The 143,444-nt window shown below is 37.6% G+C and overlaps 10 protein-coding genes across 13 annotated transcripts; 6 read left to right on the top strand and 4 right to left on the bottom strand.

The window, feature by feature from the left end:
* The first annotated feature begins 1,309 nt into the window (after window positions 1–1,309).
* LOC130732148 (ethylene-responsive transcription factor ERF017-like) lies at window positions 1,310–2,434 on the top strand. Its single transcript, XM_057584260.1, has one exon. The coding sequence runs from the start codon at window positions 1,335–1,337 to the stop codon at window positions 2,076–2,078; it is 744 nt and encodes a 247-aa protein (XP_057440243.1). The 5' UTR covers window positions 1,310–1,334; the 3' UTR covers window positions 2,079–2,434.
* A 16,660-nt stretch (window positions 2,435–19,094) lies between these two features.
* LOC130725471 (DNA cross-link repair protein SNM1) lies at window positions 19,095–24,720 on the bottom strand. Of its 2 annotated transcripts, none has more exons than XM_057576696.1 (11): window positions 24,092–24,720; window positions 23,826–23,978; window positions 23,329–23,730; window positions 22,839–22,902; window positions 21,804–22,021; window positions 21,595–21,708; window positions 21,378–21,483; window positions 20,997–21,208; window positions 20,565–20,668; window positions 20,158–20,319; window positions 19,095–19,746 (listed from the first exon to the last, which is right to left on the bottom strand). In XM_057576696.1, the coding sequence occupies exons 1-10, from the start codon at window positions 24,656–24,658 to the stop codon at window positions 20,175–20,177; spliced, it is 2,085 nt and encodes a 694-aa protein (XP_057432679.1). In that variant the 5' UTR covers window positions 24,659–24,720; the 3' UTR covers window positions 19,095–19,746; window positions 20,158–20,174. The 2 variants fall into 2 exon arrangements, with proteins under 2 accessions (XP_057432679.1, XP_057432686.1); XM_057576703.1 differs by having other exon boundaries at window positions 19,095–19,733.
* A 115-nt stretch (window positions 24,721–24,835) lies between these two features.
* Window positions 24,836–31,039, top strand: LOC130725484 (3beta-hydroxysteroid-dehydrogenase/decarboxylase). The gene is made up of 11 exons (XM_057576711.1): window positions 24,836–25,140; window positions 25,232–25,455; window positions 25,620–25,790; window positions 26,684–26,809; window positions 26,999–27,078; window positions 28,256–28,454; window positions 28,878–28,989; window positions 29,657–29,831; window positions 30,000–30,156; window positions 30,273–30,339; window positions 30,528–31,039. The coding sequence occupies exons 1-11, from the start codon at window positions 24,900–24,902 to the stop codon at window positions 30,671–30,673; spliced, it is 1,698 nt and encodes a 565-aa protein (XP_057432694.1). The 5' UTR covers window positions 24,836–24,899; the 3' UTR covers window positions 30,674–31,039.
* A 19,803-nt stretch (window positions 31,040–50,842) lies between these two features.
* Window positions 50,843–54,741, top strand: LOC130725448 (eukaryotic translation initiation factor 3 subunit B-like). The gene is made up of 11 exons (XM_057576676.1): window positions 50,843–51,108; window positions 51,203–51,440; window positions 51,556–51,702; window positions 51,928–52,056; window positions 52,173–52,301; window positions 52,395–52,478; window positions 52,559–52,683; window positions 52,806–52,998; window positions 53,101–53,633; window positions 53,811–53,919; window positions 54,195–54,741. The coding sequence occupies exons 1-11, from the start codon at window positions 50,984–50,986 to the stop codon at window positions 54,525–54,527; spliced, it is 2,145 nt and encodes a 714-aa protein (XP_057432659.1). The 5' UTR covers window positions 50,843–50,983; the 3' UTR covers window positions 54,528–54,741.
* Window positions 54,742–58,004: 3,263 nt separating this feature from the next.
* On the top strand, window positions 58,005–64,137 carry LOC130725442 (uncharacterized). Its single transcript, XM_057576669.1, has 11 exons — window positions 58,005–58,120; window positions 58,836–59,027; window positions 59,557–59,649; window positions 60,013–60,114; window positions 60,771–61,012; window positions 61,188–61,319; window positions 61,872–61,994; window positions 62,417–62,545; window positions 62,813–63,030; window positions 63,143–63,296; window positions 63,728–64,137. The coding sequence occupies exons 2-11, from the start codon at window positions 58,850–58,852 to the stop codon at window positions 63,944–63,946; spliced, it is 1,590 nt and encodes a 529-aa protein (XP_057432652.1). The 5' UTR covers window positions 58,005–58,120; window positions 58,836–58,849; the 3' UTR covers window positions 63,947–64,137.
* A 939-nt stretch (window positions 64,138–65,076) lies between these two features.
* Window positions 65,077–91,316, bottom strand: LOC130725423 (endoribonuclease Dicer homolog 3a). Of its 2 annotated transcripts, XM_057576655.1 has the most exons (25): window positions 90,970–91,316; window positions 90,423–90,603; window positions 90,184–90,294; window positions 89,374–89,508; window positions 89,172–89,241; window positions 86,736–86,800; window positions 86,505–86,636; window positions 86,243–86,383; window positions 79,151–79,280; window positions 76,765–76,870; window positions 76,494–76,686; window positions 76,241–76,401; window positions 75,889–76,104; window positions 75,515–75,786; window positions 74,072–74,343; window positions 73,443–73,969; window positions 73,231–73,325; window positions 70,006–70,232; window positions 69,699–69,908; window positions 68,224–68,700; window positions 67,851–68,123; window positions 67,041–67,373; window positions 66,246–66,483; window positions 65,495–65,606; window positions 65,077–65,358 (listed from the first exon to the last, which is right to left on the bottom strand). In XM_057576655.1, exons 1-25 carry the CDS (start codon window positions 91,080–91,082, stop codon window positions 65,130–65,132), a joined length of 5,019 nt encoding a protein of 1,672 aa, XP_057432638.1. In that variant the 5' UTR covers window positions 91,083–91,316; the 3' UTR covers window positions 65,077–65,129. The 2 variants fall into 2 exon arrangements, with proteins under 2 accessions (XP_057432638.1, XP_057432641.1); XM_057576658.1 differs by lacking the exons at window positions 90,423–90,603; window positions 90,970–91,316 and having other exon boundaries at window positions 89,374–89,531.
* A 7,566-nt stretch (window positions 91,317–98,882) lies between these two features.
* LOC130749526 (pentatricopeptide repeat-containing protein At4g33170) lies at window positions 98,883–108,363 on the bottom strand. Its single transcript, XM_057602898.1, has 7 exons — window positions 108,161–108,363; window positions 106,542–107,416; window positions 105,532–105,979; window positions 105,383–105,453; window positions 104,927–105,051; window positions 104,537–104,825; window positions 98,883–102,482 (listed from the first exon to the last, which is right to left on the bottom strand). The coding sequence occupies exons 2-7, from the start codon at window positions 107,325–107,327 to the stop codon at window positions 99,519–99,521; spliced, it is 4,683 nt and encodes a 1,560-aa protein (XP_057458881.1). The 5' UTR covers window positions 107,328–107,416; window positions 108,161–108,363; the 3' UTR covers window positions 98,883–99,518.
* Window positions 108,364–110,281: 1,918 nt separating this feature from the next.
* Window positions 110,282–110,997, top strand: LOC130725404 (copper transporter 5.1-like). The gene has a single exon (XM_057576640.1). The coding sequence runs from the start codon at window positions 110,367–110,369 to the stop codon at window positions 110,796–110,798; it is 432 nt and encodes a 143-aa protein (XP_057432623.1). The 5' UTR covers window positions 110,282–110,366; the 3' UTR covers window positions 110,799–110,997.
* A 6,242-nt stretch (window positions 110,998–117,239) lies between these two features.
* LOC130725382 (serine/threonine-protein kinase RIPK-like) lies at window positions 117,240–119,934 on the bottom strand. Of its 2 annotated transcripts, none has more exons than XM_057576622.1 (5): window positions 119,372–119,934; window positions 119,027–119,162; window positions 118,785–118,924; window positions 118,150–118,276; window positions 117,240–117,839 (listed from the first exon to the last, which is right to left on the bottom strand). In XM_057576622.1, exons 1-5 carry the CDS (start codon window positions 119,759–119,761, stop codon window positions 117,478–117,480), a joined length of 1,155 nt encoding a protein of 384 aa, XP_057432605.1. In that variant the 5' UTR covers window positions 119,762–119,934; the 3' UTR covers window positions 117,240–117,477. The 2 variants fall into 2 exon arrangements, with proteins under 2 accessions (XP_057432605.1, XP_057432609.1); XM_057576626.1 differs by having other exon boundaries at window positions 118,785–118,921; window positions 119,372–119,933.
* A 6,938-nt stretch (window positions 119,935–126,872) lies between these two features.
* On the top strand, window positions 126,873–128,884 carry LOC130725355 (uncharacterized). Its single transcript, XM_057576594.1, has 4 exons — window positions 126,873–127,567; window positions 127,983–128,078; window positions 128,205–128,272; window positions 128,664–128,884. Exons 1-4 carry the CDS (start codon window positions 126,944–126,946, stop codon window positions 128,779–128,781), a joined length of 906 nt encoding a protein of 301 aa, XP_057432577.1. The 5' UTR covers window positions 126,873–126,943; the 3' UTR covers window positions 128,782–128,884.
* Window positions 128,885–143,444: the final 14,560 nt, after the last annotated feature.

The following is a 143,444-nucleotide window of genomic DNA, read 5'->3' as shown; positions in this document are numbered from 1 at the left end:
CTCATGTTTAATACAACATACCAAATATTGAAACCAATCATAAACCATTTTGGTATGCACAAAGGTACATGCATCTATATGGACGGTTTACCAAATAATGAAACCAATCACAAACCATTTTGTAACCGTTTATAGTCTGCACAAAGGTACATCTATAAGGACGGTTTACCCTTACACTCTAAAATGATTTCATGCTGCCTTACATCCAAATCTTTGTGTGGTTTGGAATGCTCTCACAAATCCTTTCTTTTATCCCCACCCCCACTTTTGAATACAAGTGCGATGACAAATTTAGTGCATTAAAACGTGGTGTGAAAAATAGATGTTTGAAGTTTTTTACCTCTCATCATTTCCCCTGCAACACTAATTCACATTATAGGTTGAACATCCTATATTATCAGAAAAGAAAAAAATAAAGCAAAAGACTGAAAAGAGCATTCCACATATTTTACAACTCTGGGAAACATTTTTACTTCCTTTCTAGATAAGTTCCCAAACATCATCGTTCATCGACATAAACTAATAGTAATTCACCTCCTTATAACCGATCAAGTCAGTGACATCACTGTCAGTGTGTGCATGTCAATATCATCATATATATGTGGGACAAACCCGTGGTCCACCAACTTATCACAAAATTCCAAAACATGAGAGAGCTATATCATACCAATAACATTATCCGGTAGATAGTTGAGTTTCTTAACAGTTTAATTCAGTGTTAGATCGATACTTGTACAACATATATAAAGAATGTTTCATCGAAAGAAACCTATCCATTAAATGTAATCTCAGAATTTCAAGAAGACTAAACTTATAATTGTCTGTCTACTCTTTTTTTATAAGCAAATGTTAGTATTTGTTAGTAATATTAATAAATTAGCCTCTCACCAGGATTCGAACTCTGACTCTTAATTCTTTATCTCACCAAATTTTTATGTCATCTAACTATTACCACTTGAGTTAACCCAAAGAATGAATACCATGATAAGCCATCATAATCATAATTTGATGTCAACGTTGTCCTACACATACAGTTATCCACACGTGCTCTATTTCTTCTCATATTCTACCACAAAAATACTAAAAATCTGGCCCTACCGTGTCTGACTCATATTCATTCAGCCAAATGCACACACTCTTTTTACGCTCATTTCCGATCAACACGTTTAAAGTTTAGACCCTTCAGTCACCATTCAAAACCCAATTCCAAACCAAAACCATGAATCTTTCACAATTAGTTCACACACACTTACCATCATTTATATATAATCTTCTTCATTTGTCAACTCTATAAATTGAAAGACAACAACAACATCATAGGACAATATCTAAAAATGGACAAGGAGAAGAAGAAGCATGCTATGGCTTCCTCATCTTCTGATAACAACAAGTTATACAAAGGTGTGAGAAAGAGAAAGTGGGGAAAATGGGTTTCTGAAATCAGGCTTCCCAACAGCCGTGAACGCATTTGGTTGGGATCTTATGATTCACCTGAGAAAGCTGCACGAGCTTTTGATTGTGCTCTTTACTTACTGCGTGGCCGACATGCTAGCTTCAATTTTCCTGACACTCCTTTCAATCTTGACATCAATGTGGCTGCTGCAGCTGGTAACCAATCTCTCACTCCGCAGGAGATTCAAGAGGTTGCTGCTAAGTTTGGAAATCAATACCAACCACAACAACAACACCACCACCATCAACAAAGCTCTGATATTGCTAATTTTGAGTCCCACATCGGAAGGGAGAGTAACTTTACTACTACTGCAGCCTCGTCCTCCAACTCTACTATCACTATGCATGAGCAATGTGGGGCAACAATGCAAGTGGAAGAAAATGGAAGCATGATGAACACGATTGATTGGACATTTTTGAACGTGTTGGACAATGAGTCCAACACTAATGACAATGGTGGTATTAATCTTGGTGGTGAATATGGGCTCTATTCTTCTGAGCTAGACAAGATGCACTCTGGTGATTTTCAATTCTATTCAGCTCCACCAACAACCCCTTATGAGGATAACATTGCTGATGATCTATTCTCCAATCAATCATCATTCCTTTGGAGTTGGAACTTTTGATAATTCACCTCCCAAGACCGCCCAAACTAAAATGCATACTTATATATATGTGTGTGTATGGTGGTTGTTTCGTCTTAATGACAATAACAAGGACAGGCTAGTCTATCTCACACCATAAGATATTACTCTATCTCTGACCTACCAAACTAGCTAGCATGCATTGGTGCATTTTCTCATTGTATATTTTTCCTTTTGCAATAAATGTTTGTACTATTAAATATCTTACTAAGTCATCTGTATATTGTCTTTCTCATATATATCATAGTCTTAAATTACAAAATGTACTCTACAACAGAGAACACATAAGGCCGTTCTTGCCATAATAAGTACAACAAAGACTTGTTTTCGCGTTGAAATTTAGCGTTAGTCTTGACGCTAATTTTTGGTTGATAGAGTTTGATTAGCCGACAATAAACTTTAAAATTTAATTGTGTTCCACTCCTAAGCTAACTAGCATCAGCGAGACCACCATTAGTAGTAATTTTGATTGGCGATAATTTGATTGGCCAAATTAATGTTGGTTCACTGCCACATAGCATCGATTCTAATGTCAATGACCAAATTAGCATTAGATAACAAATTGCAGAAGCAAGAGGTAGAAGAAACTGAATTTTGTTATTGACTGAAAATGAATGAGTGAATTAGGTTTGTACAGGTTCTTGCTTATATACAATGCAAAGAGTAAAGTTACTCTTAACCAATCAGCTAACTGACTAACAAACTTAAGAAACTAACCTAACTATCCTAACCATCTCAATTAACCAAGTAACCGACTCAGTAATTGAGATAAGCAAGGTAAAGGTAAAAGTAAAGCTGTAAACTATTTATTCACTATATCTAATAGCCACCCGCAAACTGGAGAGTGTATGTCGTACAATCTCAGTTTGGAGAAAATATGGCGAAAAGGAGCAGGAGATAATGGCTTTGTGAAGATGTCCGCGAGCTGAAGTGAGGAAGTAACTGGAAGCAAATGCACAAGTCCTTGCGTGATCTTCTCACGAACTATGTGACAGTCCAGTTCAATATGCTTAGTCCGCTCGTGGTAACTTGGATTGTGAGCTATGTGCATAGCAGATTGGTTATCACAGAACATGGAAACAGGGGATGTTTGTGAAACCTGAAGATCTTGTAACAAGTAGATGAGCCACTGGACTTCACAAACAGTAGCTGCCATGGCTCGATATTCAGCCTCACAAGAGGACCTTGAGGTGGTGGTTTGCTTCTTTGAACGCCAGGACACCAAGGAAGATCCTAAGAACATGCAGTACCCTGTAATGGATTTGCGAGTATCCACACAGCCAGCCCCATCTGAATCGCTAAAGGCTGTTAGAACTGTTGAAGAAGCAGCAGGGTAGAAGAGTCCACAACCGGGACTGCCTTTGATGTAACGCAAGACACGATGTGCTGCAGCTTCATGCATGTCTGTGGGAGCTGATAGAAATTGACTCAGTTGATTAACCACATATGCAATATCTGGTCTTGTGGTGGTGAGATAGAGAAGACGACCAATGAGGCGTCTATAAGAGCTGATATCTGAGAGTGGAGTGCCTGAGCTAGCACTGAGTTTCTGAGAGCAATCCATTGGAGTTGTAGCTGATTTCCCACCAAGCAAACCTGAGTCAGAGAGTAATTCCAGTGCATACTTGCGTTGATTCAAAATAATCCCCTTTTGGGATCGTGCAATTGCAAGACCAAGGAAAAACTTGGCTTCACCCAAGTCTTTGATGCGAAATTTCTGATGAAGAGAGTGCTTCACTAACTTGATCTCATCCATATCATTTCCAGCTAACAATACATCATCAACATATAAAAGTAAAGCTGTAAACGAACCAGTTGCTGATTTCTTGACATATAAAGTGTGATCTGCAAAGCTCTGTGTGAATCCCAGACCTTGAAGAGCTTGACACAAAGTAGAGAACCACTGCCTACTGGCCTGCTTGAGACCATAGAGGGACTTTTGAAGAAGGCATACTTGATTAGGCTTATCAGAGTTCATGCCTTGAGGAAGTGACATATAAATTTCTTCATCCAATTTGGCATGAAGAAAAGCATTATCCACATCCAATTGATGAAGAAACCAATTTTTAGTGGATACCAGAGACAACAATACCCGAAGAGTAGTCATTTTGGCCACAGGAGAGAAGGTGTCCATGAAATCAATGCCCTCAATCTGTGTGTATCCCTTTACTACCAAACGTGCCTTATATCTATCAATGGTCCCATCCTGCTTGTACTTGATTCTATAAACCCATTTGCACCCAATTGGTGTCTTGTCAGGGGGTTTATCTACAAGGAGCCATGTATTGTTCCTTTCAAGAGCTTCAATTTCCTAGTTCATAGCAACTCTCCAACACTCATGCTTAACAGCCTCTGAATATCTGGTAGGCTCAACAGTGGTGGTAATATTCATGATAAAAGCATGGTATGAAGGATCTAACTTGTGATAAGAAATTACTTGAGAAAGAGGATGAGATGTACCTTTGCTTGAAGAGTTGGCTGGCACAACAGTAGAGGTTGCAGCAAGTGTGCAGTGATAATCCTGTAGGTAGGTAGGTTGCTTTCTAGGTCTCTGAGAAACCCTGTGGACAATTGGCTGTTCTGAGTTTTGAGAAGGACCTGAGGACAAAGGCTGTATCTGGACAGGATTATCTGGTGGAATAGGGTACTCATAATCAAAAGGTTCAGATGGTAAACAAGGAATCTGGGGAAATGTACTAGACTCACACTCATGATCATCTCTGTGAAGCTTATAAGGGAAAATATTCTCATGAAAGATAACATTTCTAGATATAGAAATATCTCTTGTGTTAAGATCATAAACCAAGTAACCTTTGGTTCCTGACTTAAAACCAAGGAAAACACACCTTTTTGCTCGATGGTCAAATTTGGTCCTATGACTGGCTAGGGTAGATGCAAAGCAAAGTGATCCAAACACTTTTAAGAATGTGATATCTGGGAGCTGTTTGTGTAAGAGCTGAAAGGGACACTGGTTATCTAAAATAGGTGTTGGTAATCTATTGATAAGGAAAATAGAATGAATAATGGCATGTGCCCAAAAAATCTTTGGAAGGTGAGCTTGAAACAAAAGTGCTCGAGCCACATTAAGAATATGTTGATGCTTCCTTTCAACAATAGAGTTTTGTTGAGGAGTCTCAACACAACTCGTGTGGTGTATAATTCCTTTTTCAGCATAGAATTGACTCAAAACAAATTCTTTCCCATTATCACTTCTAACAATTTTCACAGAAACACCAAATTGGTTGGTTACAAAAGCACAAAAGTCTTTGACAAGAGTTTGAACCTCATCCTTAGACTTAAGTAGGTACACCCAAGTATACCTAGAGTAGTCATCAACTATAGTCAGAAAATATGAGAAACCATTCAAAGAGAGAACTGATACTGGTCTCCATATATCAACATGAATCATTTGAAAAATGCAATCAGAAGTAGAATTACTAAGAGGAAATTTCAAACGCTTTTGTTTTGCTATTGGACAAACTTCACAAACATGATCCTGAGTATATTGTACATAAGGAAATAGATCTTTTATTGATTGACCCTTGACAAATGAGGGGTGACCTAGTCTATAGTGCCACAAGTTTTGTACACTAGGTGAAAATTCACAAACTAAATTCTGAGATTTACAAGTGGAAACAGAATTACAACTAGGAAATGGGGAAAGGGAATCATTATTGAGAATGTAGAGGCTTCTCACTGCTCTAGCTGTGCCAATCATCTTGCAAGCATTGGAATCCTGAATCAAGCAATCATCATCAGAAAAAGTTAGCCTAAAACGCAAACTCTTCACCAATTTATGAACTGAAATCAAGTTAAACTCGAAGTTTGGCAAAAATAACACATTAATGAGAATGAAAGATGGTGAAAGCTGTATAGAGCCTTTGATTGTTGCTGACTCAATATTCCCATTAGGTAAAGATACTGGGATAGGTGCAACATGCTTATATGAACTGAAATAGCTAAGGGTGTTGCAAATATGATCAGTAGCTCCAGTATCAAGAATCCAAGTGGTGTCAAGGGGATTACCATTTTTGGTGGAGATTTGACTAATGCTATTACCATTCTTGCCAGGAAGCATTTGAACACAGGAATTGATACTAGCAGTGTGTTGAGAAGTTGAATTCTTCTGCTCTGAAGGAGGTAGCAGTAATAACAAATGATGATATTGATCCGCAGTAAACCCAAATCTTGCAGCCTCTTGTTCTTGAGTATTTCCTTGGCTAGTTGATTCCTGATCCTCTTTAGTAGTTTGAACAAGATTTGCTGACCGATTTGCGTACTTGGGGTTCTTGAACTTGAACCCAGGAGGGAAGCCATGCTTCTTGTAACAATCTTCTACAGTGTGACCCATCTTGCCATAGTATGAACACTTCTTGTTGGAATATCTGTTTCTCCCTGAATTGGAATGATAATTTCCAGAACCCGATTGATACCCTGAATTCGATTGGTACCCAGAATTTGATTGAGAGCTTCTTCCATCATTGGAATTCTCTCTTGCAGCGATTAGTGGACCCAGAAACGTTTTCAGTAGAGAACTGCCTTTCTTACTGTGCAATGAGAGCAAAGACACGATTAACATTGGGCAATGTATCAAGCAGCATCATCTGCGATCTGACTTCTGAAAATTGATCATTCAACCCTCTCAAGAATCTCACAACTTGATTCTTGTTCCACTCTTCTTCCATTCTGGCGATCGCTCCACAAGCACATCGTGGATTGCAGGTGCAAACAGGCAACAGATTCAAGATATCCAACTCATCCCAAAGCGTTTTCATACTAGTGTAAAACTTTGAAACAGAACTATCACCTTGTTTCAAACTGAAGATTTCTTCCTGCAATTCTGAAATTCTGAATAGATCTGCCTGGGAGAAGCGCTCGCGAAGCTCTTTCCAAACATCTGGAGCTCGATCGCGCCAAAGAATCGATTGAGCAATCTCAGTGCTCATGGACTTGATCAACCAGCTAAGAACAAGGATATTGCATCTCTGCCAGAACGGTTGCATAGGATGCCCTTGCGGTGGCTCTCCGATCGACCCATCAACGAAACCCAGCTTGTTCTTTGTCATGAGACTCATCTTCATTTCTCGCACCCAGTTGTGATAGTTGCCATCAGCGAGCGGCGGCGAAACAAGAACCGTGGCTGGACTCTCGTTTGGGTGAATGTAGAACGTGTGGGAAGAAATTTGTGCATCTTGCACAGTGAATGGGTAAGGGGCTTCTTCAGCTGCCATTGATGCGCGCAGCAGAGCTCTCTCTCTACCATAACAAATTGCAGAAGCAAGAGGTAGAAGAAACTGAATTTTGTTATTGACTGAAAATGAATGAGTGAATTAGGTTTGTACAGAGGTTCTTGCTTATATACAATGCAAAGAGTAAAGTTACTCTTAACCAATCAGCTAACTGACTAACAAACTTAGGAAACTAACCTAACTATCCTAACCATCTCAATTAACCAAGTAACCGACTCAGTAATTGAGATAAGCAAGGTAAAGGTAAAAGTAAAGTTGTAAACTATTTATTCACTATATCTAATATTAGTGTTGGTCGACGCTAAATCAAAAGCCCATTTAATCAACCATTGTTATAGCAACGACTTGACCGACGCTGACTTTTGATGAATATTATGTCAATTCATCTTTGTATATCACATCTATCTCATACTTCCTCCCTATCTCTCTCACTATTGGCACAAAGGAACTTGATATGAGGGAAGGTAAAACATATGAGTCTTCTTAATAGGAAGAAGACTCGCAATTGGAACCAATGGGTTGTTATATTGATGATACACCACCTCACATGGATAACGGTTCTGATCATTACACTGATCAGAAAATTCATAGGGAAGAGCTCCATAGAGAGTTTTCTAGAGATGGAACTTCCCCTCATTCACAAAGGCGCCTTAATGTTACTTTGGGTCCTCGTGGGAAACTAATGATTTACCCGAGAGGCAACAATGTAATATATCAATTAAGCCACAATGGTTTCAATTAAGTTATAACTCAGGTGCAAGTTGTAACCTAATGAGGTGACCTCAAATAACATTACAACAATTATAATTAAAATATATCAAGATAAAATTTCTTCTTTGAATGTCGTATGTGAAAGACTAATTTACTAACATTTCTAACAACTAACATTTGCCTATAAAAAAACTTATTTAAATGTTGCCAAGAAAGGAAATAACCAACCTTCAGGCATGGATTGAGCTTCCAGGGTATGTTGATTGTCATTATGTACTAACTCTCATTAATGCAAAACATAAACATGTGTGTTATTTATGCGCATTATATGTTATCCAATCATATTAGAAACACAAGGGATGAGCCCTTGAGCATAAGTGGCAAGTGACCGGAAAATTTGATCGCAAGTGCTCTCATCACTTATCCGAGAGATCCCATTGGATTGATGAGAGAGATTGGTCCACACAGTGGCGGAGGGAAGGGGGGACATGGTCATGCCATGGTCACCCCCAATATTTAGGGTTTCTTTGCTAACACCATGTAAATTTTTATGTAGCTCCACCCTTAGTATTATAAAAATATTATATATGTTAAATTCTAAATATTATCAACTTTTGATCTTACCTTCTACTTTTATTTGCAGCCACGTGAACTCAATTTCACTTAGTCACTCACAATACATTTTATATTAGAGCACACTCTTTTAGCTTTTACGTCATACTAAGGGTGCTAATTTTTTGTTTGGAGAGAGAAGTTGTCATTCTCCTTAGTTTTTGAGTATATGTTGCTACTATGCTACTACTTTTTGAGTCGATACTACTGCTTTTTCTGTATTTTTTTGTTACTAGTCTAACAAGGCGTGTATGCTAGTTATTATCCATTGTATTCAATTTACCTATAATAATGTTAAGTATATTTTAAATTTACCACTAAAAAATTGATTGTTTTAGAAGTAATATAAATTTTAGCTTGGTTACCCCAAATCAAAATCCTACCTCTGCCTCTGGGTAGCTCACTTGTGATGCCGTTGATGTACACTCAGAGAATTAATAACCGAGATTAGCTTATAGAAATCTCATTGCAGTACTACAACTGTGAGTAATATTTATCTGACAGTGAGAGGATCCTAGATCAAAGGGCAACAAAAAAGTGAAGGGATACAAAATGGAAACATATCCTCATTGTTCTTGGAAAGCAGATAATAAAACAGAAAACGACAACATAACCCTCTTAAGAAGTTGCAATAGACTTTGCCCATGGACTCAAGGGATGCTTAAAAGGGAGCAGAATCATACAAATGCTTAGAAGGCACCCCAACAAGGCTTAGAAGATATCTGAATGAAAGCTCATGAATTAGCTCAATTTCTTTGTTTTCTTTTCAATTCATTAGCAATATGGACATTAAAAAATAAAATCCATCAGCTCAGAAACTCGAATCTTCGTCGCCTAAAATTAAAAATGAAACAATAAATTCATATAGAAGACACTAATTATTAGATAGTAGATACAGATGAAGTTCCCAATTGTGGATGACTTATCTCCTCTAGCATGTGAAAGTGGTCATATTTTCATTAACGGCTTAATCGCACTTTTGGTCCCCCACGAATGCTATGTGTGCCATCGGGGTCCCTAAACTTCAAAAATCTCATTATGCATCCCCAACATTTATCTCCGTTAACAACTTTGGTCCCCAGACACTTTTCCATCCAAAAACTAACGTTTCTAAGGACAAAAATGTAATTAAATAAAAATAATAATTCAAAAATTAAAAACCCAGATAACATGAATGTTAGGATAGAAACCTTCATCTGAAAAACCCAGATATTCATGGCTTCATTCCATTTCTCCATCATCTTCATATAAACCCAACTAAATAAAAAATTAATCTTTCTCCTCCCAAAAATTATTACCCAATAAATTAAAAATCCTCCAACTCTAATCAAAATCACCTTCATCCCTCTTCAAACACATGAATGATTTATATAACCCCTGTCACTAAATCAACCTTTCTCCTTAACCTATTACTTTCCCCTGTCACTGAACCACCATCAATAATCACACCCTGCTACAGCCAAACTCAAATCCCAGACAAAACTTTATGAACACAGCAATAAACCCAAGACCTTTTCCCTGTCCAACCGTAATCCAACCAAAGTCTTCCACCCTCTCAACCCCAAATCTCAACCAGATGAAAAGATGAAAGAGAGCCCACACCGCCGTCACCTCCTAGCCAACAACTAATGCAACCGTCACCACCACACAAAACCTCTCTCTTAGATTGAAGCATCACCGGACTTGGACCCCAACACTGTGCCAGATCTACCGCGTCGTGCCGTGCCCAGAGTACCCTCACCAGCCGCACCGCCGCGGAGATTGCCGCATTGGAAGCCTCCGAGCACAGCCGTGCAGATCTCCACCGTCAACCTCGTTCTTCCTCTGTTGGATCGGGCTCTCGTTCCTCTCACTTATTTCTTCCTCCTGTTCTTGTGTTCCAAGGCTGCAATTTAGATTTAGGGATTTGAGGGAGGACATCAAATTAGGGATCTGAGGGAAGAATTATTGAACTAATATTAGATTAGGAATCAATTGGTTTGATTCCTGGATGAAATTTTTGGATTTCTATTTTATTCTCATGAATTTCTGGGTTTGTATGTTGGATAAGTTGAAGAGCCGATGAAGACTTGTCTTTAAAAAAAACAAATTAATTAATTTTTATATCAATTAAAATATTATTAAAAAAACCACCTGAGAAAAAAACGTTAGTTTTTGGATGGAAAGTAAGAAGGGACCAAAGTTGTTAACGGAGATAAACGTTGGGGATGCGTAATGGGATTTTTGAAGTTTGGGGACCCCGATGGCACATATAGCATTTGTGGGGACCAAAAGTGCAATTAAGCCTTCATTAACTTGAGGAGATTCAATGAATTAATAATCACTGCAGGATCAAGCAGAAATAATAAAGTTGTCCTCATGATCCTGAGAGACTCAAATACAAAATCATGATATTTAAGGACTAAGATAATTAAGACCTCGATTGCGAATGGAATGAAGCATTGCAAATTGCACTTGGACTTCAAATATGAAAATAATGCAATTAGAGACATATGGCCCCGAAAATAAATATATGGTCCCGCTAATCTTGAGCCAATTTAAAATTAAAGAAAAATAAAAACTACCAAAATCTAGCAAATCACAGTAAAAACACATAAAATCATTAATTAAATAAAAATCTGAAAATTCAATAAAAAATACCATAAAAAATAACTAATACTCTCAAAATAAATCAAAAATAAAATAAAAGACGCAAGATAAAATCAAGAAGTAAACAACCTAAATCCTAATCAAATCTAAAATTTAAAAAGGTAGTGATTAAAGATAGATAAAAACTACCAAAATCCAGCAAATCACAATAAACACATAAAATCTTGTATTAAATAAAAATCCGAAAATTCAATAAAATACCATAAAAATTAATTATCTATGTCAAGATTTTATTTAGTAATTAAGGTGTGACACGTGTCAACAGAAGAGAAGCTCAAATGAGATTAATCTGGGAGTGACACCTCATCAAATTGGCCTGAGAATTAATCTGGGAGTGGCACCTCATCAAACTGGCATGATGGAAGTTCTTCTTTTCTAATATATATTGATTGATATTGATATTGATATTCGTACAACATATTTTTAATGAAGGATCAACTTACAGTGGTGTAAGACTCTAGTAACCTTACACCGTCAATAAATTAGGCTAGGGAGTCTAAGAGAGAAGTACATATGCATGGCGCATTACTGCAAACTACACAATCAAAACATGTACAAAATTTAAATATAACTACAGTTGTTCAACTTACAGTGGTGTAAGACTCTAGTAACCTTACACCGTCAATAAATTAGGCTAGGGAGTCTGAGAGAGAAGTACATATGCATGGTGCATTACTGCAAACTACACAATCAAAACATGTACAAAATTTAAATGTAACCACAGTTGTTCAAAATTCACAATAAGTAAAACGAGTATTACAAGCGGTCAGAAGTCGTCGTTAATGACAAATAGTCGTCAGTAATCATGATTAGTGACGGACAACCGACAATCCAAAAGTTTCACTCATTGGTATATATTACAGATTTCACTCATTGGTATATATTACAGATGGTCTGGCTAAACCTTTCATGAATTTAGAGTGTAAAGAAAATGAACTCTTTTCCTTTTGTTTCCTCACGTTCCTTTATTGTAAGTGAAGATTATTTTATATGAAATTTGAAGCTGATTCATTCACACTTCACTTTCTCTTTCATCTCATTTTTCACTTATTTTTTCTTTTTACTTTTCACCTTTTTCGCATGGCATCTCTAATTACTCTTTCTTCTTTTCATATTTCTACTTTGTGGAGGTGGAAATTGTTGGTAAATAAAACTTTATTGATAAATTTGGGACGGGTCTGAGATTAGTGCTACACTGCTACCTACCTTTTTTTTTTTTTTTGATAAGCCAATGAGATTATATTGAAAGAAGTACAAGGGGTACTTCAACCCAATACAATAAAGAGAGGGAAGGAAAGAGACAAAAAAAACAAAGACGCTAAATGTAAAAGCTGATACAAAACGATCACCAGAAAAACACCTACTAACAAAGTACCCCACCTCAAGCCCACCCCTTCCTAAGGGACGAGTATAGAAATTGTGCCTCGTTAAAACCTTACCATGAAAAACCCCCTTGGGAAAACCCGGTTAAGGAAAAAGAGTACAGAATTTCTATACACCTGCAAAATCCCATGGAATACTTTACAAAATTGCAGCTAATAAGTGGCTGCTCTCATTACAGATTACACCCATGGAATAACATCAAAATGGCTCCAGCTTCTTCTGCAAATGTCACCAGCCACGATCCCAAGTGAAAAAGCTAATTCCTCGCATCCTTTGCCACTAAATTCCACACTCCCTAATACGTATTGCAAACCTACATGTATCCAATTAATGTCCTTTGATACCAGCAACCAACCAATATCCCCTTCATCCAGTGCAGAACAATTATAAAGATAACAGGCATGAGGTTGGGTTCAATTTCCACTCATACCAAGAATAGGAGAAATCTGCAGCTCTTGCACTCAGCCATTGCCAAGCCCGCAACTGAGCCATTTCGAAAACCTGCTCCCATTCAAATATACCTCCTTGAAAGATCACTTTATTCCTGTACAGCCACACAGACCATATAATTGCCAGCCAGATCACTACCTCACCCTCGTGTTGAGCTTTGCTTCTCCCAATTGATGGAAATTGGATGATATGCAGCCGAGACGAAGGAACCAACGCTGTGGAGATGCCTAGCCAGCCAAAACAAGCATACCAAATTTGCACAGTTGCAGGGCATAAGAAGAACAAGTGAGAGCTTGTCTCAACCTCAAACTCACACAATGGGCACAAAGATGCCACGCCGCCGCCAATTACTCCACGCTTGCGCAAGTTGTCTCTCGTTTGCACCCTATCCCATAGCACTCGCCAGGCCAACGCTTTTGGATTAGAAGGAGCAGGCACAGACCAAAGCAATTGGAACGCTGGATCACCCTCAACATTAGCATGTTCCTGCAAAAAACAGTAAGATGAATTAACAGTGTAAGCTCCCTCGCCTTCATGCCTCCAAATCCACTTATCACCCACATTTTCCACAACCTGCATCTGCTGTACCACCCCCAACAAATCCTCTAGCCAAACCACCTCCCTACCACAAAGTCTCCTTCTCCATTTGAAGTTCCATGACCAAACGCCATTTTCCCAGCTTCCCATATCCTTGACAGTGTTATGTTTCTGATTAGAGAGGTTATAGAGCCGATGGAATTGCAGCTCTAAATATCCATCCCCACACCAATGTTCAGACCAAAATTTTGTAACATCCCCAGAGCGAAACTGTTTTTGTAAACCAGAATCGAACCAATTCCACCCTTCCAAACTACAGATTGAATTAATATCACGCCACCAAGAAGAAACACCAAACTTACCTTTACGTGCTCTGATCACCTTACACCATAGACTACTTTGTTCGTGTAAGAATTTCCATTTCCATTTGCCAAGGAGCGCCACATTGAACAGCCGCAAATTCTTCACACCCAATCCACCCTTCTCTTTAGGGGTACAAACCACTGACCATTTTATCCATGAAATTTTTTTCTCCAATTCCGCTCCTCCCCATAGAAATTTCCGCATAATTTTATTGCAGACCTTGAGCACTCCTTCTGGCAGCTTAAAAAAGGATAGGAAAAATAATGGTAGCGCAGATAGAACGCTTTGGATAAGACATAAACGTCCCCCAAACGAGATGTGCTTTTGTTTCCAAGAAGAAAGCCTCTTCTTCATTTTATTAATTACAGGTTCCCACAAAGCCAGGCTTCTAGCCTTTCCTCCTACAGGGATGCCCAAATATGTGAATGGGAGACTCATAGTTTTACAGTAAAGCACAGCCGCAAACCTTCCAAGGCTATCATTATCAACTGATATCCCTGCTAATATGCTTTTATGGAAATTTACCTTGAGGCCAGATGCTAACTCAAAGCATCGCAACACACACTTCATGGTTAACACATTCTGGGCTGAGGCCTCTCCCAGGAAAATTGTATCATCTGCAAATTGGAGGATTGACACCTCTACACCAGAGTCCTCGCCAAAATTAAATCCCTTGAATTTACCCAATGTCACAGCTCTGTGGAACAATGCACTCAGGCCCTCTGCAACAATTAAAAAGAGGAACGGAGCAAGAGGGTCTCCCTGGCGCAACTCTCTCTTCATTCTGAACTCCTCACAAGGGCTCCCATTAATCAAAACTGATACTGAAGCTGATCTCAAGCAATTCATACCTACCTACTCTTATTCTGAAAAAGGAAAGTAAAACTTACATTTCTAGAGAGCTGCTTTTCCATTTAGGCACCTTATAGTGTGAATCAACATCAAATATAATGTTGGACTTGCCTAGTTGGCTAGTTACGTTCAACTTAAACGTGGAGGCGAGGATATCCACAAATTCGGATCACAATGATGGATTTATTTTTGGACTCAATACTTCTTCTTTTTTACTTTTTCTTTTTCTCAATAAATACAATAATACATCCATCATTCCATGTTATGTGAGTACTTGCATCATGGTGCTACTTCCAAATACGTCACATTCAATGTCAAATTTCCCAACCATAATAATGTAGACATTATTTCAAAAAAAAATCTAAACATTATTAGTGAAAGAAATGCTAATAATTATTTCCTGTCTAAACCAACCGAAGGGAATTCAGGGTAAAATTTTCAATTCAAATATTTAATGTAAAAGTATACTAATAGCTTTTTTCACATCAGAAAGATAAATTGCACTCTTCAGGGGTTGATCTCCGAACCTTCTTCATCCAACCCACATGTCCTCTAACTCTTATCACTTGAGCTATCATTCGGGTTCAAGTGTATATACTACTCTCTCCGTTCCACAAAGATTGTTGTTTAAGGTTGTGACACAAAGAGTAACATGATAATTATTGATAGTATAATGTTACTAAAGTGTCCTTAGTTAATTTTACTAGTATCATGTGAGGCGCATCTAATATAAGAAAAAAATTCTTTGTGTAACTTTACACAACCAAACAAATTGTCCCTTCTACCTTTCCTCCAAAAATTAATTCCACCTTCATCCTTCCATTCATCTTCAACCCAAACCCAGATCTGCCTTCACCACAAGAACACATCTTCATCCTTCCATCTTCTTTTTCTCACCTTCATGCTCAACGTCCCCTAACAACCAAAACCAATAAGAAAATAATTTATTCTCCTACCTCCTCCCTTCCTCCACCACCAGAATCCCTCCCTTCCTCCACCTCGTCTCCCCCACAACCACCTCAAAATCTGCTCATTGTTTCAGATCTGCCTTCAGCACAAGCACAAATCTCTTCCTCTGCCTACTCTCCACCACCCTTCCCTTCACCACAACCACCACAAGATCTATTTCCCCCACCACCCCAGTCTCCAGCCACGGAGCCGCACCCCCATAGCAACAACCTTCCTCGCTCTCACCTTCTACGCTGTCTCTATTGCCTCTGTTCGACGCCGACGACCACCCTTCCTCTGTGGTGGTGGTGTATGTTTGGGAAAAGGAGTAACTATCTTGCTATTGATCTCTCCCTGCTTGCTACTCACTCTCTCAAGTGACCGAAATTGCTGTTTGGCTAGGGGAAGGTGGGATATAAGATATGAGATTGTAGATCGATAGCCATGTTTTGGGGATCTGAGATCTGTAGAGCATGGTAGCCATTTTTGGAGCTCACTTCTTCAAATAACTAGCGGCGGCATAGATAGGGGAAGAGAGGACGAGGGAGACAGAGAGCGAGAAAGGGACGATGGAGATGAAAATTGCTTTGATGCTTGAACAATTTGAAGTGAAGAAAAAAATATAAACTTGGCATGTGGGTAATTGAAATGTGGATCGAAAGGGAATTGGGTATCGTTTGCTTCAGTTGTAATGGAATCATGTTTAGTAAGATGTTAACTTGCTTATCCAGTTATTTTGTTTTGCATAAACTGGATTTGGGTGGAATGAATTTGGATTGTTTTGGGTTGAAGATGATGAAGATGATATGGGAAGGATGAAGGTGATATTAATTTTTGAACTAAGGGTAAAAAGGACAATTTGTTTGGTTGTGCAAGGTTGCACAAAGCTATTTTTGTGCATATTAGATTTTTTCTATCATGTGCATCTATTAAATTATACTTAGATAGATAATAATGTAGTTAATTGAGAAGTGTTATGGTTGGTTAATATGAAATGTGATAAGTAAGAGAAAATGTATTAAATGAGAGTATAAGTGAATTTTTTTTTGATAAAATATGCATTGACTTTCTAAAACAACGAATATTTTAGGATATTAAATAAGGTATTCTATTTTTATTTCTATATTACCATTATTTTAAAAACCATAATATTAAATATATAATATAGGTAGAGATAGAAAAATAATTTTATTAATAGTTATTAGTGATTCCATTTCATTATCTTCTATCCAATTTGTAAGCTTGAAAATTGGTGGTAAGTTATGGAATCCATCACCATCTCATTTGATGCTCACTTAGTCACTCTATCCAATTCCACATCATCTCATCAATACAAACATAGCATAAAATGGAGGGACTTCGGAATTGAAGAAATAACTTTTGCTTTAATGTGCCATATTTTATAATTTAGTCCTGGTATTTTATATAGTAAACTGATGGGTACTAAAGCATTCTTCTATGAAAGGTAGTAGAGCAATGTCCTTTAAATAATACACAATAAAAGTACGAGGAACCAATAAAGTTTAGTCTAATGGTATGTTAGCTAGATCATTTTAAAAATGAGAGCACAAACTCAGATCCCTAAGAAAGACATGCATCAGGATGGATGGACAGCATCAGCTTCAAAACATGTGGTGAGGCATGTCAAAGAGCAAAAGAATAGACATAATATTATAATAATACTTGATTGGAAGCTGGTATGCGCAGGGTTTGTCACCTGCTAATGTTGGTGGGTTCCGCGGATTGGTGTTTGACCTCTAATGTTTTCAACAAATTCAATGGTCAACTATTTCCCTGAATGAATGTTTGACCTACAAATTCAACGGTCAAATATTTGCCCTCAGGGGGGTTTCAATTGTTTTCTATCGCGTTCTCTCGTTAGTGAGGGGAAGTTCACACAACTAAAAACTATTTACAACATTGAAATAGTTGACATTGAGCAACAACCTTCCAAGACAAGCATTGAACTCTAAAGAATGAGGTATTTTACCAGGTCTTATAAGCAATAACCAATAGTCAAATACGGTAAAATCTATGGTGTCACCCTTAAAAAGGGGTTCACCCATGCCCTCATTGAAAAAACTTTCATAAAAAGGAGGACACTGAATACCTCTTTAATTTCCACCATTGATATAATATTTATAAAATTGAATGGTTGAGATTGAATCAACAAATTGACCAAAATACCCAACTTCTTCACTTCAAAAAAAAAAAAAAAAAACTCTTCTTCTTTCTTTCTCCCAATCTTGACAACCACCTTCTTCCAATGTCTGGCCTCCTCCGCCCACGATGCCACAACAATGTTGACTACTTCCGCCTCCCACAGCCATCACCCCACCCCCACACCCACACCCCTTTCATGGAGTTCGAAAATCTAACCCAAAACTCGCTCATCAAACACCTCCTATGTTGCTGCGGCGTCGTGTTCGACGTGAGGCTCCACTTAGACGACATTTGCCACCGGTCGAAGATCCGCGACGGCCGTTACAGCATCTCTCAAGGGTTCCTCACTGAGTGTTACATGCACGGGGCAATCGTGTTCTGATCCGCAGTGAAATCGTCGTTGTGCAGCATGCACAGAGCATGAGTTCGTTCCTTCCTCTTCCTCAACCATTATTCCAGATCTGTGCTTCATTTTTGGTTCACAGAATTTTCCACCTCTGTTCATCCTCTTTCTTTCGCTTAGACATCCAGATCTGTTTTCTTGATGAGTGGGTTTTGCTTTGTTTCACTTTTCAATGTTGTACCATGTACTTGTGGATTATATTCAACGACTGTGGGTTCATAATCAACAAAAATACAACCCAGATTTGTTTTCTTTGTCATCTACTTGTATGGTTCATGTTCAACGACTGTGAGTTATATTTTTGTTGATTTTATTTTGTATTTGTGGCTTTGGGCTTTGGTTCCAATACTCTATGGCGTGGCTAGCCAAGGATTTGAAGAAGAAACTACAGATCCTTATTTTACTGCTAAAAGAAGAAACTCAAATCCTTATTTTACTCATAGAAGAAGAAACTACAGGGGAAGAAGACAAAAAATTTAGCAGGCACTTACTGTAGGTTGTAAACCGCCAGAATATTTAAGGGACAAATTTGTAATCTAACATAAAAATTTTGGGGGACACCGGTGCATCCCCTAAAATAGGATACACTGTAGTCTTCACCGTCAAATACTACAATTTAATTTTTTAAATGAATCACATATTGCACTATTGACGGCTATATTTAATTAATTAGTTCAGTCGGGGTTAAGGAGGCAGGATAACCAGAATTCAGCGGTTGAATAAGATTTTACTATCATAAGATATGATTTGAAATAATCTTTTTACATGAGACTTTAGGAGGAATAAATCACAGGACAACAGTTCTATAGATATTGTTTTTCCTGTTCTTTAATTATAACAGAAAATTGAGAGAAGTTATCAGATTAATAAATATATGGACCTACGCAAGGCTTTACCTATCAAAATAGATTTTTCAAATGAGTGGAGAAATCGGTCTGCAAAGTGCAAACTCCATAAATCAATCCATGGCCTTCACTCCAGCCCTTTTGCAGTGTGGCTTTATTTAATCAATGAGTGACTACTCATTCTTTGCCCCCGTAATAGTGGACGTAGATGATATTATCATTGCGGACTCAAATCCACACGTTACTGCAAATCTGCAATCCTATTTTAAGCAGAGATTTTGGGAAGTTGCAGTATTCCGTAGGGCTTGAGATTGCTAGATCCAAGTAAGGTATTTTTCTATCTCAGAGTATACTCTCTCCCTCCATACTGGTGCTCACCACCAATTAGCTGATTTGTTAAGTAAAACCTTTGCCTTCACATCTTCAAGCTTCTATTGTCCAAGATGGGAGTCCAGAGTATATTCCTTCCATCCTGAGGGGGAGTACTACAGTAAACTTAATCAGTTAGGTAATTGGTTCATTATTTAAGTTAGATATTACTGGTTGTTAATTCAATCAGTTTTAGTTAACTGTTATTTGCTTCTATTAATATAAGAACACTTGTGTGTATATTCAGTTTATTGATGATCAATGAAAATGAAGTATTTCCTTCATCAACCCATTAGAATCAAATTATTACTAGAGGCCATAGTAAGAAATTTGATCCATCAACTTCCTTATCTTCATATATTCTACAGCAAAAGTAATCAATTTCTTTCTTTTTCTGCCTAAGATACCTTGATCTAAAACAACTCGAATGCATTAAAAAAGATTTAGTTAAATACAAAAGGGATGGCAAAATCATTAACCCTTTATTTCAGATTCATTATACAATATATTACAATGGTAGACCTAACCTCTTTTGGTGAACAAATCAAGATGACATGAGAGAAATCATTGCATTGGCAGATTCTGGTCCATCATTATTCACGCTTGGTATAATGTTAGCAGGAGATATATGTTTTACAAAATCTTTGAGTTCTGTAAAGCTGCAATGCTCACTGTAAGGCACCTCATACCTGATAAAGAAGGAAAAGTTCGATTAGTTAATAGTTTAACAAATATAAGGAAAGTGAATGAATTGTTCTTCTTACTACAGGTACAGGGCTTTGTTAAAAGTTAAAACATGCTCTATTGGACCATAAGTAGAAAGAGAATGTAGACATGTAATTGAAGGATCTAATTTAGCTATGATTCCAGAGTTCATCCATTAGTATAAAATAAAAATAAAACAATTTAGTAATAAAGGACATTAAAGTATCACCTTATAATAGTACCGTTCTGCCACCTTCTTCCAGGAGATTTCTTTTTACCTTTGCCAAATGTCCAACCGGTAGGAGAGAAAGCAACTATAAGACTGAACCGACTCTGATTAAAGAAAACGCATCAAATAATTAGAAATGTAAATCTATAAGTTAAAAGACAAATGTATTTCAGTATTGAATAGCCTGTTCAAAAGCTGTAAAACTGCTGAGCAAGTAGACCAAGTAGCAGCCCTGGTTCGTTTATCAACTACCATGTTATTCGATAATGGAACAGTTATCAAACAAATATCAGATCAAAGTAGAATATAAATAGTATGGTAGATGAATGTAACTATATGTGTACGTCAAGATATGTTCCCCATCTACATAAAAAAAATACGACAAGGTTAGCATAGATTGGGTGTGCTAGAAAAACAGGCAGCGGCACTCACTGCATATTGACTTGATACATGTTTCAATCTTTTGAGGCTTGCAAGTGTCCACATAGGGGCCACATGAATGTTGCTTTCGTGTTCATTTAAAGTAAACCACTGCATATCCTCCTCCTCAAATTCTAAACATTTTAAAAGACGTAACTTTGCTGCATTCACGTAAACCTTTCTTCGTAGCGAACGAGCAACCTCAAGGAATAGCCTTTCTTTTCCTATAAAAACATAAAATGGAAAAATAAGAAGGGGAAAGAAAGAAGTGAACATCTTCATTTTCACTCATTAGTTTCCTGGTAGTTGGGCAATGCTACCATAGAAACCCAACCACTAAAACCTGTTTAGTATGTAACATAATATCCAGAGAAGTATTGTATTGAACTCTACCAATTGTATAACTGCCAATCAGGAAAAGAGTCCCGGGATTAAAAGCTTCTGCTTGAATGGCATCAATAACAAATTGTATAACTGCCTCTTGTTTTGGAAAGTCATACTGCAATGAAAATGTATATATTTAAAGAAGCCAATAGTTCCAATACAATAACTTAAGACAGTCAAGATACTTGAAAAAAAAAGAACTCAATTTATTCACACATGGACTCACCTGTGGGTTGCAGTATGTTGTATCAAGAATTAAAGTATGAACAGGACACATCCTCAGGACAGGATTTATTGCTAACTCATCACTAAACCGAAAATCACCCGTGTGGAGTACGGCCTAAATGGACAGAAAATATCTAGTCAATTCCATGATAATCAGGGATAGCTAGCAGACAATATTTAACCTCATTAGTAAGTCTATCCAAGGCACACCTTACCATTCGGAGGTTGAAAGAGTATGATTATGGAACCTGGACAGTGGTTGGCATCCAAGCAAGTCACATCAATACCAGCTATTTCAACCTTTTGGTTCAGAGGCAAAATATGTAACTTATCATATGGAATCCCAATGTTCATATTTACAAGTCTAGCTGTAATAGAAGAGCAATATATCTTTCCATGATTGAACGACTTCGTGAGACCTTGATAATCTGTGATCACAATGAGAACCATAAGCCAAGGCATAAATTGGAAAACTTTGACTCTGATTGTAATAATCCGCTTAAAAGGAGCTAAACACAAGAAACTCTACTATTAATTTATTTTGTAGTTTTAAGTTCCGAATAGGTTTTAACATGTGATCTGAAACTCTAACATTTTACGGATATGCGAATGGGTATCGATGCACCCAAAAATAGTTCTGAGGAAATCGAAATCCACACTTCAATGTGCCACATTTAACTCACTTCCTTATATCAGAGAAGCACCAAAACTACTTTGTTGCCAATTGTCCATGAAAATGCATATATCTGATCCATCAATGTGGATATAAATCTTAGTAACTATATATCCAAATTGTATGAACAAAGTCATCCAATATGAAAGAAAACACACCAAAACATTCAAATTTAATTAGCTAACCCATTTGACGGAGATCTGTGTCAAAAATATTTAGATCTAACAATCGCGTGCCTATGAAATACATAAGAAAAGATCTTAAAACCAGAACTTGAATTCCCAGCTGCAATTAAAATTCTGTGAAAATGTCATTCTTAAATTGACTAAATTTTAGAGGTTAACCGGATTGAACTAATTCATGGACATACAACAACTATCACCCCAACCAACAAGGTTTTTCATACGAGGTGGTGTCAGCTTATATGGATATAAAACCACAATCAATCTAAATTTATATACATATTAGTTATTACACACACACAGATCCAATCACTGCAAGAAAAAAGTTTTTCACAGCTGAAAATCTATTGATGATAAATATTGAATGTTAACATGCAGGAGCAGACTTACGGTCCAAGTGGAAATGTGTGAGAAACCAGTGAGAACAATCTCCTCTGAGATACTTGAAAGCATCCTGCATATATAAAATGAATTTATAAGATACTAATCTTCATAATCTAGTGGCTATTTTACGGATGAATATTGGATATATATATAAAGCTTTTTTTTTGTTCCTTATCTTGTATTTTCTTTTCCTAGATCAGCAGGTTAACAGAAATTTGATGGACATGTATGCTCAATTTGAATTGTAATCCAAGAAGGAGAGTCTAATAAATATGTTCTGGATAGGATACCTAAATCAGTCACCACACGCTACACATGAAAAATCCCCTTTAAATGGTAATGGTGCATTGAAAACACAACGTGAATGTAAACAAGGACAGAGTTTACATTTCTCAGACCATTACAAACATTTTCTTCTTCTAGACATAATATAATTTCAAAGTACTAATGGCATGCATCAAGGGAATACACATGTATCATTTAGAATACTATTTACCACTCGGAAAGGTGTTCCTTCTATGCTACACCATTTGGGAACATCACGAAGCTTTCTATTTGTTGACGAATTTTTTCCTTTGTGGTTACGCCCAGAAACGGAGCCACTGCTTTTCATTTCTTGTTGCTCTTCAGGAGCGGTGGAAACTTTCTTCCCATTAGTAGCAAATCCTGGAAAATATTCAGTAATTTTTTTGTTTGCAGCTGGTTTACTAGTGCCATCAACTTTCCTTTCAGGTCTGTGAGGCTGCATTTTGACATTCTGGTTTCTATTCCTTCTAGGCTCTGCCAGAGCATCCTCAGGTTTTTCATTTGAAGCAGCAATTCCTTTTCTAAATTCACACAGGGCATGCACAATCTTTTTTCTAGGGCCAAGTGCAGTGACACCCATGCTCAAGAGATCCTACAAAAATGTTAAAGAGAAGAGCAATCAAATAAGTTCAAGCAACAACTATGAACCAAAAACTGATGGCATGAAATGAACTGATAAAGGCTCACCTCCTCTGTGAGCCACTGCAAGGTGTCCCAATCAACCTCTTCCCTAACAAAAACGTCTTCATATTTCCCTAAACCGAGATCACGCAGCCAATCAACTACACGAGAGACTTTCGGCGCAAACTGAGCATCCACGTTGTCATCACGAACAGCAACCTGCATAAAACCGTTATTGCATTAGCTTCTAATGATTACGTTCACAATCTCCAATCACCATGAACACAGTTTGAACGTCACAATCATTGATGAAGAAAATGCATTTAACTTACATCATCTCCTCTATCAAGACAATCATTGGTGTGAAGATGCCGTTGTTCCTCAGTCAAGTTGGAAATATCAACCTCACAGAGAGGACACCGAACGGAGCCATCTAACTCATCGCTCAAATTCAGCTCCGAACCAGCTTCTGCATTATTAATCGCGTTCGCTCTCGAAACCACCAGCTTCGACTCAATCGAGTTGCCAAAATACGCAGTCCCCTTCATTTTCACCTTCACCGGAGACGAAATCACAAACGCAGATACAGATGCAGAAGAAGAAGAAGAAGAAGAATCAGTTAGAGCGGTTCCAACTGAATCTATAGTAGAAGGAATGAAATCCAAGCTGCAATTCTCAATTTCGTAACCGTCGTCGTGAATAGTAGAAGAGGACGCGTTTGGAGGAACATTCTCCTTGCCACTACCACCAAACGCCGTCGTTTCGAGTTTGTGTTTCTTCAATGGGCGGTGAATGGTTGCTGTCTGCGTAAGAGGAATCTCGAATTCATCGTCGTCGAACAGAGCAAGATCCATATCCAAACTCATCGTGGTTGCGGTTGCGGAGAAGAAGAAGCTCATAGCTTCTCTGTAAATCGATAAATCCAAACGCGATTTTCAAAACTTTTGGAGGGAAAGTGAAAGGTTAGGTTGTGTGTTTTCGCGTCCTGAATCATGGGCTTGCAGAAAGCCCGGCCCATAAGGCCCAATAAAACTTTGTTTTGTAAAAAAAAGAAAGTGACAGGTGGCGCTAACACTTGTTAGTTGTTGTGACTTGTGACACTCTTGTCTTGTGTAGTGCTCGTGAATCTGAGATCGGAATATGGAGGCGGTTGCGGCGGAGGACGGGTGGTGCGTGGTCACCGGAGGTCGAGGTTTCGCGGCGAGGCATTTGGTTGAGATGCTAATCCGGCACAACATGTACTGCGTTCGCGTCGCCGATTTGGGACCCACCATTGAGCTCGAACCCGGTGAGCAATTGGGGGTTCTCGGTGAAGCTCTGCACTCTGGTCGTGCTGAATATATCTCCGTCGATCTTCGCGACAAGGCTCAAGTCTTGAAAGGCAACAACCTCTACTTCTACTTCTTCTTCTTCGACCTCGAAACCGAAACAACCATATCTGCATAGTTTTCACCGTTTTTGTTTGAATGCAGCTTTTGAAGGAGCTGAAGTTGTGTTCCACATGGCTGCTCCGAACTCTTCCATTAACAGCTACCAGCTGCATCACTCCGTCAATGTACAAGGAACACAGAATGTGATCGATGCTTGCGTTGAGCAAAAAGTGAAGCGATTAATCTACACCAGCTCTCCCAGTGTTGTCTTTGATGGAGTTCATGGAATTCATAATGGAAGCGAATCATTGCCATATCCACCTTCGGTAACTACTTCATTTCAACTTTCATTCTTTCTAACTTGGGATATTTCTGGGTTTTATAGTATAATCTAGTAATGAGGATGGTAGTAGATTTGAAATGTTTCTCTGTTTTGTTATTGTTAAACCAATTGGGGTGGTGGTTCTGAACTGAATGCTACTGGTTTCAGCATAATGATCACTATTCAGCTACTAAAGCTGAGGGTGAGGCATTAGTTATCAAGTCTAACGGTACCAGTGGGCTCCTAACGTGCTGCATACGCCCTAGCAGCATATTTGGGCCGGGTGATAAACTGTTGGTGCCTTCATTAGTTGATGCTGCAAGGGCAGGGAAATCCAAGGTAGTTCTTGTTCTCCCTCCTATTGATATGTATGTTTTAGTTTCTCTAGTCTCTGCTTTACCTGTAAGTTATTATCTGGCATCATCATTTTACCATGGAAGTCATCTTAGTTACCTCAATGTACCTTGTAGAAGACATCAATGTATCTTTTGCAGAGCTACGAGAGACTTCTTTTAGATTAGGGCCCCGTTTGGAAACACAGCTTAATTAAGCGCTTGTGACATAAGCACTTATTCATAAGCTATTTTAAATTTTTTATTGAAATAAATCAAAAATAATCTATATATAAGCATAAGCTCTTTTTTATATGCTATCCTGAGTAGCTTATGAAAATAAGCTGAAAACAGCTTATGGTAGGCCATAAGCTGTTTGCATAACTCCCAAACACTGGCATAAGAGCTTATGCTATCAGATAAGCTCTTTCAAACGGGACCTAGATCTGTTTTATGCTCCACGTCCCGTGCTTTGTGATTGAGCAGAATGATGATATTAAGCCATTTATCTGACTTTTTAAAATCCTAGTGACTGATGTTATGGTGTACTTTGTTGCGCTTACTGTTGGATCAGCTCTTGCTTGAGAGTTTATTTTGTTTTGCATGAGAGTCTTGGTGAACGTTTACTGCTTTTTACTGCTTAAATAACTAATCAAACACGTATGACTATGTAATCGGGATTAGGACATTATGTTATGATCCATCTCATTGAGTCTGAAAGTATCCACAACTTGAATGAAATTGGAATGAGAATTATAACCAGGAAAAAAGTTCTTCATAAAGTTAAGAGGGATATGGACAAAAAAGCTTAGAGACCAATATGCATGTGTAACTACTTACTGGTACAAACTTTCTCCATGCTTTCTTTCATTCTCTAATTTATATTTCTCTCTTGACCAGTTCATTATTGGGGATGGAAATAACCTTTATGATTTCACTTATGTTGAAAATGTGGCTCATGCCCATGTATGTGCTGAACGAGCTCTAGCTTCAGATGCAACAGTTTCAGAAAAAGCTGCTGGAGAGGTACTGCTGAGTGGTTCTATTATATGAAAAACATAACTGTTTACAAAGACTTGTCAGTTCAACCTTGTTAGTTAGACTTAAAATTGATAATTGCACTACAGGAAGAAAAAAAGAAATTGAATTGCATATTAATTTTGGAAACTAGCAATTAATGTAGCATTTTCTTGCCATTGGATATTTATGTTGCAGGCATATTTCATTACAAATATGGAATCTATGAAGTTTTGGGAGTTTATGTCACTGATTTTGGAAGGTCTTGGATATGAAAGGTAGTTGCTTTTATACTGTTAACCATTAGATCTTTCATGCTTTTATTATGTAACTTATCTGTTTTTCTTTTCATATAGTAGACCCATTCTCAAATACTAATCAACTACTGTAGCTAAAATTCAACTGGGGATAAGGGGAAATTCTTAACTTTTTTTTAAAATACATAAATTATGATATTCATTCTGCGTTATTCATGCTCTCTTATAGTAAAAACATACATGCTGGCAGTTTGAAATTGCCAGATTATATATAAAGTTGCTACTTTACTATACTGAGGCAAATAGGTATACATAGGGATGGCAATTTCTACCTGCATATGGGGATCCCCGTGGGGACTGCCCCGTTTGGGGCCCCGATCTTGGGGAATTTTTCCTGTGGGGATGGGGATGGGGACAAAAATTACCCCGAGATAAATTTGGGGATGGGGGTGGGGATCACCCTCCCCGCCCCGCGGAATCCCCGCCCTGTATACATAGGTAAAAAATCAATAATACCCTTAATAGTAAATTAAATGTTATTTGAACTTCATTATATATTTTCATAGAACTTGACATGTTCCATTCTCATTTGTGATTTTCATATTTAACTATTTGTAGTCCACGTGGAAATTTAAGTATTTTTATATTTAATTTAGTTTTATTTTATTTTTAATGTTGTGTTAATGGTCCCCATGGGGATCTGCGGGGACCCGTGGGGAGGTGGAGATTGGGGATGAGGAGAAAATTCACCCCGCCACGGGGATGGGGAGTGGGGATGGGGACATGAAAGAGACGCGGGGATGGGGACGGGGGAGGCACTCCCCGCCCCCGCCCCTCGCGGGTGCCATCCCTAGGTATACATCCTTTTAAGTTGTTTTCTTCCATAGTATGAAAGATGTAAATTTAAGTTGGACTTTAACCTCAGGTATACACTGAAGTTGCTGCAATTCAGGATTATGTAATCTTTTTCTTGCCATCTTGTCCAGGCTTTGTTATCTATTTTTGACCTTGAGATTTATTTGTTTACACTAATGAGATCATTGACTTCATCGTTTAATTAATCAATCATTCGTAAGCCTTGATATATCTGGTGTTTATTTAAAATAAATAAGGAATATAGCCATAGTTTTTATCCAAATAAACATCTTACAGTACTATCAATGCCTTTAGTTCGTTACCTGAGTTATGTAGTTTGCAGGCCAAGAATAAAGATCCCTGCCTTTGTTATCATGCCTATTGCACATTTGGTAGAGCGGATATATAAGCTGCTCGCCCCATATGGGATGAAGGTTCCTCAGTTGACCCCTTCAAGAGTAAGACTACTGTCTTGCACCAGAACTTTTGATTGCTCAAAAGCAAAGGATCGCCTTGGCTACGAACCCATCGTAACACTACAGGTCCTATGCCTCTTCAGTATAGCAACAATATATTGTTTGTTCTATTCTACATGAATATCCATAGCTATGAACTGTGTTGAGATACTCAATGTTTTATTATTGTGAAAGTTTCTAGGGAACTTCATTCTAGTTGCTAATTCTATGCATTTAACTTGCACACATCTCTTATGTAGTTCATGTTTTGAAAGAAAACAAATTTTGAGAAGTTAGCTAATCCAGAGCCCAAAAAATTACTGATTATATGGAATTAAGATTATCTAATATATTCTGAAATCAAGTATGTCATGTGATTCTATAATGAATGGTATTACTGTGCACAAAGGTTCTTACAAGTTACATCTATTGCAGTCAACATACATGTTAATCCTGCTTCTTGCTATGGTGCTTCACTTGAATATAATGAGATTGTAATTTTTCTTGCAGGAGGGTCTGCGGAGGACAATTGAATCATACCCACACTTGAGAGCTGAAAATATACCTAAAACTAAAAGAGAAGGCCCCTCAAAAGCTTCCATATATCTTGGAAGTGGAAGAGGTATGAATAGTCAACAATCTCATCTAACTTATTTATTTGAGCAATCTGGAATTGTTTTTTGGGTGGTCTGGATATGGTATGGTGTAAGGAGTATCAAATTGTTAACCATCTAAAAACAGGCACATGGCTGCTACTCTTCCATGATGTATAATGTGTTTGAGTGACTTTAAGAGGTCATGGAGTCAGGTAAAGATACTAACAGTGACGTATTGGTACTCCGTAGACATGTGAAAGACATGACATGATTTTCCTGGACAAATGCATTAGATAAAATAGTGATAGATAATATAGGTACTTTAGGCTCACAATAGCAGTTCCTTGTCATATACTATCTATTCCATATATTTTACTCTTGATATGAAGCATTGCATTTTAAAATTGTAATAAAGCACTAAGAGGCTGATGCAGACTCTATGAAGCCTGAAACAGTTATTGAGCTCTCGATGTTCAAATTCCGGACTGGTGTTTCTTTTTTAATCCATTATCATAAATTTTAACTAATTATCATCTATTTGTGTGGGCTACATTATCGGATCTCTTCTGCTACCATACCAACACTAAAATTTAACCTGTTCATGCTGGTAGTAATTTTACAGCTTTATATTTATTTATTTATAGGTTTTATATTTATTTATTTATAGGTTTTGATTGATCTACTTATTTGCAGTTGCTGACACATTGCTTTGGAAGGATAAAAAGCTTACTTTCACCACATTGTTAGTCTTGATTGCAATTTACATCAACTTCATTGCATCTCAGAATACCATCGTTACCGCCCTTGCAAAGCTTCTATTGTTCTCATCTATATTTTTATTCATCCATGGCTTTGTACCTGCAAAAATGTAAGTACACTATCTACTGTTGAATATCCAATTGTCAAGATTGTAAGCTACTGTTAACTTGTCCAATAATGCATTATTAATATAATAATGATAAAGATGATCCAGTTGTTTAAAGCATTTCCAATGTGAATTGGGAAGTTAAATACTGCACATATATTGCTTGTACAGATTGGGATATACTGTTGAGAAAATGCCCACATCCTGGTTTCACTTATCCGAAGATATGTCACATCAAATTGCTCTCTCAGTGGCATCATCTTGGAATCTTGCTGTGGATGGTTTGAAATCACTTGCACAAGGGAATGATTGGATGCTGTTCTTTAAGGTATCTACATTGCATTGCTTAATTTTCCTAGCCATTGCTTGATGCTGTGATGCATCAGGAATATGGAGTCTCTTAAGTATCTGATGTACTGACACATTCCCCTTGCTGATCTATAGGTTGTTTTATCTCTGCTCATTCTTAGCTTCCTTGGAGCCTTTTCACTTCAGAACTTATATACTATAGGTTCTCTCTCTCTCTCTCTCTCTCTCTCTCTCTCTGCATTCTGAGTCATGTTTGATGAGTTGTTATTTCAAAGAATTATGTTGTAATATTGCTGGTAATTGCATCAGTTTATTTGGGGCGTCATCAGAAACAAACATCTTCACTGTCTGCTACTGTTAATGTGTTTCGTTTTCTTGTCTTGGTTACAGGACTTACCTTTGCGTTTATAGCTTTCTACGTTTATGAAAAGAAGGAGGAAGAGATTGATGGCATATTTCTAAAAATGCATTCTTTTGGATGCAAATTGATATCTGATCTCAACAGGAAGTTTCTATCTTCAAAGAAAGTTGATTGATTATAGCACTAGTTTTTCTTAGATAAGGTGGGTAGTTGCATCTTCATTTTGGGGTTGATTCCTTGTATAATTGTACAATTATTGTAATGTAATTTTGGGGTATATTGTATTGAACCAATGGTGTTCGGCTATGTACCTATGTTCGAAGTATTGAAGCATCTAATTTAGGCGGTGCATATGGATAAAGTTTTGTTTGGTGAGACCTACTCACTTAATGTGATCTCCAAGCCTCTTGGGAATTAGTCCCATGGCTGGATACCTTGTGAAACCCAAAAATAGTGAGTCCATCACTTAGGGCTTTTTGTTTTGTTCTTTAGCTTCTTTGACAGATGAATGATTGAATGATATTCTTAAGTTCTGCTTCCATCGCCTACATCTTTCAAACTATGCCCTCTATAAATTTCTATTAGCATTCTAAATGATGATTTAATTTACAAATTCTGAAATTATAAGAATCTAGTTTACACAAATTTACATATTAATACTTTAAATTAACTTATATGTCACTTAGGAAGTTTTATCTCACATTTATAGGCTGGATAAAATAACCTGTCATTTTAATGGATAATTATATATAATACAATGTTAACACAAAACAATTGATAAACTCATAAAATATTGTATATTAACATGAGTTCTAAATGAGCACTCTTAGCTACTGCATTCGCTTCACGCAAAAAAAAAATCTGACATTTCACTTCAATATTTGGGGGAGTCACCCATCGTATATTAAGAACTAACTCCATATAGGGGCTAACTAGAAAAATAATTAGAGACAATTGCGTCAATTGCTACCGCCTACCATTGAGTCACTTTCAACAACAACCCTTGGGATGTTACCTTTGGCTATAATTTCCACCGTCGTATAGAATCTCAAAGTTCTACAAGCTACGGGTTCGAAGTGACCAACCACATATCTACGGACTTGGTCATAACTAGCTTCCCTAGTGTGTCAAACTAACTCATCAACATTGAATTTCAACCAGACAACTTGGGGAAATTCGAACCAAACCCAACATCATCAACAATCGCAGCTTCATCATCAAACAACGCAAAATTGGCCCACCAACAAACATGTGCCATGTGCACTGTTGCTAATTATAAAACATTGTATTTCGCATCCTCCATATGCACCAGAGCTGAACTATTGATCACGTTACTGAAATTTTGGTTGAAGCTAATATCACCAAGAGTGTCTTGTAAGATCTCAACTCCCTCTGTCTTAAGCCTTATCAAGATCAACTTTAATCGCAACCTAACCCTTATTTCTTCTCATCATGCACATAGAGTGCAACACTTCTTTTCCAATGACAATATTGTCTGAACTATGCATACCTAAAACAAAACTACACTAATTTAGAAAAATCAAGGAATCAAGAACTAGTTTCAACTTGTTTGTCAATGCCTTTGTCATTATTTTGTAAACAACATTGCATAGACTATATTTTCTTATTTTAACTTTAACTAGAGTCTTTTACCCGCGCGTTGCACGGGAAATTTGTCTATTGTATTTGATACATCAATTAATATTTTGATTATTAAAAATATAATAAACAACAAATGAAATAGAAAAATCTGAAATGATGAGCAAAGTGGTCAAAAAGTCTTAAATTGAAACATTTGTTGCTTAGATTGAAATTCGTGTCCCCGTAGGATAGCTCAAGTGGTAGGAGCTGTGGGGCATATGGGTTGGGTAGGGTCCAGGGATTGATTTCTAACGGGTGCAATTTATCTTTCTGATGTATGAAAAAATATATTGAAATTTGTACAATTGAATAACTAATAAAAAGATTGTATAACCAAATCTCAAAATAAAAATTGACTATATGTGGGGGAATGAGAAAGCAAACTATATTGTTATGTAGAACATGTTATGTAGTCTATTTTTAATTTAAGAAACGTGCCCCCTACATTATCACGTTGCCAGCACGGGCATAGTTGCAAGTAATAAACGTGCCTCCTCCATTATCACATTTTACCTTGGCACATCAAAGGCGCATGAAGTTTTTCCAAACCACCTGAGTGTAATGCCCGCACTGTTTTCCATCAGCACAAGATTGTTTGAACAAAATAAAATAAAATTAGACTATATTGTTATGTAGAACATGTTTAATATGAAGTTACATTGTAAAATAGTGACATCTTATTAAAATTTATTTTTCTATTAATTTTACATGAATTTTCATGTAAAATGTTCCTCCCCGTGGGAACTCTTAACCCTATAGTTTAACTTAAACAAAAATACACTATATATGTGTTAATGTTTTCTAATCTTCGCACGACACATTTTAATTATCAAATTATCATGCCTCTATATTTATTTCCTTTTAAAAATTTCAAAAAGTTATGAAAAAAGTAATGACATTATATTGATTTTTTATTTACAACTCATATGAATTAGATTTTTGACCTATGAGTTCAAACAATCACTTTTTATTCGTGTGTTGCACGAAGAACTTTCTCTTGTGCTTAAGACATGTTCAATACCATACTTTAGCAATATTTTGAAATACTAAATGACATACTTAATGAGAAATATATAATGCTACATAATGTGTCCCTCTAATTTGATTTCTCTATATTTATATCTCATCTCGTCCTAGTACTAAGTAACTACTATAATAACATCTAATTAACCTAACAGTCCCTGCTTAATTTCTCTTTCTATTACATCCTTACATGAGTTTGAAATTTAAGTAAACAGTCTAGAAACTGTGAAATAATGCCAATTATTCATGATAATTATTCTTTCTATTAGTTATTATTCTCTCGGATTAATCCTAGTAAGTTTCTTTATGATTTTGAACAAATTCAATCTTTAGTTTGAATTCTATAAGTTAGCATTCAAGTTTCTCCTTTAAGTGGTCAAACCGTTGCAAATCATTGTTTTAATGTGCCTTCACTGCAATACATCAGCCATGAATATCTCTGTTGGATGCTGGCCCCTTTGATTGTGTGGATTACTCTCTCAATATATAGAGCAGAACATTGGCCAAGTAAAATAGGAAAAAACCATCTTCTCTTCTCTGTGTGTTGAATCCTTCTATTCTACTTTCTGGGCAAATATTTGTGAGAGCTCCATTGCTTTCTGCCTCGAGTGCACGAGTTAGAAAGCTTGCTGTGTTAACCTTGGGGGCAAAACCGGTGGTACATATTTGCACCAGTGTCTACCGGAAATTTGCTTTAGGGCAGTGGCTTGCCACGGCACAGTAACTCCCAATCTCTAAATTTCCAACAATCTGAAGCAAACTACTCTCTTTACCTGTGCTGATGGCGCTGATCCTCAATAAGAATGGCCTACCTGATCTTTCCAAACTTGAGCCGCTGGACGGGACCAACTACAAGAGGTGGTCACAACGATTGTTGATCTTCTTCGAGCAACTAGAGGTCGATCCTGTCCTCTTCAACGAGCCTCCGGTAATTCTTTCTGAAGGCAATGCTGACGCTGTCAATGACATGATCAAAGAGTCTGAAAAAGTTTGACAAACACAACAAACTGGTACATTGTCACATGCTTAACCATATGCCTAACAATCTCTTTTGATCTGTTTGTCTCCAACAAATCTGAAAAGTCCATTTGGGAGACACTGGAAAAGAAGTATGGAGGCGATGATGCTGGAAATCGCAAGTATGTCATTGGAAAATGACTACGTTTCCAGATGATTGATGATAAATCAATAATGGAACAAGTGCATGAGTACGAGAACCTTGTGCAGATGTGCTAAATGAGGGAATGAAGATGTGTGAGGTACTCCAAGCCAATGTTTTGCTCGAAAAGTTCCCTTCCTCATGGAGTGAATTTAGAAATAATTTGAAACACAAGAAGAAAGACTGTTGGAACATGTTGCCATGCATTTTGTCGAAACAACCGATTGTCGAAGCAGATGTCGTGGCATCTGATTCTGTGAAGCTAGGGCATCAGTCCTCAGCTTGTGTTTCTGTTGTGGGCCCTCTGAAGATTTACTGAAGATATGTTTTTGAGTTACTTGAGGAGCAAGTAGCTATTCCAGAAGGGATTTATTTGTTGGGTTGTTATTTGTTGAAACAATCTTTGTTAAAAGATTGGTTTCTATCTTTACTTGTGCAATAAGAAACCGAATCTATCAAGATTGCATTTTGAATTGCTGTTACTGCAATCTGTTTCTTCAGCCCGTGCCGACTCTGAAGCCCATGCTACCGCTGCTGAAGTCTATAAAAGGATGAAGACCTAAAACATGAAGTGGACGGAAGCTAATAGAGAGAGATCAAGTGTTTTAGGATTTGTGTTTGTGCTTCGTTCTTTGTTAGTTGTGAATCCTCTTTGCTCACTAATTCTATAAAGCAAAGAAGGGTTCTGTGTTGTTTGATTGCGTTCAAACTCTGATTGTTCATTGTGTTCACCAATGACTGTGGCAGTGATTGAGAGAAAGTGAGAGGGGCTCTCATACTTAGGTTGAGATTCTAAGTAGAAATACAGTGGGTAGATTAGGAAGTGAACTATGAACTGAGTTGTTCATGAGTGTCTGTAATTCCTGAATCTTGAGATAGTGGATTTCCTTTCTTTGGGTGCAAACCCTCCAGACGTAGGTGAAAGTTTTTCACTGAACTGGGTTAACAATTACTGTGTGTTATTGTTTCTGTTGTTAAGTTTTGTTTTACTGTTAAGCGGTTGTCGAACCTCTTGTCCCAGCATCGTGCAGAACGATCGTATCAGAGGGAACCTGAATTACAATTGGCATCAGAGCAGGCACCCTGTTCTGGTTGGGTGAGCTCCAGGGAGTTTTATTCAAGTTCTCATGGATAACAAGGAGGGATGATCAGTCAATAAGCCACCCATTCTGGATGGTACTAACTATGACTACTGGAAGGTTCGCATGACAGCCTTTCTCAAATCAGTTGACAACAAGACTTGGAAAGCTATTGTCAAGGGTTGGAAGCACCCCACTAAGGCTGAGGTTGAAGGCACCTCTACTACTGTTGTGAAAAAACCTGAAGAAGAATGGACCAGTGTTGAAGATGAAGCTCCTCTTGGAAATTCAAAGGCTCTAAATGCTATCTTTAATGGAGTTGACAAGAATATGTTTAGGCTGATAAATACGTGTACTGTGGCAAAGGATGCTTGGGAAATTCTGAAAACTGCACATGAAGGAACTACTCGAGTAAGGATGTCAAGGCTTCAAATGCTTACTACTCAATTTGAAAATTTGATGATGACTGAAGAAGAGACTATTTCAGAATTCCACATGCATGTCCGTGACTTGTCTAATGCTTCATTTGCTTTGGGAGAACCTATGTCAGATGAGAAGCTTGTAAGGAAGATCTTGAGATCTCTTCCTCAGAAGTTTTCTATGAAAGTCACTGCAATTGAGGAGGCTCAAGACATTGAGAACATGAAGGTTGATGAACTTATTGGCTCTTTGCAGACATTTGAGTTGAAACTGGGTGAAAAATCTTAGAAGAAGAATAAGAGTATTGTTTTTATGTCAAACACTGATGAAGGTGATGATGAAGACTGTGAGGGTGAAAATATTTCTGAGGCTCTGGCCATGCTAGCAAAAAAATTCAACAGAGCATTGAGAAAGATTGACAAAAGAACCAGGCCTAATGTCCAGGACATGAAGTTCGATAACAAACCCAAGTTTTCTAATTCACAGAGGAAGACCAAAGAGGAAGAAAGATCTGGTCAGAATAAAGGAGTGTAGTGTCATGAATGTGAAGGATATGGCCATATCAGGTCTGAATGCGCCATCTATCTAAAGAAGCAGAAGAAAGGTATGATGGTAACTTGGTCAGATGAAGACACTGAAGATGAGGAGGAGATATCTGCAAACAAAGTCAATGCTTTCTCTGGAACCATCTATGAGTCTGATACAAGTGATGAGGACATTACAGATGAGGAACTGGCTGAGACTTACAAGCTGCTACACATCAAGTGGGAAGAAGCATGTAAACTTGTGAGAGAAAAGCAAAGTGAGATAGAACAACTTGTCTCTCAGAATGAAAGGCTGAAAGAGCTCAGCACAAAGCTGAAGGAAGATCTGGAGGAATGACAAAGTAAGTTTAATAATGCTGATGTTATGGAAAAGGCTAATCTAGTGTTGATTAATGCAGGACTTCAAGAGGAAGTGGCAACTCTGACAAGAAAGCTTGAAGCTACTCACAAATCTGTTAGAATGTTGAACAGTGGTTCTGATATGCTTGATGAAATTCTGAAAGAAACTAGCAAGCAAGGAGGGAGTTTGAAGGGAATTGGCTTTGACTATAGAACATCAAACAAAGAAAATCAGAAAGGTTCAAAGAAATTTGTGTCTGCTGCAAAACAAACTGAATTCAAGAAGCCCAGAAATTATCAGTTGCCAGATTCATTGCCTCGACATGTACCTCTGCATGTGAAACCCCAGCTTAAGCTTGACAAAACTGTACCTTGGAAGTGTCATTACTGTGGTAAGAATGGTCATATAAAGCCCTACTGTTACAGGTTATATGGGTATCCTCAGATGCACGATAAAAAGCCTATTCAGATGAGGAAGTAATGGAAGCCCAAGGGTGAAGTCAGATGTCAGGTAGCCTACACGTCTTTCAGAGCATCATCAAAGGAAGATTGGTATTTTGATAGTGGCTGCTCAAAGCACATGACAGGAAACAAGAGCTTCTTGCAAGACATCAGAAGTCACTCCACCAACTATGTTACTTTTGGAGATGGAGCTAAAGGAAAGATCAAGGGAGTAGGAAAGCTTGTTAGCACATAATCTCCTAACTTGAACAATGTGTTACTTGTAAATGGTTTAACAGCCAACCTAATCAGCATAAGTCAACTGTGTAATCAAGGGTATGATGTGAAGTTCAAAAAGATAGAATGTGTTGTGACCACTGATGATGAGAGAGTTGTGATGAGAGGAGTCAGATCAAAAGACAACTGTTATATGTGGACATCAGAAGAAAAAGCTCATGTTTCCAGATGTTTGTTAACTAAAGAAGATGAGGTGAATGTATGGCATCAAAGACTAGGACATCTCAACTATAGGAGCATGCAAAAGATTCTAGCAGATGAAGCAATAAGGGGATTGCCCAATTTGAGCTTGGGAGAAGGAAAGCTATGTGGAGAATGTCAGATTGGTAAGCAAACCAAGGTGCCATACAAGATGCTCCAGCATCAGACCATGACAAAGGTTCTGGAATTGCTTCACATGGATCTCATGGGTCTCATGCAGGTTGAAAGCTTGGGAGGAAAAAGGTATGTGTTTGTCTGTGTAGATGATTTTTCAAGGTATACATGGGTTGAATTTATGAGAGAAAAATCAGAGACTTTTGAAATATTCAAGAATCTATGTATGAGACTTCAGAATGAGAAGGACTGTGTGATTGTAAGAATCAGAAGTGATCATGGAAGGGAGTTTGAGAATTCAAAATTCTTGGAGTTCTGTGGAACAGAAGGTATTAGCCATGAATTTTCTGCCCCCATCACTCCACAGCATAATGGAATAGTTGAAAGGAAAAATAGAACTCTCCAAGAATCAGCTAGAGTAATGTTATATGCTAAGAAGATTCCACACCAGTTCTGGGCTGAAGCTATGAGTACTGCCTGTTACATACATAATAGAGTCACCATCAGGGCAGGGACATCCTCTACATAGTATGAGCTATGGAAAGGTAGAAAGCCGTCTGTAAAATACTTTCACATATTTGGAAGTAAATTTTATATCCTTGCAGATCGTGATCCTAAGAGGAAGCTTGATCCTAGAAGTGATGAAGGAATTTTCATGGGGTATTCTATGAACAGCAAAGCTTATAGAGTTTTTAACTCTCGCACAAGGACCATGATGGAATCTGTGAATGTGACTGTGGATGATGAACCAAGCAAGAAGGAAGAAGCAGTTTTGAATGAAGATGATGATGGTGCTGATGTTCCAGCCGATGCTCCAGCAACCGCCCTCGACAATGAGTCAGAAACAAGTGCTGATGAAAAGGAAGACAAAGATATCACATCAAACAAAGCTCCATCAATCAGGGTTCAGAAGAATCATCCTCAAGAAAACATTATTGGTAATCTTCAAGAAGGGGTGACTACCAGATCCAAAAGTATAATTGCTCACAGTTGTTTCATCTCTAAGATAGAACCCAAGAATGTCAATGAAGCTCTCACTGATGAATACTGGATAAATGCTATGCAAGAGGAGCTAGAGCAGTTCAGGAGAAATGAAGTGTGGGAGTTAGTGCCTAGACCTGAAGAAGTAAACATCATTGGCACTAAGTGGATCTTCAAGAACAAATCAGATGAAACTGGAACAGTCACAAGGAATAAAGCAAGGCTAGTTGCTCAAGGATATACTCAGATAGAAGGAGTTGATTTTGATGAAACCTTTGCTCCAGTAGCTAGACTGGAATCTATAAGACTCTTGCTAGGTGTTGCTTGTCTCTTGAAGTTCATACTTTATCAGATGGATGTGAAGAGTGCTTTTCTGAATGGCTATTTGAGTGAAGAAGTTTACGTTGAACAACCTAAAGGATTTACAGATCCACATCATCCAAATCATGTGTACAAGTTGAGGAAGGCCTTGTATGGCTTGAAGCAAGCACCTAGGGCTTGGTATGAAAGGTTAACTGAATTTCTTGTAAGCAATGGTTACAGTAAGGGTGAAATTGATAAAACTTTGTTTGTGAAGAATGACAAAGGTAAGCTCATGATAGCACAGATTTATGTGGATGACATTGTCTTTGGAGGAATGCCGAACTCAATGGTGGAGCATTTCGTCCGACAAATGAAATCTGAATTTGAGATGAGCCTAGTTGGTGAATTGAATTATTTTCTAGGACTACAAGTCAAACAAATGGAGGATTCTATGTTCATATCACAGAGTAAGTATGCTAAAGGGTTAGTCAAGAAGTTTGGCCTTGAAAAGGTTGGTCACAAGAGAACTCCTGCTGCTACACACATCAAACTTTCCAAGGATGAGCAGGGGGAAGATGTTGATCAAAGTCTCTATAGAAGCATGATTGGAAGCTTGTTGTATCTCACTGCTAGCAGACCAGACATGACATTTGCTGTCGGAGTTTGTGCTAGATATCAAGCAGCTCCTAAAGCAAGTCATCTGCTACAAGTCAAGAGAATTATCAAGTACATCAATGGCATAAGTGATTATGGTATTCTCTATACTCATGATACAAATTCCTCTTTAGTTGGATTCTGTGATGCAGATTGGGCAGGTAGTGCAGATGATCGAAAGAGCACATCTGGTGAATGTTTCTTCCTAGGGAATAATTTGATTTCATGGTTTAGCAAGAAGCAGAATTGTGTCTCATTGTCTACAGCTGAAGCAGAATATATTGCAGCAGGAAGTAGTTGTACACAACTCATGTGGATGAAGCAAATGCTGAAGGAGTATGATGTTGAACAGGATGTCATGACATTGTACTGCGACAATCTTAGTGCAATTAATATTTCTAAGAATCTCATACACCATAGCAGGACCAAGCATATTGACATTAGACACCATTTTATTAGAGACTTGGTGGAGGATAAAATTGTTAATTTGGATCATGTTACAACTGACAAGCAATTGGCTGATATTTTCACAAAACCCCTTGATGCAATCACTTTTGAAAAATTAAGAGGAAGTCTAGGGATTTGTCTTTCTGATGCATAGCAATTAGCGTGCCCCAGTGTGTTAACGGCTAGTTTATTCTTGGTCATCATTAACTGCCGTTGTGACATCAGCAGAGAGAAAGTTACTTCATGGTTCACTTATCCTATAACTACCTCCAACGGGCAAATTGTGTTCTCTCAACCGCTTGTGCATCTATCTTCTTCAAGACTTATCATCTCTCATTTGCAATTCTGTTTCGTTGTTCTGTACTCTGTTTGTAATTGCTCTCGATTCATCATGTCTCAAAGTTCAGGAAAGAAGGAATCTGTCAAGGCCAAGATTGAAAGAACTGCTAAAGGAGTCAAGTGTATGGGTTTGAAGAGTGATTCTTCTCAACCATCTTCTGTGTCCAAGAAAGCTCCCAAGAAGATGAGATAAAGAAACCCAACGTGTAAGGTCTACAAATCACAGGTCAAGAACAGCAAAACCTCAAATGTTCCTATCCTTGAGGATGTTCCTGACGAAGAGGAAATCAATGATGAAGATTCTCCTGTGAAATCGCCCCCTGATGTTGTACCTGATGTTGAGACATCTGGGTCTAAGGAATGTTCTGCTCAAGAAAATTCTGGAAATGATTCCACTTCTCATGAAGATTCAGGCAATGCTACCCAGCCAGATATCTCTGTTTCATTCTCTTCAAAGGATGCTGATCCAAAGAATGGTAACTCTGATGGTATCAATTCTGAAGAGCCAATCCAGACTCCAACCTTTGTTCAGGACATCTCTGATGATGATTCTGATGATGTTCCTCTGACTGAGTCCTTTGCTGATAGTGTTGCTGCGAGGATGAAGAAGAAAAGAAGGGTTTCTTCTCCTGAAGTCACTCCTACTCCATCAAAGAAATCCAAGTCTTCACCTATAACCTACAAGTCACGACAGGCTAGTGTGAAGAGTAAGGGAAAGCAAAAGGAAGACGAGACTCCCACTGAGAAGAAGAAGAGGAAGATTCCAGTTGAAGTTGAAGACTCTGAGTCAGATGTTGAGGTCGGTGTCCAGGACATTCGATCTTCTGAGAAAAAGAAGTTTTCTGGTAAGCGTATTCCTCAGAATGTTCCTGCTGTTCCTATTGATAGAGTGTCTTTCCACTTAGAAGAGAATGTTCAGAAGTGGAAGTTTGTTTGCAAGAGGAGAATGGCCAAGGAAAGGGAAGTTGGCTCTGATGTTCTTGAATGCAGAGATGTTATTGCACTTATTGAGAAAGCAGGTCTGATGAAGACTATTCAGAATATTGGAAGGTGCTATGAGAAGCTTGTGAGAGAGTTCTTGGTGAATCTCTCTGTTGATGTGGGACTTCCTGATAATGCAGAATTCAGGAAAGTCTATGTGCGGGCTGAATGTGTAATGTCCTCACCTGCTGTGGTCAATCAAGCACTTGGAAGAAGTGCTATTGAATTTGTTGATGAAGAAGTGTCCATGGATGATGTTGCCAAGGAGCTTGCTGCAGGTCATGTGAAGAAGTGGCCCAGCAAGAAGTTGTTGTCTACTGGAAATCTCAGTGTGAAGTATGCTATCATTAACAGGATTGGTGCTGTGAATTGGGTTCCTACTCAGCATACCTCTGGTGTTTCTGCAACGCTTGCCAAATTGATCTATGATAAGTGTCAGTTTTACGTGTTTTAAATATCATTTTAAGCACTTATTTGACCTATATGCTTGCATTGTTGATTATTTTATCCCCATAAGTAGTTGATTTAGTAAATACTTAATTATAGTATAGAAATAGAGTAAATATTATATTTTTCACATTTAATCTTTTGTTTTCAATGATAGGTGAAAATCTATGAAGATCTATGCCACAAGATGTCAAAAGGCCAAGAAATGAAGAATTTCGCTTAAGCCAAATGTTTACTCGCTTAAGCGAAATTATATGGCGGAGGGTATCAATTCTGGAAGACAATCTCGCTTAAGCCGAATTCTTTCTCGCTTAAGCGAACCATTCAGTGGCATAGAAGGAAAGTGAACCCTCGCTTAAGCGAGACTTATGCTCGCTTAAGCGAGAAGAGTACTTCAGAGTTAAGAAAAGGCTCTCTCGCTTAAGCGAATCTGAGGCTCGCTTAAGCGAGATAAACCGCCTTGGACCCTTATAAAAGGCCAGAACACGATTTTTCTCGAGATCTCTTCCATTCTTCACCATTTTTCCTCCCTAAAACATTCAGAGGAGGCTGGGCTTCATGGAGGAAGGGTCTCTGGGCTAGGAATTGATGGAGTGGAGCTTTGGAGCATGGTGACAACCTCTTGGTGGCTATGGAAAGCTTGAGAAAGTTTCCATCGCCGTGGATTCGTCTCCGTTCTTCGGGTTTCATCTCTTCCTTTCTTATCTCTTGTATATGTTATTTTCTATTTTTGTATCTAGAATGTTATAGCTTAGTTCTTTGATTGTTGTAAACTCAATTATTGATGTAAATGGAAATCTTTCATGTATGGTGTTTCTCTTTGTACTTCATGCTTCTAACCAATCAATTGATAATCAAAAGAGCTTCACTAATTTATAAATAGATCGAGAGGTTGATATGAGTTGGTGTATGCTTAGATCAATGAAAGTAGAATGCCTATGTCTTAGGTCACGCCGTGTGTTAAAGTTTTGCTTTCTACACTTCAAGTATCATTGATTTGTGTTAGATTTTTATGGACTAGCATGAGATCGGGAGATAATTGCGGGTCCGGTTCAAGAGAGAAACCACTCAATGAACTAGTTGTCTTATGGTGAAATTATCTTAGGTAGGAACAATAGTGGGCTTCCACGTGACAAGTGGGGTTTTGAGTTCTAACAGGAGTTTCCGAGGTGACAACGGAGATCTGCAAGCCTAGGATACCTTGTCTTAGGATAAATTTTTTATTGTGAACGTCTTTGAGAGAGAATTTGAGTTTTAATGTTCCTTTTAGTTTTCTAGATGGTAAGGGATTACATCTAGGAATTCCAACTGATAGATTCACCTAGGCTAGGGATAGTTAGGTGGATAGCTCTCGACATCGTAAGTGAAATGAACTTTTACATAAGTGTTTGTGTTCAAAGCAATCAAAGGATTATGTGAATGCGTTTCTGAATACGTGTTCTTCTTTGTTATCTCTGTAGACCTTCTTTTACCGCTTTCCTTATATTGAAAATCACAAAAACAATTTATCAAACATCTTTTTATCCGCTTAAATCAATGTCTAACTGGTGGAACTGATGTTCACACAATCCCTGAGGACGATAAACCCGTATCTGCTTTGCTACGATTGAATCATAAAGGTTTAGCCAAAAGCAGTACAAACAATGAGGAAAAAACCTTTATCAATCTATAGAATTGGCAAGTCTATTGCTTTTGATTTTGGAACTTTTGTGTTTGAGCAGACATTGAAGCATGCTGATACTTGTGCTGTGAAGCTGCCTGTTTCATTTCCTTCACTTCTTACTGAGATCATTCTAAAGCAACATCCTCAGATTCTCAGGGCTGATGATGTGGCTATGTCTCATGGAGTTCCAATCACCTTGGATCAACGTTTGTTTATGGAGCCACATGTCCTAGACATTGCATTACCAACCAGCAGAACATCTGCTCCTCCTGTGACTGAATTTGGCACTAAGGCCATAATTGCTGAATTACTTGAAGTCTCCAAGGCTTTGCAGGAGACAATCAGGGTGAGCACTGCCAGGAAGCTCAAGGTTGATGCTTTGCTACTCAAGCTGCAGGAAGAAGAACGCCATGGTGGTGAGCAAAGGGCTTCTGCTACAGCTGCTCAGAATGAGAACAATGAAGAGGAGGAAAGATCTAAAGAGAGTGCAGAGGAAAGTGCAGAAGGATCAGAAGAGGATTCCAGTTCTGAAGACTAGTTTGCTATGTTCTTTTGCTATTTTCTTTTGTTTTTGGAAGTATTCGTGCACCCTTTGCAAATTTGTGCTAAAAAAGGGAAGTAGTTTGAAGCAGTTTGATTGAAGGTTTGAAGCAGTTTGATTGAAGATTCTATCTGCTCTATGGTCTGTAATATTTTGTGCGACTGCTGTGAAGACCTATGTTACTACTGTGAAGTTTCTTTGCTTCTGTGAAGATTATGTGTGTTTTGCTAGTGTTAGCTTTGTTCTGCAGACAAGTTCAAGACATGGCTTTGTTTGTTTCAAGTTGCATCTTCTGGTTTTATGTGGCTAGCTTAGCTTAGCTTTATGAGGTTAGCTTATGTGCAAGTAACTTATGTTAGTTTTCTGGTTTGCTGATGTTCAAGCTGATCTATTTTGGTGTCATTATGTGCTAAGGCTTGATTGTACTTCTGGTTGTGTGCATTTTTGCTGCTAAGTGTTTTGTTCCAACTATGCTAAGTTGTTGGTATGCATGCATCATGTGAGGGGGAGCAATGTTTAAGGGGGAGAATTGATTCTCTAGTTTTTATCCTCTCTGGTTGTGAGTTGTTTTAGACAAAATTTGACAAAGGGGGATATTGTTGGAACATGTTGCCATGCATTTTGTCAAAACAACCGATTGTCGAAGCAGATGCCGTGGCATCTGATTCCGTGAAGCTAGGGCATCAGTCCTCAGCTTGTGTTTCTGTTGTGGGCCCTCTGAAGATTTACTGAAGATATGTTTTTGAGTTACTTGAGGAGCAAGTAGTTATTCCAGAAGGGATTTACTTGTTGGGTTGTTATTTGTTGAAACAATCTTTGTTAAAAGATTGGTTTCTATCTTTACTTGTGCAATAAGAAACCGAATCTATCAAGATTGCGTTTTGAATTGCTGTTACTACAATCTGTTTCTTCAGCCCGTGCCGACTCTGAAGCCCATGCTACCGCTGCTGAAGTCTATAAAAGGATGAAGACCTAAAACATGAAGTGGACGGAAGCTAATAGAGAGAGATCAAGTGTTTTAGGATTTGTGTTTGTGCTTCGTTCTTTGTTAGTTGTGAATCCTCTTTGCTCACTGATTCTATAAAGCAAAGAAGGGTTCTGTGTTGTTTGATTGCGTTCAAACTCTGATTGTTCATTGTGTTCACCAATCACTGTGGCAGTGATTGAGAGAAAGTGAGAGGGGCTCTCATACTTAGGTTGAGATTCTAAGTAGAAATACACTGGGTAGATTAGGAAGTGAACTATGAACTGAGTTGTTCATGAGTGTCTGTAATTCCTGAATCTTGAGATAGTGGATTTCCTTTCTTTGGGTGCAAACCCTCCAGACGTAGGTGAAAGTTTTTCACTGAACTGGGTTAACAATTACTGTGTGTTATTGTTTCTGTTGTTAAGTTTTGTTTTACTGTTAAGCGGTTGTCGAACCTCTTGTCCCAGCATCGTGCAGGACGATCGTATCAGAGAGAACCTGAATTACAAAGACTTTACACTGCAAGAGCTCATAAGCTACATGAGAACTGAAGAAGCAAACCGTCAAAAGGATAGGTATCTATCTGATCTCCAAATGTTTTCGAATGCTAACATTGTTGAATCTGGTGGTATTAGGGAAAGAATGCAAAAGAACACAGGCAAGAAGTCATTGTCAAACAAATTGCAAGACAACAAATTGAGCAGGCCAAATGCCGATGTTCATAAGAACAAAGGAGCGTGCTATACATGTGGAAAGACGGGACACAAAGCGTTCCAATGCTATGCTTGCAATAAGGAACAAAAGGACCACAAGCCCACTGGCCAACCGTCAAAGCCACATGCTAACTTAGCCGAAAGTGAAGAAATCATTTGTGCTGTTGTTGAGGCGAACTTGGTGAGTAATGTTGTTGACTGGGTCATGGACTCAGGAGTAACAAGACATATGTGTGCCAACAAATCACTGTTTCATGAATTTGAAGATGATGCTGAAGAAGCCACAGTGTACATGGGAAACGCAGCAACTGCCGGAATTCGTGGTAAAGGGAAAGTCTTGATTAAACTTACCTCTGGTAAAACCTTAGCCTTGAACAATGTCTTATATGTTCCTGAAATGCGTAGAAACTTAGTTTTCTGGGGCTTTACTCAATAAGGCTGGTCTGAAAATTGTGCTAGAATCTAACAAAGTTGTAATAACAAGAAATGAGGACTTTGTGGGAAAAAAAGTATCTATCTGGTGGATTATTTATCCTTAACACAATGAGAGCATCCAGTCCATCCTAGATTGTTTATGTCAGGTTGAGAGCATTGGAGCTGCTACATGACTTGGAATCTCTCATCCTAATGGAGTAATGATCATGGTTGGCCATCATACACCTATGAGTTAAATGTGGTAACTTGATGGGGTCTTCTGTTTTTACATAGTTCTTGTTTTATGCTGGTTATATCTATGGATATGTTTATTTTTGAATTTATATTTTGAATAATTGATCTTACGATCAAGACTTAAGGTAGTTTACGTGGATGTATTTCCTATGCTTGGATGTGAATGTCTTTGTGCTTTAGCATGTAAAGACAAGAGTTAGAAATTGTTTCTTAAAGGACCTTCATGTGTGTTTGGTATTTTCCATTACTTAATTCATGCCACTATCCCAAACTCAAAGTTGTCTTGTGGGTTCTAACTCCATACGTGACATGAGAATGCTATGTTTATAAGTATTTAATGGTGTTGAAGCCTTGTAAGGAAACAAATATAATGGTTAAATTTGGCTGGAGGTGAAATCACAATTTATGTTTGTTTCACCATAATGACATGCGTGATCCAAAGTTAGACACTCTAAATGCATGAGCCACGGGTTGGAGTGTAATTCACCTCAGGATTTTAAAAAAAACTTGATGCCTTACATAGAAGGACTAACAACAGTTTGCTATTGTGGGAAACCACACCAATATATCTATTTATTGTGTCTCACAAGTTGTTAGTGGTGCAACAAATAACATCGTATATAATAGCAGAAGGAGACACATACGCTTGAAACATGAAAAATCTAATAAATTATTTCGGATCCCTTTATAAGGGTAATTTGTCAGGAAAATTGTCCTGGATGCGTTGAGAGGGATGAGCGCCTTGAGTGGAGGAACGTATGGTGGATACCCATTATGTGGTCAAACGAAGCCATGCGAAGACTCCAATGCACTACATCTCATCACTATGACGTACGGTAGTGCGTGATGTGACTTTGAGTTGAATTCTCTTTGATACATAGCCCGATATTAGGGTGGTGCTAAGGAGACGCACTTGATGTATCTGCAGAGCTAAAAAATAGATACATAACCCAATGGTTGGGTGATGCTATAGAAATGCACTTGATGTATCTGCACATCTCTTAATGGATACAAAGCCCAGGATTTGGATGGTGCTACGGACGCACTTGATGTATCTGCTAGCGTGAGTGTGAAGGTTTAGACCACCTTCTATGAAAGACATTGACAATCTTTCTAGAGCACTCATGAGCAACCCAAGGTGGATGAAAGGTCTAAAAATAAATTTATGAATATACTATCGCGGAGCTCTTACAAATTTGAAGGTTATGTGCGTGCTGTGGGGGTCTTATCTCGAGTTCACTAAGTTCAAGAGAAATTCACTTATTGAACATTGGGGTATTGCCTCACTTCACTATGTGTTAATTCAATCCTATGGACATTAACACTTAAGTACAATCCCTTCTTTGCCCAGAAAATCTTCTCACTTTTTTCTCTTAGTGGGGGAATGTGAAATAATGGCAATTATTCATGATAATTATTCTTTCTATCCGTTATCATTCTCTCGGATTCATCCTATTAAGTTTCTTCATGATTTTGAACAAATTCAATCTTTAGTTTGAATTCTACACGTTAGCATTCAAGTTTCTCCTTTAAGTGGTCAAACCGTTGCAAATCATTGTTTTAATGTGCCTTGACTGCAATACATCAGCCGTGGATATCTCTGTTGGATGCTGGCCCCTTTGATTGTGTGGATTGCTATCTCAATATATAGAGCAAAACATTGGCCAAGTAAAATAGAAAAAAACCATCTTCTCTTCTCTGTGTGTTGAATCCTTCTATTCTACTTTATGGGCAAATATTTGTGAGAGCTCCATTGCTTTCTGCCTCGAGTGCACGATTTAGAAAGCTTGATGTGTTAACCTTGGGGGCAAAACCGGTGGTAGAGATTTGCATCAGTGCCTACCGGAAATTTGCTTCAGGGCAGTGCCAATCTCTAAATTTCCAACAGAAAAAAACTGCAGTCCGCAGCTAATGAGAAACTCTGCCAAATTCACCTAGCAACCATCAAATCTCTGCGTGTTCATGGTAGCTCTGTGGACCCTCAGAACCAGATCAGCTCCCTTTTCCTGGAATTAACATTAAATAAAAATAATATAATTTAAGACAAAATCAAGAAATAAACAACCTAAATCCTAATCAGATCTAAAATTTAAAAAGGTACTAATTAAATATAGATAAAAATTGGGAAAATCTACCAAATCACCATAAAAACGTATAAAATTATTAATTAAATAAAAATTCGAAAATTCAATAAAAATACCATAAAAATTAATTAATAGTCTCAATATAAATAAAAATAAAAATAAAATAAAAGGCCCAAGATAAAATCAAGAAATAAACAACCTAAATCTTAATCAAATCTAAAATTTAAAAAAGTACTAATTAAAGATATAAAAACTACCAAAATCTAACAAATCACAATAAAAAACTCATAAAATCCTGAATTAAATAAAAATCTTAAAATTCAATAAAAATACCATAAAAATTAATTATGGAGATATTAGGATCACTAACCACAATCTTTTCAGCAGCTTCACACATCTTATTGACATTAGTCTTGAATGTAAGCACACTCTCATAGACAAAAGTAAATGAAGGAAAAGTGTGACATTAATCATGCAAAAGTAGTGCAATAACAAAGAAGAATGTAAGTACACAGTAAAGTTTAAAAACATTGAAGAATATAATCTATCATAACATTTTCTCTCACCATCGTTTAAGGTCATAGACGTCATATGCACACTGTGAAATAGAGGCCATTTAAGAAAATCACCAGGAAAAAGTTTCGAAGCAATAATTGTGTTGAGAAATAACCATACTGTCAAAAAAAGAGGAATACCCAACGTTTCACTCTCTCTGCTTAACCATATGCACACGGTGAAATAGAGGCCATTGAAGAAAAATATCAGAAAAAAACATTAAAATCGTAAAGCATAACAATATATAATGTTAGTTCGGTAACATGGGAGAAATATTAAATGAATGTATGATTAACTTCTCTGTTTCCACCGGTATCCATAACAAAATCCAGATTTCAAGAAGCAATGTAAAGGTGCGTGGAGAATGAATAGAGAGAAACATTATAATGTGTAATTGTAGCAAGTGCATTTGATGCATTAGGATAACCTCATCCAACCAAACCAAAAATATTTCTTATAGTATGCAAAGCAAGGGTAGCTCGCCTAAAAAGAAACCAAAATCAATAGAGGTGAATATTTCCTCTAATCTTCATATTTCAATATTTCAATATGCTTTCCTCAAACTAAATGTGAATAAAAAAATCCATAAGGCTCCCTCTCCTTCCTCCTATCTCTTCTTTGGTTTTAATTGTAGAACAAAACTCAACCAAGCCACTCAGGAAAAACAAAAAATGTGCAACAAAATATAACAGAAAGTATGAAAAGGAAAGAAAACCTCACATGTTGTTTTCGCACTTGAAGAATCTTCCATATAAGCTCACAACTCCAATTACAATCTACAACAAAAGTCCCATGGGTCACAACAAAGCATAAAAGATATTTAAGAAGTGATCAAACTCTTCAACCATGGTGAAGGAAAGTAGCAAGCCAATGGGACTGGGAAAAATTACATGGTTTGGAGAGGTTCTTAGTGCTTGTGACAAACTGATTTTGTGCTAGCAAACATTACAGGCATGTAAGCACATGAAGCCTGACAATGCCTAAACACACAAAAATTCTAAAATTTTAATGGATTATAATCTCAGCACTACATATTTTATTTTTATATTGTAGATCATGAGAAAGAATAAAATGAGAAATCAAAGGATTCCTGTATATATGCAGTAAATTAGACTTGAGACTTTTCCTAATTTAAAGAGATAATGAAAACAGTTTCAAGATTTGTTTTGGAAATAAATTTAGCAATGGTAAATCTTAGATAATTATGGAAAATCTTCGGTTTCAAGATTTGTTTTGAAAATAAATTTAGCAAGGAATAATCTAGGTAAATCTTAGAAAATTAGGGCAAGTCTTTTAAAATTCGGTTTCAAGATAAAATAACACAATAGAAGAGAAACTATCTAATGGAATGACACATTAAATTTTTTTTTATGAGAATTAACCTAAGAATAACACATGAGATTTTTATATATATTGATTGATTAATTGATATTGATTGATTGATGATTGATTGATTGATTTGGTTATAAATCAATAAGATGATAAAATATCATCAAATATATATATATATATTTTTAATATATAGCCACATGTTTCGAATTTAACTTTTACATCTCCCCGCGTGTTCAGTTAACTCTAAGTGTGTGTTTAGAAAACTTCTACAGATCCACGTTTAGCCCCGATCCATTTGCAGAATCAAGACGTTGGTGCTTAAGTTAAAAAAGGAAAAAAAAAAAACCAAAAGAATATTTACATCTTACACTAGAAAAATTACTTACAATATAAAAAGGCCAGTGTTAGCCGCAACACGATAACGAAGCCCTAGAATTGTATCTCATTCTCACACAAACAAACATAACTCTTCTTCCTCTACAGAAACCCTAACACCCAGCGAAGCGATAACACTCACACTCACACTCACTCAGAAGAAGGTTTGAGAGTCATGGCGGCTGTGATGATGATGATGGAAGAAATCAAGGAAAAAGCAAATCGTCTCGAAATCGATCCCTCTTCAATCGATCTCGACTCCATTCACCTCCCACCCGGTGAAGATTGCGGCATCGTCAGGTACATCAATCTCTAACCTTCTCTTTTATCGCCACTGAAATCGTAAACCCTAGGTGTTGATTTTGCAATTTTCTGTTTCTCGTCGGTTGTGTAGTGACGATGAGGATGTTTATCAAGAGGATAATCTCGAATTCGACTCTGGTTTCGGCAACATTATCGTTGTCGATAACCTCCCCGTTGTTCCTAAGGAAAAATTTGAGAAGCTTGAAGGTGTTGTTAGGAAAATCTATAGTCAGATCGGAGTTATCAAGGACGATGGTCTCTGGATGCCTGTGGATCCTGAAACGGGGAAAACCGTGGGGTATTGCTTCATTGAATACAATACTCCTCAGGTAATGTAATGCTTTGTTGATCTGTGCTATATGAGTTGTTTGTTGTTTTTGAATGTTTATTGGATTGGACTGTGGGCATTGATTTGATGGGGTTGAATTGGGTGGGTTGTTTCAGGAAGCTGAGCTTGCTAAGGAGAAGACCCACGGTTACAAATTGGACCGTGCTCACATATTTGCGGTGAACATGTTCGATGACTTTGACAGGTTTATGAAAGTTCCCAATGAGTGGGCTCCTCCTGAGACTAAACCATATACTCCTGGGGTAATGTTTACAACTGTTTGTGCTTTGCTAATATTATTATAAGCATCTAGATTAAGGCAATTCTAGGTTTCTCGTGAACCGCATTTCTATGGAATTGTGTGCATGATTGCATTACTTGTTGGATGTTGGATGGTCTTGGGTTTCTGCAATTTTTGTTTATGATTTGTGATTTGGTTGGTTTTGATAGATTTTTATGATGCTTTTTGGTCTTGATATCTTTTACAGGAAAATCTTCAACACTGGCTCACCGATGCCAAGGCCCGAGACCAGTTTGTGATTCGTGCGGGTTCAGATACTGAAGTTTTGTGGAATGATGCTAGGCATTTGAAGCCTGATCCTGTTTACAAGCGTACTGTGAGTGGATATTATATTTCAATAACTTTCAATATATGATGTTTACTAGCTCGGTATTTCCTTTCCACAACCAATTTTTATCCCTTTGTGATGTGTTTATATTTTCTGTATTACAGTATTGGACTGAGAGTTTTGTGCAATGGTCCCCTTTGGGCACATACTTGGCAACAGTTCACAGGCAGGGGGCAGCAGTCTGGGGAGGTGCCACAACCTTCAATCGTCTCATGCGTTATGCTCATCCTCAGGTTTTATGAGTTTTATTTTGCCTTTTCTTTGTGGACATTGACTTCGTTTCCCCTATTTCTATTCTAAAGTATTTATATTAATATGAATTGCAGGTAAAACTCATTGATTTTTCACCTGGTGAGCGATACTTGGTTACTTATAGTAGCCATGAACCAAGCAATCCCCGTGATGCTAATGTAAGTATTTTTTCTATGTTTATAATTTTATTTGAATTTTTTCCTGGATAAGGTTTCTAACATCAGCTTTCTTCTTGTAGAGAGTTGTGATTAATATATTTGATGTGAGAACTGGTAAAGTGATGCGGGATTTCAAAGGAAGTGCTGATGATTTTGCAATTGGAGGTACTGGAGGTGTCACTGGGGTGTCATGGCCTGTTTTCAAGTATAACTCTCTCTCTCTCTTCCTCTCTGTGTGTGTGCGTGTCAGTGTGGGTGTATCTGTGTCTAGGTTAAGTGTTTTAGCATCTGACATGGCCAGTGATAAATGTGGTACTATCTTTGCAGATGGAGTAGTGGAGATAAGTACTTTGCAAGGATGGGGAAAAATGTACTCTCTGTATATGAGACAGAGACCTTCTCCCTGGTTGACAAAAAATCATTGAAGGTTGAAAATATAATGGATTTTAGCTGGTCCCCAACTGATCCAATCATTGCACTCTTTGTTCCTGAGAGTGGTGGTGGTAACCAGCCTGCTAGGGTAAGTTTGTATTTTCCTTGCCTTCTCTGGCCAGTGATTGAGAATTCTTTTACTTGGTTATTTTTAGTTAATGGTGATATATTTTGTATAATTATTTTATAGGTTAGTCTGATCCAAATTCCTAGCAAAGAGGAACTCAGGCAGAAGAACCTTTTTAGTGTCAGTGATTGCAAGATGTACTGGCAGAGCAATGGAGATTACCTAGCTGTTAATGTAGACCGATATACTAAAACTAAAAAAAGCACATACACTGGCTTTGAGCTTTTCCGCATAAAAGAGCGAGACATACCAATTGAGGTTCTGGAGCTTGAGAATAAGAATGATAAGATTATTGCCTTTGCATGGGAGCCTAAAGGCCACAGGTTTGTAGTTATTCATGGTGAAAACCCTAAGCCTGACATTAGTATTTACTCTATGCGGACTGCTCAGCACCCTGGTCGGGTTTCAAAGCTCACTACTCTGAAAGGCAAGCAGGCAAATGCTCTGTTTTGGTCACCTGCAGGTCGCTTCATTGTACTAGCAGGTTTGAAAGGCTTAAATGGACAGTTGGAGTTTTACAATGTCGATGAACTTGAAACCATGGCAACTGCAGATCATTTTATGGCAACAGATATTGAATGGGATCCAACTGGAAGGTATATAAGTAATGGTTTAGCAATTGAAGGCAGAAATTTGTGGCTTAATCTTTGTGTAAAATCAGTCTAAAATGGCATTTGCCTTAGAAGTGTTGAATTTTTGTTACTTAAGAATACTGAATCTTTGACTTATTAATTATCACAAATTTATGTTTGATAACCCTTTTTATACTACAGGTATGTTGCAACTGCTGTGACTTCAGTTCATGAAATGGAAAATGGTTTCAACATATGGTCTTTCAATGGCAAGCATCTTTATCGTATATTGAAGGATCACTTCTTTCAGGTAATTAGTTTTCATTTGTACCGGAGGCATTGTTGGCCATTATGTGCATTACGGTTGTGCAATTAATGATTTATAGATGTACAATGTCTAAGATTTAGATTAGATGGGGATAGGTTTTAAATTTTGTGATATAGAATTTACGCACTGAAATTGTCATGGCCCTCAATGCCAATGCTCATGTTTTGGCAGTCAGCTTTTAGAGTAACTCTTTGCTAGTATTTTTTTTGTGAATATTGCTCAATCCCATGTTCTTATAATTTTTTTTTTAAATATAGTTCTTGTGGAGACCAAGGCCGCCATCTTTCTTGACTCCTGAGAAAGAGGAAGAGATTGCAAAGAGCTTAAAGAAGTATAGTAAGAAATATGAGGCAGAAGATCAAGATGTGTCATTGTTGCTGAGTGAGCAGGAGCGCGAGAAGCGTAGGATGTTGAAAGAAGATTGGGACAAGTGGGTTAGTGAATGGAAGCGGATGCATGAAGAAGAGAAGTTACAGAGGGAAGAGCTTAGAGATGGAGAGGCAAGTGATGAAGAGGAGGAATACGAGGCCAAGGACATTGAAGTCGAGGAAGTCATCGATGTATCTGAAGAGGTCCTTCACTTTGAGTAGGGTTAAGAGTGAAGGACTGGAGTTGGTGAATTTAAAACCATTTTATATACTTGTCGAATTGTAGTGACTTTAGTTGGTGGGGGATTAAACTCGATTTTGTAGGTTTTCATGATTTATTTTTCTAGTTTTTCTTTTATTACGGAAGGAATTCTTATTTTTTCCTGAAACTTAAATGAGGCAATTTTGCCACCCCTTGGGGCTGGAACTCACAGAAGTCTGTTCACTCATGTTCCCATGCATTTTCGCACTAACAGAAAGCATGAAAAATAATGAAGGAATGCTAAGTGTGAGTAAAACAATAGTCTGTTTCTGCATTCTATTATTGGCAAAATGCAATTCTCTCTTGGGGTTGAGGATTATTATTGCACAGCATCTTCTCTACTCAGTTGGTACACCCACACCCAAATATTAGACACTTTTGAACACCTTTTTTTTCTTTTCTCTTTCTATCTCTTTTTAAAATACATCATATTTATCACTTTTTTCTTTTCCATCTCTTTCTAGTGGTTTATATCCTTTGGGTGTTTACCAATCGTTATTCAATGTGCAAACACACGCAAACGCACTGAGATGGAAAATGAATAATTCTTTTTTATAAACTAAAATGAAAGTCGGTTGCATTCCATTGGTACCAAGACACTATGTAACAATTGAAAATAAAGACAACAAATTTGTTACTGAACCCGAATTTTTGGTTTTATTAGGTGAATCTTCTTTCGACTACTCTACAAGTGTGTCCCTATATGTTCTTTTTTTTAGGTTACTGTCTTCGTTGACTCCTCTCACTCTCACCATTTATTTTCTTCACTTCATTGTTCTTCTTCCCTCCTTTTGCAGCTTCTGACCCATTGATGTCTACATCCATTATTAGGTCACTAGTTCACTTTTGCTATATGCATGTTGTGTGGTGGCTTCTGCATTGTAGTTTTAGAGTCTGGCCAATCTGGATTGGAATTGACTAAAGCAAGTCCATGGATTTTCCGCCAATACTGTACTGCAGTAAACCCAATGCTACCTCAAAAAAGCATGAGGGAAATGACAAGTCACTTCTTTACTTGTCTTCTCTATGTACATGGATGACAATCGGCCTCGGACCTATTTGGTACCTGCTAAAAATATCCACAATAAATAGGGTAAAAACCCGCTAAATGAGTATAGGGTTGGGTATGAGTAATTACTCGCAAAAATTAGTGGGTGCAGGTATGGGTACTATAGAACCCAACCCGCCCCATACCCGCACACACTTTATTAAATATTTTATTATGAATATACAACACTTGAAAGTGTATATATCAATAAACTTAATTGAAGTTATAACTTTCAAACTTACTCTGTTAAAAATGAATAATTTTACTAATTAAATATTTGGATAATCTTTTGTATTTTAAATTAATGTTATTTATTTTATAATAGTAGTTATATTATATTCTGTTGGATAGCTATTATTTTTTGACATGGGGTTCCGGGCTATTTGTTTGGAAACGGATAGCCTCCAGTTATTCCATTGTTGGAATAAGCCTCAGGATGGGAGGTCTTATTTAGCATTTCTTGTTCGTGAATGCATTGGTCTTTGTCGTTTTTTGATGTTGTTCGTTTTTCTTTTGTTCGTCGTTCTGGCAACTGTTGCAAATTTTCTTGCCCGGGAAGCTTCCTCTTACGCCGGTTTAGTGTGGATTGAGGAAGTTCCCCTGGCAGCTAGCTCGTTTGTAATTTCTGACACTTTGGCTTCGGTGCCTTCCCGTTCTTAATGATATTTGATATGTTTCAAAAAAAAAATTCCGTTGGAGAATGAAAATTATATTTTCATTAACTAAATTGTGGGTAATGGGTACGGGTACAGGCATATAGGTACCCAGAGGGTACGGGGACGAACATTCAAATTGCTACCCACACGGGTATGGGAACCAACATTTTTGAAAACGCGGGTACATGAATGAGTACTATAGTACCCTACCCAGACCCTACAATTGTCATCCCTATCTATGTACTATAGTTTAAAATTTCTTCATTCTCCTATGAAAAACTACTCTCTTATTTGAGAGTTTTTAAAATGGGGAAGAGTTTGAACTTTAAAGTATTCATGAAAACCTTTTAAAAGCCCTCATCCATTTGCTTTTATGAGTTTCCCAAAATTAAGGGGTTGTGAGATTTTGAACTTTCAAAATAAGTGAAAAACTTATCCTCCCTCTCTTCACTTCCCATCCCATATTCTTAATTCCTCTCAAAATATTTCTCTTCCCTTTCCTAAAAACTCCAAATAAAATCTTCGGTTTAGGTATTGTGTTCGGAAAAAACCTTATTTGGAGAGTTAGTTAGCAGATAAATATTAATTTGACCATATTTTCCGTAATAATTTAAGCACTTACATGTGTTAATCATGTAAAATATTCATCAAATTCTCTATTTTCTCTTATATTTTTTTTATCATTCTTCTTCCACTATAGTTCAAACAGAGCTTAAAAGGGTTGGCTTGGGAAAGGTACCCGTTTGAAGATGATGAGGGTGAAGTCAAGTCACAACAAGTTCACAGCTCACGAGCTCATTGCCAACTCCTAACTATAAGATCTATTAACATCATAGGTGGTCCTATATGTGGTTACCTCTTTATTTAAGGACTTGGCGTTTCTTGGAGACTGGTTAATTTCAATTGCTTGACAAAGACATAACTGTTCGCAAAAAGGATTTTATGTATAACGATTGTGATGATACATGTGCTGAACCTTTTGGCTAGATTACAAAATTAGGTTGTGACTAATTTTGTGATAAGAATTTTAAAAGCAGAACATATGAGCATATTTTAGTTCCATTTAGTTTATGTTAAATTATGAAGTTGACTTTAAATCTTAATCAAACTGATTATTAGCTATCCACTGATCCTCTTACATGGCACAGGTTGAATATATGTGGTGATCCCATCAAACATCTTCAGCTTCTTAATCCTCTTACTGAAAAAGAGGCTTTCTTCAAACTTATCTGATGTTGAAATATTTAGTAGTATTAACAAGAGGCTGGAGGAAAAGTAGTAAAAGCAATAAGAGAGCAAACTCATATATATCACATTGCTTTCAGATGGTTGAATTCATAAAATATATTTGAGAGTTCAGTTTATAAGTACTAAAACGAAAAACATTAGGATACACGAAACAATAACTACTACTCTAAACACTCACTTTTATGGTGGTTTTTAACCACCACAAAGTAAGTGTGGGAGTGGTTTACGAGTGTTAAGTGGTCTACTACTTGTCCTAAAAACAACAACAACATAAGCGAGTTTGATTTTAATTTCTTGGTAGAAAATTGACGTTTAGTAGCAATCATTTTTATAGTACCGACAGTTTTTTACCACTACTCAATGTCATTTTTCCACGGAATGACTAAAATGAAATTCGCTTACAAACTAATTTCACCGTTAACCCTAATAATTTTTTTTTTTTTTAATTTTGCTCTACAAGTAAAAGCCTTCGTTGCATTGATTCAATTTCAAATGATGCTTCACCCTGCGTGTTGTCCGCATAGCTGCTGCACAATACAAAATCTCCTCCGATGACCATGATCCCCCCGAGCGACACGGCCCTGGTTCAACCACCACCCAAGTAAGCTTTGACCCTCTTTCACAGATCATGCTTCACTCAACTTTGCACTCACTTTAAGAAATGGGAATCCTCCAACTTCCAATCTTTTTTCTCTCAATCCAAAACCGTGCTTTCTTTCCCCTCTTTTCTCTTCCCATCACTCATTACTTTGACCCTCTTTTTCTTCTCTCACACCAGACAGACATCACATGCTGCTGCATTTTGCAATTTTTACAAAAAGCAGAGATTTTTCATTTGTCGGTTTTTCAAAAAAGTGCTATAACTAGTACTCAAATGGAAGATGCACTCTTTGTTTAGTGTACACCCGCAGAAAAAGAAGAGTGATTGTGACTCTTCCTTAGAGCAAGCACTGCATTCAAAAAAATTCCCTTTTTCTTCTTCTTGTTCTCCTTCTGCACACTGCACAACAAAACACCCTTTATTTATTTTCTTCTTAAAATTTCATTCTTTTTCTCCAACTCTGCCACCCCTTTTGCTTTAATTTTTCAATTTTGGGTTTTTTAACTTTTTTTCATCACTTCAGGGTTCGTTCTGTAATTCCCAGAATTAAAAATTTGATTTTTTTGGTTTCATTCACTGTTTGTGGTGCCAATGAGATATCAGAAACCTGTTTCTCTCTGAATTTGAAGTCATTGTTTGTGGATTTTTGATTGCTGGATAATGGGAAAGTACTTGTGTTTCAAATGTGATGTATAGTGAAAATCTTGTTTGACAGTTTTAGTGGCTGCAATGGGTGGTGATGGTATAGTTGAAGTTGTGGGTGGTAAAGGGTGCTCGAGGCTGTTTTCATCTTCATTCAGAGGTCTTCAACCAATGGAGCCAGTGTCTCCTGCTTCATCCTCTTCACGAGTTCGATCAAGTGCTCCTTTTGCTGGTCTTGTTATATGTGTTACTGGTTTATCTAAAGGTGTGGATTCATGTATTCAATGTTTTCATCTATGTTTAGTTGGATTTCATTTCATATTCTCCTTTTCTCCTTTTTCTTCTTTGTAATTCCAATCTGTTTGTAGCAATCAGAAAGAAAGTGTTTTCATAGCATTTTTCTTTTTGAGAAAGAGTATTCTTTCTGTCCCTCTCATTTTTCTCATGATTCTTGACTGAGAAGGAAGGGAGGGGAGAAAGGTATTGGTGATTGTGCTAGTAAACACTAAGCAAATTGAAGAAGAGGTTGAGAAATGAGTGAGCAAATTGAAGAGGAGGTTGAGAAATGAGAGATTAGTATTTTCTATGAAATCTAATTTCCTCTGTTCTCTTCTGTTTTGATTTGTCTTTATGGCATAAAAAAAGTTTACACAAGCGGTTGAAACTTGAAAAGGTGTAGCTTTAGTTAGCTATGACACTAAGAGTAGATATTTGCTGTTACATTCCTCTCTCTTTCATGAGAAGTTAACCTTCACACTGTTTTGTTTCTGTTCTATGGCTTGGTATTTTGGCAGAAACAAGGAATCAGGTCAGGGAAGCTACGGAGAGATTAGGCGGCCAGTATAGCTCCAATCTGCATCCCCAATGTACCCACTTGGTGGTTCAAATATCCTTTCCTGCTAAAGTTATCTGAATTTTCCTACACAATAATAGCAATAGGCCAATAGCATGATGCTGTAGTAGGAAGATGCGATTCTCATACACTGTCGTAATTTCGCAATATGGAGAGAGAAAATCTGTCAAATCCACAAAGTTAACAAGATGTTATACTTAGGGTGGTATACTTTAACTAAATTTATTTTTACTATTTTCAGAAAGATCTTAGTATGTTATACTTAGAGTTAGTAGTCTCTCATGATCAGGAAGTCAGCATGTTTTTTTTTCCATCTATAACCCCTACCATTGGAACTCCTCTAGTACAGTTGTGTTGTCTGGCTCATTTCCGCATGAAATCTTTAACATCAAATACAGCTTTGGTGGACGCAAGTTGGAGCATGCACTGAAGCATGGAGCGAAAAATGGTCTCCTTGTTGTCACACTTGGTTGGTTTGTGGATAGTGTCAGGAAAAATGGTAATTGAACTGATTCGGTTTTCTATAGACATGTTTTGGATTGGCTTGCTTTCTTGCTGATTGAAATTCAGCCCTTGTGTTATGAAGTCTTGCAATACAGGAACGTGAAACAACTTTCATACATGCCTCTTTTCACCTCATGTTGAAATTAGGCTGCTTTGTTGACTGTATCTGGTGCACATTCTATAGCGATTACAGTCATTGGTGCAGTTTGTGGCGATTTCATGTCTAAATACTGTTTCTCGTTAGAGGATAAGTTGCCAAGCCTAAATTGATTCATTGATCTTTTTATTTCATTTTTTCAAATCATTAGACTTGGCAATTGCAAATTGCTAATCTGCAAAAGCAACTTGTTGGACTGTTGATGTAGAAAGGAGGTTGTCAAATAGGTGCTTTGATTTAGCAATAGCAACTTGTTGCACTTGATAAAAATAGTATAAATAAGCCAATAAGATATTTTCATGTGTGGATATAATCACATGGATTTTCAGTTTTAATGGATCATTTAATATTTCATCATTTTTTTTCAGTCTCTGAATTGATTTAAACAATTAAATAGAATAATTGAATGGTTGTATCCAGAACTATTTATGAATTTTAATCATACGTACTGTGTAATTGTTATGAACTGAATGCATTTTCTTGTGTCTGTGCAGTGAGGTTGACTGAATCGCATTATAGTGTTAAGAGTTACGGGGATAACAATATGCGCTTGGATGATTTTAAACTGCTTACTCGGTATACAGAAGCTGAAAACTATTGCCTTCCTGCAAGAATCCATGAAACCAAGCATGCTCATAGTGTTGAAGAAATTCAAAGATTCTCTGGGAGAGAGTCAACTTTGTCGGGATGTTCCATCTATGTTGATCCCGGCATTTCATCTGAATTGTGCACCAAGGTAAAATTATATGTTCTAACAATAAATACCCAGACATTTTATAAATTTACTTGTGCAAGTTTTCTTCATGATATGGAATCTGTTATAGGAGAGTCGGTGTCAGCTTCCTTTTTAAGCTGGTGCATGATTCAAGTGCTCTTGAGTGTCACATTTATATGTTGAACATGTTTGATAGGTTGTTGAGACTGCCTCAAGAGAAGGTGCTCGTTTGGTGGAACAATGGTTTGTTGGCTGCAATGTTAGTCATGTAGTGACTGAAGGGACATCCATCCAAAGATATCTTGGATACTCTAGTAACCTCGTTACAGTAAGTGCTTCTAAACTGCATATTAGTGTTTGTCTGTCTTAGAATTCGGGTTAGGCCTAACTCTACCCCAAAAGCTAGCTTATGGTTGCCCTCCCATGTATAAGGACTTATTAGGCCGCCATACCTCTAGTCAATGCGAGACTTCTCAATAGTCAATACACCCCCTCACGCCCAGGACTGGACATCTGGAGTGTGGATTTGCAGTAATAAACATGTGTGAGTGGTCCATTTTGGGTGTTCTCCAATAAGTGAATCTTTGAATTTTGGTTAGGCCTAACTCTACCCCAAAAGCTAGCTTAGGGGTTAGGGTTGCCCTCCCATTTATAAGGACTTATTAGGCCATGTCTCTTGTCAATTGAGGCTTCTCAACAGTTTGAACATGAGGATGTCCTCTTGGAGGCGTGAAACTTTCTGAAGCTCAAACTGTTTGCGCGTTCCACTATTTTGCTTTTTAATCTTTGGGAAGACATTAACATGTTATTAATTATTATATGCTTGGTAAGCCTCTACGGTATATCACAGTGAAGTTCTCTGATATATGACATGTTTCAGCCTCTGTGGATCCTCAAGACCGCTAAGGAGAAAAATGTGCAAAGACTTGTTCACATGTCTGCTGATTTGGCAAAGCAAGTTGGTTTGATGCTTGAAGACATTAACAATGGCATTTCAGGGAAGGTGATTTCCTCGTGATTAGTCTTATCTTATTTTCTAAAGCGCTTTCTGGCTAAGTATAATTTTCATGAACATGGAAACAATAATGTTTAACTAAACCTCTCTCTAGTAATTTACTCATGTTAAACCTCAAGTTTTACTCATGTATCATGGTTTAATTTCTAACAAATTATAGGACTTCCGTCTTGTGTTTCATATTTTGTTTTGATTTGTCCAATAGACATTTTTTAAATAAAATGGAAGAAGTAATAGTGTTGTCCAGTTCTTCACTTTTTAGAAAATCAAATGCACCCATGGGAAACAAAGCCGGCTCATGGTTCAACCGGTCAGTCCAATCGAGTTTGCAAAATGTTGCTATAAGGTGTAGACGCCTTAGATTTCCTCCCTTCTCATGGATTGTGATATGAATTTTATTGACATATCAGGAAGTAATAAAGCAAAAAGTCCATGGTGATCTTCAGGGCAGTAAAAGTGAAGTTAGTTACAAAGAAAGGCAACAAATTGTAAATTCGGCAAAAATTGGAGTTAGAAACCGCCGTGGCCGTCGAATGCAGGTCAGCCATTCATTCACTAGTTTCTTCTCTTTTTCCCAATGTTATTGCATGTCTTAGATGCTGCAACCTTCATATTTAAATTTGTAGCTTGTATCCATATACTATCCATGTGATTCGAGTTAATAATTCTGTGCACGAATGAGTTTAGAAAGGTATTATTCGCACTGAAGATTTCAAGTTTATGAAACTCAGGCCTTGCATAGAGGACTTAGTTTCAAATTTCAACGAGTGATTGCTTGCATGTTTGATTTGAACATGGTTTTGTAGACTTGTCAGACTCCAATTCGTCCTATAACACCCAACAATCTCCTGGACTCCATCAGCTGGTCGATATCCGAACCAACTTCAACTGCTTCTATTTACACAGACTCTTTCAGTGTTGAAGATCCCAGTGAAAATTGCAATTCAATATTTTTTGAATCAAAAGGGGATGGCAAGGATTCAGAAGCTTCATTTGCAAACTCCACTCGTCCTCTAACAGAAAGGTTGTTATTAACTCTCTTTATTTGCATCTTTTCCTGATGTTAGCAGACATGTGACAAATTACTGGGATTTTTCTAAACTTTTTTCAACATCATTTTTGTGGCTTTTTTGCAGTGAGAAATCTGAGTTGATATTTAAAAACCATTTTCTTACTATACTCTTCCCAATAGACCGATTTTCTGAGATGGGTCCTTCTTCAAGAACATTTTTCAGCCACAGCGGTTTTACTTGTCTTCAGGTGTTGGATCATATCCAGGCATTTTATCAGGTACAACATTTTTTCTTTTGGAAACTTGCAAGCCATCTTTGGCTTTTCACTTATGACTACCTAAATTTATGTTCTTTTGTTGATTAAAGTTATACACAGTTTGAAGTTCTTAATTGAAATTTAATTTGACTAAAAAGTAAAAAGGCCTTCTTTTGTACCCACCAATCTCATGAATTCTTTAGCAATTTCCCACAAGAGAAGAGTGAAATTCTAATGAAATAACTTTGACAGTTGGTTGAGTAATTCTGATTAAATAAGCATATAGATGGAAACAACTTGAAAGAAGTTTTAGATTTCTAAAATAACAAGTTTTGAAAAATCAAGAAAATACTAAAACAATAAGGAATGATGATGGAGGTAGTATTCTGTTCTGTTATGCTTTCATTCATGTAGCACTTCCACTAATGAGACAATGAATGTGATGATGATAGGAGAACATGTCAAGCCAGGAAATAGAAGCAGCAATTCACACTGACTCAAGACACGCTGATAGGCTTCGATCGGTGTACTCGAGTAAGGAAACAGCAGAACATGGCTGTGTGATGTTCAAACGGATTGAATTCATAGGTAGTCGTACAAGTTTTGAAATGTTGAAGCGTGTAGCCGGGGACAACAACTCCAACGTGTATGAACTATTACTTAGGGCGTAAAGGTACATCACATGTGTGTGTGCTGCAAGTTACACAAGCTAGTAACTGGCAACACCTATTTTTTAAAAGGATTATCACTGTAATATGAAGATGTAAATGTTGTTGGTTTTGGATATGGAAAAAGAAAAAAGTATAGTTGGTTTTGGGTGCTGATTTCATTAATGTATTAATGTGTTTGTTTATTAATATTATATTTGTTGTGTGTCTTGGGTGAAGTGCATTTGCAAAATATCAATGCTTAGATGCTAATTTGGATTAGTCCAGGCAGTGACAAAAATCAAAGATAAATGTAAAATGAGAAATTAAAAACTAAGCCTAAAAACAACCTATCAACGATGCTAATTTGATAGTATCACATGATATTAAATTCCAATCTTTTGTATAATTTTGGTATTTTGTAAATAAATTTATTTATATTCAGTGAATTATGAATATAAATAGAAAACATATGTTTTTTAATAAATAAATGAACAATAAACATTAGAATATAGGACAAGAACTAAAAAAATATTATTGAAAATATTACATAGAATTGTTTATCCAAAAAAAGGAGGAACAACTTTGTAGGATATGATGACTTGATGAGGCTGGACAATTTAGAATTAAATGTTTTCTAATAAAATATGCTTTTAAATAAATAAATTATCCCTGAACCTCCCTCACCTCACCCAACCCATATTTCCTTAGCTCTTACCACTTGAGCTATCATTTGGGGACGCAGAACTATTACTAATTTACTATAATTCTTTTCGTTTACCCCACCAAAATTCTGAAAATACCTTTTAGCCTTCAAAGCATTCAAGGAATTAGTTTCTGAAACACAATTACCATTTTAATTCCTTCTGAAATTTCATAGAAATAAAATGTTCTGCAAACTAAATTCAGGAAGATTTTTGAAATGAGTTGCATTTGATACCAAAAAACTACTTTTCGGTATGAAGTTATAGTACCGGAATCTAGTTTTCAGAACCTAATGTAAGACAGTTCCGGAAACTACTACCCCGAAACAAATTTGATCTATTCTGGAAATTAGTTGGCTGTTTCTTTAATGCCAAACCATGATTATATATTTATTTCCTTGGTGATATGCTTTATATTGTATTTCAAAATAACTTATATAAACAAAAATATTTAGTTTAACAAATTAAAAGTCAATGCTTTCATTTTATTAAAGTGATTAGCATTATACAGGACAAGATTGTTGGGGATTATTATCAATCTCAAGTTTTCCCAGTCGTTGTAGCTCATGAAGCATTTTAACTGCAGCAGAGTCATATGAGCTCTTTTTATCACTCCTAGCTTCTCCTCTGCATTCTATTGTACCCTCATTAGGCATGATCATGGTGATTGTCGACACAAAACAGTTTTGTCCTTTACTTCCTTCAAGCGCTTCACAGGATCCAAATTGGCTTCTGTTACAAATAATACTTGTCAGGTTGAAAGGTTGTGTAACATTCTTATCAGCACCATCATGACATGTAATATTTTAATAATAAGTAATGACAAATGAGTAATGGAAAGTAAAAATTAGTTGGTGGATATATTTACCTATCTTTATACTCTGTTGGATCAAAAGAAGGCAATGGCCACTGCATTTTCTTGCACAGTTCATTGAGTTTGCTCCGGGGTTCTCCCTTCTTCATACTAGTTAATGAAATAACTGTACAAAAGAATCCACAAAAAATGTCAATCTATTGGCAGTTATTAACTAACTTCTTGCCCCTGGAATGCAAAATGGCAAGGAAACAACTACTTCTAAGCTTAATATGGAAAGATAAAGAAAGAAAGAGAAATCAAGCAGATATTTCTTTGCAGTAAGTTAAGTAGGTAACAATTTAATTTAGAACTCATCACATTGGTTTTGTTATTCAGTTTTTTTCATAGTTAGGGGGTTACAAGTGCAGAGCTGTTTAGATTCTAACATTCATAGCAGTATTTATGATTTGATTTTATAAATGTTAGTATGCTACATCAGGAGTTTAATCATTGATCAATCATTCACATGTCTAATAACTGATATTTTTCCATTCTTTAGGACTAACCCAAAAGTATAAATGCACTGGTAAAATGGGTAATAAGAAAATTGTATGCAAGTGGATGGAATAAAAAAAGCAGAACTTCTTTTATTTGCTCTAATTTCCACATCTCAGTTTCTTAAACAACTATGAACACATAAAAGACTATGAGTGCATCAGTTGAAGGAGAGAAGATCAAAGCATTAAAACATGCCACAAAAAAGAAACACTCAAGGAAAATTGGACGCTAGAGCGAAACTTAGAACAAAATTAATGGCGCAAACCTGGAGTCGAAGCAATAACATCAGAGGCTTCACTGGAAGAGCCATTGACAGGCAAACAACCAGTAGATGGAATTGCAGTTAAGTTAGTTTCATCCAATTTGATTCTTTTATGTGCTGGCTTTAAGGAGTGTTCGTCAGAAATACTAAAATCATTTTTGACGTAAGATGAATCATGGATATGGATATGATTATCCATTTTTCCCTTGGACATGCCACTGTAATATGAAAGTCCCCACTTCTGTAGCATCACAAATATAAGACAGGTGTTCAATGAAAAATGGATACGAAAAAGAATAGTGCATACAGAACTAAAAAAATTAACAAATCTATATGAATCCGGTTCCACATAAAAAATTTAAAGCCTTTATAAGGTAATTTTTTTCATTCTGTAGATGCTATGTAGGAAAGGTGGACATCAAACTGGTGTGACAATAATTTTGTGATGGTTCATTTCTGTATTTAGTGCAAGAGTAGACACTACTACTTGCCTTTCTGAATTACTAGAGGCACACTTTACCAAGTTCCTTACAACTTACAAGCACATATTAGTTTCTTATTCATCAAAAAGAAAGATGGCTCAGTAAATTCTCAAAAACTGAATCTAGAACAGTTTCAAGACTAAAACTAGGTATGAGATGACAAGAACATTATCTCTAAATAAAAGGTTCCTAATCCCTGATTAAGACAATCTGTATTGTATAAATAAAACAAAGAATAAAGATACTCAGATTTTAGAAGAGCTTAGAGCTAGAGAAGAGAGATAAGAAAATTCCAGAAGATAAGAGAACAACCAACCTCAAGATCATTCAGCAAATGAAAAGCAGCTTGTTCTTTTGCTATTCTTTTATTTGGTCCTTTTCCCTTTTGAACTAAAAGGGCATTTGGAAGCTGGACACTGAGCTCAACATGTTCCGTGGATTCCTTATTATCATATTTTTCTTTTATTTTCATAAAGTATCCAAGAGAGTCACATAATCGACTTAGTTTACGTGATGGAATCAGTTCAAGGTTATCAGGAGTAACTATTGGAGATAAGAGAGGATTGAAAAATTTCCACACTTCGTCGAGACTGAGCTTGGTATCAATTAGTATAGCCCCAGCAATACTTTCCACCAGATCTCCAAGTGCCTGGGTCATTTATAAGAAAAAGAAGGGTCAGTATATATTTTGGGATTGATTTTACTTTTAAATGAGTTTCTTTCACTGGAAAGTTCTGAAATAGGAATTGATTTGATTTTATTATTCGTAGACTTTTGTGTGCATGTAGAAACCCACTTAAAATTATTACATTTGTGTAAATTAGATGTAATTGTAGTGTTAATTATTTGATTAACAATTTTGTTTTTAATAGTTTACCTTTTTCCCGTGTAAGGGTAACGAAGTAAAATCATCAATATAAAACGAGTTCCATATTTCTTTGGTGTACCAAACACGAAATTTGACTGGAAAATCAATTCTTGTAACATGAAATAAAACGAGTTTTAAACATGAATTGGTTTTCAAATCAAATCAATACCAAACATAATGTAGGAGAAATTCTAACAACAAGGATACAAGTAACTCTATATTATAAAAGAATTAACCATAATAATCACCATAACTAACCTTGGGAGCTTTAATGCCAAGAAGTAATAAGGTGTTGTTCTCTGATTCAGACACGACCTTCGCATATTCAGATATCTGGTTTAGTAATAATCCTGAGCTATGCAAAAGGTGCATGTGAAGGTTTTTTCTAACAGCAACTTGAGCAAAATTTTCATTATTGACAGAAGCAGAGCGCAATTCAGTCAATTCTCCTTCACGAATATCTGTGTGACTCTGATAAAGATGCCATGTGATAAGCACATCCAATACTGAGTCACCCAGAAATTCAAGCCTCTGCCAGAAATTCAATATGGTTAAGATGTAAATACTAAGAAACTTTCACAAGTTAAATATTTAAAAAATTAATTATGAGCATACGAAACTTCACAGTTACCTCATAACAGCAGCCATTCCCAAGTTCTGCCTCAGACAAATGTGTAATTGCCTCCAGTAGGACTCCCTTGGTAGAAAATTCATATCCAAGTTTGTTTTCAAGGCTCGTTATCTCATTTGATTTTGGCACATATGTATGCAGTGATGCAACCGTGATGGCTTTCTCAACCAAGGATGGTTCAAGTTCTGCATCAATCCCAAGCCATTTCATGAAATGAAGGGAAGCAATCAGTCCACCACCTGCGAAGTATGCTCCTATCAAAGATTCAACACAGTCCGCAATAGTCTTCGAGCACATCCAGCGGTGACCCCTATCACAGGACTTACCAACCACAACTTTTGGATCTTCTGAACGGAATTTTGCATCTATAGGCACTTCTAGGGTTTCCAACCCACAATCACAAGGAACAGGATATATAGAGTGCTGCCCAGGAGCAACCCACCGGCGAGGTTCAAATGCAGAGTCCAAGATATATCCCTGTCAGACAAAATGATAAAGGAATGAACTCAATGCAATGAAAATAATGAATAATCACAAAGGCAGGAACCACAAAGGGGATGATGGTCCACATAATTTGAAACTTTCTCGAATTAAGACTTCTTTCTTTACAAACTTTGATCTGAATCTGATTGAAATAATAAAAATAATCACTCCCCCAAGTTACGAATTTAACATGCTTGCCAATATTGACACTGATGACTGATGCATCCAGAATAAAAGATAGATAGCACTGATGACCCAAATAAATGCATCAAGTAGGATCATATTTGTATGAAACAAAATCCATTCCAGTGCTTAATTGTATCCCAAAGGTATCAAAATTATATACTTGCTCAAGAACTTGATTGACTCCCAATTCAGAATTTTCTTTTTTTGGTCACAGCACGAGGTCCTTCAAGCTAAAAAGTATTAATTGATTACTGCCATTTGATAGTAGTGATTCTGTGCTTTGCCCACTGTTTCAAGTCCTTTCTGGCTTTCTCATAATCAAATGCAATGGAGATAAAAAAACCATTCATTGGCTTTTAACATTAAGTACCTTGACAGTGTTAGAGATTTGTGCCTCTACCTTTTCTGCTATGTATTAGAGAATACCAAGTGTGACTAAAAGAAGTATATAAGTTAAAGGGGCACACACACCCATTGCCTTAAGTGGCTTAAGGTTTTTTGGTGTGTGGATGTAACTTATAATTCTAGCACTATGAACTGTTTACATGTGATTTGTTATAGCTCAGTTAGCTTTCTACTTTCAGTAGCTGTAATTCTATTTTCAGTCTGTTAAGGTTAGTTATTATGCAGATAGCTTCTGGTAGAAGCTGACCACAGATTCATGCATGCTATAAATAGATGATACTCAGTGTACTCTTCAGAGTTCAGAATGAATAAATAAACACTCAAAACAGTTTCAGACTCGTTCCTCACTTTTTCCACCCATTTTACAACTTTAAAAGACCGTTAGAAAAACTAAAGGTTACCTGTAATTTGCGATTTGTTCCCAGTTTATGTAAGGTTGCATTACAAATAACCTGTTGTCGTCTGGCAGTTAATTTTCCTTCATGATTCTCAGGATACTTTAGAAAGAGGTGGCAGCTCACCACATATTTCAAAACAGAATCTCCTAGCAATTCAAGCCGTTCCATTGAAAAATTTTCACAACATCTTGAAGTTGTGAGTGCTTGTAGAATCTAACATAGACAAAAGAAAGAGACACATAAGATTATCATAATGAAAACAGAAATCAACATGCACCTTATCAACAGAATCAGACTATTTAGGACATACCAAAGAGCTAGATATGTTCAAATTACTAGCTTGATCATTTATCTCTTCCCTGAGCTGACTGGATAACAATAAAGTTTCAATACGGTGCATCAAAGATGGTAGCAAGTACATTGACTTCAAGACATCTCTTTTAACATCAATAATGTACAGAAGCTCAGGTGGCACGTGAACATGCACAGGCACTTTTGAGGCTCCCGGACCAGTTTGTGATGACTTGCCCCCAACATCTGCATTACTCAATATCATTAATAATTTTTTTTAATATACCTAGCCAACTCACTTTCAATTTGCGCTAACATAACAAATACATGAAGATTACTTTGACAAGGGCTGGGATAGTGTATGTACTAAACTTAAACAACACACTAATCACTAACACTGTCACCATCAGCTTATTTGTACAAATTATAATTTACATCACCGACGCTCTAAAATTCAAAATCAATGCATCAAGTTTAAAACCCTACACTTCCCCCTGAGTTCTAGTGAATGCACACTTCACCTCCTGAAATATTCTAAAAACTGTTGCTCACCCTTTTTGGCCTGAAGAACATGAATCTAACCAAAAAGCAAAAATTGAGCAGATTGTCTTCTAGATTGAAAGAGAAATAGAGAAACCAGTTACAGCTACAGTTGTCAACTGTTAAAGAACTTTTGCTTTTTAACAATTTTTGGAATGGAAGTTGAATTGCCCTTTTCTGGTTATCCCCGAATTTAAGTTACATCCACATCACCGCAAAACATTAAGCCACTTAAGGCAATGGGTGTGTGAGTCATTTAACTTATATACGGTTAGAAGTCCCACATTGGCTAGAGATAAGACATAGATAACCTTTATAAAGGGTAGAGCAACCCTTAACTCTTAAGCTAGCCTTTGGGTTGAGTTAGGCCTCCCAAATTCTAATATGGCATCAAAGCCTATCCTAGATCCGTTGGTGGAGACCTCCTATATTTGGGTCACCCCGCAGATGTCCAGTCCTACAAATTCCATGCTCCAGATGTCCAGCCCTGGGCGTGAGAGGGTGTGTTAGAAGTTCCACATTGGCTAGAGGTATTGCATAGATAGCCTTTATAAAGGGTAGAGCAACCACCCTCAGCTCTTGAGCTAGACTTAGGGTTGAGTTAGGCATCCCAAGTTCTAATTTATACTATTGTACACTTGCTTATCTACACAATGTCAGACTTCTTTTAGTCACACTTGTTACTCTAATAAACTGCAACATCTTACTCCGCTATAGCGCTGCTATGGTGCATACCCCAACTCCCTGGAATGTTGAGCAGTTCACATCATATGTTTTTACTGGTGGGGTTGTCGCAGCCTGGAATTGCAGCCACAACTAGATGCAGATGCAAAAGCTTGAGTTTGCCCCCATTTTCTCCTACCTGTTGGAAGACTGAACAAATCCCGACAATTGAGGGCCTTAATAAATCTCAAACTTATGGGTTGTTTGGTTAGTCAGTTTTCTAACCTACTTTGGTTCAGCTATTTCCTGATTTGTAAACTGTAGCTGAGGCTAAAGCTTCCCTCCTCTTAACTTGGTTCCTAAAAACTAGCCTTCCTTTTGGGCTCTTAGGCAACTTATACTGTATCTTGCAGTCCTTGAATAAGTTATCTATAACATAACTAAAAGGAATTATCCCAAAGGGCCTCTGAATTCATGTTATCCTAGTAGCTCTTTCTTTCTTCAGTAAACTCACGTGAAAACCAAAATAGCTTTCATGGCTGATACAGTCCTCAGTCCAAACTGAGTGATGCTGACCAACCCAAACAAGACCTTCACAAAACCCTATACGTTACCAAGCACAATTTGAACAGATATTCAACTTCTTTCGTCCTTGTGATTAAAGGGAAAGGAAAGATAGGCTATCTCAATGGTAGCCTTGCTGCACCTTCCATGACATATCCAAGCTACAAAACATGGCAGGCTGAAAGTTCAACTGTGATAGTGTTTTGGTCCATCCCTTGGAGCCGAAAATACCTGTTCCATTATACAGTCTGTGAAATATAAACTACAGTGCAAGAGATGCACTCTGGTCTCCAATATTCATCACAATAATTTAGTAATCCCTCGACTCTTGGGAACAGGCTCAAAGGATCTAGGTCAGTAACCAAATATTTCAATGGTTGGTTGAATTATGGCAATAATTGGATTGGTTTTATACGATAAAGTGGAAATTTGCTGAATATAGTCTATTGCATAACCAAATACTCAAGAGAGTATTATTTGATTATCTTCATGTATAAGTGTTGGATTTAACATACAGATTCTTGGAACAAAGCCACTACCATCAGTTAGAGAAGTGTGTAACGAAAGAAAATACAAGAAAAGCAATGTTAAATTCAAATTAGATGTGGAAGAGACCCAACTTGGCTCAGCGTTAGAAACCAGCTGATGGGATACTAGCAAAAGCTTCTTAAACAAACACAAAAGGAAAAATAAATTGAGGTTTTAAAATTGCTAATAAGTTAAACCTAAATATGATTGCAGATTCAGTTTCTTCTTTGACTTTCGTGCATCCCGCAAACTTTTTTGGAGTCAGCAGGTGATGGAAACCAGTTAGAAAAACAACTCAATCTACCGACTTTTCACTAAGGAACAGCCAATACGATAGACCAAAGCATATGGCTCCTGCAGTGATTCCAAGCAAAGGAATTCTGCTATACAAAATCAACCAAAAACTAAAAGACTGATTCTCCCACTATCCTCCCTCTCCCTCTCATAGTCTTTCCCCCCCACATCTAACTAACTCATGCAGAGAATTACATTCTTCCCCTTTACTTTTATTCTTTCTCGAATATACCCTCCAAAATTTGGGCCTATTTCTCTGGCCTATCAACTGGTCCCCAGGACTCAAAGTCCCATCAGCTGCTATGATTGACAACTTTAACTATGAAGAGAGGGAAAAAAAAGACCAAAGACAAAGGCTATGTGTTCAATGGGTAAACTGAAGAAAACAGAGCAACAAAAAATTATATTTATTAATATGTTGACTTCAATAAAAGGGCCTGTGTGTGATATATAGTCCCACCACTGTCAGTTTTAGGTGGGTTACTAATGACAGTCTGTCAGTCTTTTTGAATCATTAGCACGAGGTAAAATGTAATTCCATGACAACTTTAAGGGAGGGGAAATACGTATAAATGAAATTTCAATCAAATCATGATACAAAAATTTAAAACAGCATTAAGTTCCATAAAGATGAAAACAGTTAGGAACAACTAACCTTTCTCATGGAAGTTAAAAAGAAGATTGTGAGAGTTATGACTTTGCTTCAACCGTAGCAAAGGTTGTCCTGGATGTCTCAGTGTAATCCCATACCTGATCAAGTTCAAGTTGTTTAGTCAACTACATAAATAATCCACAAATGGCAAGGCAGTAGAACTGTACAAGTGAAAAAAAATACCAATGAGAGGCAGGCTAAAGCAAATTATGCACCTTTTGAGGAAATAATTCGAGAAAGTTATGGGTTCCGCAGACTTATCATTGTTTCCATCAAAAGGACTTTCAGCAGATAAGTCCATAACTGCTTCAATGATGCAATATACTTTCCCAGTGTGAATGGCCAAAACTACAATTTCTCTCAGATCATTAAGATCAAGCACACAATTAGCAAAGTGAATCTTGTTTGTGCTTTCTGCATTTGATGAATTTGTATCACAAGGTGATGAGACTTTGCTGCCATTATCACAATCTCCGGCAACCGACGAAAATTTCTGCCTTAAGAATTCAACAGCAGAAACACATGAACTAATTCCAGACCAATGTATTTTCAAAGATCCCTTACATACATCACTCAATTTCTCAAGTGGTAGAAGAAAATACAAGTTTGTTGGGCTCCACAATGACCGTGTGTCTTCCTGAAGTAAAAACACCCTTTCCCCTGGGGTTGACGTGGACCTAGAAACCAATCTCCCGAACAAACCATTGAAGAAAAACTCATGGAAGCATTTTGCTTTCATCATCTAGTAGAGAACAAAAAATAAGGGATCAAGTTAACTTTCAGAACAAAATCAGCTTAATCTCTATATTGCCTCAGATCAAACCTTAAGTTACTTAATTTGTACCTGTTCAGCATCCAAATCAACTTTACCACATGAAGAGACAGAAGCCTTCACAATCTTCGACACTAAGTAAAGATCCAATTCCATATTCCCAACGTCATCATCAAGCTTTGACTCGATCAGAAGAACAAATCCAGAATAAATTTCACTAACAATATTACAAGTGAACTCAAATTTATATGCATTAAAGTTGGCTCCTTCAGGTTTGTTTCCCCATGCACCACATAATGCACGAATGCTGGCTGTGCCATGTAACTCCTTTCTTTTTGTGGTTCCTTCAAATGCCAAAAAGCAAAGCACAATCAAACTGTATCAGCACAAGGAACAGAACACTTTGGATGACATAAACAAGCAATTGCATGTCCCTATATAAAAATACAGTAAACAGGAGGAATATATGCAACAACCAACACATTTAATGTAAGGCACCGTGAACCTTTAGGTCCTGGTAAAAGGTCGTTAAGGTTTTCAAACCTGCAAATATACAATATACCCTTCAAAGAAAGTCCACCACATAAACAGAAGTAATTCATCACCTAACTTGCATGTGTTCAATAGGCTCATGAGACCAAGTTAGTTTTTAAAAACACTTAAATAAGTTTTCATTATAATTTATTTTTTTCACTACTGAAAAAGATTAAGTAATAAAAAAGATTCTTGAAAAGAGATTTTTTTTTCAAAAAAGAAATACTGACATGTGACCATAATAATAACCTTTTTCATCCTAAAAACTGTCAGTTTTCACTGCATGCCAAAATACCTGGATCTAGACAAAAAGTTGTTCATTGTTTTTTAGGATAAAAAGTAAAAACATATTTCTCAAATATGTATAATTTCTAGCATTTTTCTTCTTATTCTTGTTTCTCTATTATTTCAAAATTTTGACACAATTTTTACCCTCCAATAATTCAGTTGAGAGAAAAGTCTGTCAGGAATTCGGCCCCTCAACACTATAAAAAGGAAAGTGCACAGTTACATCTTTCGATCAGAAAACCAACTGCTGAGATATTGATAAAATACAGGCGTAACCAGTGCAATCAATAGTGGAACCTGGAAAATGAGGAAAATTTGTTGAGATAACTTTTTTTTGTCTATCTCTCAACCAATGGTTACCAATAATAAATTTTTATCCTCCAATAAACAACACCTCCAAACAATGGTTGAGATACCACAAACAATACTTGGTTTCACAAAATCGTTAAATATAGTACAGTTGTGCAAAAAGCAACAAAAGTTATAAATAGTTATCTTAATAGAAATTGAAAAGGATGTTGGAATACGCACAACCATCATTTCGGAACTACAAGGCCTGAGCAGTGTAAGCAGTATAATAAATAATAATTAAAAAAATTTATGCTAGATATAATTGCAAATTTCTAATGGAAAGAAATATTTCATCACAACTTATAACCGAAGTCAACAAATTAACCAGCAAAACATTTATACCTGCACCTGCACCTGAACTAGATTCTTTGTTTTTCACAATATGGTGTGCCTCTGAAGGTTCTTCAGTGAAGGGGACAAGATGATCATTTAAGGCCCCCATTTGATGCAGCTTCTTACAAGCTTCTAAACATACAAGATTCTTTGCCAAACGAGCAGTTTTTCCTGAAGGACCAACTATTGTTTGGAAAGCTGCATTAGGTGGCAATATTAATTTACACTTGTAACACCCCTCCATAGGCAGAGACTCAAAAGTCGGCTTCACACAAGAGTACCTAAGTAATAGAATACAACTCAAATTGCATGAAGAAGCAGTTTGTAAACTTTATGCTTCATGAAGATAAAAAGCAGATGAGTATAATAAGATATATTCATACTTATCTCGTGGGAGCTTTTCGCAATATTGATTAATAAGACTTAAACTAGAATGTAGACTGACTGATGCTCCAGTGGAATCCACGACATATGCATTTGTGTTCCCTACTGTAAACGCCCTTAAATTAGACTCGTGGACTTTGTTAATAGCTGCATCAGTCATGAAGCGCTCAGTCCTGATTATCTCAAAGTGTTGATTTCTTTGCTTCAAGTTTCCCCTGTAGACACAATTGTTAATAAGCTCAAGAGTATGCACAATGAGAGTGTTCAAGGGAGGAAACAAATCTCCTACTCTAACAGGTTCTAAATCAGTTTCAGGCAGTGATGAAACCCTGACAATAAAAAAATATTCACCTCTCCAACATCAAAATAAATTGGGAGTTAGCCTGCCTAGATCTTCCTCGAGATTGGACATAACTGCGGACTGTCTTGGGGAGGTCAAAACGTATCACACATGAGCAGTTTGGCACATTAATTCCTTCCTCAAGTACATCAGTAGTAAATAGAAGATTGACCTAAATAAAAAATGCATTAATAATCCATAATAAGATTTTCATTGCCAACATTAAAAAAAATTCATTGTACATGACTGTAAGTAACTAAATACCTTTCCAGATCGGAAAGAATCCAATATCTCCTTCTGCCTCGTAGGAGCCAGTGCGTCAACAGATGTATGGTTTCCAGTCAAATAGGAAACTGTTAAATGAGATATTTGGGGAACATTCTTCACAAATCTTTGAATCACCTTTGCTGCAATGATTCTTTCGACAAAAATGAGGCACAACACCTCATTGGATTCTCTGCAACACAGAGAATGATAGTTTTATTCAAAAGATAACTGTTTACAAGACCAGTACAGTGAATTCTTAGTTCCATACCCAAACGTGTGGAAGATTTTAATAAGTTCATGTAATTTTGGTGAGATGTATCCCTTGTCTACTGCATTTGAGTAATCAGATTCGACATCCAAAATCATTTTATCGGCTGCGGAAGTAATAGTTAGAAGTTAGCTACAATAATTATGGCAGAGTGAAATAGACAAACAATTCCATCATAGACATTTACCATGGTATAAGTTGCCTAAATAAACATGGTACTGTAATTTTTGACTGATTATGAAATAAAAATGAGTATATGAACCTTAAAAGAGAAAACCAGCCATTCTACGGGTTCCATTATTTTGTACTTTCTTTAAAGAAAAAATGCATAAAATGACTTTCTCTAAGCTTAAACAAGCAGTCTTAAAACAGAGAATGTGATTTAAACTCATTTTTGGTATGCTAAATATTAGAATTTGAGTTAGGTCTAACTCCACCCGAAAAGCTAGCTTAGAGGTGAGGATTGTTCCACCCTTTATAAAGACTTATTTGGCCATATCTCTAGTAAATGTGGGGTTTCTCAACACACCCCTCACGCCCAGGGCTGGACATCTAGATCTTGGATTTTTCTTGAATGTTCATCTGCGAGTGGCCCATATATGGATAGTCTCCAATTAATGGATTTAGGATTGGCTCTGATACCATATCAGAATTTGGGTTATGCCTAACCCTACCCCAAAAGCTATCTTAGGGGTGAGAGTTGCTCTACCCTTTATAAGAATTATTTTGACCATATCTCTAGTAAATGTGAGATTTTTACACTAAACATTAACGCATCAATACATGGAATGAAAGTTTAGCATGAATCACAGAAATTCTAATTCAAGGGTGTAAATGGAGAAAATGCCATGCTGCCACAAGTCCCATAATTTAACAATATTGGGTTTATTATCAATTCATCATAGGACTCAAGCATTTGGGATGATAGAGAGTGGATGGAATGGAGAAATGCTTCTAGTGTAGTTTGTGACAGTTATCAATCCAGATAGCAACATAGCAGCCAGCCACAAAACTGTTATAGCGGGATAGTGGACAGGGGGATGGCTACTAGCCTACTAAATATATGTTAAATATTGTATATTACACATAAATTTTGAAATGAAAAAAAAAACTCAAAAGTAAAGATAAATCTATGTCATGGGTTTTAAGCTGAAAAAATACATGTTTGAGAATAAGGTGTCAAAACACTAAAAAAGACCGAGAGGTCAACATAATCAGGTAGATCAAAATTAAGTGGGCAACAAAATAGAAGTTATATAATAGACAGTAGAATGCAATCTGAAGAAGAAAGTAGTAGATGAGAGCAAAACAAAGGACATGAAAAAGAACAGAGGAGAAAGGTGCAAGGGTAGCAGGGCTTAGCCAGAAAATGCAGGACATGCGGAAAACACCATTGCTTGGCTGGAATGACACCAGTGAGAAGGGGGTATCAAATCCTTATCTCCATATCAAGAATGACCAAATTCCTTTTTTATCCCCAGAAAAATGGCACTGGTAACATTCAGATTAAATGCGAAATAGGTTTATGCCAAGGATTTAAAGTTGCAGCGGAAACTTCCGAGAACCGCTGCTATTTCCGGTGCTAAAGCAGCCACTAAACAGCGACACTAAAAAACTACGTGTTTCAGAAAAAATGATGCTCCGCTGCAATAGTGGCACTATAGGACAGTATTAACAAGTAACAACTGTTTGTGATTGAAAATTACTACTCATGTTTTAAAGAAAAAATTACCACACATCTATAAGACCGACAATGTTGTACAATATTAAATATTGTAAAGAGCCAACAAGAAAATAAACTAGATGTTTTAGAGATGAGAATATTAAGATGGATGATTACACAGGTAAGACAAGATTGGATTGGGAATTTAAAAATTAGATAGAAAATCATGATGGAACCCATTGTATTAAAGATGGAAGAATCTAGTCTTAAATGGTTTGTGTATGTGTGAAAAAGACTCATAGAAACACTGGTAGAAGAGCAGACCAAATGGAGAATAGTACAATAGTTAAAGATAGAAAAAGATCAATGAAAATCCAACTATTAGGTGAGCTTTGGATTTTAATGGCCTGGCTTATGATTAGGACATTATGGTGTGAGCATTATTTGATCTATGTAGTCAACCTCATCTAGTGGAAAAGGTTTTGGTTGTTATTGTTGCACTAAAAAATCAACATAAATTATTGCCATATCATATGACGAACAGAGTTAGTATGAATTTCTTAAAACACGCTAGCAGCCGAAAAAAAAGAATAATAAAATGACAATAGGTTGCTTTTATTGGATATAGATACTTGCAATCTCAAATTAGCAAAAAGATTCAGAAAGACCAAAAGCCTGAATAAGGAAAAGGGGGGCAAAAGAAGATTCTGCCAAAAATCTTACCAAGATTGAGGGATTCTTCAATTATTTGGATTACGTCTTCTAAGATAGTTATACACTGACGATAACCTTTTCGGTAAACTTCACACTCTCCTTCAATTTTGGAGAACTTCGCATGACAGATTTTAACAGCCTACATAAACAAAGACAAATTATAAGTGATTGAATATATTAGAGATAATTAGTATAACTGTTATTTTATATTAAAATAAATATCTGTAGCCTATGTGGCAGCTAGGTTATTTGTAGCCTCTGTGACGGCTAGGGTTAGTTAAGATAAGCTTGCTGTGCAAGCCTTCCAGCCTCCAAGGTCTCTATATAAAGAGAACCTCTCAGCTGTATTTGACACGTTAAATTAATAGAAAATAATTCCGTTCCTTTTCTTTTCACCCTATTAGGGTTTCTAATAGAATATAAGATACAAGAATACAATAAAATTGTACAAAGACTTGGAGGCCTATCAACTTTCACATGTACATCTTGATATATATTATTAGAATTTGGAAGGCCTAACTCAACCCAAAAGCTAGCTGAAGAATTGAGGATTGCCTTCTCATATATAAGGTCTATCTTGGCCATATATCTAGTCAATGTGGGACTTCTCAACACACACCCTCACACCTAGGACTGGACATCTGGAGCGTGGAATATGAAGGAATGAACATCTACGGGTGGTCTTCACTTAATGGATTTAGGATAGACTCCTACCATATTAGAATTTGGGAGGCCTAACTCAACCCAAAAGCTAGTTCAACTTCTCAACACACCCCCTCACGGCAATGGCTGAACATCTGGAGAGTGGAATATGCAGGAATGAACATCTGCGGGTAGCCCATATACGGGCGGTCTCCACTTAACCCAAAAGCTAGTTCAAGAGTTGAGGATTGTCTTCTCATATATAAGGGTTATCTTGGTCATATATCTAGTCAATGTGGGACTTCTCAACACACCCCCTCATGCCCAGGACTGGACTTCTGTAGCGTGGAATATGCAGGAATAAACATCTGCGGGTGGCCCATATACGGGAGGTCGGCCCTAATACCATATTAGAATTTGGGAGACGTACTCAACCCAAAAGCTAGCTCAACTTCTCAAAATATATATATACGGAAATATGTACATTTATTTTTATTACATGTTCTACACGTTTGGATGTAAACCAAAGAGCACTTATTAGAGCTTATTAAGTCATTTTCTAGTAGATAAGCTCCAATAGGCCCATATCCAAAGGGGCTTGTTATCAGGAAGACTGGCTAAAGAGAACCAGTGATAAAACTAAGAGAAAGAATCCTTAAGAACCAAAACTTCTACGCAGGTGAAATTTGATATTTCATATGATTAATTAGATGTTATGTAGAAGTTAACAAAATATAACCCCAATTTATAAACAGGAGGACTGTTAGAAGTCCCACATTGGCTAGAGATAGAGCATAGATAGCCTTTATAAGGGTAGTGCAAACCTCAACTCTTGAGCTAGCTTTTGTGGTTGAGTATAGGCCTCCTAATTTCTAATATGGTATCAAGAGCCCTAGGTTGGGACTTCTATTGTAGAGCTTTCCACAGCTAGTCTGATCAACCTATTTCCTTCCCCGACCCGTTTCACATACCCATTTAGCCTCCTATGGCAGGTCGCAATAGGTGGCCCTCCATAGCAGAGGCCTACACCGGATCCACAGCCAACCACGACGAACAATCACTTGACTCGGGCGTCAACAGCGGTGATGGCGGTGGCAAAGGAGACGGCGGTGGCCGCGGTAATGGTGGTGGTCGTGGAGATGGCACACCAAAGTTCGTCGCAAACAGTGGCGGTAATGGCGGCAACAATGAAAACAGGAACAACAATGTTTATGGTGACAGTAATGTCAATATAGGTTGCAATGACCAAGAGGGTTCCTCATACTCCCTCAAGGTCAATATTCCTAAGATGAATGGGAAGAACTATAATGAATGGGCCCAAACCGTTCGCTTGGTATTGGATAGCAAAGGGAAGCTTGGTTTTTTAACAGGAGCAGTAGCTGAACCAACAAGCGGAGACCCTCGTTACAAACAATGGAAATCTGAAAACTCCTTGATTATTGCTTGGTTGGTAAGCTCTATGGAAACTGGAATAGGTAAGCCTTACATGTTTTTGCCTTCTGCAAAGGATGTGTGGGAAGCTGTTAAGGAAACATACTCTGATATTCAAAACTCCTCCCAAATTTTTGGTTTAAAATCAAAGTTATGGCAGGCTAAACAAGGTGACAGGAGTGTAACTGCTTATTACAATGAGCTGTTGACCCTGTGGCAAGAATTAGATCTCTGTTATGATGACAATTGGAGGTGTACAGAAGATAGTGTTCTGTTTCTCAAGAGGCAAGAAAATGATCGTGTCTTCATGTTTCTTGCTGGGCTAAATACAGACCTTGATGAGGTAAGGGGTCGAGTTTTAGGAAAAATACCATTGCCAACTCTTCGTGAAACTTTTGCAGAAATCAGAAGGGAGGAGGCACGACAAGGAATTATGATGGGCAAGACACCACGAAGTTCTGAATCTGAAGGCTCTGCTCTGGCTACTAGAAACCTCGGCGAGGGAAAAAGGTCAGACAAAGTTCCTTGGTGCGATCACTGCAAGCGCGAATGGCACACGCGTGAAAATTGTTGGAAGCTCATAGGAAAACCTCCTAACTGGAAGAAGAAAGGTGGTCTTGCATTTCAAGCAAGTAATTCTGATCAAGGGCAGCAATCCTCTTCGACTCAGCTTCCGCTCACTACGGAACAACTAGACAAACTGCTCAAACTCCTCGAGTCTTCAACCCCTTCTTGCTCTATAGCAACAAAAGGTAATTCTGCATGTCTTAGTGTCAGTCCCAGTCATACTTGGATATTAGATTCAGGTGCCTCGGATCACATGACATGTGAATCCACCTTGTTTTCTTCATATAGTCCATGTGCAGGTAATAAAAAAATAAAAATTGCAGATGGCTCTTTTTCAGCCATTGCAGGTAAAGGGTCAGTTGTGTTGTCTCCAGTGTTAACTCTTAACGATGTCCTTCATGTTCCAAACTTATCCTGTAATTTAATGTCTGTTAGTAAATTAACCCGAGATATAAATTGTCAAACCAATTTTTTCCGTTCTCACTGTGTCTTTCAGGATTTGAACTCGGGGAAGATGATTGGCAGTGCTAAGGAGAGTGGAGGACTCTACTACCTTGACATTGGATCTGCATCACAACTACCTCCAAAAACAATAAGTTCCTGCTTTGAATCTTTTTTTGTTTTGAATAATAATGATGACAACGTTATGTTATGGCATTTACGATTAGGTCATCCTAGTTTTCATTACTTAAAACACTTGTTTCCTAAGTTATTTTATAATAAGAACCTTTCTTTGCTTAAATGTGAAGCATGTGAGTTTGCAAAGCATCATCGTTCCCAATTTCCAATACAGCCATATAAACCATCAAAACCTTTTTCTATTGTTCACAGTGATGTTTGGGGCCCTAACCGTACAAGTACACTTTCTCTTAAAAAATGGTTCATGACATTTATAGATGACCATTCAAGAGTATGTTGGGTGTACTTGTTAAAGGGAAAATCAGATGTTTGTCAGGCTGTAAAGGATTTTTGTACAATGGTGCATAACCAATATCAAACAAATATTCAAGTCTTTAGAAGTGATAATGGCAAAGAATATTTTAACACTATTTTGGATGATTTTTTCCTAAAAAATGGAATTGTACATCAAAGTTCATGTCCTAATACTCCTCAACAAAATGGAGTTGCTGAAAGAAAAAATAGACATTTATTGGAGGTTGCTAGAGCATTACTTTTCTCAAGTAAAGTACCAAACTATTTGTGGGGCGAAGCTGTTTTAACAGCGGCATATTTAATTAATAGAATGCCCTCCAAAGTTCTCAATTTCCAAACTCCAATTAATACTTTCAAAGAATGTTTTCCTAGTACTCGTGTTTCAACTGATTTGACATTAAAAATCTTTGGTTGCATAGCCTTTGTTCATGAACATAAAAATGTTGGAAAACTTGAACCACGTGCTATAAAATGTGTTTTTGTTGGATACTCCCCAACCCAAAAGGGGTATAAATGTTTTGATCCAAAAAACAAGAAAATGTTTGTCACTATGGACGTTACATTTTTTGAAAATAAACCTTTTTTCAATGACACTCATCTTCAAGGGGGGGATATAAAGGAAGACTCGTTTCAAATTGAGGACATGAGTTTTTTAAATAAATTATCTTTGCCTGTACCACAAAGCTCTAAGACTTATAGTTCTGCACCAACAGAAAATGGCCAAGATACTCTATCTGATCCTACTCCTGTTATGAGTAAGGAACTTGGGGAATCAGAGCCTACATTTTCTCATGAAGAAACCAATGAGAATCTTGACAATAGGGATGATGATGATCTAATTAAAATGCCACAAAATAATGAGTCACTTAAAGAGAACAGATTTGAAGTAGGAAACAGGACTTGGAAAGGGAAGGTTTATGTGAAAAAGCACCACAAAGAAAGGAATGAGTCCACATCTCAACACTGTCAGGAATCTGAACCGGGGAATGATCAACCTCCTAAGAAAATGAAAGGTAAGTCTATCTCTGTTTCTGAGAGTCGTATTTTGTATCCTGATATAGATGATCCTGTTGCCATTAGAAAACCTGTTAGATCTTGCACTAAACACCCTATTTCCAATTTTATATCATATTCAAATTTGTCTTCATCTCTGTCTGCCTTCATCTCAAAACTGTCTAGTGTAGAAATTCCAAAAAATGTCCAGGTTGCTCTAGAAATTCCAAAGTGGAGGGAAGCTGTACTTGAGGAGATGACAGCTCTTGAAAAGAACAAAACTTGGAGTGTTATGACACTACCAGATGGCAAGAAGACAGTTGGATGCAAATGGGTGTTTACTGTGAAGTATAATTCAGATGGGTCAATTGAAAGGTACAAGGCTCGCTTGGTGGCGAAGGGCTTTACTCAGACCTATGGTATAGACTACTCAGAGACATTTGCTCCTGTTGCAAAATTGAACACTGTCCGAATTCTCTTATCTCTTGCTGCCAACCTGGATTGGCCCCTACATCAATTGGATGTTAAGAATGCGTTTCTTAATGGTGATCTAGAAGAAGAAGTATATATGGAGATTCCTCCTGGCTTTGAAAGCAAATTTGGACCAAATGTATGCAAACTAAATAGGTCTTTGTATGGATTAAAGCAGTCCCCTAGAGCTTGGTTTGAAAAATTCACTCAGTCCATGAAGAAACAAGGGTACACTCAAGGACAGGCTGACCACACCTTATTCACAAAATTCTCCCACGATGGGAAAGTTGCTGCCCTGATTGTTTATGTTGATGATATTGTCCTTACTGGAGATGATACAGTTGAAATGGCAAGAGTAAAAGAGAAATTAGCAGTAGACTTTGAAATCAAGGACTTAGGACCCATGAGATATTTTCTTGGAATGGAGGTTGCTCGATCAAAGAATGGTATTGTGGTTTCACAGCAGAAATACATTCTAGACTTATTGAAAGAAACAGGAATGAGTGGATGTCGTCCAGCAGATACCCCTATGGATCCTAATGCTAAACTTTGGGAAGAAGGTAGTGTTCCCGTTGATACTGGAAGATACCAAAGATTGGTTGGGAAACTGATTTATTTGTCACACACTCGACCTGATATTGCTTTCTCAGTTAGTGTAGTGAGTCAGTTCATGCATTCTCCTTTTGAGGAACATCTTGAGGCAGTCTATAGGATACTGAGATATTTGAAGGGAAATCCCGGAAAAGGCTTATTTTTTAAGAAGACTAGTGAAAGAGTTGAAATATTTGGTAATATTATTGATATGAAAAACTGTACAGGGATTCCTCTTCTTATAGAGGGAATTACATAATGTGATTGATCAAAGTCAAAGAAGGAAATCCTTGACTAAAGAGAGAATTAGGGAGAATGAATGAAAATAAGAAACTACCTAAAATAAACTAAGTACAAACAGGAAACAACATAATTATATACAAACAAAAATATAACTGCTAATTAAGAGCATTAAATGCTCTATTTCACAGTCTGTTGACAGAAAGAAATGTGTCTATCTTCACCGATGCTGATTGGGCAGGCTCAGTCACAGATAGAAGATCAACCTCTGGATATTGTACCTATGTTTGGGGTAATCTTGTGACATGGAGGAGCAAGAAACAAGGAGTTGTGGCAAGAAGTAGTGCAGAAGCTGAGTTTAGAGCTATGGCTCAAGGTATTTGTGAAGGATTATGGATTCATAGAGTCCTAGAAGAACTTAAGATGAAAATTGAGCTTCCATTGAAATTATACTCCGACAGTAAAGCTGCTATTAGCATAGCTCATAACCCAGTTCAACATGACAGAACCAAGCATATTGAGATTGATCGACATTTCATAAAGGAGAAGTTAGATGCTGGAATCATATGTCTACCTTTTGGGACTTCGAGTCAGCAAACTGCGGATATCCTGACCAAGAGCTTGGCAAGACCTACCTTTGAGCATTTGATAGGCAAGTTGGGCATGATAGATATCTATGCACCAACTTGAGGGGGGTGTTGGAAAATATATCAGTATTTATTGTTTTCCAGTCAATTCTAGAGATTCTATTATTGACTTTTTTATATGTAATAATTTTTCTCCTTAATTCAAGGAGTAGTAATTCTCTCCTTAATTCAAGGAGTAATAATTGTATCCTCTCTATAAATAGAGGCCTTTGGCTGAGGAATAAAATAGAACAGCCTTTGGGATAAGTGGTTGTTTAATATGGTATCAGAGCCTATCCTAGATCCATTTGTTGTTTGTTGTGGAGACTTCCCATATTCGGGGCACCCGTTGTTGTTGATCCCACGTTCCAGGTTGTTCAGTCCTGAACGTGAGGCGGTGTGTTAGAAGTCTCACATTGGCTAGAGATAGAGCATAGATAGCCTTTATAAGGGTAGTGCAAACCTCAACTCTTGAGCTAGCTTTTGTGGTTGAGTATAGGCCTCCTAATTTCTAATAAGGACTTTCATGGTTCTTGCAAATAATTTCCAATTTCTTCTTCTTTATGGCACAATATTTTTCCATAATGTCTTGGAGTTTGATGAATACCTCATAAGCACACAAGAGTCCAAGATCTTCGAGGCAATATAAAACTTTTGCAAGGTCATTTGACATCCGCTGATGCAGTGTCTTAAATTTGCTGTCCACATCCTTATAGTTACTTTGAAATTCTGACAATAGTGCATCAGACTGCCCAAACAGATTAACTTTGGTCAGTATCCTTTAACGCAAGAAGATAATGAGTACAAAAGGGTTGAAAAAGAGCAGGGAATTCTGCACATAGCCATATACATGTGACCCACAAAAATACCTTCAACCACAAGGCTTCAATTTTTGGCTTCAAACTTAAAGCAGGAAATCGTGCTTGGTCGTAAAATCTACAACTCTCTTTTGCAGAAGGGTTACATACATCCATCTCTGTCCGATCTTCAACAGTATATCTCTACAGAAACAAAAATTTACCATCTTTTAGCATAAACATAATTTCAATGTGCACTCATGGAAAAATTAATTTGATTCCACGTAGAAATGTCAACATTACCTGAGAATCCAAGATGCTTTCAAGTTCTGATATCTGACCCTCACAATCCAAAGTAGAGGAATTACCTAATTCATGAAATAAGACAAAAAAAAATTAGTAAATTTGTATATTCACAAACAGGACATGAGTGACACTGGAAATTTGAACAATACAGAATATCTAATCTTCCAGTAAGAGAGGAAGCAATCATTAAAAAAAATGTTAAATTCAGATCGAAACCTTCGGGAGAACCACACCACAAAAGCTAGCTTTTATAGTTGGAGAAACCCATGACTTAGAAACCCCAACCAGAATCTCATACATCCAATGTGAGACTCAAATTTCATACCTTGCAATTGGATTCTAACATCCACGTGGACGGTGCGCTCACACAAGCACAAGCTGACTGTGCTTTATCCCTCTTAATAGTCTGGGTGAACAATGCAATGCCAACACCACCACCTACGCCGCCTGTTTGCGGTTGACCGACATCATACAAGGCTCTAATACCAATTGATTAGAACCCATGGGAGAACCACACCACAAAGCTAGTTGTGGTAGTCGGAGAGCCCAAGGCTATACCTCACTAGAATCTCATACTTTCATGTGAGACTCAAGTCCTATACCTTGCAATTGGATCCTAACAAATTTGCTGTGGTTGAGAGAGAAGACACAAGGCTCTAATCACAATTGTTAAGAACCTATGGGAGAACCACACCACAAAGCTAGTCAGTTGGAGAGGCCAAGGCTTTATACATCCCACACTAGAATCTCATAGTTCCAATGTGAGACTCAGATCCTGTACCTTGCAATTGGATCCTAACAAATTCTTTATAGAGAAGAGCTAGCCTTCATCAGAAGGCAGGGCACATCAAATCAAGGGATGAATATATTAAATTGTGGTTTAGAATTACTTCACGAGTACACTTGACGGGAAGATTCAATGTAAAAGAAACTTGACTTGGAGGATATAGTAAAGCATAAACAATTCACATATCCACATTTTATAAATTCATAGAAACTGCAGCAACGGCTATGTTTGGATTGGAGTTGAAAGTGTTTTTTTCATCTGTTGCACTAATTCCAAAGCGTTAAAAGCTAAAAGAACAATCTGATGGAATGAAGTTGAATGTTGCTTTTTCTCACTTTTCCGTTGAACCGAACGGTTTTCCAAACACGCCCTTGAGTTTGTTATTTTTTATATCAAATATATGCATTAAAATCATAGCTTAGCAAGTCAGAGATCTAATGGATCATGAACTGTATCCTAGCAGAGAAAATTTTCATCATCTAGATGAGGGTGGGAAATAGCAAAGAAAGAAAATTTTGGGTGTGGGATCCATCCAAAAAAATCCATTGCATGAGTAGGGCAACAACTTGTAAAGACAGCTTCTCTTCCTTTACTGGTCATTGTTTCCCTTCTACCTCTCTCTTTTGTTGCCTCACTCTTATCCCTCTGTTTCCTTTGAAGCATTTTTCACACCTTCTCAATCTCTCTCTACATTGCAAGCTTCTTCCTAAACTTGTCTGCATGCACAGATCACCATTTTCAGCTGTGAACAACGGAAGAGTCATGACCATAGTGTTGGCTGCAGAACACTGAAAACCCCTACCAAGGTCTCTAACAATCCAGCTACTATTTCTATGCCCCATCTTTTGTTGGGCAACCCCGCCTCAACACTCACCACTCAACTGTTTTCTACTGTCTCTTATCTATTTCTATCCCCACCCATCAATCTCGATGACTGAATGTCTTGGAGATAGTAAAAGAGATGCAAATCAATTGGTCTATTATTATCTAAAGTGATCAATTACTGGAAATAGATACCAGACTATTAGAGTTGATGCTCATCCTTGTGCAGCTAGTTTTCAACTAATCGATTATTCACATGTGATGTGACTGATTCTTACATATGTATGCAGAAATGTGTGTGGGCTTTGGTCCAAAATAGTCAGTAAGTCATTTTTAATTGATTATTTCCCCGGAACTGGTTGAAGTTCACATTGAGTGATTATTCAATGATTATTATTTGTATAACAAGATTTTGATAGTAAGAGTATAATAGTCTTACTATTTACATAAATCACTCATTTTCTTTCAATTCACTTTTCCACTCAGCCAAACAAGGAGAGAACTTTTAACTTTTCTTTTTTCTGTTTCATTTTCTCTTTAACCAAACAATACACAGAATTCTATATACACATCTTATTTACATTTCTTCCCTCGTCCAAAAAAAAAGGCAGTGTTTTTTATAGTGAAAAAAAGGAAGATTCAAATTTATAAAGGACATCATTTTGATGAATAGCAAGAAATTTATTTTAAATAAAAATGATGAAGGAGTAAATCTAAATACCCACAAAAGAACCATATGTGGAGGATAAATTAGAATTAGACAGTGAGGGACAACGAAAGCTAATTACAACCCATGGGTGTTTGTGAAGCACATAAAACATTACCTTTTTTAACTACTGGCGATGCTGTCATCCCAAAAATCATTGGCTTCTCATTAGCTCGGTGATAAAATTCCTTCACCAGCAAGAGACAATAGTCATTTGTAAATATATTCTCAAACACCGGGGAAAAAAGATAATGGACAAAAAGATGAGATATCAAATATGACCACAGAAAACACCAGAAAAAATGTGTCATAGCCCTCACCTTCATTATTCTTGCATAGGGATGGTTGCCAGTTGCATTATGACATTCGTCGATAACCATCAAGCTTATCATTTCTACTTTCAGAAATGCTTTAGTTAAGGCATTCAAGAGAATCTGGGGTGTCATAACCAGCACCTATATGACAGCAGGATTTTATTCTGGTTAAAATAACCGCAAAGCTAAGTCAAGAATGTCAATGAGCTTATCAGTATAACTTAAGGAACCAATTGTCAGAAAAATATATTGTTTGGATTTGAGATTCACACCAAAGACATTTTGAAAACTCATTTTAAAGCCAAAAGTATCCTCTTCAAAAGGAAAGTCATTTTCTACACTTGCTAGATAGAAAAGCTGCAGTACTCAACACAGAGGAGGAGGTTCAATGCTTTTCTCATTCAATTTTCTACCTTCCTTACATCACATTTAATTTATTAAATAACAATAACTTCCTGTATAAATCATAATCTATTGAGCATCATTTAATACGCCCCAGGACTAGAAGTCAGGATCATTTTAGAAGACATAAATTTAGTACTAACAATCTCTGCAAATGCTAGATATTTCGAGCTTGAAAATCTGAATAATAAAAGCTTTTTAGTGCTAAAATCCTAGAGGTGAATCTTTTTTTGTTTTATAAAACACATATAAGTTGAAATAAATTCATTCTAAAATCTAAGCTCTTAACTTCAAGCAATCAGGCCCAGAACCAGCCAATAATTCACATATCAATGAAAGTAAAATTAACCACAAATGAAGGAAGCATAAAGTAACTTTCTGACAAACAAAGTAGCAGGTTAATAAGAAACATACATCATTTTCAGAAACCTCCTTCTCCCAGGTCTTTAAATTCCATTCATCAACTCCTCTCCCATAGTACTCCTCAACTTGAAAACCGGTATGATGCTTCAAATCATTGTATAGCTGCAAAGTGTATACACAAACACCAGTTAAATCTAACCTCTGACTGAATCAACCACACACATTATCATCCAAAAAGAGGATGGCATTTCAACAACCACACATGTGAAAATAAATGAAGCAAAAAAAACCTGATGTACAAGATGAACGATTGGAGCCAAGACTATAATCAACTTCTTCTTGCCACTAGACTTGATAGCTTGAGCAATGTCTTTTATAAGCATTATTGCTATCAAGGTTTTCCCAGTGCCTGTATCCAACACTGCTATGGTGTTCCTCTTCCTTGCAACTTGAAATACCTCATTCTGATACCTTTATCCAAAAAATAAACCCCAAACTCGTGAGTGCAAACATGCAACATTACCCTCACCAAACACCAAAACTCAGAAAAAAGGTCAAGAATTCAAGAAAAACAAGGAAAAACACTATTTTTATGATCATTCTGGTCAAAACCCCACACACCCAGAACAAGGAAAAATGTTATTTTTATGATCATTCAGCTCAAAACCCCACATACCCAGAACATGAAAAACGCAAATGCAGACATGCATTGCAACATAACCCAAATCAGACACCAAAAATCAAAAAGGGGTATACAGATAAAACTGAATTAAATCAAACAAAAAGAAAATTCAATACCAAAACTAACAACAAAAACAGGGAAGAAAAGGGGAGAACCTTCTGGGATCAATGTTGATGAATGTGGGAGAATCGTCATCTTGTGGCTTTGTGTATAATTGATCAAAGGTTCGCTTGAGAGGATTCTTGGTGTGTTGTGAAGAATCATCCATATTGCGATGAGAAACGATTGAATGCAGAGACGAGAGAAAACAATTGGTTTGATTGTTCTGGTTATGATATGATGCTCTGCTATATTGGAGAAACAAACACACACCAATTGTGTGTGTGTGTGAGGAGAATAATGTTCTGGTTGTGCTGCTTCTGAATTTATGTACGACGAGAGAGAAAGAAGAAGAAAGGTGAATGTGTGAGAGTGAGAGAGAGTGTGTTGAAGGGAGCAGTCAAAGTATTATTGTCAGTGTACTTGATTCGGTTCATGATACATTAATCAGTGATATAATCAAATATTAATTTTCTTTTAGATTGATTTTTTTTAGAGATAGATAGATATATTTTTAAAAGCATTATTATACTAGTGTTCTTTACCCGTGCGTTGCACGGCGATTAAATTTATTGTAAAGATGAATCAGTAGTAATGTGTTTTAACTTAATTTAGACTCTTTTCAGTAAGTATAAAAGATATGGAACCGAACATATATTACAAACATGTAGATGAATGAACCACAGTAAATATATTAATTTGATGAGGTTGTAGATACCTCACAGTGTCAACACTTGAATAGTAATAAAAACTAAGTTTTTAAGTAATGCATTACATTAAAATTGAAATAAGATAAACATAACAATGACAGCAACATGAACCCTTATTCGAAATTGTAGTTCATGATTAATGATAAAGACTTCATAACCCGAGCTTGTTGTCAATCAAGCATATTTGAGTTATAGAACCTAGAAAGGAAAAAAAAATTATCAGTGCCAATACAAATATAAACTGTGTATAATTTAAAAGTGTTAAACTAACCTTATAGAAACGTCAATACACCTTCAAATTAGATGATCAATAAACTGCTTGTTATCTTTTTTATGCTGTCAACAATAAAGAGAATAACCAACGACTTCAGCAACATACTTTCCAAAAAAGGCGCATTCAACCCGAACCCTATTAAGAAAATTGAGAAATTATAAAACCTTACTCATAATAATCAAAGATGGAAAAAATATGAATAAGCATTAAACATTGTGTGTACCCATCTTGGTCAAGTTCAACAGTAATTCTTTTCTGCTTTGTTCCATCTTTCTCAAACTCAGTTTCAGCACTTGCACCAGTGAGAATTCCAATCACATCTGCAAAATCATAGAAACATTAATCCAAAACCCAGAATAGTAATTTAAAAATAAAAAAACTAAAAAAGAGTATATACCTATAAGAAAAGACGTATAAAGGTCCTTAAACATTATATCAGATATTGGCACAAAATTGTAAGGGCTTAAGTTGATGGCCTTGTTGGGAACCAAGCGCACAAATGTATGAATATCAAAGTTGATCTTGAATGGGTGCGAGGTTGGACGGAAATCACGACCGCTTTCACCAACACCAAAAAACAAAATCTGATATACACGTCCTTCACTCAGCAAAGATTGAAATCGGTATATAAGAGTCTTCCTAACCGTAGCATGAATCTTACAACCCTGAAATTCAATAAAATGAGGAAATTTGAGATTTATAGTTTTAAAAAAAGAATGTAATACATGGTTATTATGTGCAAAAGTGATTTATCTTGCCATCCATAAGAATCATGTCCATGGAAAATGGAAGCTTGGAGCCATAGAAGCTCGGACTAAGCCATAACTGGTTCACCTTTGCAACATTAACATACCAGTTCTCCTTTGAGGCATCGATGGTGGCGAGATCGTCGATAGCCATTAGAACAAAGTATATTCCAAAGCTAATAGTTGGTGGGAAGGGATGGTGAAGTTAAAGAATAGCATGAGATGATTTATATAGGAATTTGAGAATTAGGGTTACTGGTCAATGAATGTTAAAAAAGGAAAGAAAAAAAAAAAAAGGTTGGACGGTAATACGAATCTGATTGCAAGGAGGTAAATTTTTTTTTCCAGGTCAATTTTCACTACTGAAATTAATTATTATCTACCAAATATCATGCGTTACACGTGAATTACTCATTCTGATGAGTAATTAAAGGAAAATAGGAATTAAGATTAACATGGTGTCATTACAGTACTTAAGGTTTGACTTTTATTGCAAATCATATTAATTTCTTTCAAGAATTAATTTCTTTATTTTCACACCAAAGAAAAAACTGTGCGTATTTCTTTCAAGAACGGGTCATTAATATGGTTCTCAAAATTAAGTTTTTAAGGTTTGACTTGTAAAGCAACATTAACATGGTGTGAATGCTTGAAAGAAATTAACCTGTGACTTGCTCAGCAGAATTAACACCATTTTAATTCTTGACTTCTTTTCCTTAACAGAATTAACACCATTAATTCTTCATTCGGTGCAGGTGCTGAATCTCAAATTCAAGGCTGTGAATATTCGTTTTAAAAATAGTTTGAAGATTCATACTCAAACAAAAAAGTTTATGCAGCCTAAACGTTGTATTTGAGAATGTTTTCACCTGACTAAATTACATTTTTCATGCCTGCTAAAAATTTGAATTTTTTTGAAAAATGATAATCAATGGTATAATGGTATATGTATACAACTTTTATGTTAACAATTAATTAGGGTTGTAAAACAATAAAAACAAAATCATCATTCAAATGACTTTGAATAATGAGCCTCCATAAAAAAACTGAAATTAAAATGGACTTCTACTATTTTGGTCCAAAACAATCAGAATGTGACACTTGTAACACCCCAATTTCTCAACTGAGGAGTCACATTAGTAACCTAACAAAGTCTAAGGACCACTCTGCAATCCCTAAAAACCAAGGGAATTTTTTTTCTGTAAAACAACTAAACACTTCGGCTAAAAGGTTGGAAACATACCATAACTTTATTTAGATAACTTGTTTCCCGATATACAGTAATAATAGTTTACAATACCATAAGTAAGGTTCAGAATAAACATGCGCACTTTAACAGTGGCGGAAGCAAGACTTTAATAACAGAGTTCTCATAAAGTAAAAGAGACTCCAACATAATCCACAAGAAGAGAAGCAAAGCTGCTTCTCATACCTCTACTCCACCGCTTACAACTCGATCTCCAACTCGAGTAGCTATGCCTCGGCGGAAGGATCTCCATCGCCTAATAGCGTTAAGCGCCCAAACAACAAGTAGCAAATAGAAAGGGTTAACTCCATGCAATTACCATGTATAAAAGAGAAAAATCATGTTGTTCGAATTTAATTACCTGGCATGGTAAATAACTAGCAACATAACTCAACTCATATATCAACAACTTAAACATAAATCGGACTCAGATAATAATAACCTCAACAATGTAACATCAAATCAGATATCAATAAACCAATACGAAAATCCAACAACATAGGGTCAGGTGTTAGTTCCCTATAATGCAACTATATGCTGCTAACAAAATGGATCGATCAATATCGTCTCTCAAGACGGGACAATGATAGGACACACCTCCTCATCGCCACTTATAACGTCATACATGACGGGACAATCATAGGACACACCTCCTAATCGCCACTTAACGTCACACAAGACGGGACAATCATAGGACACACCTCCTGATCGCCACTTAGCATCTCGCAAGATGGGACAATGATAGGACACACCTCCTCATCGCCACTTGACTCAAGCCCTATATGCCAAGTCAGACAATAACAAAGCCCACCCAAGGACCAATCCAAAGTAACCACATGTTCCATCCACTAGGAAGCAGTAACGACAGAAACCAGTAAACGGCCGAAGCCTCTCAGAAAACATTTTCCAAATTCAGCATAATAATCATAATCATCTGCCAATCAATATAAACATCTTCATCTCAAACACAGGCAGTGCGATAAAAGCATGCAAGACTCAAAGACGCTCTAAAACCGAGTTACCCTTACCTTCGTGAGTAGAAGTTGGGCATGGAAATTGCGAACCTAGAACAAAGAAAACACAATCATCAACACAAGCTTCACTAGGAGCAACACGATCTACTAATACTAATCGAAATCGTAAAGAAAGCCTCTAAAGCTTCAGAGTTCCTATTTAGGCACAAATTGACAACGGAGACTTCGTTCGCTAAAACGAGCATAACTCGAGCTACAGAACTCAGAATGACACGAAACCGGCGCCAAAATTTCGACAATTGAAAGAGCTACGCAATGGCTCAGGTCATAGAGACCCAAAAATTATTTTTGGACACGGTACCCAAGCAATAAGGTTTCGGCCACTATGGAAAATAGGGTTTTCGAACTTTTTCTTCGATCTAAATCAATTCACAAGGTAGTTTTAGGGTAAAACTAAGGCAAAGAAATTGTCGGAACAATTTTCGGACAATCGGGTCGAAATACGACTATCCAGGGGCATTTTGGTCCAAAATAAAGGCTCAAAACTTCAAAGTTATCAGTTCGGAAAACAAATTTGACAGCATTGATCCTCATGACATCCGTGACAACAAATCCTAAAGGCACGAAGTCAGATTACAGCTTTTCGACAATAAAGTTTCGAAATGTGCGACTAATGGGGTTTTGAATCAATTTTTCAGATCTTGGACAACTGAATCGCAATCGGCGATTACTGACAGAGGTTTTAGACTCATGGGAACATAAGGAACATAACCCAACCAAGAAATCAAGGAAATCGGACAATTTTAGAAAAAGCTCAAAACTGTGAGCACAGAAACGACTTTAGAAACGCAACAGAAACAGTAAACAGAGGTAGGATTCATGCTAGTTACCTCAATACCTAGAAGTAGGGACGAACTGCACGAAGATTGGTCAAGTTTTCGCGAAAATTTCTCCTATCCTCCTCTCTCCTTGCTCGCGGCCTTGAATGGGTGAGAATGAAGAGATTTTGCTTTTTCGAGCTATTTATAGGCAGGTGAAATCGCGGGAAAATGAAAATTTCGCGATTCTGATTTTTGCAGCACGTCCACCGAGGAATTCTAAGATAGATTCTGGCGTCAGAATTCCAGAACTCAAAACAATTATCTATGATTTGGGAAAAACGATATCTAAAATCCCAAAGGCGGTGTAAGTTAATCTGTCCCGTTAAACTACTTTTTGCTGTGATGCTCAGACGACAAAACTTCCTTCTGAAGAAAGATTGGAAATGTCGAAACAAATCTGGCAACGCGGACGGAAACTTCGTTAGAAGTCCCGAATAGAAAAAGTCTTCATCCATCGCTCGAATCTAGGGTTTCGAAGCAAGGAAATTAGCGTCGTCGGACTTCCGAAAAGTGAATACTATCGTGCGTATAGTCCAGAGTTCCGAAATGAAACGCTGGTCGAAGGAAAAATAAAGAAAATCTTTAAATTTTCCAAGGATTCGAAATCTCACTTAAAACGTTGCTCTAAAGCGAAATTAGCCTATTCTGGACACGCTTGCCATAAGGCGGGTGTGCAGACGACTCGCTCTAATTCCTAAAATGACTACGCAACATTCCTCAAGCAATTCCTGAACTTTCTTCTTCATTAATCTTTCTCAAATATCAAACTCCTGTCACGCTTACACTGATTCTACGCGTGAGTCGGAAATTAGCTTGTTCTGAAAATCCAGGTCTTACAACACTTGTCATACAAAGAGGGGGGTGAGTGAGAGTCATTCTTGAAGTACCAAATCATGGAGGTGAGGCTCACAACCTTCCTCTTTTCTAAAGTATATAGATGAATATTCTAGTATTAATTTATTTTTAAAGTCATTTAATGCTTTCATTGATCTATAAGTTTGAAAAATATTTGATAATGGAGAGAATGATGCTCCTCATAATAAATAATTAATGCTCATAATTTCATTAAAAAATGTATGGAATATCACTATATTTTAATTTTTTAACGAAATTAAAACTGAAAATTAATAGCATTTATTAGTTCATGCAGTGATTAATTTGGGAGTAATTTAATAATGATTAGAAATATACACTCAATATTTCACATGATTTTTTTAAAAAAAAATATTGAGTGTTGGGTTAAAATATATACTATTAACTTAAATAACGAAATTAAATGAAATAAGGCAAATAAATTAAAGAAGAAAATTAAATTAAATGAGAAATATTGATTTTTTATTTTTTCATTTTGAGAAAGAAAATGCATTTACTCAACTTTAATTTTTCCTTCTAATCATACTCACCAAATTTTGACAATGTCAAATTTGGAATATTTTCAAAAAATGGTAGTGTTTTTAATGTGATACTAAGGTATAAAACTTTTTTTTAAAAAAATTTGACACATTGATTTTCCTTAGTGAAGCTCTGATGTAGATTTTTTTGATTTTTTTTTAACCTGAAACAAATAATAGTGAGATTTGTAGGTGAATCTTTGTTTTTTTTTATTGGGAAAACTAATCATAGGTGAATTTGAGTATAAGAAAAAAATATTTGTATAAAATTAGAAAATAGATATGGTATGTAATTATGATATAGTAGCTGTCAAAAAAATTATGATACTGCATCTCTTAGGCTGTGCCGGATTAATATGATTTAAATACGGTTAATATTTATTTTTTTGAACGGAAAAACAGAGAGGTCAAATAAATGATTTTCATTGGTAAACCTTTGCAGTAAAAAGTAAAGGCAAACTAATTCATAAGGGAGAAAAAAAAAACGAACCTATAAATTTCTGGCCTATCTTGTTTAATTTAGAAAGGATTAATTCATAAGGGAGATTTGATTTTAAAAATCAATTATTAATGAAATATATAATGATCATTAAATGAGTTGTCAATGATGGACCTTAAAACAAAAGTCCAAGAAAAATGAGCTTCAATGAGGTGGTCTGAATGAAGAAGAGGTTGACACTTGTCATCTAATGAAGGGGGTTTGGTGAGAGTAAGTCATGGAATGCCAAGTGTTCTAAGTGGGTCTCACAATGTTATTCTTTTCTATAGTATATAGATTTGTTTTAATTTTTTTATAGGTAGATGTTAGTTTAAATCTTAAGTGACACTTTGTGTCCACAAACATATAACAACTCTTATACGTTAAGATGTTCAAAAAAAACTCTTATATGTTACTTAAGAGTAGATGTTAATTAGTAGTTTTTTTTTTTGAAAGTGAGTTAATTAATAGTTATAATTTCATTTAGTATGTGTTAAATTATTGCCCTCGTGCCCTATTCTTCCTCGTCCATGGGGATCTTACTTAGGATTGAGAGCAGATGAAAGATCGTATCATCGTAAGATCACGATTGTAAGAGTCAACTAGAAATGCAAAAATATACTTAATAAAAATATTTTATTATACTTAATAAAATACCCACATAAAAATTTATATAGATGATGAAAATAATCTAATTCGCATGAACTTATTTTTTGTGGTGTTAGACCACTAGAAATAAGGGCATAATGAAACATACAAAAGAAAATCATTGAGTTTATTTATAATTTTTTAAACTAAAATTCATTGAAAGTTTTTAAGTTTAAAAACATATGGACGTGAACGCCAGTCGCCAGAGAAAGATGGCTCAAACAGCCACATGCGACAGTTGGCAGTGGAGGTCAACAAGGAAGACGATGGGAAGCGGCTAGAAAGGTCTGATAGCCAAGCGAGTCTCTCTTCTAGGGCTGAAAGCTAGAAACTCATTTCCAAAACCTTGGTCCTAGGATCGAATCGGGAGTGAGTTCTTTGGATCCTACCTCCAAAGATCTTGGACACATCCTGCTCCCACAAGATTTTGTGTGGGATCCAGTCATTCAAATCATAAAGCACCAGATAGATTGCAAGATTGTTTTGGATCCTAAGATCCAGATTGAGATCTTGACAACATTGACTTTTATGCTTCAGAAGGAGAAGCGGTTCACGCAAAAAAAAAAAAAAACCACCATTTCACTCAAAAAAATCTTCTTATAGTGAGTTTGGATACACATTAGAATAAGGTTGGGTCACTTAATTTTATAAGTCAACTTCTAGCATACATAAAAGAAGGGAAACTTTCCCAATTAGCAAATAATAATAATAATAATAATAAATAAATAAATAAATAAAGGAAGGGAAACTTCATAAGCTACATCTTGTAGCTTTTTCGCAAAAGTAATTATAGGACTTTTCACCATAGAACCAAACACACTATTCTCTTGAACTCACATAGGATTTTGTGACTACCACATAACCAAACATGCTAAGTCAGTCACTAAAATCACCTTCAAACATTTTTGTACCTCCACGAGGTTAATCCAGGCTCAATGTTTTCCCACTAGCCACCAATAATTCCAATCCCTTACTTTCTTCTTCCCGGATCTGTTTTTGTGCACCAAATCATAAAGCACACATTGCATAATCCTTTTCATTCACAAACCAATGACAGAAATAATCTGCCTTATTCTTCAAGATAATTCATTCATCCTCATCAACAAGCTTCCATCATCATTATAGCCAACACATCCTTGGTTCCAGGTTTCATTTCTGTCCCTTCAGAGATAATAAGTGCTGCCTTGGACCAAACACCACATATCCGCAGGAAGCCAACCTAAACAATAGGGTATTATGAAGGGAAATATTTGATCGTCACCAGTAATCACCACAAGAGCAGCTCCCACTCCTGAAACGATGAAATCGATTTGCATCTCTCAAAACGATCTCTCGCTGAAAAACCTTCGATATATATTTGATTGCGTTATGGCAATCTCCACATACTCTAAGGTTTTTAATTATCCTTAATGTGGTGGATGGGGGAGTTTTTAGGAGCCCGTAAGCTATTGCTAACTTCTCACTATGATAGTACAAAGCACTTTCTTTATCTTCTTCTTCTATATCAGCAAGTGTAAAGTCTGTATCAGGGACATATCCTTCTTCCCTGATCCTTTTCATAACACATTCCACCTTTTTATATATTGAATCAGTTTCTTCATGCGATGTATCTCCAGCTACAAATAAATGCACCTTGTTCTTGATATCTACCCAACTAAATCCTGGATCCTTCTTTACATTTACCCTTTTCATCATATTTCTAGCACTCACCACATTTTCCCATTGGTTAGCAGCTGCATAAATATTGGATAAAAGAACATAAGCCGCAGAATCAGATGGCTCCAAGGTAAAAAGCTTTTCTGCTACGCGTTTTCCAGTCTCTTGGTCTCCCTGAACCCTACAAGCATTGAGCAAAGTTCTATACATTGAAGCAGAACCTTCAAAAGGCATTGATGATACCACCTTTTCAGCTTCTTGTATGCAACCCGCACGACTAAGGGCATCCACAAGACAAGAATAGTGCTCAATCTCAGGTTCAATTCCATAGTCTTTCTGCATAGAATAAAAATTTTCATAGGCTTCAGATATCAAACCAGAATGACTACACGCTGAAAGGACCCCTATAAAAGTAACTCTATCTGGGGTAACACCCTTAGATTTCATATCTTTGAAAAAGTAGAGGGCTTCTTCAGCATTCCCATATTGAGCTAACCCTATTATCATAGCATTCCACAAGGCAATAGTCCTTGTGTCCATTCTCTTAAACAAACCATATGCATCTTCTATGTTCCCACACTTGGCATACATGTCAACAAGTGAGGTCATGACAAAAGGATCAAAAGCACAGTTCAACTTTATGACATTTGCATGAATCTGTTTCCCCTGTTCCAAAGCTGTTAAAAGAGAGCTAGCCTTGACTAGGGTAGCAAAGGTATACTCATCAGGTTGTACCCCAGCATGTCTCATTTGATGGTATGTAGAAAGAGCATGCTCCCCCTCCCCATTTTCCACACAACCTGAAATCATAGTGGTCCATGCCACATCATCTGGCCAAGGGATCCCACTGAAAACTTTGCGTGCACTTTCCATCTCTCCACATTTCAGATACATGTCCAGAATACCACTAATTACAAACAAATCTAAAACAAACCTCCTTTTTATAACGACAGCATGAATTTGCTTCCCTTGCCCATGCCCCACCAAGCATCCGGCGGCTTTGGCTGCATTCGCCAAAGTGATCTGATCTACTCTCTCCCCACTTTTATACATTAGACTGAAGAGCCTCAAGGCTTCGCGATAGTTATAACTCACTATGTACCCATGCATCATAGCATTCCAAGATGCCAAATCAAATCCATCTTGGCTATGAAAAAGAAGCCCTGCTTCCTCCATCTTTCCACTCTTAGAATAGACATCAATTAGAGCAGTTGAAACAAATGAATCCAAGACAATACCAGCTTTTAATGCACAAGTATGAATCTGCCTCGCAAGATAGTAGCTTTCTCTAAGAGAGGAGCAAGCCCTCAAAACACTCGCAATGGTGAATTGATCTGGCAATAGGCCAGTGCGTAATAAATCAATGAACAAGCTAGTGGACAACTCCTCCAAACCACTAAGTGCACAACCAGATATCACAGTGTTCCACGATATTAAATCTGCTTCTTTCATTTGACTGAACACTATCCTTGCATAATTAACAGAACCAGCCTTAACATACATATTGATAATGCTATTTGCAAGGGAGACAACCTGATCCATCCCTAATCTCACAACAACGCCGTGAATCTGCTTTCCCAGTTCAAGATGGTTCACACTCGCAACCGCAGACATTATCACAACTAAAGTCAAGCTGTCATATGGGACACGTGATTTGACCATGTCTTTAAAACAATCAACAGCTTCCCAAGGTTCTCCTGCTTGGAGATATTGAGACAAGGTCTTGTTCCACACAATGACATCCGACTCATCATCACAAAGAAACAACTTACTGGCATAAGCTCGAACCTGATTCAACTGCTTATCAAAAACAGTTTTTTGACCAAACCCCATTAGAAGAGTTCGGACACTAATGCCATCAGGACGCAGCCCACTCCGGTGAAACGCAGAGAACAGGCGCAAAGCTTCATCCCCAAAACCCATTTCCACATAGGCCTTCAACATCACGTTCCAGAGCACCACATCCCTCAGAGGCATCCTATCAAACAGGACACGGGCATCTCTGATTCGTCGAAACTTGGCATAGATATTCACCAAAGCCCCAGCCACAAACACATCCCATTGCAGCCCAATCTTCACAGCGTAACCGTGCAGCGTCTCAGAAGCTGATGGAGAACCAGAGAGGAGACACATCTTGAAGAGAGGGGCCAAGGTATGACGGGTGGTGAGCTCCACGGATTGACGGAGAAGGCGGAAGAGGCGAAAACCCTCTTGAGTTTTCTCCCCGTCGAGTTCTCCGGCGCGGGCATAAGCAGCGAGAATGGAGTTCCAGGTGACTAGGTCCCTGTCATGTTCAGGCGTTGTGTCAAACAGTTGGCGTGCTGAGGAAAGAGAGCCGCATTTGGCGTACATGGTGATGAGGTTGTTGGTTAGAAAACGATCGGGGTAGTGGCCGGAGGTTAGAATGCGGGCATGAGCTCGCTTTCCGAGGAGTAAGTCGGAGGCGGCAATGGCGTCGCGGAGGATGGTGAAGCATTGAGCAAGAGGGAGAGGGTGTGAGTGTGAGAGTGAAGGTGTGAGTTGATTGAGAATGGAGGTGGGTTGAAATGGCAAATGCATCTTCTTCTAGTTCGGAGCACATTATCGGAACAAGTTTGAGAAACACTTGGTGTTGGTGTTACAGTTTGCTGTTTGGAATGAGGAGACACGCCGCATTCTGGTTTGGGACATAGTTTGTTACACACAGTTTGCTACGCGGGAGTTCGGAAAAGGATATGGCGTGTGTTTTTTTTTATTTTTTATAATGATGGGGTAAAACTGTAAAAGCCCAAAGGAAGCAGGAAAAAGAAGAGCAAATTCCTATAACATCATTTCTAAGCAAAGGAAGAAACGATACAGGGATATTCAGTTATTCACTATCAAAACTCAGCTCATGAACACCATGGCCAAGTTTGAGAAGATGGTCCGCACAATGGTTGGCTTCCTTGTAGACATGGTAAAAAGAAACCTTCCACCTCAAAGAGGCAAGAGCTGAAATCTCCCTGACCAAGTCCGCACAAGGGTGACCCGAAGGACAATGAACCGTGATGAGATCAAAAGCCAATTTAGAGTCCATTTCCACGTCCAACACTTTAATTTGCTGGTGGAGAGCTCGTTCCAGCCATTTGATGACCCCCCCCCCCATAGTTCTACTCGCAAGGCAGGGCACTCTTCCAATTTCCCTGCAAAACCAAGAGCAATAGTTCCATTCCAATCTCTAATCAGCCCCCCCACCCCTAAGCAGCACAACAAGATTAGGAGGAGATAAAGCCATCCGAATTAAGTTTCCACACTCCAGGATCAGGAAATTTTACTTTTTTTCATGTGAAGTCTAGAAGTCGCAATTGTTGATCATTGTTTACTAGTGCAAAGATGGAGGCCTATGTTCAAGGCTGATGACACTGAGGTGCGGAAAATAGTTGTGTGTTGGGATTAGGTTTTAGGGAGAAGAGACAGTTTCTCTCTTATCCTTTTTTATGTTACACAACATCCATTGATATGGCATGTGTTTTGATTCTGGTGATATTTACATAATTTGTAATGCTTTGTGGTTGAGATTGGTCCATGTCGAAGCGGTGGCGCTTATTTGGCATCGTCACGTCATTTAATGAAGTAAGGTGGAATTTTTTTCTTTTTCTATTTAAATTAAAACAATTCCAAATCACTACAAATAAAAATAATTAACTAACACAAAAAATAACAAACTTATATGCATCACTTAATTGGGTGATACGTCATCACAATGTGACCTCCCTCACCTTCTGCACAAATCACGATAGCATTGGAGGATGTATGTCCTACTCCCATCTCGAGTTCTAACATGGGATGGTACCTTCCTCACCGCCGCTAGCCCCACACAAGGTGGCTCGCGGTTGCTGTGGGTGGTTGTTCAAGGTGCAAAGTTTGTTCAAGGTGCGGTTGATGTGAGTGGGTTCAGAGAGAGGGAGTACAAATTGGACAAAAAACTGGCGGAAGGAACTAACGGTAACACATCCTAAAATTTTATGACCAAAGTCATTTGTTTTGCACTTATGACCAAACATGCCCTTAGAATGTGTAATTTCTGTCTAACGCAAATTCCGAAGATAGTTTGACTGTGTTTTTGGTTAATTCACTTTTGATCTTGTCACTCCAAGAGCCATTATCGTGGAAAGAGCTCACCTCCTTATTTTTAAAAGTACGTTTACATTTTTAAAACTGAAACACAAACATTGAGGAATGTAGCAATATCATGATCAGTGCATTCATGCTTGGTATTTGTTGCAAGATGTGAATCTAATTCGGAAAGGCTACTGTTCTATGGTGTCATTTTCTGAGTTACATCTGAATCATAAAGAAGGGTAAGATATAACAAGGAAATGAAAACTAGGGTACAAATTAACAGAAGGAAAATGCTCCCTGACAACGGTTGATGAAGTCCTATAAGACTAATTGTATATCTCATGCTAATGATACAATTCTGCTACAACCCTTCTTTCTTTCTTTTTTTTCTTTTTCTTGTTCAGGCTTGGACACTGCCACTATTTCTCATATACAGATATACAAGAACGACTACAATGTCCCTATGTTCATGGACTGTACTATTACTGTGTCAAAAAACATGTATACATCCTTAACATAGCCTTCGCTCATTATATCACAACACAAAGTAGGCCTGACTGAGGTACCGTGAACTCAAGGCCCTCTTCAAGCAGAAAACGCTGTACAATTAATGGAAGTTTAGCAGGAGTGTGGGAAGCCCAGGTATGATGATCTGTATCTACGCAAATGTAAGCCTGCAAACGCTGCCCAGCAGCCATGGCGGTGCTTTTTAGCACACTCAATTCATGTTTCAGCAGATGAATGGCTTCACTAGCGTGCAACCCATGTAGGTCTATTATCCTCTCATGCCCCCTTCCATTGCCCCGCATCTCTGGAGCAACTGGATTTCTGTAAATTCAACACTTTCTCATATCAATGTATCATGTAATCTTTTTTCAGAACGAAACTCACATGATGAGGAAGAATCAAAGCATTGAGGAACAACAAACCTCTGGTGGTAAATAGATTCCTGAGCTTTTCCATGAGCTGCTTCCATATGCATGTCATGCAGTTGCCCTTTAACACTTAATTCTTTCGCTAGGGCTTTATTGCCAATAAGATAGGCTTGTTGTGCCTGTTTTCCCATTCGAAGCCAATTAAACTAAAAATAGAATATCTAAGCTCACACAATAACAGACTGAAGACAGAGGAGAGGGACTTTGTTGTTTACTCCAGTATATGTTGGTATCAGCCTAACAGCTCTTGTTAAATCTAACCCCTAATCCTTTGCCAACTTAGTTACAAATTATTTGGAAAATAAAGGAAGAGCAAAGGCAATCTCAAAGGAGGAGAAAAAGTCAAGTGAATGTGTCAATATGAACCAAGCAAGAAGCGCATAGCCAACAAAATCATTACTTCATATTCTCATTCAGATAACTACATCAAAGCATGAATCCAATACCCACCTGTTCAAAATATGCATTGCGTAAGCGTGCATGATCACAAGCCTCTTCCCGTAGCTCTGAATGCATATTAGCTGCAATGGAAAGTTATTAAAGAAAAGAGTGTATAAAGAATTTGTCCCAAAAACGAACCATATAATATAATTATTTACCAACTAAATCACCAGTTTCCAACCAAACAGCAGCTTCCCGAGCTGACCCACGCTTCTGTAACCGATCGCCAGAGTTGACTCTCCCCTGTCCACTAGTGAAGCCACTAGCCAGAACATTTGAACTCCTAGTCGAGCCAATAGCAGTATCACCAAAGCCATTTCTGTCATACTTCCAAACACCAGAATCCTGAGAAGCCAACTTCCTAGAAGCTGCAGCAAAGTCAATAGCACCTCTAGATGGAACTGAAGACCTTGATTTGAAAAACAACATGTCATTGTCAGATGATCGGTAAGGATTTCCACTTCGATAGACATTATCTACGCCATATTTTGTAGAAGCAGTCTGGCCATCTGATGAAGCAAGTGCAGGGAAGTCCATTGCACTGAGATTGGGAGCTGAAAGAGTCTTGGAATTCGGATTCTGATTGAAACTGCCATCATCTTGAAGCTACAAATTTGGAAGGTGGAAATACAGAGTTGATCAACAAAAAGTTCATGGTTCAAGAAGGATTTAAAAGAAATAAGTAATAATGATACGAGATGACAACGCCATCCACAGAAAGAACAAATTGTACTATATGATTGTATACCAAGAAAAGTATATATACGCAGACGGACACAACAAATGTTACTAATTTGCAATGGCCCCTAGTTAACATGAAGTAGAGGACTATCATCTCATAACTAAACTCAGAAAGAGCGAAGATCAAAACTGAAAAGTAAGATAATCTCTAAAAAATCCCTCTCCCCAGTACCAGGCCACAGCAATTTGAAACTCGAAGCTAGATTGTACTTGAATCACTTCACAACCTGCCAAAACAAGGCACAGGTAGCGCTCTAAATACTTCGCATCCATCCCATCAGACTTATTATTATAATATATTGTAACAAGATAGGAGATATATAGTGTGTATAAATGTAAGTGCCAACCTATACATTTTCGCAGGCAGGCGTAAATTATGAGGCTTATAAGGTACCACAAGGCAGTTATTATATTAAGATCAATCTACCTCTACCTGAGTGAGCATCTCACTGGTCAAATGCAGATTGCATCCATTGGCAAAGTAAACTTCTGCAAGACTTTCTGCAGCAAAACCAGGAAACAGAGAAGCTAGAAATTCCAAAGGATTCAAATTAGTGTCATCCACAATTGCATTCTCAGCCAAAACATCATCTAAGAATCCATGTCTAGAGTTGTCATCAGAATTAAGCCCCTCTAGACCACTGCTAATATGCTGGTTGACACTCCCAATTGGCCTATCCCAAGGCTTTGCCAAAGTGTTCAAAAAGCTGGCAGAAGACGGGTCCTCACTGTAGCTTGAATTGGAGAGCTTGAATTTATCAGCAAAGTTGTTGCCATTAAAATGCTGTTGAGATAATTCCTCCTGCTCATTTATTTTATATCGATTTCCTATTGAAGAAGGAAACGTTGAGGTTTCATTGTCATCATGTATGGACAAACCTATCAAAGAAAGGTCATTAACACCTTGAGACTCATCTTCTCCCATGACCTCAAAATCAGGGGTTATATCATCAGGGAGCTGACATCGCCAGTACTGGTGCACCTCATCATCAGAGTTATTTGAATTGGATGATTCTGATCTGCCTAAAACTGATTTCCCATGAGCTCCAAAAGTAGTAAGCTTTGCTGTTGCATCTGCCGAGCTGGTAGTTCCAGATGATGGTGATCTGAGGGCAAAAGGAATAAACTCTGCTGCATTTGGATTCAGACTAGTTGCCTTGTTTGGGCTGAATAGCTTTGCATCCATTTGGAATCCTTTCTTGGACACATTCATTATTTAACTAGAATATGGACAAAATAACCAAAACACAAACATGCTCTAAAAAAAGTAACAGCACATGTCCAGATAGCTTCAGCCAAATCCTGAAAATGGTTAATTTTGATCACACTCACTGATCAACTAGACTGCTATTAAAAGAACAGGGGAAAAAACAAAAAGTTAACCACATATTTCATACATCATATAGTAGATAAATAATTTCAGTACTACCCAAGCAAATAACTCAATAAGAAATGCAGTACAACTATTTTTGGAAACCTACTACTGATATGCAATATAATATGCATAATTAGGTGTTTGAACTTTGAACATTACTGAAAGCAACTATAGCTAGCCATTTTCATTTTCATCACTATAAATAACCTGGAAGTGAATCCCACAAAGCTAAATTGAACAAAAGAGGAACAACGCAAGCGTTACGGAACTTATAGCAACTCTTACAAATAACAAATAACAAATAAGCTTTTGGATAACATTGACTAATTTCAGAACTAGTAGCACACAACAGGACATGGTTAAAACCTTAAAATTTTCAAAGTAAGAAATTGAAAATGTTACAGAACAAATTCAAAGATTCAATACAATACAGAGAATTCTCAAACAGCAACAACCCACAAAACCCAATTTTCTCGAACAGCAATAACAAGTAATGAACCCAATTTTTACAAAAACAGAATTCGCAACCACCCAACATGAAAGCTTCAAACTTTGAAGAAATATTGACCAATTAATTAATAGTAATAATTCAACGGGACGAAAGTTGCAAAATTGAAGAGAGAAAAATCTGAGATTTGAGGGAAGAGTGTCAATAAGAAGTTTGATTATACCTTGGTGAATCAAATCAAAGAGATGAGACATGGGTGTGAGAAATTGAGCTTGGAAGTTGGAACTATCTCATCTACACTGTGAGTATGAATGACTCTTGGGTCCAAAAGCTTTCTTTTCTTCTCCACTGTTTTTCTCTCTCTCTCTCTCTCTCTCTCTCACTCTGTGTTTTTCTGTTTGAAACCCTCTAAGACAAACAACACAATAGCAGCACTACCACCACACAAAAATTAAAATAAAATAACAATATAATTTTTTTAGTTCATGTATTTATTTTTTTCCTAAAATTGAAATATAAAATTACTAAACTAACTCATTGAGAATTGATTTCATATTGATTTTGACTTTGTTTCTATACTAATTAAGCATCAACAAATGTGAGGTAAAATATAAATTATAACTGTTACAAAGTTGTGTTGCTGATTGATTACAAAGTTCACGCTTAAAACACTCACGCCAAGAGTGATAAAGAGAAAAAAGTATAATATAATGAGCAATGTAATGAGAAAGAAAAGAGTGAGATAAGAAGAGAAAATAAATGAAATTGGGATGGAGAATATGAGATTATATGTTTTAAAGTTTTTTTTATACTTGTATCAAAGATACCAAAGATGTTAGATATTTTAGTTGAAGGGGCATGCGCATATGATTTTGAGTTTCATTCCTAAATTTGTGTGGGTAGAAAATATTATTTAAAAGAAGCCTCACGAGATTAGTCATGTTAATAAGATGAGAGTGGAAGCAACAAGGTAAATATAGTGTGTTTGAATATTTCTTGAAAATACTTTGAATTTTTTTCATAAAAAAACAAATATACAATAATTTTTCTTTAGCAGATGTAGTCACTCGTTTAAAAAATTGTTGCATGTTTTTCGTAAATTCGTAACAAAGGTGATGATATCTACTACCTTTTATGTAAAAAAAAAAATCATTAGTCATTGGATGATAAATAATATCATGATCAACCTATGGTTAAGATGGATTGGAGGAGAGGGTATCCCAAAATTGTCGTGGAGAGTGATTCCAAGGTGGCTGTTGTGTTAATTAATGAGGGTTGTGGTAACTTCCATCCATATGCTTCTATTGTAAATTAGATTCAGGTCTGGATGTCAAAGAATTGAGAGGTTCAGTGCGTTCATACTTAGCGCGAGGCAAATTAGGTGACAGATTGCTTGATAAATCTACCCCACGAGCTAGGTTTGGGCCCCCGTGTTGGGAAGTCCCTCCCTCTAGGTATTCAAGATTGTTTTTTTGTGAATTGATAGGAGTGTCTTTCTCATGTGCTACTCGTTTGTAGTTTCTTTTATGGACTTGACCTTCTTTATAACCAATGTGGATGATCCCCGATTTTATCCTCTTGCGGCCCAATAAAAAATGCTCAATTTTAAAAGTGAGAAGATTTAGTGGAAGCAATTAAATTTTCTTCTTGACATTATTAATTGAAACTATACGTACCAAAATTACACATTAACGAAGGGGTTAAATATGTTTTTAGTCCCTATAAAATAAAAAATAAGAGTGAATTAATTTTATTTCATCTAAAATTTTTTTATAGCTTTTAGTCCTTAATATTTTATGAAATATGTAAAGTTAATTTATGTCGTCCATTTATATTACTGCCGATTTTTAACCGCATAAAATGAGTTAGCGGTGGTTTCAACCATCACAAAATGAACGACAGAGACTACCTTTACATATTTCACAAATGTTAGAGATTAAAAACTATGAATTTTTTTATAGCAATCAAAAACATATTTAACCCTTAAAAATGAAACTATAAAAAGAAAAATGCAATTAAGAAAAAGAAATTAGCACAATTATTAATGTTTTTTCAATGAAAGTACCAAAATAGGCCTTTTGACTCGAATGGCAATTGATACTACCGTCGTACAATTCCAAGAAGAATAGTTTCGGGATTAGCAACGATTGAAATGAGAAAAATGTACTGCAGTACTGCCAATTTGTATAACCTTCAAAATCCCATAAATACCCCTACAGACATCAAGTTTAAGACAAAAACCCAACGAACGTGGACGTAGATCTAACCACATCTAAAGGACATTTCAGTCAAAAAGGAATAATCATCACAGCGTATCAAAGACGCAAAGTACAACAATAGAAGAAGATGAACAAGGTTTCAGAATCAAACCCATTTTCCATTTCATTCACCATCATCGTTGTTCAAATTCACAAACCCTAAAATCGAAGATGATGCACATGACCTTTTACTGGGGGAAGAAGGTAACAATCCTCTTCGATTCATGGAAAACCGATTCATGGACGAGTTACATCCTGAGTCTACTCGCGTGCTTCATCATCGCTGTTTTCTACCAGGTTCTCGAGAATCGCCGCATTCGCCTCAAGCTCTTCGCCGCCGGGAAGCCGGTTCCGCTGGAGATTGAAACCCCTCTCATTCGCCGGAAGATTGTCGGAGATAAGGCGAAGGCTGGTGTGAAGGTTGGTGGATCGATTCTGTTCGGGGTGAGCTCGGCGATCGGGTATCTGCTCATGCTGGCGGTTATGTCGTTTAACGGTGGGGTGTTTGTGGCTATTGTGGTGGGGCTTGCGTTTGGGTATTTCTTCTTCAGGAGTGATGGGGAAGATTCTGTTGTGGTTGATAGTTCCTGCGCTTGTGCTTGATTGAGAAATGAGAAGCAATCATGAAGATTGGTGTTCTTCTTCCTGTAATAATTGGTTTGTCTGTATTACTATTACTGTTTTTCCATTTCTGATTTAGGGCTCTTGTTTATGGGAATTTGGGATATGGTGGTTAGGTTTGTGTGATTTTGTTTGTGTAATTATTATGATCAATATGAAATGGAAACTCTGGATTCTGAAATTGATTGGTTTTTTGTGGCGGTTTGATTTGGGGGAAAGTTCTGATAAATTGATTGAATTTGCATTTTTTTTCCTCATAATTTCAAACCCAGAAGCTACTTACTCTTGGAAGTTATAGTAGAATTGGTTGCAAATTTGCTTGAGAATTTGCTTTACATGAGTTTTTATCCATTTGCAGAATTGACCATGGCTGATTTTAATGGCGGGTAAAAAGAAACAAACAGTTGTTGCATAATAATCTGTTGAAATACTCCTTAACTCTCTCTAGTTTCTTTCTCTTCTTTGACATTAGAATTTCATCACTTCCTGAGCTGAAAGTGCCATTTTTCCCTCTTTGGGGAACAATATGAGACAGATAGTGAATTGCCTTAGAAAGCAATGAACTGCTGCTGGATGCATTAGGTAAGTGTTCTCTTTTGGCCATTGATGTGTACTGTGTCCATTAGAGAATTTTGGCACTCAATGTTAATAAAGTGGGATTTGCCTCATGTTTGAGAATGCGCAACTCCCATGATGTGAAGGACCTTCATTTGGGTTTAGTCGTTTTCAACTTAAAACCAAACATGCACTATATCGTTGGAGTTAAGAGGAGATTAGATATAGTATTTGGTGGCCAAGAAATAATATCTAAGTTAGAGCACAAGCTTAATTGCTAACATATGAGGGAGGCCCTGATCAAATGTCGTTTTCCTCTTTTTCCAGACATAATCCGCTTGGCCTTCTGTCTTTGCAAATTCATTTGGTTTGAGGGAACTTTCGCTGCGAAAGAACCAGTATCAAGACAAGTAAGAGGGAGAAAAGTACAACTTTTGGATGCAACTGAAGTGAGCTGCGAGGGAGTAAAGGTATGGACCCCAGCAAAAAAGGAAGTTGATGAGTGAAGAATCAAAACATTCATAAGTGATTTAAAAGAATCTACACCTTTTAGTCTAATGTGTGTCAAATGGAAAAGTGCTGCACCCTATACCAATGAATAATAGAGTTGTTTCAAATGAGTCCCCATCTCTAAACTCATTTGAATCACTTTCGGTTGCAGCCATCATTGCCGTAAATCTTCATCCACCATGGTCGCTTCGCCTAACTCCACGGCCACAACCATCACAACATCACTTTGTGTCATTGAAGCCAACAACCACCTATGAACCGCAGTTACCTCCTATACCACAGCCCAACTCTTCTTCTCAGCCAAGCTCTCCAACATCGTACCAACACTGTGGCTCTTGCCCAACCCAAACCTCTCGTTGTGACCATTGTCCAGTCTAGCCACCATCTTCTCTGACGTCCCAAACCACCAGGACATGGATCTCACTACCAAACTGCGTTCCCCTCATGTGCCTTCACGCACCACCGAGGATCTACCATGCATCACGACTTCCAATCACCCACAAGCGGCCATCTTCTACTATCGTGTAACAACCAATACTTGTCATCTCAAACCCGCGACGACTACCACCAACATAACCTGCGGCTACACCATTAAGAAAATCCCATCTCTGCAAACCAAACTCCTCTTCGTCGACCTCATGATCAACGACATTGACACCCAGATTTGCGAGTAGAACAAAGCCTACAAGATGCCCTACTTTGGTCGCCCCATCATCACTGAGGAGCTCAGGCTTGCCAACCACTTTCATTGTCGAAATGATATTTATAATCCTTAACATTTAATGTTACATATTCAATTATCTAACACTTACAAATAAATTCTTTTAACTTTTCAATAGGGGTAATTTAGGAAAAATAACATAACATTTTTTAAATTTGATACTATCAACTAATTTTTACTATTTTTTTCATGTGTAAATTAGATAATAAAAAATGACTTTTAAGTAAAAACAGAGAATATTTATTAAAATAGTTGCAAATCATTTATCTCAAATTCATGCCATTAATCAAATCATTTAAATTAACTAAATTTCACATAAACATTGAAACTATAACTCTTTTTTTTTTCTCCTGAAAATGAAGCTATAACAGATTACAATAGTTTTTCTTTTTTGTGAGGCAAGTTTCCTAAATCTAAATGTATCTTGACACATTGTGACACTGGTAATGTCTGAACAAAAACTTGGACACCAGAACAAATGCTTGTCCATTGTTGCATCCACTCAAATTTAAGAATTACAGTCACCACTTCTGATAACTTTTGCAGACTGCAGTACTTATTTCACCCCAAACACCATTCACTTGTTACAGTTCTCTATTTCTGACCACAGACTACATAATACATCCAGCTTCATAATTTTGAATACCGCCTTTACGACTACACATGATTTTTTTCCACTTGAATTTGATGAAAATATTACTTGTATATTTCATTCATAATACTTGACTAGACTACAATATATATATAGACTAGACTAACAAAGAGATTAAAACAAACTAAATCTATCTAAACATATCTCTATTTAAATAGATATCATGTCTGTTTAAATAGATACTAATCTAAAATACAGAAACAAATCTTAACAATATCTCTATGAGATAAGACTAATAATAAACTAAATCTTAATAGATATTCAACACTCCCCCTCAAGCTAAAGTTTACTTAAGCTTGTAACAAATCTAACCCAAGAAGAAAATTATCTTAATAGATATCCCTTAATAATGACGGTATTGACGAATCTCTGAATTGAATAACCTTTCAAACTTCTAGTAAATCCATAGCGGCAAAAGACAACTTCTCATTACTTAAAATTGAATAATCTTTCGAACTTCTGCTAGATCCATGGGCAGGCAAAAGACAACTTCACATACTTGATCTGGCTGAAATTGATACAAGATAAAAACCAATTCTTCTGAAGTGTCGTAGGGTAGCTGAGCCAGCAAACAAGGGCGAAAAACCAGCAACAATACGCCTGAAACAAAACAAGGCTGAAGCAACAACTCACCAACAACAACCACACAGAAATAAAACATACTTGAGGTCGATCGATTGATGGCTTCTAAGACAAGCAATGGTGTCAACTTTGACACAGACAACTCTCAAACATTAGAGAGTGGGTCAGCGCAACTCGCAGCTGAAGCCCTAAAACCAAAACCAATAACTCTCAACTAGAGAGTGGGTCAGCGCAACTCACAGCTGAAGCCCTAAAACCAGAAAACCAAACTGTTGGTCAATTCGCAAGTGTACGAATACCTCCGGGTTTTAAAATATCGAACCACAGGGATTGTGAGTGAGAATTGTTGATTTAAGCCTAAAGTTTGCAAGTTTCTAAAGCAATAAAATTCAGAAATTGGTTTTGGTTGTTTGTGACAAAAGATTTGCAAAAGAGCAATGTTGATAAAGTTTGTGAAAACAATTGATAGAAAATTGCCTTGGGTTGTTGATCATCTAATCCACTTTAGTTCACCTATCCTATGCATGTGACACCTTGATTTATCTCTTGTTGCTTTAACCTATGTACTTACTAGTTGATTCCTCATAAAAGTAATTCTCTCAAACTGAAAGTTATGCCCAATTCCTTGTGTACTTAAACATTCATAAGAGGTTATTAAGCATGTATATTCAGGCCAACAAAACCCTCCCCTCACTCTATGCCTAGAAGCAAGTATAGAAAGATCTATTTCAATTCATGTCCCCAAATCATAACAAACTTCCATTTGATTATAATCTAGCCTATAGAAAAGGTGCACCAAAGCTAAACATGCATAATGGAATTGAAATACAAGATTAAATCAAAAACTCATGCATAGAGATAGAATTTAACAAACTAAAACTTCATAGAATCTCCTAACCCAAAGCAAAAAAGGAAACTAGCCACTCATGGCTAGTGAATTCATACAGAAAATGTAATGGAAACCTGAGAAAAATACAAGTTGGAAGCCTCCCTTGGCCCCAAAGTTCTCCTCAGCTCTCAAACTTGATCAAAAATGAGTAAAAATGTCTAACTCTCCCAAAGAAATTGGCCTAAGCCTTATTTATAGGCAGAAAATACGAGGCAGGGCGCTCAGGCGCCAATTCAGAGCGCCTGAGCGCCAATTGCATGCCCAAAACATGCTCTCTTGAGCTAATTGGCGTCAATTCCCAGCGCCTGGGCGCCAATTCCTTGACCTTCAGGAAATTGCACTAGCGCCTAGGCGCTGGGAAGCTCGCTTGAAAAAGACTTTTTGGCTTCTGTAACTCCTCTTTCAATCCTCTTTAAGTTCTCCTTCAATTCCATGCTTGTTGGCCTTCTATTACCTTCAGTTTCTGCTCTCCAAACCTAACCAACAAGTCAAGGAAGAATCTAGAAGCTCAAAGAGCTCATTAGCACAAGAGGTCCTTCATAAAACAAAAGAAAATCATGCAAGTCCTAAACTTACTTAAAATGCAAGAAAAGTCCCTAGAAAACAACAAAATTACCAAAACAAAACAAAGACTCAAGAAAAGATAAAAATGCATGATAATGCATGAAACGCTACATGAGACTCAACAAAAAGACTCAAAGCAAAGAAAGAAATGACCCTAAAAACACTACTAAAATAGGATCATCACAAACAATCGAGACAAAACAAACGAAGGTGACACTGTCACCTTTAAAACCAAATTGCATAAAGCCAGCCAAGATCAATATAATAAGAGCATCTCGAACAATGAGACGCAAACAACAACTCAAGTCTCAAAAACCAATGCGGAACTTGAGCGTCAAAACAGAGTTAAAACTCTAAACCAAACCAAACCAAACCAAACTTGGCCAACAATGAGAGATGGCACAACACACGTCGAAACAGAGGATCCTTAAAACCAAACTTGGCTGATACACAAAGAGGACCAGCGAGAACAAAGCAGCGGAGAGAGCGGCGCAACCTGGCTGGTACACAAAGAGGACCAGCGAGAACAAAGCAGCGGAGATAGCGGCGCGTGGACTTCACACGTAGAGAGATGGGAAGCGCGTGGCTTGGAATCCGGCGGCGGTGGCTAAATGTAGTCTCTAAGATATTTAACAATATCTAACACCTCCCCTCAAGATAGATCATATATATCATATGCATAGCTTGTAACAAATACTATTAACTCGAGAAGTCGCTGCTGCCGGAGAGAGAAATTCACACAACACTTCCCCTCAAGCTAGAGCATATATATCATATCCATAGCTTGTAACAAATATAATTAACTCGAGAAATCGTTGCTGCCGGGGAGAGAAATTCACACACAAACGGAGCACACAATGCAATGCGGTAATCATAAATTGTAGAGACTTGAAATTGTCCTTCATCGCTTACTCTGGTCGAATACTTCACATGATTTATGAAAAACTGGTTTTGAGAAATCACCACAGATGTAAGGATCTTTTTTGGTTTCCACACCGAAAATTCAGCATATGAAATCACACATTCCAACCCGACAAACAAGGACAACAACCAGAGGCTCAAATAAGAGCATAAAAATAGCACCAAGCAAGACGAACAAACGTACAAGAGCAAGAGGCTCCAAGAACATAAATCCTTATAATCTCTGATTGTAGTAATCAGAGTGCAGAAACAGAAATCTGAGACGCAACTTCTTTCAATTCCAAAGCCACACATGCTTTAAATATATCTTCAATGGCTTTACTCATGTAGGGCCGGAGGAAATTTGATTCTTCTAAATCTTGAAAAACGTTAGTAACCTTAAATCCATACAGTGATATGGTGCTGCATATCATTGCAGCAACTTCATCAAGGGAATAAATAACTAGAATATTTTCCTTCTCCAACTTTTTCTTCAATTTTATTTGAAGAAGTAACAAAAGAGATAACCTGAAATCACACGATAAAGAGGAAGGGGCTCCAAAAACATCTAACAATACTCTGAATCTGGGCAAAATCGAAAACAGCGGTGAAACAGACCAAATCATCGTGACTGTGGCTGACAAGAACGCAAGAACCAAGAGAACATGGCGAACCTTTCTGTGGAAGCAGCGTCACGAATGACGGCTGGGAAGGCAGCACGTGGAAGGACGTTGATTTGATAGTGGTTGAACATTACTAGGGTTCCAAGACAAAGGGGACCATAATCAGAAAGAAACGAGGCCGTAAGAAAACAGGTAGAACTAACAAGCGGAAGCAAAGTACGAAAAATAAATCCAAGAGATTTGGAAAGTCACCATGAGGGGGGACAACCCCCCTCACAGCGGTTGCGCCAATAGGATCGCTTTGATACCAACTTGAATTTGATGAAAATATTACTTGTATATTTCATTCATAATACTTGACTAGACTAAATATATATAGACTAACAAAGAGATTAAAACAAACTAAATTTATCTAAACATATCTCTATTTAAATAGATATCATATCTGTTTAAATAGATACTAATCTAAAATAGATAAACAAATCTTAACAATATCTCTATGAGATAAGACTAATAATAAACTAAATCTTAATAGATATTCAACGTTTCCTTTAATTTTTGGTGTTACCAAAATGCAGAGGTTCATATTTATGTGCCTGGGAACACTGCAGGATGGTAATTCATCTCCTTATTAGGCAATCCTACAGCACCCCTATGACAATATCTCATTGGCCACTTTCACCAATGGCAAAATACACAAATGGTCCTATTATAACATCATCAAAGTCCTGAAGTGTCTCCAATATCCTTACCACATCATTCATAGTGGGCCTTGGAGCGGGGTGGTGGCTCAAGCATTTATAAGTCAATGCAGCAACCTTCATAGCTCCTTTCATAGGAAACTGCCATTCCAATCTTGGGTCTATGACATGCTGCAGTTTCCTTTGATCTCTCAAAAGAGGCCTTGCCCATTCCACCAGGAACCGCTCTCGGTTTGGCCGGGTCTTGTCCAGTACCCGTTTTCCGGTAAGCAATTCCAACAACACAACTCCATAGCTATACACATCACTCTTGGTAGAAAGGTGACCTGCAATGAATCTGCTTCAGATTAAAATGTACAAGTAACTAATTCATAGCATGTTTGGATCAATTTCTCTTCGACATAATCAATTATGGAATCTATAAGCTACTCACATAAGCTTCTTCTCAAAATTGATTCTGATTTTAAAATTAATTATAGAAAAACTTTCAAACATGCATAGTGTGATGTTGTTTCTAACTTGTGAGGGAAGGAGAAAAATAATTGTGTTTCTGAGAAATCAATCTAGTGACAATGCAATAGGACAAATCAAAGTTGGTGAAAAGTAGTAATTAAATAAATTGTAATCTATCTATACCTGCCATTATGTACTCAGGAGCAGCATATCCTCTTGTTCCCATTATGCATGTTGTGGTTACATGCGTGTCTTCCCCTTCAGGACCATCCTTAGCTAGCCCAAGGTCTGATAGTTTGGCTGTGTAATCCTGGATTTGGAAAAAACATACAAGAAAAAATTATGAGATCATAAACTCAATTTCTTTAAAGGTTGTCAAATTAATCTTTTTTTTTTTAAGATTTGGCTGTGTAATCTATTTTATATTAAGTTTACTCCCTAAACTTAATAAAATAGTAATAGGTCATCAATCTATTTTTTAAAGATCATAGTAGTCCTCCACCTTTATTTTTATCTGTCAAATTAATCCTTAATCAAGAATTAAGAAAGAAAAATATGACCTAAAATAAACTAAAATGAGGACCTTATTGCTCTTTTGTTAGTTTATTACCACAGTTTGGATGCGAGTTTATTGGAACTTATTGAAGCTTATCTACTAGAAAAAGAAACACTAGATAAACTATAATAAGTGTTCTTTAGTATATATCCAGTGATCCCAACGTAAATGTTAATGGTGAATTTGGGATCACTAGGAGGAGACATAGTGATCCCAACGTAAATGTTAATGGTGAATTTGGGATCACTAGGAGGAGACATACCGAATCGAGCAAGATATTGGAACTTTTGAAATCCCTGTATATTACAGGTTTATCTGCTTCATGAAGGAAGGCCAGACCCTTAGCTGCACCTAATGCAATTTTCATCCTGGTTGACCATGGTAAGGCAGCAGAGTACCCTGCTTGTATCAGAACAAAACAAAAAGAAGAAAATAATTTTGAACAATTGATTCTTCTCAAATATATATCCCTAGCTATACTTTTGAACAAGAAATGCAACATACTTTTGAACAATTGATTCTCTAAGCTTCCTCTTGGCATGTATTCATACACCAAAAGCCTGTGCTCCTCCTCACAACAGTATCCAATTAGCTTAACAAGATGTGGATGTCTCAGCTGTCCAAGGAATATAATTTCCGCCTATAAAAGAAAATATAATATATGTAAGTATTTTGTAACGGCTCTTTAAGCCCGACAACTTTCTCTGCCTTAAGCGGAGGCATCATACCCTCACCCTAAATTTTTATGTACCAGAAAAATGTTTTATTAGCTAAATTATATTCAAAGCAGTAGCATTTTCAAATTAATTTGTGAGTAAAGCAAAGCTAAGGGTGCTTCAGAAATCTAACCAGCCATTCCCTGTGACCTTGTAACCCATCCAAGTTCAATTGTTTCACAGCAACAGGCTGAGCCTTCAAACGAGGCCTGAGTTTGTTATCAACAAAACCCTTGAACACGGGTCCAAATCCGCCTTCACCGAGCACATTACTCCATGAGAAATCATGTGTTGCTTCTCTGAGCTCCTCCAGAGTGAATGTGTAAAGCTCTGAGCCAGCAAAAGAAATAGAAAGATCCTCAATGGCTTGATTAGTGCTTGAAATGCTTACATCTGAGAGACATAGCCTTTGGAAAGAACCATGTTTCAAAACCTGTTTTTCTGATTCCTGCAAAGGGAATTTGGTCTTATAACAACTTAAGATGAAGACAATAGACTTCCATGTAATCTTTTTAGAACTCATCTAGAATTATCTTACAAATAAAACACCTTCTATCTTATATCTAATGAACTATGAAGGCAACATAGAAGATGGCATAACTGGTGACACTAAAAATAAGTGAAAGCTGAGAAATTTATGCCAAATGCATTCTCCTAAGTCCTAAGTCCTAACCAACCACCTTTAGAAAATAACTCATGCTGAGATTCCTTGACTTCTCTTAAATACGGATGCCAAAATCACACTGGACAAAGTTACACTACATGCATGAATGGTTTTAAATTTTTATTTTATATTTTGTCATATTTTTTTATATTATAACTATAATTGTTGTCACATCTGCAATTAATTAGAGGGGTCAAGTGAGACTCACCTACCTGTTTGACTTCAATGTAGTTACCCTGCACTACCCTCATTCCCTCAACCCTTTACAAACATGCATATATCTTCTTCTTGTCTCTCTTGCCACCCAAAAGTCCACTTGTCTTTGTTTAGCAGTTGATGAACATTCCCGGGAAGTTGAAGAATTTGACACGATTTGCGAAGTGCTAAACAAACAATTTAATTATCAAATCTTTTGATACACATTCCGGGGTTTTTCTTTAGTCATTCAATCAATTGATATTTTTTCCAAATTTTAGTTGGTCATGCTCCTCTGGATTGCTTTTGTTAAGATGTCAATATCAAACACTGAAAACTGACAACCGGACTCTCTTCTGGATAGCTTCTAGAATTGTGATTGCTCTTGTATCTTTGTTGGTCGACTTAGAAATCGATATTCATACAATATTACTCATTAGAACCCCAATCTATATATCTATCTATCTATCTATTACTCCCTCCGTTCCCTATTATAAGTCACATTTTTTGAAAAAAATTTGTTACAAAATATAATTCACTTTCTAATATCTAGGAAGCATTAAATAATTTTTTCCAAGTTCACCCTCATATTTAATATGAAAGAGATGATAAACTTTAGAAGTATTAACTTGGAGAGAGAAAATTATAGGAAAGTAAATAAGGGTAATCTAGGAAAGTAAATCATTTTTTTTACAAATTTATTACTAGTAACTACTTTTCTTAATCTAAGAGAATTAGTTATTTGTGACTTATATATAGGAACGGAGTTGTAATTGTGAAGCGCACAATGTAACAGTAACACCTCAAATTTTCACTATTTGTCAAAGTGTCCACCTCAGCATTTTATCCTATGTGTCATTTTCTACCATTTGTAAACATTTTATCAAGGGTGCTACTGCTTGCTCTGGTACCCACAATTACAAATGAGTGTAGGTACATGAGTGACATGTACAAATAATATTAAGATACCTAAGATAAATTTATTCTGTGTTCTAATATATCCTTATTATTTTATTAATTATGTAAAGACCCCAGTTTTATTCTGTAATTACATGCTTCTTTTTATTTCAATCATTAGAGTGTTCCATCTTCATATTCTTCAAAAATCATTACAGAACCATCACACTAATCTCACTCAAGTTCAATTTCTCAATCTTGTCCTTTGCTCCCAGTCAAAACAAAACTGAGCAACGTTCAAACCAAAATCCGATAAACAAGAATCTATTAAAACCCAAAAGCTCTCAATAGAACCCTAAAGCTTCAACCATTCAAACCCAAAAACCCACAATTCAAAACCAGAATCAGTAGGAAACAGACGTAAAGGAAGATGGAGCAGATGCAATAGCTTCTAAGCATGGAGATGCCACGTCAGACTACCCATGCTTATGCGAGGAGAGGTAGGGTTGTGGAGGCAAGAATTGATGTTGATTTTGCAGATTGGGAATGGAAGATGAGGGAGATATGAAATCGCAAGGGTTATTTCTGCAAGTGTAGGTTTCAGATGTCTGTTTGGGGAAGAGACAGAAAACCTAAATACTTAGATGTTTTGGGGCTAAAATGCATTTTACATCATAAGTTTCAGGGTTTTTCTATAATTAAATTAAGTTTTATTTCTTAATATTAATAATAATAAATATTACAGATGTAGTTAGTTGAGTGGTCCAAATCATTCATGTACCATACCCAAAAAAATACTTTGGGCACCAGAGAATTTGCCTTCAATATATACCTGAAGAACCTCAATAATAAATGGTTTCGGACAAGACTATTAGACAAGCATTAAAGTGAAACTTGTAAGGTATAATTGGTTGGAAAAAAAATTGTTACTATAAAATAATCAAGTGTAATTTAATTCCCTTTAATACATGATAAAACAAAACGAAAACACAAACTCATAAACTAATGTACAATCCTTGGAGTAATGAGAAACCATATTACCTCTTCCCGGTTCCAGAAACAAGATCACCATTCGCAAGGTAATGCTTGCTTAGTTACTTCTTATAAGTTTAGTATGTTTTTAACTAATATCTCTAATGTATTATTTTCTTCTCAATCATTCTCGATCTTAATTCTATAAAAGAAGTGATGTAAAACCTAATATTACTTCACTTTAATTTCAAAAAAAAAATACTTCACCTTGCTAATTAATTGGTTGACATCCTATGGCTATTAAGTTTTTGCTGAATTATTATGAATCTCTATACTGGGTAAGTCAGCACAAGGATACTATTTAAAAATCACAATTAGTTATCTTATCTGTTATTGTTTAATGTGGAAAGAATGTGTGCCTTGCTCTTGAGTAAAAGTTATGAAAAACAATAAAATGGTAATAAAAGAAAGATGAGGCTCGAAACATAAATCGTGCGCCATAATAGGGTGTGATGAATTACAAATCGTGACTGGACTGTCGTCTATTCTTTCTAAAACATCTCGGTAGTGATTGATTTGATAAATCAATCATTTATCATGGAACGAGGTGAATTTTAGCCCAAATACGCATGCAAAAGCATGAAGGTGTTATTTCATCTAAATAAATGAGCATAGGGTAAATACAAACATATTTAAATACTAAGAATTTCCTTGGCAAGTGAACAACCAAAATGATAAGTATTTTTGGTAGGTATGGCCGATCTCTTTCAACTCAAAAACTTGATGAGAATGTAATTGGCTTGGATTCAACCGTGAATGATTTCTTTGCAAGTACTTCATTTTTTTTATAGATTCCACTGTACGAGCTCATTCATTCTAACAAAGAAATGAGTGAATGGTAGAGCAGATACCAAAAAGACACTTCAAATGTAAATAAAAGTATTTATTAGCAATGATAAGTACTGTGATAGATATTCAAAGACACATATTTTTTAGTCTAATGCAATTTATCACCCGCGCAACGCGTGGGTCTTAGTCTAGTTGAACCATTAAGTGTTGTTCTTCATGCTCGGCGTGGTGTATGTAGGTTGAACGCTCAAGTGGCTTTAGTAATGTTCATGTTCACGTTGGAGCTTGGCGGAGAACGGTGAGGTGTACTGCAAAAGACACTTTGGTGCTCAAGTCAACTTCTATATCAAAAACCAATAATGCCTATATAAATGAATGATCATATAACTTGTATTTATAGACATAGTAAAACCTGTAATTGAAGCACCGACTTGAGTAACATTTGCAATTGTTTAGTAATTGTGCTGATTTTATTCCGTTCGGCTAACTGTTGTATGAGGTAAGTCTCACTTTGGTCGTTTTGACTGATCAATATAGTGTTCACTCACTTGTGAAACCTTCTTACAGGTCAGGATGATGTTAGACCTTGTGGGCATTTAGACAGCCAAAACAAAAGTATCTGTACTTTGATTTAGAAATAGAGTAAGATTACAAATGTAGTAAATACAAGCAATGACAATAAAAAGGTAAAATGTATTGATATTATTGAAAGTAGAAAGAAAAAAGGGAAGATTGCCTTCGCTAAAGGTCAAAGAGGAAGGGTGAACAAATCAATCTAACCATCAACCACTTCCATCCCTCATGGAAAATATGCCAAAATTATACACAAGTTGTGGTTAGGCAAATCGTTGCATCATCCTTTGACAAATGAACTTCCCTTTCCAAGTGTTCTAGGATCATACACAAGTTTAACACACTAGACAATAGATGATTTAACAATAATGTAAACCAGCACTCATGTCTGCTTGAAAGGCACCCTAGCTTTAAAATACTCAAGTCATGAGCAGCCTGCAGAGTTGGAGCAGACAAGTTGAACTTAGAGCAAGTTTGAATTGGTTTTGAGTTTTTCAAAATCAATTATTTGAATTCAGAAGCTACTTCCATAAACCTTTCTCCAAAATTGATTATGATTTTCAAATCAGTTATAGAAGGAATCATTTCGGGACTTGATTATCACATCATAAGAATGACACAAAATTAAATGAGATATGAGTTCCGTAAAAAAACAATTTAAATAAAATAAATAGTTGCTACGAAAAATGTGATTCAAGAGTAGCATCAATCTTGCAAGAATTGAACTGTTCCTTATCTAGTTTTCGTGCAAAACAAAATTTACCTACTTCAGTTGCAAGTTGCAAGCACTAATGGTATTTAGTAGAAAACTCTGAAACGTGACCAGGTTTCCAGCCTCCTCCAACTATACGATCACTTAACGTGCTTAAAAAAAGTCTATGGAGGTCGTTATCTCATGAACGTATGAAATGAGGTATATACAAAGGGCTTGTAGCAGTAGGTGATGTCAAAAGTTGAAACCAAACATTGGTTTTAGTCTATAGTTCTTACCAAACGTTTCTTAGGTAAGGGATAAGGAGTAAAAAATATAAAATCTAGCTAGTGCGCCACCCAAGTAGGCAAGAAAGTGTGCATGCTATTAGAACGTCGACCTACATCGGATTGAGACAATTTATATTTGCCCTGCACCCAATTTTAATTTAATAATGATCGAGTCAATTTATAGACTTTAACTAAGTCATAAACTTGAAATACCTTAGACCTTGTACAAGCCTAATTATGAGTGGACAAAAATTTAGGGGTGACAAAATTGGCCAACATGTCCCACATGAATGTTAATCAATAATGTTACTTACACACTTCTTTTTAAGGTGGAAAAGGTGGAATGATGAGAGAGATAGGAAGAAAAGAAAAAGTAAAAGAGAAAAAGTATGAGATGTGATAGATGATAAGAGGAAAGAGATAAAAACAAAAATAGGTGGAAATGAAGTGTTTAAAACATGAGGTGTGTATATATCATTGTTGGGATGTTAATATTAAGAAAAAATTTATTGGCGGGTTGTTCCATGAGTTGGGCCACTAAAGCCCGAAAAACAAAAAACAAATTAAATTTTCATTTTTTTAACAAAGAGGGATGGCTCGGTGGTTGGCACATCCCGCCATGATGTTGCCCCTCCGGGTTGGTGGGTTAAATCACCAATCTACCCGCCCTCCTAATGGGTTAAGTGGGTTGATCCGTTGGGTTGAACTCACTTTGTTATACCTACGCAAAAACTTATTTGAGAAAGAAAAAGGAGAGAACCAATACATCATTTTATTGTATTTAATCATATTTTTTACACAATATAGTGTGCAAAGATATTAAAATTCTTACGGAAAAAGATTGTTCGAATTGAGTTGATCATATTCTTTTTTCTAAATGAGCACATTGCATCCTTAATGTTTATACGACGTTGAAAATTTTAACTGGGGATGGTGATGTGACATCCACATGTTCTTGAGAGGATGGTGATGGGGATGTGGAATCCACATTCTTCTTCTGTCTATGTCTACCATTTCCCTAACCTCAAAACCACCATGGGCGACATACCTCCAAGTCTCCAACCATTTTCACCATGATCTACGACAACCCTAATCCAGCCACTGTCCTCCCCACACAACCACCTCCTTCTTCTTCCTCTAAACCAACAGCCATGGGACCAAAATACATGCACGTTAATCACTACCAAAGTTGTCATGCTAGAATGTGTAAATCACTGGTGATAGACCATATCCACACTCTAAACAAGACAATCATGAAAATGAGGATTCTTTCGCACGACACTTAACCACTAAATTCGACCATTCTAAACCCCAATACTTCATCCCTAAACCTTATTCCCCTAATCTAAAACCATCAATAAAATCAAAATGAAGAACCGCCAAGTTCCCCTATTGAACCACACTAACAACAATCTCTCTTTTTTTAGCATGACACCCTCAATGAAAAATTTGAAGGACTATTTCTACATATTTAACATTTTGAAGGACTAAAATGAATGAAATTTTTTACAGTGACCAATTAATATTATTTTCCTCCTATTTCACATGGACTAAAAACATATTTGACCCAAACTAAATGATTTTGATCACGTTCTTATACTAAAATTACTAGATGCAATTAGCGTGGGAAAAAGGTCTTTCTCCTCTCTGGATTGAGAGTGATTCGTTGTTAGTTGTTTCAGCTCTAAATCAACCTTGTCCACCCCAACACTCTTGTGCTGCAATGGTCCACTCAATCCAAGAGTTGTTGAAGAAGAACTGGGTGGTTAAGGTTACCCATTTGAAGCGGGAAGGAAATCAGGTTGCTGACGTCCTCGCCGGTTTAGCTCATGGTGACAGCCATGGCACAGTCTTTCTGAATGAGCCTCCTTCTGAGTGCTCAACGACTCTCTTTGCAGATGCTAGTGGAACCAGGTTCCCTAGGGGCTTTGGTAGTTAGTCTGAGCTTTAAGCCCGCCATGTAACCAATTTTTTTTTACTAGATGCGTGTTTCATAAATTGACTTATATTTTATTGGAAGAGTTATTAAAATTAGTAAAAAAAACTATTACAATTTAAATATAAAAAAACATGTTAATAAGTTAAAATCTATTAATTATGAATTATATTGAAATTTAATGTAATTATATTCAAATATTTTTTTCCAAATGCAACCAAAAAAAATATTCAATTATTTTATTACTTACTATTCATTCATAAAAATAACAAAATAATAGAAACCATTATAGTACTATACACATGTACACTCTCCGGTCACTATTATAAGAAAAAATAAGTTTTTAAATTTATTCAATAAATGAAATATCTATTTTATAATAATGACTAAATACATCATTTATTTAATAAATCTAAAATTTTATTTTTTTCTTATAATAGTAACAAGAGGGTGTACGCATAAAAAAAAAAATACTATACACATGTAATTATTTTATTGACTTTCCAAAAGTATCTCTATTATTTTCTTCCTTTTTTCAACACAACAGAATCTTTATGACCTTCTCCTACCAAGTTGACTTATACATACACACACACACTCTTTCTCAATTTCTTCAATCAAACTTCTCCACAACAACCATGCTTCCCTCGTTCGTCAGCTTCGCCGCCCTCTACAGCAGCTACCTCCGCCGCTGCTTCACCGGAGCCGGCCTCACCTCCCAATCCATCCCCATCGACGACGAAACCACCGTCCACTATTGGTCGCCCAAAATCGAAAACCCCCAAAAGCCCTCCCTCCTCCTGATCCACGGATTCGGCCCCATGGCGATCTGGCAATGGCGCCAACAGGTCCAATTCCTCGCTCCTCACTTCAATATCTACGTCCCTGACCTCGTCTTCTTCGGCGGATCCACCACCACCTCCGCCGAGAGGAGCGAGCGGTTTCAGGCCGCCACGGTGGGGAAGCTGGTTGAAAAGCTAGGGTTGAAGAGGTTTCATGTGGTGGGGACTAGCTATGGTGGATTCGTGGCGTACCATTTGGCGGAGATGTTGGGGGAGAGGGTGGAGAAGGTGGTGATTGCGAGTTCTGGGGTGAACATGAAGAAGAGTGATAACGCGGCGTTGTTGCAGAGGGCGGAGTTGGAGAAGATTGAGGATCTCATGTTGCCGGTGACGCCGCAACAGTTAAGGAAATTGATGACCCTGGCGGTTTCTAAGCGTGTTCAGTTTGTGCCTGATTTTTTCTTGAAGGACTACTTGAATGTAAGTTTCGAGTGTTTATTGTCGTAAGCGCTTATTCGAATTCGTAAACTAAATTTGAAGAACTTATGAAAAACAAAAAGCTCAAAATGACTTTGACGTAGTACATAAGCTCTATCAAACATGCATAGCTTTATCAAACATGCTATATAAGATAACATCAAATAAACTCTTTCAAATAGTTTGGATGAATGTTACGTGCATATTTGATGCTACCTTTGTAAGGGTTAGATTTGATTTTTGAGTCAGAATCATTGCATGTGCAGAAATCATTCTACATTTTACTATTGATTCTAAACTCAAAATAAATTATGAGGACAAAGTTATGTTACATTGTTACCTGCTTTTAGATTTCAGAATTGATAGAACTTAGAGAAAAGGTAATGTACAATTCGTTCACTAATTGATGATTGTACAGAAATTATACAAGGAGAATAGGAAGGAAAAGATGGAGCTTCTAAAAGCCATATCACTTGGAAGGGAAGATACTTCAAACCTTTCATCTCTTCAACAGGTGAGAGTGTGCATCCATATAGTTGCATGAATTAACACATCCTATGCACATTATTATTAAATTTACTAAAATATGATAATTCGATTGTTATACTTATGTGGTTGATTTGTGTTATTCAATACTCAGGAGGTTCTCATAGTCTGGGGGGAAAATGATCGGATATTTCCCGTGCAGATGGCCCATGAATTGAAAGAGTATGTATCCAAATCCTAATAGAACATATTTCGATTAAAAAAATTATAAATGCTATTTTTTTCTATATATGTTCTTTTCATTCAACCGTGACATGTTCTAATTGGCTAATTCTAGCAATAATTTGGGGTGGGGACCTTGGGGTCATTTTCTTTTGGTGTTGTGTATTAGTCCTACTCCATTTCTGGACTAAAGTGATGATACATGTATTACCAATAATACATATATTTTAATATACTATTTTTTAATCTTTTTCTTTTGATCATATCACGTTATATATTTCATTTATATGGCATCTCATTTTATCTCTTTAATAGTCTCTATCCATTAGGTGTACACAATCTTTATTGTTTGGACTAATATGAATGTTGCATTGTAATTAACGAATTGCAGGGCAATCAGCCAGAAGGCAAGACTGGAATTGATTAAGGACGCATCCCATGTGCCTCAACTTGAAAAGCCAGTAGAATTCAACAATATAATCCTCAATTTCTTAAATGCGTCTTCTTAAATATTTGTCTTCGTGTATACTTTAAGAGCATATTTCGTCTATATAATTATTATTATTATTCGGTCATTTCAATAATAATAATAAAATTTAATTGTTTGGTTCAGAGGTTATTTTGCTTGTTAATTAGTATATTTTATTAAACATGGTCCTTTCAAGTGGTTGTGGTTGTTCACTGTGTTGAATATGTAGCAATGGAAGGAATAATCAATAATGTTTGAGTATATACCATTTAAAAGTAATTTGTCGCTTGTAGAGTCTTGTTTGGTGAGATTAGATTCAGTTCCTGTTTTTGTTTAAATAATTAAAAAATAATTTATGAAAATAAATTGGTTAAAAAATCATTTACCTCAAACCTCAATGGTGTTGATTTTAGTCGCATTGGATGGCGCCTCAAATAGGGCTCCACATGTGATTTCTAGAAAAAGAACATGCCACCTAGTTATTTGCTAGTGAATGTGAGTTGGTGAGTTGGTGAATTAGTTAGGTATTGGTGAGTTATTTAATGTGGGACTTTGAGTGAATAATTAATGAAGTTAAATGGGTCTGAATGTTATCCAGGTGAATTAGTTAGGTATTGGTGAGTTATTTAATGTGGGACTTTGAGTGAATAATTAATGAAGTTAAATGGGTCTGAATGTTATCCAGGTGGGACGATCTACAAAATGTTTGTAGTGTGTCGGATGGTAAGAGCATCTCCAATGCAAGGTTTTTAGTTCTTATTTATTAGCTAAGAACTGAGTTTTTAATCATTGAAGGGGATGACATGGAGTTCTTAATTCTTAAAAATAAAAACTAGGTTTTTATATAAGGAGTTTTGCTTTTTGAGTTCTTAGTATTGAAAATTGTTTTTTCTCTCTCATCCAAATTACTTTATTATTTTATGAGCTTATTTTATTACTTTATGAAAATAAAAAGTATAAATAATGTGGTTGGTTGGACCAAATGAATAGTGCTAAGAACTATGAACTAAGAACTAAGAACTCATGGTTGGAGCAAAATTGCTAGAGAGTTGCTTAAGCACATGTGACAGTACGGACCTACATGAATAGGGCTAAGAACTAAGAATTAAGAGCTAGCATTGGAGATGCTCTAAGGCGAAACTCCGTTGATATGAGGTAGTGAGGCACCACATTGTCGGTAAACATGAGTTTTGTAGGGTGTTAGAGGTGCAACTTGAAAAGTCATGAGTGACGTCGGTAATAGAGGGCTACATGTGAAAATAAGAAGCGACTAAATTCAAACGTCACGTGAATGCACGAAGAGCATGAAATGAGAGGATGTACGTGCATTGGTAAGCCTAGTGGCGCTGAGACACTTTGAGCCTATATATCGCAACGTCTGAGTGCAACACTAAAAACCCTACTCTCCTCGAGCTCATTATTCTCTCAAATTTCTTCATGATGCTACTTGTAAGCTTTCTTTCACACCCCTCTACTCCCAAGTGAAGAATGGACCCTTGAAGCGCATGTCAGAGAAAGCACAATTCAGTAAGCAATCTCAAAACTTGCTTATAGATGACAGATTCGGAAGGCCTCCACTCACTTTCTTGTTTATGTGAGCATAAGAAGTAAAATCTCCCATAATAATCCAAAGATCAACAGAGGAAGAGCTTCGACAACTCCCTTCTGAGCATGTTACTGTTTACATGGGTTTTTGGTAAACAAATATCCTCTTAGTTCGACTAAAGGAAGTTTAGATTCAGGGCCCTTTTGAGAAAACGCTTTGCCAAAGTGTTGTGTGTGTGTAAGTGCTTTTTCGACACAAACGAGTTGGTTCAAACAGAACTGAATTTCATTAAGCACAGGTTAATTACAAAGAAATCACATACATCGAAATAAAACAAAAGCTACAAGAGGTGAGGATCTCGACAGGAAAATGCATAAAGGAACTGGGAATTAACAAGCTAAATACAAGAAAACTAAAGTGCTGGTTCTGCAACATACTCCTCCATCATCACGTTTTGCTCCTTGAGTCTCATTGATGCGGACATTTGGAGCTTTTTGGTGAATTTTCAGAGTTTGAGTTGGGAACCCCTTCTTTTGCTGCTGCTTCCTCTATTTATAGTGTTCTTTCTTCCCACGTTCTTGGCGGTTTTTCTTGAATGCATGATGGCTTCGTGGGTTTTGAATTTTGGCGCCTTACCCCACGTTTAGCCGGTGGTCTTCGCTCACGTGACTCTATTGCCACGTGGGTGGTCCTGAGTCGTGGGTAACCGTTGCTATTCGTGGCATCGTGGGTATATGCACGTGCTTGTAGTTGCTCGTTGCTCGGTAACTGCCTCTTCTGTTAAGATGATCGAGAATCCTTCATCTGCTGAGTTTGTCGAGATATAGCTCTCACTAACTTGACTTTGAGGGACACCATGTGCTGAGTTGCCGGTTTCGCCATAACCCTTTCTGTCGAGAACGCACCTTTGCACCATGATGTCGAGAATCGTAGTATTCATAATTTTAGCTTAACAGTTTCCCCCCAAGAATGTTGGTTGTCGACTGCTTTAGCTTGAAGACACCAAGCATTTTTTATCGCACCCGTTCAATTTCAACGATTCAAATACTTTGTGCTTTTGACCGTTCGATCCTCAAGTCCAATCGATAGCCAGAACGTCTGCTGTCTTTCCACTAGCTGACAGTTATAGCCTTTTTAGGGCCATGATTTCATCTAGGTCAGAAAGTTGAGAGGTGACATGAGTTAACTAATAAAATAATCACCTGGACCCCAAACTTTTATAAATTACTGCTCAATGCGGCCTGGGTTCTGTTTGCCCTTCTGCTTATAAATACCCTATTGGTGGTCCTCGTCCGAACTTTACTCTTTTCCTAAACCTTCAGCTTCTTTCCCCAAAGTTCTCACTTCGTCTTCTTCCATTTTTCCTGGAATACCTACCGTTTCCTTCAATGGCTTCCAATCCTGAGCAAACCATTCCGTTGGCTACTGAGCTTAAGCTGGATGAATCCAAGCGCGTGGCAATCCCGGAACCTCCCAACGAAGCAGAGAAGAGAGCTATCTGGAAATCCCAGGTACTCATTCCTTTCTCTGTTAATGGTACTTTACGCGCCATTTTGGGTCCTTTGAAAGTAGTGAAGCATGATAGGCCCAATAGTCTTCCTGAAGAACATGAGTCATTTCACCCTAGTGCTAGGGGAGAGGAGCTTATTTTGGCATTCCAGCCCTCTTACCGTATGCCATTTCTTGCCGACCCAAAACGAGCCTTTCGTTCAGCTCCTCCTAACCCCTCTGCTAACGACAAAGCCTACCTGAAATGGTTAGATAGGGTTGAGGAAGACAAGAGGCAACACTGGAAGGATGTCGGGATTTTAGACTTGATTCAGTTGTCGAGATCGCAAATCTCGTATAACCCTGCTATGTTACTGAGTGCACTTTATTTTTGGGAGAGGTCTACTAATTGCCTCCACGTCCCCTTTGGTATGATTACTCCCACCCTCTTGGACGTTGCTGCCATTACTGGATTATGGCCCATTGGTGACGATTATCACTCTGCATCTGCAGCTGCTAACCCCATTTCAATTCCTACTGACAACATTTCGTTTAGTCGATTTATTAAAGACCATTATGTCGAGAGTGGTGAGGTGTCTGATGTTGAACATGTCGCGTTCCTGCTGTATTGGCTGTCTGCTTATGTTTTTTGCACCAAGTCTTTGCGTATACCTGCCAAGCTTTTGCCCTTAGCCAATTTACTTCACGAGGGTCGACAACTTGCTATGGCTAGGCTTGTCCTTGGCAACCTCTATCAAATGATGAATGAAGCTGTCGAGGATATCCGGAATACCAAGACCATCTCTCTGAATGCGGCTGGACCTCTTTGGCTATTTCAACTTTGGTTAAATGCGGTCTTCGAATCTCTTCTGCCGGTACAAGATAATCCTCCAACTGTTTCTAACACCAGGATTGATGCCCACAGGCTCGAGACCTTGACCCCTGCTTATGATGCGTCGAGTTTTGAAGCTGATTTCAGAAAGTACTTTACCATGTTTCTCGAGCTGAAGCATTATCGTTCCAGTTTCTCTCCTTATAGCAAGGCTGTTCGTGGCCCTTTCTGGCTGAGGAATTCTTATCCTAATGCTTCTGATTCTGCATTGCCCAAAGAACATCACATCACACTCTGGAGGACCCTCTTATCTCCTAGGGTTTTAACTGTAGGCTTTGCTAGCAGTGACTACACTCTATGTGGCTACAACCCTCAATTGGTTTCTCGACAGTTTGGGCTTAGCCAAGTTCTACCCAACACTTTGTTTGACAAGAGTCTAGTCCTGTACCCCGGGGCTATTAAGAGGGCTTCTTCTTTCGACACGACTGTTCATTTCTATAACAAGAAACTTCTCAATCTGAGCCCCTTTACTTACGCTCCTTCATATTATGCTACTAATGCTTTCAAAGCCTGGTGGTCTGAGTATTGGGCTCAAATTTCGAAGCCCCTCGTAGATTGTCTGCAATGCATGACAGATGCTTTTCTTTTGCAGAAGCAGGATCCGAAGAACACCAAAGGTATGCACCTGGCAGAAATTCGATCCTTTCAAGAGTTCTTTGGTGTGGTATATTACCCAACTCTTCGCCTTCGAGATACGGTTGCGAAAGCAGCTCAGGTATTAAGGCAAAAATGGGAATTTAAAGCCAAGAAATCCAAGTTAGTTGTTCCTCCTGGTGAGGAGGGTCTATCTTTTGTTATTCGAAAAACTGGCTTTAGGTTCCCATCTTTGCCCACGAGTAGGTTTGCATTGGCCTTTCCACCGGTCTTGCCTAAATGGGTTGACCATGTAAATATAAATGTGTTGGCCAATCAAGCTCTACCTCTTCGAAAGCGAGTGACTTGGACCAAGTACCACTTATGGAACTTTCTGTATCTTGTGCCTGTCGAAATCTTCAACCACATATCGCTGAACATGCATATTGGTCAAGGTACTATTTCGACTTGGCCTAGGTTTTCCTGTTTTACCTCTTAACTTCTCTTTCTGTTTGCAGCTGAAGTCATTACTCAACCAACTCCTCGAGTTATTTCTCCCGTGGCCCATTCTTCTAAGGACAAGCCAGTCGTGATTGAGGACGATGATGATGATGATGATGATGAGGATGATAATGTCAGCCTTGCTGACAAACTTAAGGTATTTTCCTTTCAGCTTGGCTTTTTCTTTTGGCCTCTTTGGAGTCCCGACTAAAATTCTTTTCGACAGGGTCGAAAAAGGAAGGCTAAACCTGCTGCTTCGGCTGGCCAAAAGAGAGCCAAAGGGGCTGGTACTTCCACAGCTAGCAAGGCTTCTACACTGGTGTCCGATGCTCAGGCTGAAGGCGATGGCAAAGAAGGTGGTGGTGACGCCGTTATTCAGGTAGGTTTCTTATTCTCGAGACTACCTTGTGACATTTTGATCTGTGATTTCTTGGTCTTATCGTGTTTTGTTCCTTTCCTCAGGCTGCTGTTCATGAGCATTCCATTTCCAATCCTCCATCTCGTGAGAATTCTCCAGCTCCCAACCCTGCAAAATCCAAAGCTGAAGGTGTCGAGAAACCTCCCAAGGCCGCATCCTCGGCTAGAAAGACCTCAACATCTGAGGGAAGGAGGAAGGTTAGGAGCAAGTCTAGTCACAAATCTCCCCATCGTTCCAAAAGCTCCACCAACTCAAGCCCTTCTAAGGAATCTGCTTGCCAGGTATCTTTACATTTTTTTTTTTATGTTCTGTTGATCCCTTTACTGTGCATTTTACTCTATCGAAGAGGGCATTAAAGAGGTTTCTCTTGTAGGAAACTCAAGGTGCAACCTCTCCTATTCGCGAAGCAGAAGCTCTTCCAGGCAAGGATGACACCCCTATGCCTCCTCCAAAATCGACCGCCACTGTGCAACCTTCGCCTCAAGCCAAGGGTGGCTCTTCATCTCATGTGTCTAGTGAAAAGCTTGACACTTTATTTGAGGAGGACCCGTTGGCAGCTTTGGATGGCTTTCTCGATGGCACCTTAGACTGGGATTCTCCACCCCATCAAGCTGATACCACTGCTGAGACTGCTCAATCTAGTGGGGTGGCTAACCTTCAGCAAATCGAGGAGAGCATGGGTCGGCTGAAGGCTATTGTTTTCGCCAGCGGATTCCTCGACCAGATTCAAGCTGATCCTCAAGCGAGTCATGCTGCTAAGGAATTGCTCGTCTTCCTACTTGGCCAAAAGCTTGATTCTCATCAGGCTGCTGCTTTGGCCAACCTTTAATCTTTCTTAGTGGATGCTTTGGCCACTTTTCATCAAGTCAAGGACGTTGGCCAAGCTGTCAGCTTTAAGGAAGACAAAGTCTCTTCTGGTAAGACTCAAGTTGCAGCGATGAAAGAAGACTTCAAGAAATTTACTGCTAGGAAGGTTTTAATTGCAGATGAAATTTCTGATGTCGACACTAAACTTGAGGAGTTGCATCGAGAAATTGCCAAGTTGGAGAAAAGGCGAGCTGATTTGGTCGAGGAAGGCCCTGCTGTGAAAGCTCAATTGGATGCGCTTACTAAGGAGTCCAAAGCTCTGATCATCTCGACAAAGGATGTTATCAAGGAGTTGGAGGTTGACCAGGCCGTGAGGAAGGATCTCGACGCCAAGATTGCCACTTTTGCTGATCGCTTGAATTCTTTTAAATTTCTGCTTTAGGACTTTCTCTTATTAATATGTAATGATGGCACTATTCTAACCATGGCTTTCGATTCCGATTTGCATGTAATATTTTGACAATGGTTTTGGCACGTAGGCCATATAATTTGACGTTTGATTTGCCAAGTCTTTTCAGTTTCCACTATGCATTTATTCTGACGGCTATTCACTTATTGTTGCGCCGTTTAAACTTCATTGCACCCCTTTACGTAGTCGTTGCTTGGTTTCTGGGAAATAAGCCAATTTATTGCAATCTTATACCACGTCTTCTTGATTCAATGCAAGTCTTCGTTCATTAAAGGCCAAAACTATTTACGATGGTAGTGGTAATTTACATGGCCTGTAACAATAAGATGAAGAGTTGGCAACTGATTGCCACTAATTAATGCACTCATTTGTTGTTATACTATAAATAGAGCGCTTTTGGTTACTCCTCTTCAATAACTTCTTCAGACTCTCCCTTGCTTCTTTTCCAGAATTCCTTCCCTGCTCTTACAAACCCCTTCAGCCATGGCTAGCCGTCGTGTTCTTAACCAAATCCGGGGCTTGGCCTTTGATCAGGACCTATTTTGGGAGTTGCACTCTTCTCTTTCTTTGGCTGAAGAGCTTACTGGGCTCATTAACCAGCTTCTTTCGAGGAATATTATTGCCTCGGTAAAAACTCCTCTTCAGGAGTTTTTGAGCCTTCTGCGTGAAGCTGTACCCCTATATGAAGAACACCGAGAGCTTACTGCTCGAGTGTTCTTTGCTGAACACCAAATTGATGAGAAGATGGAGGAATTTGAAGCGTTGAAGGCTGCTCTGAAACAAGCGGACCCTGAGGGGAGTGTGGGAGCTCTGAAAGCCTTAGTGGACAAGCTTTCTACCACCGCCCGTGAAGAGCTGGATATTCGACAGGAAAAATCGCGACTGGAAACCCAACAAGAAGATGTCTTAAGACGCATGGAGCCTCTTAGGGCCAGATACGATAGTTATAGAGCCAATCCTCCCTTTTAAAGTTTCTTTGCCATAGTTGTAATGCTCCATTTTAATTAATAAAACATTCGAGTTTGGCAATTTGTTCTCTTTTACTTCCTTATTCGATGTTTATTTCATGCACCGTTGGCTTATACGTTTTTAGGTATTTGCCATTTATCGTCATTTGTCGATTTCGACCTCCTAGTTCCTTAATCGAATAAGCGTTGTTTAAAAGAATTTTCTCGACTGTGAAAGGGCCTTCCCAGTTTGGGGCCCACTTTCCATAACGTTTATCCCTTTTATCGACTGGTAAAACAACCTTCCATACGTAATCACCAGGCATAAAAGATTTAGCTCTAACCTTTTTATTATAAGCTTTAGTGACGCGATCCTTTTGCCTGGTTAAGGTGTCCAACGCCAATAGTCTCTCTTCGTCGAGATTGACTAACTCGTCAAGCATCATATTCCAATAGTCTTCACTTGGAATTTCCTCTTGCCTTTGGATTCTACATGACTGCAAATACACCTCTGCTGGTAATACTGCTTCTTGGCCGTACGCTAGTCGAAATGGTGTTGCTCCGGTAGCTTCTTTAGGTGAATTCCTGTAAGCCCAAAGCACTTGGCCCAATGTTTGATGCCATCTTTTAGGTTTTCGACCAACATGTTTTTTAATCAAGGAGATCAATGTTTTGTTGGCCGCTTCTACTTGACCATTCGCTTGAGCGTAATAGGGAGTCGAGGTTAGGAGTTTTATGCCCCAATATTCCGCGAATGATGCCAATTTTTGGCCTACAAATACTGTGCCTTGGTCTGTAGTAAGTGACTCAGGTAGCCCGAAACGATACACTATGTGATTCTGAATGAAATCGATCACCGTGTCCTGGGTAACATTTTGTAGAGGAATTGCCTCTACCCACTTGGTAAAGTAATCTATAGCCACTATTATGTACTTGTGTTGCCTAGAAGAACATGGGTTAATTTCGCCAATTAGGTCTAAAGCCCATCCCCTGAATGGCCATGGTTTAATGATTGAGTGTAATTCACTTGCTGGCACATGTTGTATCCCTGCGTGTCTCTGGCAATCTTGGCACCCCTTGGCATATTCCATGCAATCTTTCATGATAGTAGGCCAATACATCCCTTGTCGAAATAGGATCCATTTAATCTTGATTCCTGCCTGGTGGGCACCACATAACCCATCGTGAACGGCCGAGATTGCTATGAACGCGTCGTCTTTGCTTAAACACTTCAGTAGTGTTCCGTCGACGTTTTTCTTGAATAGCTCGTTTCCCATAATGACATAGCTCATTGCCCTGTACTTTGTTTTTCTGTCTGTAGTGCCCACAGGATTTTGCAAGTAATCGACAATTGGCTTTCTCCAATCATTAGGTGCCATATTGTCAATGACCAGGATGTTGAGGTCAGAGGGGTTTAGTTTTGCTTTGACCTCGATAAGCTCTTTTAGCCTGCATTTATCGACCATATATCCTGACGCGATTTGTGCCAATTCATTGGCCTCTTGATTGTCTACCCTGGAAACATGGCTTAGCCTAGCTTCGTCGAATTTGGCCAACAAATTGTTAGCTTTCGTGTAGTACCTAGCCAGATTTCACTGACGCATTTATATTCCTTGGTAAGTTGCTTTATTACCAACTCAGAATCTCCTTTTATGACAACATTCTTTGCCCCAAAGGCTATTAGGATTTCGAGGCCTGATATCAATGCCTCATACTCGGCCTCATTGTTCGAGCAATTCTTCTTAATCCTAAACTTGAACTTCGTGGGGATGCCCCCTGGGGATACTATGAACATCCCGATTCCGGTGCCATTTTTATGGCTGGAACCGTCGAAGAATAGCTTCCAAGGTTGGATGCCCACATAAGTTACAATTTCTTTAGGCAAAGTATGATCTACTAGGAAATCAGCGATTGCCTGCCCCTTAACTGACTTTAGTGGGGCATAAGTGAGTGAGTATTCGGTTAGGGCCAAAGCCCATTTGCCAATTCGACTATGCAAGATAGGTTTAGATAACATGTGCTTTATTATATCATAATGAGAAAAAACCATTACATCGATTGGCTTTATATAATATTTCAGCTTTATACAAGAGAAGTACAAGCATAAGCACAATTTCTCGATCATGGTGTATCGAGTTTCTGCATCATTTAACACCCTACTTAAGTAAAATATGGCTCTTTCCTTGCTATCTTCATCTTCTTGAGCCAACATGCTTCCAATGGTTCCATCCGTGGCAGAGATATACAGCTTCATTAGCTTTCCTCTTATAGGTGGCGCCATTACAGGTGGGCTGGACAAGTACACTTTGAGTTCATCGAACGCTTTTTGATGCTCTGCTTCCCAGCGGAACGCATCTTTTTTAAGTCGAAGAAGTGGGGAAAATGATTTGGTCTTCTCGCTGAGGTTGGCAATGAATCTCCTCAGGAAGTTAATCTTTCCCAATAATGATTGCAGTTGTTTCTTGCTAGTTGGTGGACTCGTGTCGAGAATGGCTTTAGCTTTGTTTTTGTTGATCTCGATGCCCTTTTTATGCACCACAAAACCCAAAAAATCACCTGCAATAACACCAAAGGCACAGGATTCATCTTCAAGCCATATTTCCTCATCCTCTCGAAGGATTTCCTTAAATGGGCTAAATGGTCATCCCTCGATGGGGATTTCACCACAATATCATCGATATACACCTGCATAAAAGTTTCAATAAAGTCATGGAAAATGGTGTTCATTACCCTTTGGTAGGTCGCGCCAGCGTTTTTCAACCCAAATGGCATGACCACCCACTCGTATGTCCCCAAGGCACCAGGACACCGAAAAGCTGTTTTCGACACATCCTCTTCTGCTATGAAGATTTGGTTGTAGCCTGAGTAACCATCCAACAAGCTTAAGTATTCGTGACCAGCAGCTGAATCCACCATCATCTCAGCAATAGGCATGTGATACTCGTCTTTTGGAGTGGCAGCGTTAAGATCTCGGAAATCGATGCAAACTCTCATCTTTCCATTCTTCTTGATCACTGGAACCACGTTGGCTAACCAATCCACATATCGAGCCGTTCTGATAAATTTACAACTGAGGAGTCTCTCGATTTCTTCCTTGATTTTCACCAACACATCTGGATGGAACCTCCTGGGCAATTGCTTGACTGGTTTCTTGTCTTCTTTGATGGGTAACTTCAATTCCACCAATTCGCGACTGAGGCCAGGCATTTCATCCTAATCCCAAGCGAAACAGTCTTTGAATTCCTTGAGTAATCTCACCATCCTGTCCTTTAGCTCTGGGTCAATAAGAGCACTGATGTATGTTGGCCTTTTTTCTAAGCCATCTCCCAGGTCCACTTCTTCCAGAGGGTCTTGTGCTTCCATTTTCTTGGAAATGTCGACCACTGGCTTTTCGAACCCTAATGGACCGTCATCATAGATGCAATCCAATCTCAAATCGCGAAGGTCCTCGAATTCGCATTCATCGACATTCTGCTCGCTTTTCCTCATGCACGTGTTATCCTTATTTGCTGTTGCCTCCTCTTGAGGTGTCATTTCGACAGGCAGGATTGAGGCATTGGCTTCGTCAGTAGCCATTTCTTTGGCTATTCTTGCGGCCTCTAAGGCCGTCCTTATTCTGTTTTCGGCTGCGTAAGCCGAAATTCGAGCTAGGCTCGAATCAATCATCTTTAACCTCATTTTGCCACTCAGTTGTGGCATCCTTTTCTTGATCGCTGTGCCATCCACTCATGGCATCAGGTTTGTATGCTTCATTAAGGTTTAATCCCCTGATGGGATCCAACGTCACCGAGTACTCCGAGTACGGGTTGAAATATTGAGAGGCCACTGTGTCTAGAGGAGCAATTGTGGCTAAACTTTTCTCGAAATTCTTTTTGCCGACGTAACCTGTCTCCGCTAAGTAGTAGCTCTGATCTGCCTGCACGTTCTCGACGACCCCATCTGCTTTCCAAATAGAGATACGTTGGTGCAGGGTTGAAGGCACTGCCCCCACGCCGTGGATCCATTCTCTCCCCAATAGCAGGTTGTAGTTGGCTTTTGAGGGCACCACGATGAACAATGTGGAACGGGCCACCGTTCCTACGGTTATGTTCAACATAATTGCTCCTAAAGAAGAACCTGTTTCCCTTCGTAATCGGAAAGGACCATGTCGTGAGGGATTAGGTCTGCTTCAGTTTTGCCCAACTTCTTGAGCATAAACTTAGGCATTAAATTGATTGTGGCCCCTCCGTCGACAAGAACCTTATTGACTCCTTTTTCGTCGACTTTGGCCCAAACGAATAACGGCTTCAAGTGGCTTTTCATCTGCTCCGTTGGCCTCTGGAAAATAGCTCTTTCGTCTTCGACGGATCCTTTTTGCATCACGTAGTAGCACAAGGGGTTGTCATCTGGCTCTTCCTCGTCGTAGTAGTCTTCTTCATTCTCGGTGATCTCCGAGATTCTGTTGAATTCAGCGGGTAAGATAGACACTATGCAGATGATGTTAAGATCTTCCCCATCGCTGTCGTCGAAATCGTCGAGCATGTCTTCATCCTCATCCTCAGCCACATCTTTCCCTTTTTCTCTGGCCGGGTTTGGTGGCGCAACTGTTCCCTGTTTGATGGCGTGGTCGAGCTGGTTGATAATCGACGCCACACTAGGTTCATTGCGAGGGTTATCTTCTGGCTTTATGTCCCATAAGGAGCGGAACCTGCCACCTCTTTCTCTCTCAACTTTTCTTTTCCTTAGGAAACGTCTGAACTGAGTTCTGGTCATTTGCTCAGGAGCATAGTAGTTCCCAGAGCCATAGGAGTAGCTCCGTGACACGCGGGAGTTGTTAATATAGGAAGACCCCTGACCCAAATCGATCTTCGACCACTTTTGATGATGTTTCGGTCTTGGGGGTGCTGGCCTGAACCATTGATTCTTTGGCAAACCAGCATCAGGGACATAAGTCTTGTCCTTGATTCTTGACTTTTGGCCTTTGTGGCCATCGAGTTCTTGATCTCTTTCAACCCACTCCTCGTGGGGATATTTCAACCTTCTAGACACAGACATTTTGCTCTGGTAATGCCTCTTCATCTCAAAATCTTGATAGGCTTTAGCTGCTGACTTGTCGAAAACGGCACTACATCGAGGACAAAGCATGACTTCTTTCTCGCCATCTTTGCTTCGTGACAAGAACTCAACAAGAGTTTCTCCTGCCTTGGGGTAAACCTCCTCTAGGCTTACTTCTTTCGTGACCTCTTGTTCTTCGACAGCCATGTTTTCCTCCTTTGCCTCCTCGAGTGTCAGGCCCAGATTTAGCTTCTCAGAAATGTCGACCATGCCAATGTAGAAAGGTTCCACATAGTTGGCTTCAGCTACCTGCAGTGGATCAGAGTCAATCTTCATTTGGCTTTTGGCTTTTTCGTCATACTTGAGCCTTCCCGAATCCAATGCCCCCTGCACAAGATCCCTGAAACGGACACACTGTGAGGTCCAATGACAAAAAAAGTTGTGATATTTGCAATATTTCTTCCCTTTCCTTTGCTCAGGAGAAGGAAGTTTTTGGTCTTTAGGAACTACAAGCAAACCATCAGATACAAGTATATCATAAATTGCATCACATTTGGTCACATCAAACGTGTAAGTTTTCACAGCAGGAATTGTGTTTTTGGGGTTTTCCTCCCCAAGTTTGTTTTCGCGTGGTTTCAATGCTTTACAAACATAAGGATCACCTGGCTGAAGTTCAGCCAGATTGACATCATTTAAGTCGACGTCTGCAGGGACTTCTCGATAGACACATGGACTTTGACATACTGGATCCGCATCTATGTACGCTACCTTCTCCTTCTTTGGCCACTTAGTAGTCTTGGCCCTTTCTTCAGACTTTTCGGCCTTTAGCAATTCGATGTGCCTCACTCTGTCTGCGAGTAAAGACATATCTCGAATGTACTGAGTATCGATTTTCTTTCTAATGGAATACTCTAGACCACCAGCGGCTAAGACAACTAGCTCGTGTTCAGGGACATGGGTGAAACATCGAGATTTAAGCATCCTAAACCTGTTTAGGTAATCATCAATTGACTCAGCTGGCTTTCTTTTAACACTAGCCAAATCTTTCAAACTCACCTTGCACTCTCCCCTAAAGAACTGCTCATGGAAAATCCTTTCCAATTGGGCCCATGTATGGACTGACCTAGGAGCGAGGGTGGTGAACCAGGTAAATGCATTCTTAGTTAGAGAACTCGGGAAGTACTTCATTTTTAAATTTTCATTGATGGCTAAGTCCCCTGCTTCGATTTGGTACCTGGCTATGTGCTCTACAGTAGACTCTCCTGAATCCCCGGAGAACTTAGTGAATTTGGGGACCTTCCAGCCTCGAGGAAGCTCGGATTCGAGAACCTCCTCTGTAAAGGCCGACACAAAATGGGGTCTATTCGCAAAACCCACGTTGAAGCCATGTTGATTCAACAATTGTTCCACTACGACAGCAACATTTTGTTGCCCCCCAGCATTCTGGTGTCGAATTCTTTCTAACACACCATCAGCATGTTCTTCCCTGTTCACCATATACACATTTTGCAACGGTGGCTGTACTGCCTCGTTTCCCCTAAATAAAGGGTTTGCCCCCATGTCTTGGTGTTGTGGCACCTGATAGCGCACAGGGGCAGGGTTAGGCAATGGGATTTGGTTAATCCCTGGTGCTGGTTGAATTTCGACTGGTGCCCCCAGGGCTGTCGCCAAACGATCCATCTAACGTGCCAAATGCTGATTATTGGAATTATTATTTTGGAGCACGGGGTTAATTATCTCACCTATCTGACGAGACAACATGTTAACCATTTCATGGTTACTATCGTCGACTTGCTGCCTAATGGCTTGAAGTGAACCAGTGTTCATACCTGTAGACAAATAAATCTGTGAACTAGACCCAGGGATAGTGCCAGGAGGGCTAACTTGACTCCCTAAGTTCAACATTGTTCCATTTGCCCCAAAGGGGGGTATGCTAAAAGGAGGGACATTCTCGGGGAATGTCGAATATGTGCCCTGTATGCCTTGCATTATAGACATGGGCATACCATAAGGCATATCTCCTCTCGT

The sequence above is a fragment of the Lotus japonicus genome, chromosome 1 (genome assembly GCF_012489685.1).
Source record: "Lotus japonicus ecotype B-129 chromosome 1, LjGifu_v1.2".
In the NCBI taxonomy this organism is placed as follows: Eukaryota; Viridiplantae; Streptophyta; class Magnoliopsida; order Fabales; family Fabaceae; genus Lotus; species Lotus japonicus.
The sequence above is the reverse complement of the archived record's forward strand: the minus strand, read 5'-3'. Positions and strand labels throughout refer to the sequence as shown.

Excerpts from the sequence above, each read along its gene's own strand:
- LOC130725442 (XM_057576669.1), top strand. The coding sequence starts at position 58,850 with ATGGGTGGTGATGGTATAGTTGAAGTTGTGGGTGGTAAAGGGTGCTCG. Across the intron at positions 60,115-60,770 it reads GGATAGTGTCAGGAAAAATG|TGAGGTTGACTGAATCGCAT; the intron begins GTAATTGAACTG and ends GTGTCTGTGCAG. Across the intron at positions 62,546-62,812 it reads GCCGTGGCCGTCGAATGCAG|ACTTGTCAGACTCCAATTCG; the intron begins GTCAGCCATTCA and ends ATGGTTTTGTAG.
- LOC130725423 (XM_057576655.1), bottom strand. The coding sequence starts at position 91,082 with ATGGATGATTCTTCACAACACACCAAGAATCCTCTCAAGCGAACCTTT. Across the intron at positions 79,281-86,242 it reads GACTCTTGTGTGCTTATGAG|GCTGTTAAAATCTGTCATGC; the intron begins GTATTCATCAAA and ends TTGTTTATGTAG. Across the intron at positions 68,701-69,698 it reads GAACAAATCGCAAATTACAG|GGATATATCTTGGACTCTGC; the intron begins GTAACCTTTAGT and ends TTTGTCTGACAG.
- LOC130725471 (XM_057576696.1), bottom strand. The coding sequence starts at position 24,658 with ATGAGCTTCTTCTTCTCCGCAACCGCAACCACGATGAGTTTGGATATG. Across the intron at positions 21,709-21,803 it reads TTCAACCTCCGAATGGTAAG|GCCGTACTCCACACGGGTGA; the intron begins GTGTGCCTTGGA and ends CTGTCCATTTAG. Across the intron at positions 20,320-20,564 it reads CAGAACGGTACTATTATAAG|GTATGAGGTGCCTTACAGTG; the intron begins GTGATACTTTAA and ends CTTCTTTATCAG.
- LOC130749526 (XM_057602898.1), bottom strand. The coding sequence starts at position 107,327 with ATGAATGTGTCCAAGAAAGGATTCCAAATGGATGCAAAGCTATTCAGC. Across the intron at positions 105,980-106,541 it reads AGATGCTCACTCAGGTAGAG|CTTCAAGATGATGGCAGTTT; the intron begins GTAGATTGATCT and ends CCAAATTTGTAG. Across the intron at positions 104,826-104,926 it reads GAATCTATTTACCACCAGAG|AAATCCAGTTGCTCCAGAGA; the intron begins GTTTGTTGTTCC and ends TTGAATTTACAG.
- LOC130725382 (XM_057576622.1), bottom strand. The coding sequence starts at position 119,761 with ATGAGTTCTAAAAAGATTACATGGAAGTCTATTGTCTTCATCTTAAGT. Across the intron at positions 118,277-118,784 it reads CCAATATCTTGCTCGATTCG|GATTACACAGCCAAACTATC; the intron begins GTATGTCTCCTC and ends TTCCAAATCCAG. Across the intron at positions 117,840-118,149 it reads TCCTGAGTACATAATGGCAG|GTCACCTTTCTACCAAGAGT; the intron begins GTATAGATAGAT and ends GATTCATTGCAG.
- LOC130725484 (XM_057576711.1), top strand. The coding sequence starts at position 24,900 with ATGGAGGCGGTTGCGGCGGAGGACGGGTGGTGCGTGGTCACCGGAGGT. Across the intron at positions 25,456-25,619 it reads CATTGCCATATCCACCTTCG|CATAATGATCACTATTCAGC; the intron begins GTAACTACTTCA and ends TACTGGTTTCAG. Across the intron at positions 28,990-29,656 it reads ATATCTTGGAAGTGGAAGAG|TTGCTGACACATTGCTTTGG; the intron begins GTATGAATAGTC and ends ACTTATTTGCAG.
- LOC130725404 (XM_057576640.1), top strand. The coding sequence starts at position 110,367 with ATGATGCACATGACCTTTTACTGGGGGAAGAAGGTAACAATCCTCTTC.
- LOC130732148 (XM_057584260.1), top strand. The coding sequence starts at position 1,335 with ATGGACAAGGAGAAGAAGAAGCATGCTATGGCTTCCTCATCTTCTGAT.
- LOC130725355 (XM_057576594.1), top strand. The coding sequence starts at position 126,944 with ATGCTTCCCTCGTTCGTCAGCTTCGCCGCCCTCTACAGCAGCTACCTC. Across the intron at positions 127,568-127,982 it reads TCTTGAAGGACTACTTGAAT|AAATTATACAAGGAGAATAG; the intron begins GTAAGTTTCGAG and ends ATGATTGTACAG. Across the intron at positions 128,079-128,204 it reads ACCTTTCATCTCTTCAACAG|GAGGTTCTCATAGTCTGGGG; the intron begins GTGAGAGTGTGC and ends TTCAATACTCAG.
- LOC130725448 (XM_057576676.1), top strand. The coding sequence starts at position 50,984 with ATGGCGGCTGTGATGATGATGATGGAAGAAATCAAGGAAAAAGCAAAT. Across the intron at positions 52,302-52,394 it reads TGCGTTATGCTCATCCTCAG|GTAAAACTCATTGATTTTTC; the intron begins GTTTTATGAGTT and ends TATGAATTGCAG. Across the intron at positions 52,479-52,558 it reads GCAATCCCCGTGATGCTAAT|AGAGTTGTGATTAATATATT; the intron begins GTAAGTATTTTT and ends TTCTTCTTGTAG.